At 41.6% G+C, this 144,179-nt stretch overlaps 3 protein-coding genes across 14 annotated transcripts in view; 1 reads left to right on the top strand and 2 right to left on the bottom strand.

Annotated features, from left to right (window-relative positions):
- Window positions 1-33,082: 33,082 nt before the first annotated feature.
- Window positions 33,083-60,615, bottom strand: LOC122560008 (uncharacterized). Of its 5 annotated transcripts, none has more exons than XR_015759612.1 (6): window positions 59,927-60,615; window positions 58,576-58,822; window positions 47,593-56,845; window positions 46,363-46,940; window positions 44,544-44,672; window positions 44,006-44,399 (listed from the first exon to the last, which is right to left on the bottom strand). XR_015759612.1 is itself a non-coding variant. In XM_087994975.1 (4 exons), exons 2-4 carry the CDS (start codon window positions 47,677-47,679, stop codon window positions 33,543-33,545), a joined length of 315 nt encoding a protein of 104 aa, XP_087851101.1. In that variant the 5' UTR covers window positions 47,680-56,845; window positions 59,927-60,614; the 3' UTR covers window positions 33,083-33,542. The 5 variants fall into 5 exon arrangements, 1 of the variants encoding a protein (XP_087851101.1); XR_015759610.1 differs by lacking the exon at window positions 58,576-58,822 and having other exon boundaries at window positions 44,071-44,399; window positions 47,593-47,803; window positions 53,429-56,845; window positions 59,927-60,595; XR_015759609.1 differs by lacking the exon at window positions 58,576-58,822 and having other exon boundaries at window positions 44,008-44,399.
- LOC122559949 (nuclear receptor coactivator 5-like) lies at window positions 59,237-97,387 on the top strand. 5 transcript variants are annotated; one of them, XM_087994969.1, is made up of 11 exons: window positions 59,237-59,434; window positions 63,214-63,423; window positions 71,130-71,237; window positions 71,924-71,990; window positions 74,029-74,169; window positions 82,442-82,560; window positions 88,165-88,288; window positions 89,426-89,625; window positions 92,034-92,348; window positions 92,870-93,364; window positions 96,438-97,387. In XM_087994969.1, the coding sequence occupies exons 2-11, from the start codon at window positions 63,231-63,233 to the stop codon at window positions 97,022-97,024; spliced, it is 2,349 nt and encodes a 782-aa protein (XP_087851095.1). In that variant the 5' UTR covers window positions 59,237-59,434; window positions 63,214-63,230; the 3' UTR covers window positions 97,025-97,387. The 5 variants fall into 5 exon arrangements, with proteins under 5 accessions (XP_087851095.1, XP_087851098.1, XP_087851097.1 ...); XM_087994972.1 differs by lacking the exon at window positions 63,214-63,423 and having other exon boundaries at window positions 59,238-59,434; XM_087994971.1 differs by lacking the exon at window positions 71,130-71,237 and having other exon boundaries at window positions 59,239-59,434.
- A 14,240-nt stretch (window positions 97,388-111,627) lies between these two features.
- The window catches only part of LOC122559948 (solute carrier family 12 member 5-like), a 1,091,443-nt gene continuing 1,058,891 nt past the window's right edge, over window positions 111,628-144,179 (bottom strand). For 3 of the 4 annotated variants that reach the window (XM_087994965.1, XM_087994967.1, XM_087994968.1), the window contains exons 18-26: window positions 136,989-137,184; window positions 134,707-134,876; window positions 130,481-130,612; window positions 129,993-130,100; window positions 128,409-128,531; window positions 127,303-127,490; window positions 127,097-127,111; window positions 124,628-124,761; window positions 111,628-119,661 (exon numbers count right to left, since the gene is read on the bottom strand). In XM_087994965.1, coding sequence (XP_087851091.1) covers window positions 119,570-119,661; window positions 124,628-124,761; window positions 127,097-127,111; window positions 127,303-127,490; window positions 128,409-128,531; window positions 129,993-130,100; window positions 130,481-130,612; window positions 134,707-134,876; window positions 136,989-137,184 — 1,158 coding nt within the window. In that variant the 3' untranslated portion in view covers window positions 111,628-119,569. The remainder of the gene's footprint in view (window positions 119,662-124,627; window positions 124,762-127,096; window positions 127,112-127,302; window positions 127,491-128,408; window positions 128,532-129,992; window positions 130,101-130,480; window positions 130,613-134,706; window positions 134,877-136,988; window positions 137,185-144,179) is intronic. The other variant, XM_087994966.1, reaches the window with a different exon arrangement.

Raw genomic sequence — 144,179 nt, 5'->3', positions numbered from 1 at the left:
ATAACATTGCTGGGGATTGGGGGCATTCATACTGCCTAACTCTTGGCATGCTAATAGTTTCATCAAAACTGCTGAGCTAAAACACTTTTTAATTCATATTGGAAAGCCTATTTCAGGTGAGGGAATGGATGAACTCATGAGGAAGTGGGACAATAACAATGATGGCAAACTTGACTTTGATGGTATGCACAAATAGTAAAATGAACGAAATTCATTAGTGATGTCATACTGGTTTACTATTGAGCATTTCAAATATGTATGTTTTCAAGCAAATATCTTCCCTTTACAGAATGGGTGAAGATATTTGAGAATGTCCAGTAGATGATCAACATTTCTCAGCAAATCATTACTCTCTCAATTCATAAATAAACGTCTTGCACCTTTCCTACACAAAATCAATTGCTTCTATTGTCTTAAAGCTTGGCCCTGCTTCCAAGATGGCCAAGCATAAATGATTTAACAATTTAATGAATTGTGTCTTGTTGTACTTCTGTAGTCAAATGGTCAGACATCTGAAATATAAATGATGATTGCAAATAACTTAAAATCTCTTTGACAGGACTGGTACTACACATGAAGTAGAGAGTTTCATAGCTGTTACAGTTCTCTCTTAGTGAGGAAGAAGCAACCTCATTTGTGCGAAGTGCTTCATGATTTGGTATCAGTGTAGAAGCACAATTGTACAGGACAATTTATTCAAAATCCTTTCCCAATAAAGTTAACGTCATCTTTTTCATCCAGTTGCACTTTATTTGGTGAATAATATAAATTCTCTGGTGTTTTATTCTCTATTCTCAGCAGGTGACAATGTTCAATGATATTGTTCAAAAGAGGTTTATATCTTGGCACCAAAAGCATTTATATTTATTTGGAACACCTTTCACGATCACAGACTAGCTCAACAGGTGTAACAACAGGTGTAACAATCCATTCTTGTGATGTTGTGAGGAATGAATATTGGTCTCTCCTACTCTTTACATAATGTCTCAGGATCCACAGATGGCAGCTGTCATCCAAAAGACACAGTGTATGCGAGTGCAACATTCCCTCCATATTACACTGGCCCTTTGCCAGCAGGCTCTAATGTCAGATTAGAAAACACAACTTTGCATTCAGAGACAAGACTGCTTCAAAGTGAACTGCATCACTGTCTATACCACAACAAGCTGCTTTTGGTGAAACCTCACTCAAATGATTGTTAGGGAAAAACTGTTGTACAATTATGTTTCCTGTTACAGGCAAAGACAAGTTGACAATTGCCTCACACAATTTAAAGTATGAAACAACCCAGGAAATCATGAAACAAGAATTATAATAATGCAGAGATCGCCATTATCATATGATGTTTCTAAGGTTAAATTTAAGTGCAAATCAGCAGAAATGTAGCCTTTTACTCACAAGGTAAGTGTTAATTAATGAGTGCAAAAATATACAACCTAGTTGGAGGAATAGACTGCATAGCCCCTCAAACCTACTCCACTATTCAATTGCATATTGGCAACAATGAAAATAATTTAAGGTGGAATTTAATTGTATTACAAAACATTTTTTCCAGGATTTTTAACTATGGGATTATTAATAATGCTTGTAACTTGCTATTTTAACTGATGACATGGATGATTTGGTGTTGTTTTACTTCAGAAAAGATGAGCCAAAATAAACGGATGATTAAATGCAGGTATTTACAAAGATGAGGTAGTGTGGCAGAGTAGTTGTGTCGCTATCACTGAGCCGGGAGACCCAGATTCAATTCCATCTGTTCCAGAGTTGTGTTATAACATTTATAAATAGGGTGATTCACAATTTCAAGAGCTGAGCACTTGCAGAACAGTTGTAGTGTCCCTAACTCTGATGCAGAAGGTTACACTTCAAGTCCCAACTATCTCAGACCTGTGTAATAATGTGGCTGGACCGGTTGATTGAAAAGCATTGGGTTCATGCTCATGGTGAGCTATCCTTGTTACTTGTTTTGTCATTTCAATTCATTAATTTGGTGAAGGGTCCAAATAATAAGAGATGGGTGCCAGGGCTCTTGTGGCACATGTCATACCAGTTGTAATTATTTGTCAAGCTCGCTATTGTTCTTTTGCTTGTAATTCACCTCCACACTCCTGACCTATGGACACCCAGTGCAAAGTGGGCTGGCAAACAGTTTGAAGGACCTCTACATAGGCCTGCTTAGAACATAGAACATTACAGTGCAGTGCAGGCCCTTCGGCTTTCGATGTTGCGCCAACTAGTGGAACCAATCTGAAGCCTATCTAACCTACACTATTCCATTCTCATATGTATGTTTATCCAATGACCATTTAAATGCCCTTAAAGTTGATGAGTCTACTACTGTTGCAGGCAGTGCGTACTACACCCCTATTACTCTCTGAGTAAAGAAATTACCTCTGACATCTGTCCTGTATCTATCATCCCTCAATTTAAAGCTATGTCCTGTGCTAGCCATCGCCATCCAAGGAAAAGGTCTCTCACTGTCCAAACTATCTAACCCTCTGATTATCATACATATTTCAATTAAGTCACCTCTCAACCTTCTTCTCTCTAACAAAACAGCCTCAAGTCCCTCAGCCTTTCCTCGTAAGAACTTCCCTCCATCCCAGGCAACATCCTAGTAAATCTCCTCTGAACAACTTTCCAAAGTTTCCACATCCTTCGTATAATGCGGTGACCAGAACTGTATGCAATACTCCAAGTGTGACCACACCAGAGTTTTGTAGAGCTGCAGCATGATCTCATGGTTCTAAAACTGAATCCCTCCACCAATAAAAGCTAACACACTGTATGCCTTCTTAACAAGCCTATCAATCTGGGTGGCCATTTTCAAGAAGCTCTGTACCTGTACACCAAGATCTCTCTGCTCATCTACACTACCAAGAATCTTATCATTAACCTAGTACTCTGCAGTCTTGTTGCTCCTTCCAAAGTGAATCACCTCACACTTTTCTGAATTAAACTTCATTTGCCACCTCTCAACCCAGCTCTGCAGCTTATCTATGTCACTCTGCAACCTGCAACTTCCTTTGTCAGTATTCATAACTCTACCAATCTTAGTGTCATCCACAAATTTACTAACCCATCCTTCTATGCCCTCATCCAGGTCATTTGTATAAATGACAAACAACAGTGACCCAAAACAGATCCTTGTGGTACACCATTAGTAACTGAACTCCAGGATGAATATTTCCCATTAACCACCACCCTCTGTCCTCTTTCAGCTAGCCAATTTCTGATCCAAACCACTGAATCACCCTCAATCCTGTGTCTCCATATTTTGTGTAATAGCCTAACATGGGGAACCTTATCAAACACCTTGCTGAAATCTATATATACCACATTTACTGCTTTACCCTCATCCATCTGTTTGGTCACCATTTCAAAGAACTCAATAAGCTTTGTGAGGCATGATGTACCCTTCAAAAAATCATGTTGACTATCCCCTCTCCAATGCTTTACTCACAACCAAAGTAAGGCTCACAGGTCAATAATTTCCAGGGTTGTCTCTACTCCCCTTCTTGAATGAGGGAACAACATTTGCTATTCTCAAGTTTTCTGGCACTATTCCTGTAGACAGTGATGACATAAAAATCAAAGCCAAAGACATTGCAATCTCCTCCCTGTCTTCCCAGAGAATCCTAGGATTAATCCCATCCATCCCAGGGGATTTATCTATTTTTACTCTTTCCAGAATTGCTAACACCTCCTCCTTATGCATCTCTATCCCATCTAGTCTACTAGCCTGTATGCCAGTATTCTCCTTGACCCCATTGCTTTTTTGTAGTGTGAATACTGACGTAAAGTATTCATTTAGCACTTCCCCTATCTCCTCTGAGTTCCTACACACTTCCCACTTCTATGCTTGATTGACCCTAATCTTACCTGAGTCATTCTTTTATTCCTGATATTCCTCCAGAAAGCCTTACGGTTTTCCTTGATCCTATCCCCTAAAGACTTCTCATATCGCCTCCTGGCTCTTCTCAGCTCTCTCTTTAGGTCTTTCCTGGCTAGCTTGTAACTCTCAAGTGCCCGGACAGAGCCATCACATCTCATCCTAACATAAACCTTATTCTTCCTATTGACAAGAGATTCAACTTCCTTAGTAAACCACAGCTCCCGCGCTAGACAACTTCTTCCCTGCCTGACCAGTACATACTTATCAAGGACCCACAGTACCTGCTCCTTGAATAAGCTCCACATTTCCACCGACCCATCCCCTGCAGTTTCCTTCCACATCCTATCATCCTAAGTCTCGCCTAATCGCATCGTAATTGCCTTTGCCTCAGCTATAACCTTTGCCTGTGGTATTTACCTATCCCTTTCCATCACTAAACACAACTGAATTGTGGTCACTATCACCAAAGTGCTCACCTACCTCTAAATCTAACACGTAGCCAGGTTCATTACCCAGTACAAATCTAATGTGGCCTCGCCCTTTATTGGCCTGTCTACACTCCTGCACACATTGGACAAAAACTGACCCATCTAAACTACTTGAACTATTGGATTTCCAGTCAATATTTGGAAAGTTAAAGATCTCATAACAACTACCCTGTCACTCTTGCTCCTATTGAGAATCAACTTTGCTATCCTTTCCTCTACATCTCTGGAATTATTTAGATACCTATAGAAAACTCCCAACAGGGTGACCTCTCCCTACCTGTTTCTAATCTCAGCCCATACTATTTCAGTTGACGAGTTCTCAAACATCCTTTCTGCAACCGTAATACTGTCCTTGACTAACAGTGTCACACCACCCCCCTTTTACCATTTTCTCTTTTCTTACTGAAACATCTAAATCCCAGAACCTGCAATAACCATTTCTGTCCTTGCTCTATCCATGTCTCTGAAATGGGCAAAACGTTGAAAGCCCAAGTACCAACCCATGTTGCAGATTCACCCACCTTATTCCGGATGCTCCTGGCATTGAAGTAGACATCTGGATTAGTGGTGGTGGAAGAGCACAGCAATTCAGGCAGCATCCGAGGACAGGCAAAATCGACGTTTCGGGTAAAAGCCCTTCATCAGGAATAAAGGCAGAGAGCCTGAAGCATGGAGAGATAAGCTAGAGGAGGGTGGGGGTGGGGAGAGAGTAGCATAGAGTACAATAGGTCAGTGGGGAAGGAGATGAAGGTGATAGGTCAGGGAAGAGAGGGTGGAGTGGATAGGTGGAAAAGGAGCTGGGCAGGTCGGACAAGTCCGGACAAGTCGAGTTGCTGGAGGTTAGAAACTAGGATGAGGTGGGGGAAGGGGAAATGAGGAAACTGTTGAAATCCACATTGATGCCCTGGGGTTGAAGTGTTCCGAGGCGGAAGATGAGGCGTTCTTCCTCCAGGCGTCTGGTGGTGAGGGAGCGGCGGTGGAGGAGGCCCAGCACCTCCATATCCTCAGCAGAGTGGGAGGGGGAGTTGAAATGTTGAGCCACTGGGCGATTTGGTTGATTGATGCGGGTGTCTCTGAGATGTTCCCTAAAGCGCTCTGCTAGGAGGCGCCCAGTCTCCCCAATGTAGAGGAGACCGCATCGGGAGCAATGGATACAATAGATGATATTAGTGGATGTGCAGGTAAAACTTTGATGGATGTGGAAGGCTCCTTTAGGGCCTTGGATGGAGGTGAGGGAGGAGGTGTGGGCACAGGTTTTACAGTTCCTGCGGTGGCAGGGGAAAGTGCCAGGATGGGAGGGTGGGTCGTAGGGGGGCGTGGACCTGACCAGGTAGTCACGGAGGGAACGGTCTTTGCGGAAGGCGGAGAGGGGTGGGGAGGGAAATATATCCCTGGTGGTGGGGTCTGTTTGGAGGTGGCGGAAATGTCGGCAGATGATTTGGTTTATGCGAAGGTTGGTAGGGTGGAAGGTGAGCACCAGGGGCGTTCTGTCCTTGTTGCGGTTAGAGGGGTTGGGTCTGAGGGCGGAGGTGCGGGATGCGGATGAGATGCGTTGGAGGGCATCTTTAACCACGTGGGAAGGGAAATTGCGGTCTCTAAAGAAGGAGGCCATCTGGTGTGTTCTATGGTGGAACCACTCCTCCTGGGAGCAGATACGGCGGAGGCGGAGGAATTGGGAATACGGGATGGCATTTTTGCAAGAGGTAGGGTGGGAAGAGGTGTAATCCAGGTAGCTGTGGGAGTCGGTGGGTTTGTAGAAAATGTCAGTGTCAAGTCGGTCGTCACTGATGGAGATGGAGAGGTCCAGGAAGGGGAGAGAGGTGTCAGAGATGGTCCAGGTAAATTTAAGGTCAGGGTGGAATGTGTTGGTGAAGTTGATGAATTGCTCAACCTCCTCGCGGGAGCACGGGGTGGTGCCAATGCAGTCATCAATGTAGCGGAGGAAGAGGTGGGGAGTGGTGCCGGTGTAATTACGGAAGATCAACTGCTCTACGTAGCCAACAAAGAGACAGGCATAGCTGGGGCCCATACGTGTGCCCATGGCTACCCCTTTGGTCTGGAGGAAGTGGGAGGATTCAAAGGAGAAATTGTTAAGGGTGTGGACCAGTTCGGCCAAACGAATGAGAGTGTCGGTGGAGGGGTACTGTTGGGAACGTCTGGAGAGGAAAAAACGGAGGGCTTGGAGTCCCTGGTCATGGCGGATGGAGGTGTAGAGGGATTGGATATCCATGGTGAAGATGAGGCGTTGGGGGCTGGGGAAACGGAAGTCTTGGAGGAGGTGGAGGGCGTGGGTGGTGTCTCGAACGTATGTGGGGAGTTCCTGGACTAGGGGGGATAGGACAGTGTCGAGGTAGGTAGAGATGAGTTCAGTGGGGCAGGAGCATGCTTAGACAATGGGTCGGCCAGGGTGTGTCAGGCTTGTGGATCTTGGGAAGGAGGTAGAACTGGGCAGTGCGGGGTTCCCGGACTATGAGGTTGGAAGCTGTGGGTGGGAGATCTCCTGAGGTGATGAGGTTCTGTATGGTCTGGGAGATGATGGTTTGGTGATGGGGGGTGGGGTCATGGTCAAGGGGCCGGTAGGAAGAGGTGTCCTCGAGTTGGCGTTTGGCTTCAGCGATGTAGAGGTCAGTGCGCCAGACTACCACTGCGCCCCCTTTGTCCGCTGGCTTGATGGTGAGGTCAGGATTGGAGCAGAGGGATTGGAGGGCTGCGCGTTGTGAGGGTGAGAGGTTGGAGTGGGGGAGGGGGGTCGACAGGTTGAGGCGGTCAATGTCCCGGCGGCAGTTGGAAATGAAGAGGTCGAGGGCAGGTAATAGGCCAGCGCGGGGTGTCCAGGTGGATGTAGTGTGTTGGAGGTGGGCGAAGGGGTCCTCGGAAGGTGGGCGGGAGTCCTGATTGTGAAAGTAAGCTCGGAGGCGGAGGCGACGGAAGAATTGTTCGATGTCACGGTGTGTATTAAATTCATTGATGCGTGGACGAAGGGGGACAAAGGTGAATCCTTTGCTAAGGACTGATCGTTCGTCCTCAGTGAGGGGGAGGTCTGGGGGGATGGTGAAAACTCGGCAGGGCTGCGAGCCGGGAGCTGGTGTAGGTGTAGAGCTGGGAGTGGGGTCGGAGCCAGTACCTGGAGTGGGTGTGATGGTGGGGGGAATGGGGGTAGAGTCATGAGCAGGGGTAGTGTTCCCCTCGGGGTTCTAGGGGGTGGGGATAGTGACAGTGGGGTCTGTGGGGGGCGTGTCAGCAGAATGCAGGTGAGTGGCGTTGGTGGGGGCGGAGGTGGTGGCAGACATGGCAGTAAGGGTGACGGAAGTCACTGAGGGTGTGGCATCGGCGATGATGTGAGGGTTGGAAGTGGCTGTGGGAGTGGCCATAATGGGGGCAGAAGTGACATCATCAATCAGCGTGGGGGTGCTAGCTGCATCAGCCGCATGGCTAATGGTGTTTCCGAGGCCAGGGGAATCTTATGGAATGTTTGAGGAGCGCTGGTTATGGAGGTGGGTGGATAAAAGTTTGTTGTACTTACAGTTTTTGATGTTTGAGATGGAATTGAAATACTGTTTGTTGAGAGTATGAATTCTCCTGAGGATGTAGTACAGAGTGGGCTACCGCCCCCTTGACCATGACCCCACCCCCCATCACCAAGCCATCATCTCCCAGACCATACACAACCTCATCACCTCAGGAGATCTCCTACCCACAGCTTCTAACCTCATAGTCCGGGAACCCCGCACTGCCCGGTTCTACCTCCTTCCCAAGATCCACAAGCCTGACACACCCTGGCCGACCCATTGTCTCAGCATGCTCCTGCCCCACTGAACTCATCTCTACCTACCTCGACACTGTCCTATCCCCCCTAGTCCAGGAACTCCCCACGTACGATCGAGACACCACCCACGCCCTCCACCTCCTCCAAGACTTCCGTTTCCCCGGCCCCCAACGCCTCATCTTCACCATGGATATCCAATCCCTCTACACCTCCATCCGCCATGACCAGGGCCTCCAAGCCCTCCATTTTTTCCTCTCCAGACGTTCCCAACAGTACCCCTCCACCGACACTCTCTTTCGTTTGGCCGAACTGGTCCTCACCCTTAACAATTTCTCCTTTGAATCCTCCCACTTCCTCCAGGCCAAAGGGGTAGCCATGGGCACACGTATGGGCCCCAGCTATGCCTGTCTCTTTGTTGGCTACGTAGAGCAGTTGATCTTCTGTAATTACACCGGCACCACTCCCCACTTCTTCCTCCGCTACATTGATGACTGCATTGGCGCCACCTCGTGCTCCCGCGAGGAGGTTGAGCAATTCATCAACTTCACCAACACATTCCACCCTGACCTTAAATTTACCTGGACCATCTCTGACACCTCCCTCCCCTTCCTGGACCTCTCCATCTCCATCAGTGACGACCGACTTGACACTGACATTTTCTACAAACCCACCGACTCCCACAGCTACCTGGATTACACCTCTTCCCACCCTACCTCTTGCAAAAATGCCATCCCGTATTCCCAATTCCTCCGTCTCCGCCGTATCTGCTCCCAGGAGGAGCGGTTCCACCATAGAACACACCAGATGGCCTCCTTCTTTAGAGACCGCAATTTCCCTTCCCACATGGTTAAAGATGCCCTCCAACGCATCTCATCCACATCCCGCACCTCCGCCCTCAGACCCAACCCCTCCAACCGCAACAAGGACAGAACGCCCCTGGTGCTCACCTTCCACCCTACCAACCTTCGCATAAACCAAATCATCCGTCGACATTTCCGCCACCTCCAAACAGACACCACCACCAGGGATATATTTCCCTCCCCACCCCTCTCCGCCTTCCGCAAAGACCGTTCCCTCCGTGACTACCTGGTCAGGTCCACGCCCCCCTACGACCCACCCTCCCATCCTGGCACTTTCCCCTGCCACCGCAGGAACTGTAAAACCTGTGCCCACACCTCCTCCCTCACCTCCATCCAAGGCCCTAAAGGAGCCTTCCACATCCATCAAAGTTTTACCTGCACATCCACTAATATCATCTATTGTATCCATTGCTCCCGATGCGGTCTCCTCTACATTGGGGAGACTGGGCGCCTCCTAGCAGAGCGCTTTAGGGAACATCTCAGAGACACCAGCATCAATCAACCAAATCGCCCAGTGGCTCAACATTTCAACTCCCCCTCCCACTCTGCTGAGGATATGGAGGTGCTGGGCCTCCTCCACCGCCGCTCCCTCACCACCAGACGCCTGGAGGAAGAACGCCTCATCTTCCGCCTCGGAACACTTCAACCCCAGGGCATCAATGTGGATTTCAACAGTTTCCTCCTTTCCCCTTCCCCCACCTCATCCTAGTTTCTAACCTCCAGCAACTCGACTTGTCCGGACTTGTCCGACCTGCCCAGCTCCTTTTCCACCTATCCACTCCACCCTCTCTTCCCTGACCTATCACCTTCATCTCCTTCCCCACTGACCTATTGTACCCTATGCTACTCTCTCCCCACCCCCACCCTCCTCTAGCTTATCTCTCCATGCTTCAGGCTCTCTGCCTTTATTCCTGATGAAGGGCTTTTGCCCGAAACGTCGATTTTGCCTGTCCTCGGATGCTGCCTGAATTGCTGTGCTCTTCCACCACCACTAATCCAGAATCTGGTTTCCAGCATCTGCAGTCATTGTTTTTACCTCATTGAAGTAGACATACTTCAAACCAACTTTTTGCTTGCCGGTGCCTTCTTGCAATCTTGAAATCTTAGTTCTGACTTCACTACTCTCAACCTCCCGTGTACTCGAACTACTATTTCAGTTCCCATCTCCCTGCTGAATTAGTTTAAACCCATTTGAAGAGCATTAGCAAATTTTGCCCCCAGGACATTGGTTACTCCTCTAGTTCAGGTGAAGACCATCATGTTTGTAGATGTCCCACATACTCCAGAAAGAGCCCCAATCATCCAGGCATCCAAAACCCTCCCTCCTGTAGCCACGTGTTCAACTCCTCTCTCTTCCTATTTCTCACCTCGCTAGCATGTGGCACCAGCAACAAACCAAAGACAACAACTCTGTTTGTTCTAGCTCTAAGCTTCGACCCTTGCTCTCTGAATTTCTGCCTTAAATCCCCTTCTCTCTTCCAAAGTCTGTCGTTTGTGCCTATGTGGACCACAACTTGGGGTTGCTCCCCCTCAAGGATCCCGAAAACATGATCAGAGACATCACGAATCCTGGGAGGCAATACACTAACCGTGAGGTTCTCTCGTTCCCATAGAATCTCCTCACAGTCCTCTAACTATGGAATCCCCAAGGACGAATGCTCCGCTCCTCTTTCCCCTTCCCTTCTGAACAACAGGGACAGACTCTGTGCCAGAGACCTGTGCCACAACAGTATACTTGTTGTAGACCTTGTAGACATTGCTAAAGTAGCCATTATAGGTGCAAGCAACTGCCCTTGGAGTGAGTTGTAATCCCAGACTGCCAGCTTCTCTTTCATAATTAAATCCATGCTTGGGTTTACCTGGAGAGGGAACATTCAGAGCCTACTGGTACCTTTAAAACTTTTCATGATCAGTGGGCTCAAAAGGGGCTAAGGTACATTATTTCCCCCTCAATGATATTTTGATATTACTCTGAGTTTTCCTTTTTTGATGTCACAATTTTCCTAGTTTGGTATTTTTTGCTTATATTTGAACAGGAAAAGCTGAATTCTTCCCCAGTTTGGGAGTGGTTTAGGTGAGGTGTTGGAAGGAAGGGATGGACTGTGGGAGTTGCTTATGGACAGAGAGAGGGTCCAGAATGGAAAGGAGGAAACTGGTGCTTTTGCTAAACTATAAGTTTGTAATACCATATTGTATCCTTGTAAATTTCTGGAAGTCTTTCGCTGCTGAATTCACTCCTGAGACAATGAAATCCCCCTTGTATGATACCTTTCCCTTTTATATTAGAATCCAAAATGCAATGTTCACTATATACTTTGTCAAGGTACTGAACCTAACTCAGTTTAATGGGAACCCATCTCAATAGAATAGCTTTGCCTTTTCCAAGTAGAGATCCAGTGTCCAATAAAGCAAATTCCCCTTCCCTCCCACTCCATTCTCTGAGACACAAATTTAGTTCTCAAATCTGTAGATGCCTTCTTTGTCCTTCAAGGTGAAGATGATCCTCTTTATCATCTGGTGTGTTTGTTAAGAGTTGAAACTTTATTGCTGGAACAGCACAGCAGGTCAGGCAGCATCCAGGGAACAGGAGATTCGACGTTTCGGGCACAGGCCCTTCTTCAGGAATGAGCAGAGAGTGTTCAGCAGGAGAAGATAAAAGGTAGGGAGGAGGGACTTGGAGGAGGGGAGTTGGAAATGTGATAGGTGGAAAGAGGTCAAGGTGAGGGTGATAGGTCGGAGTAGGATGGAGGCGGAGAGGTCAAGAAGAAGACTGCAGGTCAGGAAGGCGGTGCCGGGCTGGAAGGATCCGGCTGAGACAAGGTGGGGGGAGTGGGGATGAAGAAACTGGTGAAGTCCAAGTTCATCCCCTGCGGTTGGAGGGTTCCCAGTCGGAAGATAAGACGCTCCTCCTCCGACCGTCGGGTTGTTGTGGTTTGGCGGTGGATGAGTCCAATGACCTGCATATCCTCGGTGGAGTGGGAGGGGGAGTTGAAATGCTGTGCCACAGGTTGGTTGGGTTGGTTCGTCCGGGTGGCCCAGAGGTGCTCTCTGAATCGCTCCGCAAGTAGGCGGCCTGTCTCTTCTAGCCATTTCGGTTGATCCCCTCTGTGTTTGTTAAGAGTCCACTGAGTATGTATCTTGCTGCTAAGGCTAATCTGTGCCTGGAAGGATTGCACCCAGAAGGTTCTGCTGCAAGTAGACCAGCAGTTTGCATAAGAGCATAAGACATAAGAGTGAATGAAAGACCATTTGTCCCATTGAGTCCACTCCGCCATTTAATCATGGCTGATGGGTGTTTCAATTCCACTTACCCGCACTCTCCCCGTAAACCTTGATTCCTTGCAAAATCAAGAATTTATCAATCTCTGCCTTGAAGACATCCCGGTCTCCACTGCATTCCGTGGCAATGAATTGCACAGGCCCACCACTCTCTGGCTGAAGATTGGATGAGCTGCTGGCTCAGGAGTTCCTCTCCTTGATTTTTTACCATTTGATATGCACTTGCTTTTGAAAGAGGCTGCACCATTCTCTTCAACAACAACAAGAGAAACAGAAATTGCTGGAAAATCTCAGCAGCTCTGGCAGCCCCTGTGGAGAGAAATCAGAGCTAATATTTTGGACCAGAGACCTCTCTTCGGCTCACCATTCTCTTTTTTGATTGTGCCAGATCTGCTGTTTGAACAAGTTTTTCCTAGTTCTTCAAACTAAAATCAAAGTCTGTGATTTTGTAATGCTTCTGTTGACCACGCTGTGAGTGTGCTGCAGATTCAAGCTTTCTATAGAGAAGTCACTTTCTTCACGAGCGTCAGGCATTCTGACATTTGTGACTGTCCTAGTCCAAGGTGCATATTGACATGTCAGCTCAGATGAGCACCTCACTGACTGGTATTTCTTCCTGCTGTCTGATCATCAGAAGCTTCTGAAAGTCAGCCATGTGAAAGCTCCTTTTTGTGGTTATATCAATGACCAGGTGTCCTTGGAGAGGGAGCACATGTTGTTCACTGATAAGCGTGAAGCCTCTCAGGTTGGTGGGAAGGGAGGGCTGAGGTCCATTATTTCCTACTTCCTTTCTTTTTAACTCCAATGAGCAGATTTGGTTTCCATTTGAACCAAAATTAAAAGCAGGGTTCAGCTGAGCATTCTCAAAACTGAACTGAACTACCAGTGCAGTCATCCCAACAGACAGAACATCATGAAGTCTGTCCTTAAACACTATACCCAGTAGTATGCATCTCAGGTCACAAACTGCAGATTGTTCCCTTTAAGATTCTCTGTTTTATTTTAGATACTAACTGTTCAGACACATTCATAATTCAGAACACAATTCTTACTTTTGTTTTTGATCTGGTAGGTGACCATGTCAAGGCAGCCTATGACTCATATCTCAGCTACAACTATTCAGTTAGTACACAAATGAACACTTATTTTATTTCTTCTAAGCTACAATATTGTACAAAAGGACAAATCTAAGTAGACAGGTTCATAGCTGTTCAATTTCGCTATGACTGGGCAGATCTAAAGAGGAGAGGGATGAAAAGGTAAGCAGACAAATACATTCCCTTCCTCCCACCCAAAACAATTGGAAGTGAATCACAACAACGTTGTGAATGATGGCAATTTGAATTGCCAGAAAGCCTGGTAAAAGTACGAGCAACCTAGATAAAGTGGTACGTATAGATCTGATGTGAATTTCCAAGCATTGTTTGATAAGGTGCACATCAGAGGTTATGGCATAAAGTAAAATTTCATAGTGAAGAGGGTAACATATTAACATGGATAGGGATTAGTTGGCTAACAGTAAGCAGAGGCATAAATCAGTCATTTTCTGGTTGGTAAAATGTAATTAGTAGACTGCTGCAGAGATTAGATATTTACAATCTTTATGTATGATTTTCTGAAGGAAACCTATTTATGGTAGTATATTAAGGGGAGGCACAGTGGTTCAGTGGTTATCACTGCTGCTCACAGCACTAGGGACCCAGGTTCAATTCCAGTCTTGGGTAAATGTCCATGGAAAGTTTGTGCATTCTAACTGTGTATGCATGGCTTTCCACCTGGTGTTCTGGTATCCCTGCAAGGTCCAAAGATATGCAGGTTAGGTGGATTGGTCATGCTAAATTGTCCGTAGTTTCCAGGGATGTATAGGCTATGCAGATTGACTATGGTAAATGTGAGGTAAGGGTAGGGGTCTAGGTGAGATGCTCTTAAGAGGGTTGATACAGACGTGAAGTGGGGATTGTATAATTTGCTGATGGCATAAAGATAGATAGGGAGGTAAATTGTGAGGAGGGCATAACGTGTTCATAAAGGAAAATAAGGTTATGTGATTGGACAAAAAAGAAATGGCAGATGGAGCATAAAGTGGGAATGTTGTTTACTTTAGCAGGAAGAATGACAAAACAGACTATGATTTGAATGCGGACTGGTTGCAGGACTTGTTGTTACAGTGAGGTGTGGGTTCCTTCAAATATGACTCATACGACATTGGTATGCAGGTTGAACAAGTTATTTGGAAAAGAAATGGTATGAGGCCATTTATTGAAAGTTAAAAGAGTTTTAAAGTAACTTGCAGACAAAAATTTAATGGCATTCAGTTATGAGCTGCTAACTCTGGATAAACTCACAAGAAAACAAAATGTTAGTTAAAAAATACATGAGACTCTCAGTTCTAGGAATTTGGGGAATAAATGGTGAATGCCTTGAAAAGAGTTTCTACTACGGGGGTTTGGAGGGGTGGGTGCTGGAGGTCTTAAAATGCACAGATTTAGATAAATTCCCAAGGACCTGTGCTAATGTCTCTCAGAACATTTTGGGAAACTAGGGAAAAGATTATAGGGACGCGTGGTGTGACAGACTGGAGTGTGGATAATATTGTGCCATTTTTATAAGAAATGCTGTAACGAAAAGCCAGGGAACTACTACATACCAGTGAGTCTGACATCAACGGTAGAAACATTTTTGCATGGGATTCTGAGAGAGAGGTTTTACATGCATTTGGAAAGGCTAGAACTGATTAAGAGGTAGTAAGCATGGCTTACTGCATGGAAAATCATGTCTCACTAACTTGATTGAGATTTTGGAAGAGTTGACCAAGAAGAGAGATGAAGGCAGAGCCATTAGCAAGGTTTTCAACAAGGTTCTGCATGGTAGACTGGTTAATAAGGTTAGATCACATAGGATCCAGGTAGAGCTAGCCAACTGGATGCAAAATTGGCTTGACAGTGGGAAAAAGAGGGTGATATCAGAGGATTGTTATTCGCACTGGAGGTCTGTGACCAGTCATGTGCTGCAAGGATCGGTGCTGGGTATACTGCTTTTTGTCATTTATCTAAATGATCTGAATGACAATAGGAGGGCATGGTGAGTAAGTTTGCAGATGACACCAAAATTGGTGGCACAGTGGACAGTGAGGTAGGTTATGTAACAGTATAATGCGATATTGATCAGATAGGCCAATGGGCTGACGAGTGGCAAATAGAGTTTAATTTTGATAAATGTGAGGTGCTCCATTTTGGTCAGATGAACAAGGTTGGGACTTACATAAAGTAAAAATCACACAACACATTATAGTCCGACAGGTTTATTTGGAAGCACTAGCTTTTGAAGCGCTGCTCTTTCATCAGGTCATTGTGGGGTATAAAATCATAAGACACAGAATTTATAGCAAAAGGGTTATAGTGCCAAGGAGCTGTAATGATATATTAAACAAATTCAGCTGAAGTTTTTTCATTTTTTTAGAATGGGATGAGCTAGTTCCAGTTCTTTAATATGTAAATCCCAGATTCACAGGGCAGCAACGTGATGACGGTGGTGCTGGGCCTGTTTGACTTCATTGGTCAGAGCATCGAGTATAAGAGTGGGGAAGTCACGTTGCAGCTGCACAAGACATTGGTGAGGCCAGTTTCAGAATATTGCGGGAAATTGCAGTCGCCCTGCTACAGGAAAGGTGTTGTTAATCTGGAAACAGTGCAGAAAATATTGACAAGGACATTGAGAGGTCTGGAGGGTTCCAGCTGTTAGGGAGAGGCTGAATAGGTTGACTTTTTAACATGGAGCATTGGAGGCTGAGTGGTGACAATATAGAGGTTTATAAAATCATGAGGGGCATAGATAAGGTGAGAGCCAAGCTCTTTTTCTGAGGGTAGGGGAGTCCAGAATTAAAGGGCATATCTTTGGTGAGAGGGGAAAGATTAAAAATGAAGCTGAGGGAGAAATGTTTCCCACAGACGGTGGTGTGTGTATGGAACGAATTGCCAGAGGAAGTAGTAGAGGCCGGTAACATTAGAACATTTAAAAGGCATTTGGATGGGTACATGACTTGGAAAGGTTCAGAGGGACATGAGCAAAATGGAGTCAAATAGGATTAATTCAGTTTAGCATGCATTCCCTTCATGTATGATCCGAGTATCTATTTCCACTCTGTGTAACTCTATGACTCAATCACTCGAGTCACAGATTTGATAGAGGACGCAAGCTCCCATGTCTTAACAGTGTACTTTTGTCTAGAGCTTCTGATCACAAATGTGAAAATGTCTGTACCTCTCACTTCTACAACAAGGAGCATTGAGGCATTCAATTAAAACCTGAGATTGGAAGAAAGTGCCTGGAAGGCTCTATTGTGTAACAACAGTTTCAGGTGCGTTCTTGTTTATTTGGCATCATACAAGTTTTCTGTTTGAATTTCACAAGTGCCTGCGGTCACTGAACTGTTTGCTTTTGTTTCCTGATTGTTAAATGTTCTTTCATGTGTTGTCATTTTTCCCATAGCTTGATACCTCAAGACATGTTTTATGCCATGTGCTTATAATATACAGGCGTTCATATTTCCGGGTACATGCAGAAGTGACAGTGTGGGTGTTTTTAAGTGTCTGAGTCAATGAAACAAAAGGGGAGTTGCAGATTTAATTGAAGTATTCCATGTTGGGGTTTTGTCGCGTTATTCTGACTCTTGCAGATAAAAGAAGAGACTTGCGGTGAAATGTGAGTTGATTGAGGGACTGTGATCTCGTGGCGATCTGTCCCCTTTAGGAGCTAACGATGATTGACAATAAAAGCCGCTGCAAAGTGTTTAGTTGAAGTCAGGACGTTAAAGGGTTTCTGACGAGAATTTACCTCATAGCTTTTAATTACAGTTGGAGAAAAGGCAACTGAAGAGAGAGATTTGAAGACAAGTGACGTCACTTAAACAACAATGTCACATCATTGAGCTCTGGCAGGGTTGAAAAAATAAAACTTTGAAAACATCCATAACAAAGGCAATCCAGGTGGGTGGCAGACCTGCTAGGGATCCTGATGCATTAATGAGTAATCCCAAAAAACAAGGAATTCATAGCGTTTGGATTAATGACTGGTTGAACTTAGCACAGGTAATTGCTGGAAGGAATGGTAAATCTGTGAACATGTCGGGGAACTAAGTAAACAGTTACACGTGATTCTGAATGAAGTCAAGGTCAGGTAGGTAGCTGAGGACACAGATCGGGATCAGCAGTTTGATAATCCCAGGGACCAGGAGACAATGTCATGGGAAAGGTGGGGCCAGAGCTCAGAGGATTCCAACAGCAGGGTCACAGCCTTTATGAGGGAATAGAACAGGTGAAATGGGACGTGCCAATAGTGAACACAGAAATTAACACTTACTTCCCTCCTGGACAATACCTTCAGCTGCTCCCGGGAGGGACGGGAGAATGGATCAGACACAGGAACACCCGCCACCCACCGGACTCTAATGACAGTGCAATCCCAGTACAATGGCACTGTCATCATCACCCGAGAAAGACTGGACAGGGTGAAACCGGGAATAATCCTGACAATCGGGATTTCCGTACACCGGATGATCTGGGTCCTAAATCCTGGAATGATGCTGAAGGGAATCTGGGCATTGGAGGGGTATGTGAGCTCACTCCATGGGCGGGGATTTGGTATTCCGTGTGTGAAGTTAATGTAATGTACACAACTCCATCCACCTTCACCACAAAAACTAATAATGTGGGACCATCGATACAACTGGCAGTGTGTGGACCCGGCTCCCTGTGTTTGTGTGGGAGTCCGGCCTTAACGGTCAGTATTGACAAGAACACTGTGCACATTTAATCGATACACTGGGGGACCCTAGTACTTGTGGAGATCAAAACCCTCCCCAGTGTCGGGAAATGTTAGAGCTCCTCCCAGACAGATTAGTCAGGGTTGGAAAGGGAAAGCCTTTACAATATGATGTGATGATGGAGCCTTTAGGGAAAACCCGCGATATTTCTGGGTTGTTGGAGGGATTACACTCCACCTGATCCCATCATCCCAATGTTATTCAGTGGGACAAAGCCAAGCTCCAGGGAATTGTTAACGATTATCCTGACAGAATTTCCCCAGATACCGACACACAGTGCACTGGGAGATATCGGGGAACCATTCGGGAATGCAAACTCAGTAATTAATTCAAGACAACAATCCGAATTAAATAGCTGTTCCTCCTGGGCTCCCAGTGAAGTCGGGAAGGATTGAGCTGATGGGACTGAGTGTGCATTGACCCCCATAGACCGTCAAAATGAAGGGCTCCTGAAAATCCTCCCCCAAACGGCTGAAGGAATAATTATGATTCCCTCCACAGGAAGGGCGGGTGATAACCATGTCCGGAACCTGATAGACAGTGGGGTGTGATTGGGAACTGTACCCCGACATTTATTTACCCCCTTTCTCAACATACACCGATATTTCTAACTGAGCAATTTCGGATCATAAACAGAATCAATGACCCACACAGTTCACTCTGAATAGAACTGATGTGGTGCACATCCCCACCTGCTGGTGTGCTAGTGTATTACAGATGGAGATCACAATCCGCAGGATTGAAACGCTTCAGCAGAGGAATAGGAGGGTAAATTCAGCCTGGCTAGTCGGTTTAGCCATCCAATTAGGTCATTGTTGGTCGTCGACCTCTGTCACTTTCCCGCACCATCTGTATATCGTACAAACCTTGCAAAAATATCGTTAAAAATCACACAACACGAGGTTATAGTCCAACAGGTTTAATTGGAAGCACACTAGCTTTCGTCGCTCCTTCATCAGGTGGTGGATGAAGGAGCGACGCTCCGAAAGCTAGTGTGCTTCCAATTAAACCTGTTGGACTATAACCTGTTGGTGATTTTTAACTTTGTACACCCCAGTCCAACAGCGGCATCTCCAAATCGTATCGGTATATCTATTAATATCTAATTTCCTTCTGACAGTAATCACTGTGAAAACCTTAGAAGGTAGATCGAAGATAGATCTAACTATCTATCTATCTTCTATCATTTTCACAGTGATTACTCTTAAATTCCCTCCACACAAGGTTTCAAGACAATTATCTGTGATCCTGAATGTGACTCAGAGCTTCGTCAAAGAGACTATTAAGAGACAACATTTGAAATTAATGGGCCGGACTTTCAAGTTCAGGTGCACACTAGGAGTACGAAGTTAAAAATCACACAACACCAGGTTATAATCCAACAGGTCTAATTGGAAGCACCAGCTTTCGGAGCGCTGCTTCAGGACCTCGAGGAATGTGTGAAATACCCCCACCTGTCCCTTCAACATCTAAACACTTTTTTATCCCTTCACTAGTGTTCAGGCACAACTCTTGTTTCTTGACTTGACCAGGTAGCTAGACGTTAGCCAAAGCCAATTGAAGTTGCAGCTACTACTAAAACATGCAAGGTAATTTAGATGCAGGGATCTGTGTGAATATTCATTTCACAGTTCCAAACAATGTTTTCCTTAGACCACTGTCTTTCTCCTTTTTGAGGTCCTCCAATTCCTTCTCTAAATGGCAGTACTCCTCAATGCTCTCACACAAGGAGTCCTTTAGGTCTTCCGAATCATCCCTTACTGGGGCTCCTCATATTCCACTAAATTAATTTCGACCTTGTTTGACATATTTAGATTCACTATTCTCCAAGAGTGTACGTCGATTATTCAGACCCTTCGATATTAACACATACTTGAGGGTAAAGCAGAAATGTGGTATTGCATAATACAGCTTACTTCCCCATATTTAAGCTGTTTATGGTTGATTACCATGCCATATTTCTCTGTGGCTCTCTAACTACGTATATTCTCTTCATGCCCTTGAATGTACAGGAACCTTGGGCCTGTATACTGAGCCAAGACTAGCTGATGGGTGCTGTTTACCCAATGGGTGACTTTCCTTTGCTTTATCTGAACAGGACAGGTCTACCAGTGTCTATGTCCAGCGACCACATGCATGGCAAACATTTGGTTTCATAAGCTTATTGTCAATATTCTGTAGCTTATCAACAATAACTTTATAGTTTGGCATGGCTTTTCAAGGCCATTATTCTTGTGTGTAGCTGGTCTAATGTTTTGTTCTCATCTGGCCCTTTTTTTTGACCACCCAGATTTCATTATGCATCAGGACTTGAATTGTCTTATGGAATTTCTTTTGCCATGCTGGGACCATTTCTTTATACAGAACATTTACAACTGATGTTGCAGCGTTAACTAGTTAATAAGACCATATGAACATAAGAAATAGGGACAGGAGTAGGCTGTATGACCCCTTGAGTCTGATTTGCCTTTCAATGGGATCATGCCTCACTCCTCACGTCCATATTCCTGTGTTTTATCCGTCACCCTTAATTCACACTTACAATGTCTGATTTGGAGTTTCCTATCTCTTAAGGCCTCCTGGTATCTCAATCTCCTTTAAAAACAGTTTGAACATTGCCAAAGTGCCCAAGTATGAGGGGATCATATCTCAGGTAGGCCTATGTCATTGAAGTAAAAACAATGACTGCAGATGCTGGAAACCAGATTCTGGATCAGTGGTGCTGGAAGAGCACAGCAGTTCAGGCAGCTATGTCATTGAGGTTCACCACAAGCTGGAATATTTGGTGGTCCACATTGTCACAGAGTAGGACACATTTGTCCCTTAACACCAGCCACTTGTAAGCCTGTCGGCATGGTCAGAACACCTGAATGGCTCAGCTGTGTTATTATCAGTGTATTATTAGTGGGACTAACTGAGATGGGTTTTTGTTTTAGTCTTGTTCTTGTGAAGGCAATTAATAGGAACTGCAATCACTCACCTCACAACATTGGCCTATTTCCTGTGAATTTTCTTTTGCACCATATCATACTTGTAAGAATAATCATTCTAAATGATCCAATAGAATCATAGAGTCATAGAGATGTACAGCACAGAAACAGACTCTTTGGTCCAACTCGTCCATGCTAACCAGATATCCTAAATTAATCTAGTCCCGTTTGCCATCACTTGGCCCACATCCCTCTAAACCCTTCCCAATCATATACCCATCCAGATCCCTTTTCAATGTTGCAATCGTACCAACCTCCACCACTTCCTCTGACAGCTCACTCCAAACATGCACCACCCTTTTAAAACTTTCTCCTCTCACCCGAAAATTATGCCCTCTAGTTCTGGTCTCCTCCATCCCAGGGAAAAGACCTTGTCAATTTACCCTATCCATGCACCTCATGATTTGATAAATCTCTGGAAGGTCACACCTCAACCTTCAATGCACCAGGGAAAACAGCCCCAGCCTATTCAGTTTCTCCCTACTGCTCAAACCCTCCAAACGTGGCAACATCCCTGTAAATTTTTTCTGAACCCTTTCAAGTTTCAAAACATCCTTCCTATCGGAGGGAGACCAGAATTGCACACAATATTCCAAAAGTGGCCTCATCAATATCTTGTACAGCTGCAACATGACCTTCCAATCCTATACCACCCCTCACCTACCACCCCACCAATCTCCATGTACCGCGCATCATCCGCCGTCATTTCCGCCACCTCCAAACGGACCCCACCACCAAGGATATATTTCCCTCCCCTCCCCTATCAGCATTCCATAAAGACCACTCCCTCCGTGACTCCCTCATCAGATCCACACTCCCCACCAACCCAACCTCCACTCCCGGCACCTTCCCCTGCAACCGCAGGAGGTGCAAGACTTGCGCCCACACCTCCCCCCTCACCTCCCTCCAAGGCCCCAAAGGAAACTTCCATATCCGCCACAAATTCACCTGCACCTACACACACATCTATTGCATCCTCTGCACCCGATGTGGCCTCCTCTATATTGGGGAGACAGGCCGCCTACTTGCGGAGCGTTTCAGAGAACACCTCTGGGACACCCGGACCAACCAACCCAACCACCCTGTCGCTCAACACTTCAACACCCCTCCCACTCCACCAAGGATATGCAGGTCTTTGGACTCCTCCATCGCCAGACCACAACAACACGACGGTTGGAGGAAGAGCGCCTGATCTTCCGCCTAGGAACCCTCCAACCACAAGGGATGAACTCGGATTTCACCAGTTTCCTCATTTCCCCTTCCCCCACCTTGTCTCAGTCAAATCCATCGAACTCAGCATCGCCTTCCTAACCTGCAATCTTCTTCCTGACCTCTCCGCCCCCACCCCAGTCTGACCTATCACCCTCACCTTGACCTCTTTCCACCTATCGCATTTCCGACGCCCCTCCCCCAAGTCCCTCCTCCCTACCTTTTATCTTAGTCTGCTGGACACACTTTCCTCATTCCTGAAGAAGGGCTTATGCCCGAAACATCGATTCTCCTGTTCCCTGGATGCTGCCTGACCTGCTGCGCTTTTCCAGCAACACATTTTCAGCTCTGATCTCCAGCATCTGCAGACCTCACTTTCTCCTTCCAATCTTATACTCAATGCTCTGACCAATAAAGGAAAGCATAGTAAAGGCCTGTTCACTATCCTGTCTGTCTGCAACTCCACTTTCAAGGAACAATGAAGCTGTACTTCAAGGATTTTGGATGCTAGTTCACCCATATATTATTACACACATAAACCCTTTCTCCCATCTTTCACACTTGTAACTATTTGACACAGCAAAACCCTTTGTACAGTCACTGTTGGGGGATGTTCAATTTACATTCCTTTTCTTGATAGACTCCCATCATAGTGGCTTCCCAGGAATTGATGCTGCCACCTAGCTCTAGGTCATACTGACAGCCCACTACTGTTTCTAAGAAAGAGCATGGCCATTGATACATTCACTTCATCAAGTGAGGGTATTTATTGAAGTACAACAACCTCCACTCCAAATTGTAATACCATTATACTGGAGAGAGGCAAATTCCTCTCTTCAAGAAAGGAAATAGGGAAATCCCCGGCAATTACAGACCAGTAAGTCTCACATCTGTCGTCAGCAAGGTGTTAGAAAGGATTCTAAGGGATAGGATTTATGACCATCTGGAAGAGCATGGCTTGATTAAATGCAGTCAATACGGCTTTGTCAGGTCATGCCTCACAAACCTTATCGTGTTCTTTGAGGATGTGACTAGGAAAGTTGTTGAGGGTCGAGCTGTGGATGTGGTGTATATGGACTTCAGCAATGCATTTGATAAGGTTCCCCATGGTAGGCTCATTCAGAAGGTCAGGAGGAATGGGATTCAGGGGAACATAGCTGTCTGGATATAGAATTGGCTGGCCAACAGAAGACAGCGAGTGGTAGGAGAAGGAAAATATTCTGCCTGGACGTCTGTGGTGAGTGGTGTTCCACAGGACTCTGTCCTTGGGCCTCTATTGTTTGTAATTTTTATTAATGACTTGGATGAGGGGATTGAAGGATGGGTCAGCAAGTTTGCAGATGACACAAAGGTTGGAGGTGTCGTTGACAGTATAGAGGGCTGTTGTAGGCTCCAGTGGGACATTGACAGGATGCAGAGATGGGCTGAGAGGTGGCAGATGGAGTTCAACCTGGATAAATGCGAGGTGATGCATTTTGGAAGGTCGAATTTGAAAGCTGAGTACAGGATTAAGGATAGGATTCTTGGTAGTGTGGAGGAACAGAGGGATCTTGGGGTGTAGGTACATAGATCCCTTAAAATGGCCACCCAAGTGGACAGGGTTGTTAAGAAAGCATATGGTGTTTTGGCTTTCATTAACAGGGGTATTGAGTTTAAGAGTCATGAAATCTTGTTGCAGCTCTATAAAACTTTGGTTAGACCGCATTTGGAATACTGCGTCCAGTCCTGGTCGCCCTATTATAAGAAAGATGGGGATGCTTTGGAGCGGGTTCAGAGGAGGGTTACCAGGATGCTGCCTGGACTGGAGGGCTTATCTTATGAGGAGAGGTTGACTGAGCTCGGACTTGTTTCATTGGAGAAAAGGAGGAGAAGAGGGGACCTAGTTGAGGTATACAAGGTAATGAGAGGCATAGATAGAGTTGATAGCCAGAGACTATTTCCCAGGGCAGAAATGACTAACACGAGGGGTCATAGTTTTAAGCTGGTTGGAGGAAAGTATAGAGGGGATGTCAGAGGCGGGTTCTTTACACAGAGAGTTGTGAGAGCATGGAATGCGTTGCCAGCAGCAGTAGTGGAGGCAGGGTCATTGGGGACATTTAAGAGACTGCTGGACATGCATATGGTCACAGAAATTTGAGAGTGCATACATGAGGATCAATGGTCGGCACAACATTGTGGGCTGAAGGGCCTGTTCTGTGCTGTACTGTTCTATGTTCTATATTCTTTGTTCTATGTTCTATACATTGTAATTACTCTTTAGGGAAGTCACTGCACGCCTACTTTCTTGTATCTATCCATCCATATGTGTGGTGTCCTTCCCTTTCATACTCCCATGGGGATGTAGATGCAGAGCACAAATATCCATTGTTTGAAGAGCTTGCTAAATTAAGAACAATATGCCTGTCCAAATCGGCCTTATTCACTTTTTAATTTTAGATTGGATTCCCTACAGTGTGGGAACATGCCCTTTGGCCCAACCAGTCCACACCGACCCTCCAAAGAACAACCGACCCAGACTGATTTCCTTCTGACTAATGCACCTAACACTATAGGCAATTTAGCATTGCCAATTCACCTGAACTGCACATCTTTGGACTGTGGGAGGAAACCGCAGCGCCCGGAGTAAACCCACACAGACACGGTGAGAATGTGCAAACTCCACACAGACAGTTGCCCGAGGCTGGAACCGAACCTGGGTTCCTGGTGCTGTGAGGCAGCAGTGCTAACCACTGAGCCACCATGCCATTGATTGCGTCCAATCAATGCTTCTATATTTCCTTCTTGTGTCTGTCAGGTATCACTTGCACAGGAATCACTTGTCAACAATAGTTTGTCTGTTGAAACCCACCTAGGACCTATAGAGGTTTTGTCCATAATTTTTACCAGTACATGTTCATCCACATCCAATGGGTGAACAGGTAATGATGGTTTGAGATCTTGTTCATTGCATTTAAAGTCCTGTTGATGTCTTACCACCTGACCCAACTCCCTGAGTTGCTTACTGTGAAGATAATGTGCGTTTAAGAGATGTATTTTGCCCTGTTTTTCTTGCAGAAGGGCATTGTCACAATGGAACCAAAGTGTCTCCTTCAGACAGGCAGTTGGGAACATACATAAGAACATAAGAATTAGTAGCAGGACGAGGCCATCTGGCCCTTCGAGCCTGCTCCACCATTCACTAAGATCATGGCTGACCTTTTTGTGTCCTCAGCTCCACTTACCCACCCTCTCACTATAATCCTTAATTGGTTTACTGTTCAAAAAAATGATCCATCTTAACTTTAAAAGCATTTACTGAGGAAGCCTCAACTACTTCACTGGGCAGGGAATTCCATAGATTCACAACCCCCTGGGTGAAGATGTTCTTCTCAATTTAGTCCTAAATCTTCTCCCTCAAGTTTTGAGGTTTTGCCCTTGTGTCCTAGTTTCACCTGCCAGTGGAAACATCCTCTCTACTTCTATCTTATCTATTCCTTTCATTTTATATCTTTCTATAAGAACCCCCTCATTCTTCTAAACTCCAATGAATATAATCCCAGTCTACTCAGTCTCTCCTTATAAGCTAACCCCTCAACTTTGAATTTTCCCTGGATATACTTTTTCAAGTAAGTAAAACAACCATGAGTCAGCAGGATCAGGCTCACCGAGAGATCCAGTGGGCTTTAGCTTTGCTTTCAGTTAGGTGCTGGCATTTACTGGCTGTTGGAGCTGAAAACTTGACTTCTCTGCTGCTAGAGTGAAGGTCTTAGACATTAAAAGGTCTTAAAAATTAAAAGAGGCAGATTGTTTCTTTCTCATTGATTAGAGAGAGACAGCTTATGATATTAATAACTGTGTTGCTGAATTGCATTTACCAATGTTGTGCTTATGGGATGTTGCCTGTATTGGAATAATTGATGAATAATTGTTAAATAACTATTTAATTAAGAGTTGTGCCAATTCTTCAATATGTTGTGTTTCCATTGTGTTATAAGATTATCATGAACAGATCTTACATTCTTGTGTTTCTACATCAGGAAAGGATTAACAGTTGAGTCACTAAGGGGTGATGCATGGAGGTCTATAAAATAAATAAATGTTTTGATAGCTTGAACTGACAGCTTATTTTCACTTGGGAATATGGTGGCGATAGTGAAAATGTGACTGAACTAGCTAGCCAGTGGCTCACACTAATAGTTCAGGGACAAATCTCACCTTGTTAGCTGGTGAAACAAAAACTCAAATAATCAATCTGGAACATAAAACTAATGTCAGTGATGACTATGATAACTGTCATTGAGTGTTGTGAAAACCTTATGTGGTTCACTTGTGTCTTGCAGGGAGAAAATTTACCATCCTTAACTAACTAGCCTAAATGTGACTCCAGACCAACAGAAATGTGTCCGACCCTTAACTGCCTTCTGAAATGGCTGTAGAAGCAACTCCATTCAAGAGCAATTAGACATGGACAATAAAGCTATCCTTGGCAACAACACCCATACCCATGTAGAAAGCAGGGAGAACATAACTAGAGACCAGAAATAGAAGATCTCAGAAAAGCTTTCATGCCCAAAAATGTGGAACAACAGAAATTAAAGATAATATTTGCAATTAAAGGGAAGCTAGACAAGATTTAAAGGAGTAAGGGGTTACAATGACAGATTATTTTTAATTGCTTTCAGAGCAGAGACACACTATTCAATTCAGGTCATGAGTAATTTGTGTGGGAAGTGTAGTGTTCTTGGATGGAACAAGGTGCCTATCGACGCAGGATTTCTGAAGTTTGTTCCTAAGATGCTCATGTATCATATTTAGATCTTTTGTACACCAGTGATTAAAATGAATTACTGTGATTCGATTACATAATGTAAATGCCTGGGCTGGAAGAAAGTAAAATTAGATGGAACCAGTTCTTTTCTCATGTAGCAACTTTTATTTTGGTAAGGCAGATAACAATGCTGGATTGGAGACATTCATACATTTGTTTTCCCCTGACTCTCTGGATGCTGATCGTTCAATCAAACATGCTGAGCTGAAAAAAAATCTTCATCCCTCAGCTTTATACAGATGAGGAAATTGATGAGCACATAAGGGAGTGGGACAAGAACAGTGATGGCTACCTTGACTGTGATTGTATGTACAAGTAATAAAATGAATAAAATTCATCAGTGATGTTGTATTGGTTTACTATTGAGTATTTAAAATATGTACATTTTCAAATAAATACCTTCTTCCCTTTTCAGAATTTTTGAAGGTGTTGGTGAATGTCCACTGAATGACCAACATTCCTCAGCAACCCATTATTCTCTCCTTTCTTGAAGAAACATTTTGCATCTCTCCTGGACAAAATAATTTCCTTGTATTGTCTTAAGTCTTGGCCTGCTTCCAAGATCACCAAGCATAAATGATTTAAAAACGTAATGAATTGTGGGATGCTGCCCTTCTGTAGTCAACTGATCTGACATATGAAATGCACATGATGATTGCAAAGAACTGAAAATCTGTTAGCCAGGACTGGTGCTATATCTGAAGCAGAGAGCTTTATAGCTGCTAAAGTTCTCTCTTAATGAGGAAGAAGAAATCTCCTATGTAAGTACTTAATGCTTTTGCCAGTAGCATCGAACATCACAAAATACTTTCAAAATACTTTCCTAATAAAGTTAATATCATCAAATGTAGTCGCCCTGTTATATCACTTGGCAGCAACTTTGTGTCCCTCACTGCTTTCACCTCCATCTAAATTTGTGGCATAAGCAAACCTAAATTTCTAACTCCTGATTTTCATTGTATTAGGCTGTAAAACATTTACTATTTGTTTTCATGGTCCTGGTTAGTTCATACTCAGATTTTATTTGTTTTCTTTTTAGCAACTTTTTGACACCTATTTGCTGGTTACCATGATTCTTGACAACATTGAAAACAGCTTTTAACCTAATCCAGTTTTAACTTCCCAAATAAATCACAGATAGATCTTTCTTATTGAGGTCAATCTTTGTTGTGTATTGAATTATTTCGTACAATATTTCCCACTTTTTGTTTACCATAAAACCTTTTAGTCTATCTTTCAATCAACTTCAGCCAGTTATTGCCTCATTGGTATATAACTGTTTTTGTTTCAGTTTATGATTTTTGATTGGGACACATGTATGTCACTCTCAAATTTAACATGGAAATCAATCATAAGACCAAACTCTTTTACAGCTTTAATCCTGTCTAATTCCTTCCCCCTCTTCCAACACTCCCCTATTACTTGGTGTTGCTTGGCCCCTAGCCGGAAATGCTTGTTAATTGTCTACTATGTCAAGTGGGTGATGGTTTACCTAAAAGAAAGAGCTGGGTTCTTCAGGTCAGAGGACCTCCTTATGCGCCTGCTCCTGAGTCTGGCCAAAGTGGCCATCTATACAGCCAGATAATGGGCTGTGGATGTGGTCATAATTCCCGACCACCTGCTCCTTTTCCGTGGATACATTAGTGGCTAGATCTCATTAGGGAGGGAGCACACGATGTCGACCAACACACTCAAGGCATTTAAAGAGAGTAGGGAGTTGGGGTGCATTATTTCCCATTCTAATTCTGTTTTGATTTAGCTCCTTCCTTTTGCCCTATCCTTCCCTTTTTTTAATCATTGTATTGTCCCTGGTGGAAATGCTTGTAACTTGTTATTTTAACTGATGGCATGGGCGATTTGGTGTTACTTTATATTTAAAAAAGAGAACCAGCAGAAATGGAAGTTTATAGAAATTACAGTGACACAATGGTAATGAGCCAGGAGACTCAGATTCAAATCCACCTGGCCAGAATTGTGTGATTATATTTATAAATAGGTTGATTCAAAATATCAAGAGCTGGGCACTTGTGGGGCAATGGTAATGTCCATAACTCTGATGCAGAAGAGGGTTCAAGTCCCACTACCCTAGTAATGCGTAATAATATGCCTGGATAGGTTTAGTAAAAAGAGTTGAGTTCTGGCCCATGATGAGCCTTGCTTGTTACTTGTGTAGTTTCAGTGAGGTAATTGGTAAAGGGTCTGAATAAAAAGAGCTGAGTTCTGGAGCTCTTGTCAAACATATCCATATCACTGGGTCTTAAAATCTGGATTCAAGTCCCTCTTGCACTGGAAAAATGTCATATCATGTCAGAACAGGTTAATTCAAAATACTTAAGTGTTCTGATTGTGAATCATGCATACTGGGGTTGTGGTAGATTGCACACCTTTTTAGTTATCTGAGAAGCTTACTTTTGTTTCTACTTCACCATCACACTCCTGATCTTACAGGACCAGTGCAGAGTGAGCTGGCAGACAAATTGAAGGACTTCCATGTTGGCCTGCTTCTGGACATTGCTAAGATAGCCATTCATGGGCACAAGCAACTGCCCTTGTAGGTAGTTGGAAACCCATGCTGCCAGCCTCAATTTCACAATTACATGCGCCCCTGGGTTTACCTGGAGAGGGAACATTCAGTGTCCACTAGTACCTTTGAAACATTTCATGATCGGTGGGCTCCATAAGGTGCATTATTTCCCCCTGCAATGGTACTCTCATATAACTCTGAGTTTTCCATTTTTGATGTCACAGTGTCACTAATTTGGCAATTTTTGTTTTTACTTGAACTAAAAAAGAGCTGAGTTCTGGCCCCAGTTTGGGAGGAGTACAGGCTAAGTGTGGGAAGGGAGGGGTGGACTGTGGGGCAGAGAAAGTGGCCAGAAGGGAAAAGAGGAAACAGGTGCTTATGGTAGATTGCACACATCAGGCCCCCATCATAGCTGCTTCTCCAGCCACTTCCGCCCCTCACATCATTGCTGATGTCACACGCTCAGTGACTTCCACGCCACCACTTCCGGCCCCACCGCCACTCACCTGCATTCTGCTGACACGCCCCCCACAGATCCCACTGTCACCATCCCCACCCCTCAGAACCTTGAGGGGAACACCACCCCTGTTCATGACTCTACCCCCAGACCCCCCACCACCACACCCACTCCAGTTACAGGTTCCGCCCCTACTCTCAGCTCCACACTCACACCAGATCCCAGCTCTGCCGAGTTTTCACCATCCCTCCAGACGTCCCCCTCACTGAGGACGAACGATCAGTCCACAGCAAAGGACTCACCTTCATCCCCCTCCGTCCATGCATCAATGAATTTAATACACGCCGTCGAACACTTCTTCCGCCACCTGCGAGCTTATTTTCACAATCAGGACTCCCGCCCACCTTCCGAGGACCCTTTCGCCTGCCTCCAACACACTCCATCCACCTGGACACCCCATGCTGGCCTATTACTCGCCCTTGACCTCTTCATTTCCAACTGCTGCCAGGACATTAACCATCTCAACCTGTCTACTCCCCTCACCACTCCAACTTCTCACCCTCACAATTCGCAGCCCTCCACTCCCTCTGTTCCAATCCCGACCTCACCATCAAGCCAGCAGATAAAGGGGGTGCAGTGGTAGTCTGGCACATTGACCTCTACTCTGCTGAAGCCAGATGCCAACTCGAGGACACCTCCTCCTACCGCCCCCTCGACTATGACCCCATCCTCCATCACCAAACCATCATCTCCCAGACCATACAGAACCTCATCACTTCAGGAGATCTCCCATCCAAAGCTTCCAACCTCATAGTCCGGGAATCTCGCACTGCCCGGTTCTACGTCCTTCCCAAGATCCACAAGCCTGACCACCCTGGCTGACCCATTGGCTCAGCATGCTCCTGCCCCACTGAACTCATCTCTACCTACCTCGACACTGTCCTATCCCCCCAGTCCAGGAACTCCCCACATACGTTCGAGACACCACCCATGCCCTCCACCTCCTCCAAGACTTCTGTTTCCCCGGCCCCTAACGCCTCATCTTCACCATGGATATCCAATCCCTCTACACCTCCATCCGCCATGACCAGGGCCTCCAAGCCCTCCGTTTCCTCTTCTCCCGATGTCCCCAACAGTACCCTTCCACTGACACTCTAATTCATTTTGCCGAACTGGTCCTCACCGTCAACAATTTCTCCTTCGAATCCTCCCACTTCCTCCAGACCAAAGGGGTAGCCATGGCCACCTGTATGGGCCCCAGCTATGCCTGTCTCTTTGTTGGCTACGTAGAAACAGTCCATCTTCCGTAATTACACCAGCACCACTCCCCACCTCTTCCTCCGCTACATTGATGACTGCATTGGCGCCACCTCATGCTCCCGCAAGGAGGTTGAGCAATTCATCAACTTCACCAACACATTCGCAGCCCTCCACTCCCTCTGTTCCAATCCCGACCTCACCATCAAGCCAGCAGATAAAGGGGGTGCAGTGGTAGTCTGGCACATTGACCTCTACTCTGCTGAAGCCAGATGCCAACTCAAGGAGGTTGAGCAATTCATCAACTTCACCAACACATTCCACCCTGACCTTAAATTACCCTGGACCATCTCTGACACCTGCCTCCCCTTCCTGGACCTCTCCATTTCCATCAATGACAACCGACTTGACACCGACATTTTTTACAAACCCACTGACTCCCACAGCTACTTGGATTACACCTCTTCCCACCCTACCTCCTGCAAAAATGCCATCCCGTATTCCCAATTCCTCTGCCTCCACCGTATCTGTTCCCAGAAGGACGATTCCACCATAGAACACACCTCCTTTAGAGACCACAATTTCCCTTCCCACTTGATTAAAGATGCCCTCCAACGCATCTCGTCCACATCCCGCACCTCCGCCCTCAGACCCCACCCCTCCAACCGTAACAAGGACAGAACCCCGCCTGGTGCTCACCTTCCATCCTACCAACCTTCGCATAAACCAAATCATCCGCCGACATTTCCGCCACCTCCAAACGGACCCCACCACCAAGGATATATTTCCCTCCCCACCCCTTTCCGCCTTCCGCAAAGACCATTCCCTCCGTGACTACCTGGTCAGGTCCACGCCCCCCCCTACAACCCACCCTCCCATCCTGGCACCTTCCCCTGCCACCGCAGGAATTGCAAAACCTGCGCCACACCTCCTCCCTCACCTCTATCCAAAGCCCCAAAGGAGCCTTCCACATCCATCAAAGTTTTACCTGCACATCCATCAATTTCATTTATTGTATCCGTTGCTCCCGATGCAGTCTCCTCTACATTGGGGAGACTGGACGCCTCCTAGCAGAGCGCTTTAGGGAACATCTCTGGGACACGCGCACCAAACAACCACACCGTTCTGTGGCCCAATATTTCAACTCCCTCTCCCACTCTGCCGAGGACATGGAGGTCCTGTGCCTCCTTCACTGCCGCTCCCTCACTACCCGACGCCTGGAGGAAGAACGCCTCATTTTCCGCCTCAGAACACCTCAACCCCAGGGCATCAATGTGGACTTCACCAGTTTCCTCATTTCCCCTTCCCCCACCTCACCCCAGTTCCAAATGTCCAGCTCAGCACTGTCCCCATGACTTGTCCTACCTGCCTATCTTCCTTTCCACTCCACCCTCCTCTCTGACCTATCACCTTCATCCCACCCCATCCACCCATTGTACTCTTTGCTACCTTCCCGCACCCTCCTCCCTGACCTATCACCTTCATCCCACCCCCACTCACGTATTGTACTCTATGCTACTCTCTCCCAACACCCACCCTCCTCTCATTTATCTCTCCACCCTTCAGGCACTCTGCCTGTATTCTTGATGAAGGGCTTTTGCCCAAAACATCAATTTTCCTGCTCCTCGGATGCTGCCTGAACTGCTGTGCTTTTCCAGCACCACTCTAACCCAGAATCTGGTTTCCAGCATCTGCAGTCCTTGTTTTTACCTTGTGCTAAACTATATGTTTATGATAAAACTTTGTAACTTTCTGAAAGTTGTTTGTGGCATAATTCACTCCCTAAATATCACACCTTCCCTATTTTATATTAAAAAGCTGAAGACTGTCTTTGTTGCATAACTTGTTAAGATACTGATCCAAGCCCAGTTTAAGGGGAACCCATCTCATTGGAATTTTTCCGTCTTTTCCAAGGAGAGATCCCAGTGCCTGATGAAGCAAATTCCCCTTTCCTCCCACTCCATACTCTGAGACAGAAGTTTAATTCTCAAATCTGTAGATGCATCCTTTGTCCTTTGATGTGAAGATGACCATCTGGATAGGTCTGCTAAGAGTCCACTGGGTACATACATCGCTGCTCAGGCCAATCTGCGCCTGGAAGGTTTGCACCCAGAAGGTTCTGCTGCATGTAGAGCAGCAGACTGCAGATTGAGGTTTGGATGAACTGCTGTCCTTTTGATTTTCTATCACTTGATATGTGCTTGCGATGTGATAGCGGCCACACCATTCTCTTCAACAACAACAAAACTGAAATTGGTGGACAATCGTAGCAGCTCTGGCAGCATCTGCGGAGAGAATCAGAGTTAACATTTCAGGTCCAATGACTGTTCTTCGACACACCGTTCTCTTATTTGATTGTGCCAGATCAGGTGAGGTACACAAACGTTCCCCAGGACTGGAAACTAAAATCAAAACTGTTAAGTGAAGCCTTGCAAATGTCCTTGTAAAGCTTGTGTTGACCACCATGAGAGAGTAGATCAGTCTCAAGTTATGTATAGAAGTGTGGGTTCCGTAGCATTTCTCATGCATTGTGATATCTGTGACTGTCCAAATACAGTATGGATATTTGGCATGGCAGCTCAGGTGAGCAGCTCAGTGACTTGTATTTTGTCCTGCCATCTGATCGTTAGAAGGTTCTGCATGCCAGTAATGTGAAAGCCCCTTTTCGTGGTTATATCAATGCCCGGGTGTCCTTAGAGAGGGAGTACATGTTGTTCACTGGTAAGCATGAAGCTTTGTGGTTTGGTGGGAGGGGAGGGCTGAGGTCCATTATTTCCCACCTGCAATACTTTTTTATTTACATGTAGGTGGCAGTTTTTGTTTCCATTTGAACAAAAAAGAGCAGGGTTCTGCTGAGCATGTTCAGAACATCACAGCCACTTTAGTCATCCTGACAGACAGAACAGTGTGAAGTTTGTCCTTGAATCCTACGTCAATTGAAATGTAGCTCAGGTTACAAACCACAGAATATTACCTTTGAGACTAAAGAGGCCATTTGACCTATCAGGTTTTCACTGACCCTTCAATAACTATCCCACCCAGACCCCAATCCCTACCCACATTATAACTGTTCAGGTAGTACACTAATTCACACTTATTTTACTTCTTTCACACTACATTACTGTACAAAAGGAGAAATCTAAATACTTTCATGGCTGTTGTAATTTTGCTATAACGTGGCAGGTCTGAAAAGCAGGGACATGAAAGTTAGGAAGACAAACATATTTCACTGTTCTCAGCTAAATCAATTAGATATGGATCACACTGTTGTGAATGAAAGCAATTTGAATTCCCAGAAAGCACTAGTTGAAGTAACAGCAACATAGATAAAGTGGAAGCTGTTAATGTGATGCACTTGATTTTCCAAAGGTTGTTTGAAAAGATGCTGCATCAAACATTATGACATCAAGTAAAATTTCATGGTGAAGAGGATAACATATTAGCATGGATTGGATTAGTTGGCTAACAGTAAGCAGAGGCAAAAATCAGTCATTTTTAGGTTGGTAAGATGTAAGTAGTTGAGTACCACAGAGACCAGTTATTCACAGACTTCAAAAATATTTTGATGAACGAAGGAAGTATATTTCTGGTAGCTATATTGAGGGGTGACGCAATGGCTGAGTGGTCAGCATTGTTGCCTCACCGCACCAAGGACACAGATCAATTCCAGCTTTGGGTGATTGTCTGTGCAGAGTTTCCACATTCTCCCTGCGTCTGCATCAGTTTCCACCCACTGTTCTGGTATCCTCCAGAAGTCCAAAGATATGCAGGCTAGATGGATTGATCATTCAAAATTGTCTGTAGTTTCCATGGATGTGTAGACTAAGTGAATTAGCCATGGTAAATCCAGGGTAAGTGTTAGGGTCTGGGTGGGATGCTTGTTGAAGGGTCGGTGCAAACCTGATGGGCCAAATGGCCTCTTTCTGCACTGCAGTGATTCTATGATTTGATTATGGTAAAAAGATAGATTGGGGGGGCGGGGGGTGAGTTGTGGGGAGACCATAACATATTTACAAAGGGATGTAAGGTTAGGTGACTGGACAAACAGTTGGCAGATAGGGTAATAAGTGGAAATTTTGTCTACTTTGGCAGAGAGAATGGACAAGCAGCCTCTGAAGAGAGCTTGCAGAACTTGTTGGTACACTGAGATCTGGGTACCTTCATGCATGAGCCACAAAAGTTTTGTGTACAGGTTGAAAAAGTTATTTGGAAGGCAAATGACATGTGAGCATTTATAGAATGCTAAAACGGGTTTTTTAAAAAAAATAATTTGCACAGAAATACTTAATGGCTTTCAGTCGTGAGCTGCTAACTGCGGATAAACTCAGAAGAAAAAAAAACTCAGTTATAGAGTACACGACTCCGTTTGTTCTTGGAACTTGGGGAAATAAATAGTGCAGACTTGAAAATAGTCCAAATTACAGAGGAGGAGGGGTTGGAGGTCTTAAATGCATAAAAGTAGATAAATCCCAGGAACCTGATCAGGGGTGGGGGCACCCCCGAACATTGTGGAAAATGAGGGAAGAGATTGCAGGGCCATTTGTTGAGACATTGTATCATTGACTGCCATGGGTCAGGTGCTGGAAGACTGGAGAGTGGATAATGCTGTGCCATTATTGAAGAAATGCTGCAATGATAAGCCAGGGAACTATAGAGCAGTGAACTTGACATCAATGGTGGGTACATTTTTGGATGTTATTCTGATAGCCAGGAGTTACATGCATTTGGAAATACAAGCACTGATTAAGGGCAGTAAGCATGGATTGCCTGTGGAAGATCTTGACTCACTAACTTGATGGAGCTTTTTGAAGAGTTGACCAAGAAGACGGATGAAGGCAAAGCAGTAGACGTTATCTACATGGACTTTAACAAGGCCTTCTAGAGGTTCTGAATGGTAGACTGGTTAATAGGGTTAGATCACATGGGATCCAGTCAGAGTTGGCCAGTTGGAAACAAAATTGGCTTGACAGTCAGAAAACGAGGGTGGTGTTAGAGGGTTGTTATCTGGAGTGGAGGCCTGTGATCAGCACTGTGCCACAATGATTGATGCTGGGTCTACTGCTCTTTGTCATTTATCTAAATGATGCAGGTGATAATATAGGAGGTATGGTTAGTAGGTTTGCAGATTATATCAAAATTGGTAGTATAGTGGACAGTGAGGAAGTTTACGTAAGTTCAATGCGATCTTGATCAGATGGGCCAATGGGCTTAGGAATGGCAGATGGAGTATAATTTAGATAAATGTGAGATGTTGGACTTTGATAAGATGAACAAAGGCAGAACCTATACAGTTAATGAGAAGGCCCAGTGGTGGGGGTGGGGGGGTTCCCAAACAGAGATACTGAGGTACATAGTTCCTTGAAATTGGCCTCACATGGCAGCAGTGATGAAGGTGGTGCTGGGCTTGCTTGACTTCATCGGTCAGAGTAGCAAGTGTAAATGTGGGGAAGTCATGTTGAAGCTGCACAAGACATTGGTGAGGCCAGTTTCAGAATATTGTGTGCAATTGTGGTCGCCCTGCTGTAGGAGACATGTTGTTAAACTGGCAAGGGCATAGATAAAACTTACAAGGATGCTGCCAGGACTGGAGGGTTTGAGCTTTAAGGAGGGGCTAAATAGGCTGAGTCTTTTTTCCATTGCAGGGTCAGAGGCTGAGGGGTTGACAGCATAGAGATATTTAAAATCATGAGTTATATAGATAAGATGAATAGGCAAGGTCTTTTTCTAAGGTTAGACTCTCTAAAATTAAAGGGCATAGGTTTACGGTGAGAGGAGAAAAGGTTAAGATGGAACCTGAGGAGCAACTTATTCATGCAGAGGATTGATTGTGTGTGGAATGAACTGCCAGAGGAAGTAGTACGGTGGGTACAATTACAGCATTGAAATTGCATATGGGTTGGGTACATGAATCAGAGGGTTTAGAGGGGTATGGGCCAAACGCAGGCAAAAATGGGACTAGTTCAGTTTCGGAAATCCATTCAGTGTGGATGAGTTGGGTCTAAGGGACTTTTTTCATGCTGTATGAATCTATGACTCCATGTCTGTAGTCACAATGAGATGGAGGAGACAAGCTCCCAGATCACAGCAGTGTACTTTTGTCTGGAGCTTTTGATCACAAATGTAAAAATGTCTGTACCTCTCACTCCTACAACAAGGAAGATTGAGATTTCAAGTTAAAGCCAGAGACTGGATGAAAGTGCCTGGAAGGCTTTGTTGTGTAACAACAATTGCAAGTGTGTTCTTGTATTTTTTGGAATGGTAAAAGTTTTTTGTTTGAATTTTGTAAGTGCCAACAGTCACTGAAATATTTGCTCTTGTTTCTTAATTGGGATGCATGTTGGCTCAGTGGTTAGCACTGCTGCCTCACAGCACTAGGGACCTGGGTTTGATTCTAGCCTTGGGCAACTGTCTGTGTGGAGTTTGCACATTCTTCCTGTGTCTGCATAAGTTTCCTCCGGTTGCTCCGGTTTCCTCCCACAATCCAAAGATATGCAGGTTAGATGAATTGGCCATACTAAATTGCCTGTAGTGTTCAGGGATGTGTAAGGTAGGCATATTAGTAGGAAGAAAGTGAGGACTACAGATGCTGGAGATCAGAGCTGAAAATGTGTTGCTGGAAAAGCGCAGCAGGTCAGGCAGCATCCAAGGAGCAGGAGAATCGACGTTTCGGGCATGAGCCCTTCTTCAGGAATGAGGAAAGTGTGCCCAGCAGGCTAAGATAAAAGGTAGGGAGGAGGGACTTGGGGGAGGGGCATTGGAAATGCGATAGGTGGAAGGAGGTTAAGGTGAGGGTGATAAGGTGAGGGTGATAGGCCGGAGTGGGGGTGGGGGCGGAGAGGTCAGGAAGAAGATTGCAGGTTAGGAAGGTGGTGCTGAGTTCGAGGGTTGGGACTGAGACAAGGTGGGGGGAGGGGAAATGAGGAAACTGGAGAATTAGTAAGGGATAAATCTCAAGCAATAGGGTAGGAGAATGGGTCTAGATGAGTTACTCTTTGGAGGGTCAGTGTGGACTCTGGTTTCCTCCCACAATTCAAAGATGTGCAGGCTAGCTGAACTGGCTTTGCTAAATTTTCTACAGTGTTCAGGGATGTGTAGGTTGGGTACATTAGTCAGCAGTTAAATGTAGGGGAATGGGTCTGGGTGGGATATTCTTTGGAGGGTCAGTGTGTACTTGTTGGGCTGAAGGGCCTGTTTCCGCAATGTAGGGATTTTAATTGTAAATGTTTGTTCTGTATTTAGCATACATTTCTCTGTAGCTTGAGATCTCATATGTTTTGTGCCTTGTGTTTATAATGTATCAGAGTTCATATTTCCGCGTGCATGGAGATATGAAATTGTTGATGTGATGGAGCTAAGTCTCTGTTAATTTAAAAACCACGTGAACAACAATTTCACATTATTGAGCTTTGGCAAGGGTGACAGAATAAATCAAACCTGAAAAACCTCGATAGCAAAGTCAATGCAGAAGACACAGGAAAAGTGGGTGACAGTCCTGCTAGGTATCTTGATGCATTAATGAGTTATCCAAAAAATAATAAGGGGATCACAGTGTTTGGATTAATGGATGGTTGAGCTAAGGATTTGCTAGAAGGAATAATTGTGAGTGGGGTCTCTGCAGGATCCCAGATTTTACCATTAATGGTAAAATCTGTGAATACATCGGGGAACAAAGTAAACAGTTCCACATGATTCTGAATGAACTCAAGGACATGCAGGTAGCCGAGGACATTAAAGTGAGATCAAGTTTGGTAATCACAGGGACCATGAGGCAATGTATTGGAAAATGTGGGGCCAGACCACAGTGGATTCCAGCCAGAGTCACGACCTTTATGAGGGAATGGAATAGATGATATATGTACACTGATAGATATGAAAATGTGGAGTAGATGGAAACACTAAACACAATTAAAAATGTACAAGGATTCTATGGAGCTTAACAATGTCCCAACTGGTGGGGGTCAGTCATAATACTGTCATAGGGACCTGTTGGTCCCGATGATACTTGTGGGGGCATGGGAGGGGCCGATAACGAACACAGAACATAACATTTCCTTCCCTCCTGGGAAATATGTTTAGTTGCTCTATGGGAGTGATGGGAGAATGGAACAGTCACAGGAACATCTGCCATTCACTGGATTCTAATTATATTACAATCCATGGGTAATGGCACCGTCATCATCACCCTCCTCAGGAAACAGACAAGGGATGCAACCGATAGGGTACCCTTCGTTGTCCAGTACTTCCCGCAGCGGAGAAACTATGCCCATATTCTTCGCAGCCTGCAACACATTATCGATGAGGATTAGCATCTCACCAAGACCTTCCCTACACCTCCAACTTTTGCCTTTAAACAACCGCCAAATCTTAAACAGATTGTTTGCAGCAAACTGCCCAGCTTTCAAGACAACATTGACTACAATGCCGTACAATCCTGTCATGGCAACCACTGCAAGACATGTCAGAGTGTGGACATGGATATCACCATTTCACATGGGGATACCACCCACCGTTTACGCGGCAGGTACTCATGTGACCTGGCCAATATTGTCTATCTCATACACTGTAGGCAAAGCTGCCCCGAGGCATGGTACACTGGTACAATCAAGCAGAAACTAAGACAATGGATGAATGGACACTGCGCAACAATTGCCAGACAGGGATGTTCCCTCCCAGTCAGGAATCGCTTCAGCAGTCAGGGACATATGGCTTTGGATCTTCAGGTGACCATCCTCCAAAGTGGATTTTGGGATATGCAACAATCAGAGTGGCTGAGCAGAGGCTGACAGCCAAGTTTGGTACTCATAAGGATGGCCTCAACCGGAACCTTGGGTTCATGTCACATTACAGGTGACCCCCTCTCTCTCTCTCACACACTCTCTCTCTCAGGCATACCTACACCTCCCACACTCACTCACACACCCTCTCACAGGCTTATACTCCAACAGACTCATGTACATGCTCCAGCAAGCATGCACACATGCAAACACACACACAATCTCAGGCACACTCACTTGCACACACACACTCTCTCTCTCCCTCACGTGCGCGCGCACGCACACACACAAGTCAATGGGGTGAATTTGCATTGGTAGAATTGCATTTGGAGGTACGTTCTATTTTTGCTCAAAAAGCACACAACCTGGAGGCAGTCAATCCATATAACATTTTATAAATTCCTATTTTGGAAATAGAACCAGTCTGACTTAAGATTGGGATACAGACAGATTCTAATCTCACACCTTTAGCACATTGGTTGAGCTGAGATGTCACTATTTTTAATACAACCTTAAGTTATCTCGAGAATGTCACTTAAAAGAAGTTCTGAGATTTACATATTAATGAACCAAAAGCTGCAAGCCATTCTAAAAGATGAAACACTTAACAGCAATCTAGGTGTGTTCAATATATTGTTTTAATTGCATGACAATATGATCTTTTGCTATAAATTCTGTGTCTTATGGTCCTGCCCCACTATTACCTGATGAAGGAGCAGTGCTCTGAAATAAACCTGTTGGATTATAACTTGATGTTGTGTGATTTGTAACTTTGTGCACAACAGTCGAACATCGGCACCTTCACATCACGATCATCACTCTAGAAAGACTGAGCAAGGTGAAATAATCCTGACAATTGGGAGTTTCATACACCGGCTGAACTGGTTCCGAAATCCTGGAATGATTCTGATGGGAGCCTGTGAGCTCACTCCACAGGTGGGATTTGGTATTCCGTGTGTGAAGTTAATGTAATGAATACAATTTCATCCACGTTCACCACAAACGTAATGGTGGACCATCGATACAACTGGCAGTGTGTGGACTCAGCTCCCTGTATTTGTGTGGGAGTCCAGACCTAACGGTTAGTATTGGCAAGAACTCTGTGCACATTTAATTGATAGAGTGGGGAACTCTAGTACTTGGGAATGGCATGGTGGTTCAGTGTTTAGCACTGCTGTCTCAAAGCATGAGGGTCTCAGGTTCAATTCCAGCCTTGGGCATTGTCCCTGTGTCTGTATGGGTTTCCTCCGGGTGCTCTGGTTTCTTCCCACAGTCCAAAGATGTGCAGGCCAGGTGAATTGGCTATAGAGTTAGGTGCATCATTCAAAGGGAAATCGGTCTGGGTGGGTTACTCTTTAAGGTTGTATTAAGGTTGATTTGGGCTGAAGGGCCTGTTTCCACACTGTAGGGAATCTAATCTATTCTTGTGGAGATCAAAAACCTCACCAATGTTGTAAAATAGTAGAGCTCCTCCCTGACATGTTAGTCAGGGTTGGAACGGGAAAGCCTTTACAACATGATGTGATGATAAAGCCTTTAGCAAAGACCTTTGAAATTCTGAGTTTTATTTCAAATATAACTATTCAAATTCATCCTTAATTCAGAACACTTAATGGTAAGGTCCTCGGGAGTGTTGAACAAAGAGACCTTGGAGTGCAGGTTCATAGCTCCTTGAAAGTGGAGTTGCAGGTAGATAGGATAGTGAAGAAGGCGTTTGGTATGCTTTCCTTTATTGGTCAGAATATTGAATACAGAAGTTGGGAGGTCATGTTGCATCTGTACAGGACATTGGTTAGGCTACTGTTGGAATATTGAATGTAATTCTGGTCTCCTTCCTATTGGAAAGATGTTGTGAAACTTGAAAGAGTTCAGAAAAGATTTACAAGGATGTTGCCAGGGTTGGAGGATTTGAGCTATAGGGAGAGGCTGAACAGGCTGGGCTGTTTTCCCTGGAGCGTCGGAGGCTGAGGGGTGACCTTATAGAGGTTGACAAAATTATGAAGGGCATGGATAGGATAAATAGGCAAAGTGTTTTCCCTGGGGTCGGGGAGTCCAGAACTAGAGGGCATAGGTTTAGGGTGAGAGGGGAAAGATATAAAAGAGACCTAAGGGGCAACCTTTTCATGCAGAGGGTGTACGTATATGGAATGAGCTGCCAGAGGATGTGGTGGAGGCTGGTACAATTGCAACATTTAAGAGGCATTTATATGGGTATATGAATAGGAAGGGTTTGGAGGGATATGGGCCGGGTGCTGGCAGGTGGAACTAGATTGGGTTGGGATATCTGGTCGGCATGGACAGATTGGACTGAAGGGTCTGTTTCCATGCTATTCCTCTCTATGACTCGATAACATAATTCCTACTTTTGCCTTAATATGGAAGGTGGCCATGATCACTGCAGTTTATGACACATATCCAACTTACAACTGTTCAGTTTTACAGTAATTACACATCACTTTCAAAGTACATTACCGTACAAAACGACAAATCTAAATAGTTAGGTGCATGGCTCTTCTAATTCTAATATGACCTGGTAGGTCGAAAATATGAGTGGGATGAAAGGATGGGAAGACAAATATATTCCCTCCTCCCACTCAGATTAATTAAATATGGATCATAATCTTGTTGTGAATGATAGCAATTTGAATTCCCAGAAAGCCTCGGTCAAAGTAACAGCAACATAGATAAAGTGGACGCTGTAGATATGATGGATTGGAATTTCCAAAAAGTATTTGACAAATTGCCACATCAATGATTATGACATAAAAAAAGGGGTGATGAAGAGGCTGGCATATAAGCATATTAGTGATTGGTTGACTAACAGTGAGCAGAGGCATAAATCAGTCATTTTCAGGTTGGTAAGGTGTAACTCACAGACTGCCACAGAGATTAGCTATTTACAATCTTTCTCAATGATTGATGAAGGAAACATATATAAAGTAGCTACATTTGTTGATAGCACAAAGATAGTAGGGGAACAAATTGTGAGCATAACAATTCTGAGGACCAATTTCACTCCAGAACATCCCAGATGGCCTCCTACTTCAACAATTGTGACTCCCTTGTTAGATCCATGCCCCCCAACACCCGCCCCACCAACCCACCCTCCACTCCCGGCACCTTCCCTTGCTACCACAAGAGGTGCAAAACCTGCACCCACACCTCCCCCCTCATCTCCATCCAAGGCCCCCTTCCACATCCAGCAGAGATTTTCCTGCACCTCCAAACACCTCATCTACTCCTCCCGCTCCTCTCAATGTGGTCTTCTCTACACTGGGGAGACAGGACACCAACTTGTGGAATGTTTCACAGAACATCTCTGGGACACACACATTAAACAACCCCACCGCCCTGTGGCCGATCACTTCAAATCCCCCTTCCACTCCACCAAGGACATGCAAGTCCTGGGCCTCCTCCACAGCCAAATCCTTGCCAACCAACGACTGGAGGAAGAACACCTCATTTTCTACCTTGGGACCCTCCAATCACATGGCATCAATGTTGATTTCACCAGTTTTCTCATCTCCCCTCCCCAACCTTATCCTAGATTTAACCCTCCAATTCGGCATCACCATCTTGAACTGTCCATCTTCTTTTCCAGCTATCTATTCCACCCTCCACTCCGACCTATCACCATTACCCTCCAGCTTTATTTACCTTTCACATTCCTAGGTACCTTCCCCCCCAGCCACTTCCATTTATCTCTCAACCCCTTGCACCCCCCCCCCCCCCCACCAAACATTCCTGATGAAGAGCTTATGCTCAAAATATCAACTTTCCTGCTCCTCGAATGCTGCTTGACTGGCTGTGCTTTTCCAGCATCACATGTTTTGACTCTGATCTCCAGCCTCTGCAGTCCTCACTTTCTCCGTGAGCATAACGTGTCCATAATGGGATGTATGGTGAACTGATTGATGAAAAATTGGGAGATGGGGTAAAAAATGCTAATGCTGTCTATTTTGGCAGGAAAAATGGGAAAAACAGCTTATGGTTTACATGGAGAGAGCTTACAGAACTAGTTGGCAGTGAGATCTGGGTGCCTTCATATATAAGTCATATAAGGTTTTTTTGTAGGTTGAACAATTTATTTGGAAGGCAAAATGTTTTTGAACAAATAATATAATTAAGTAACATGCAGAGAAATATTTAATGGCATTCAGTATGAGTTGAAATTAAAATACTGAAATCTGCGAAACTGAGCACTGAAAAAACAGAACTCGAGTTTGTATATGTATGATGAGGAGAGGGGATGATATCGCTTCATGTCACCTGAAAAGATAGAAAGTTGATGGATAAAATTTTTACCTCATAGCTTTTAATTACAGTTGTAAAGAAGAATCAAGATAAATGATGTCACTTGACAAACAATTTCACATGACTGTTCTCTGACATGGTTGAAAGAATAAATCAAACCTTAAGATCCTCGATAGCAAAGGCAATCCAGAAGACACAGGAAAGCGAGACGACGCTTTTGCAAGGCATCCGGATATGTTTACGAGTTATCCCAAAAACAATGGAATTGGTACCATTTGAACAAAAGACCTGTTAAAATGAGAAATTAGTATGTAATAATTGTGAGTGGAGTCAATGCAAGGTTACTTAATGGTAAATCTGTGAAAATGTTGGGAAAGTAAGCTACACAAGGTTCTGAATGAAGTGAAGGACAGACAGGTAGCTGTGGACATAGAGCAAAATCAACATTTTGATACTATTGTGGGGAAAAACACCAATGTCGCCATTAGAATCAGAGTTCAATGACAGAGTTTATTGCACAAGAAAATACTGCAGCTCTGGGGAGAGAAAGACACCAATAGCACAGTGGTCAGCTGCGAGTCATCTCTCGACCCGGAGCACATCAAGAAACTTTTACACATCTTATGAAAAAAATAGGCCAGTGGTGAGATTATCGTTGAAACATGATTTGTTTATGGCAATTATTGCAGAATCGTTGATAGTCTTTGCCATTTCCAGCGCAGCCTTTGTTAATTTCCACGTGGTCATTGTCAGTTTTAGTGTAGACATTGTCAGTTTCAAAGTCTGCATGGAAATCCATTGCTGCAGTAATGGGCACTAATTGCTCTTTCTGAGAAGGACGATTACTGCAGTCCTGGCTATTAGCATTTCGTATTGAGTCTGCATCAACCTGTCAGCATTTCTGCAAGAGGTGTTGGCTGGATCCAGCCACTTCGATGGGCAGTGTTTGTTACTCATGTGTATTCTCTTCCCCCACCTGCCTTAGACTAATCAACTGGGTTGTGAGTGCATTGTGCTGGCATTTCGGTGTCCCCAGGCAGTGTCTGTATCTGCTCTGCTGTTTCTCTCCATATTGTGATCTGGCGGCCATCTTGTGTGTCAAGTTGGCCAACTGATGGCTCAGTGGCCATCTTGTGTGTGTGTGCCTAGTGTCACCCTGCTCCGTGCCATCTCCCTCTTCAATACTCACAGGTACTAGGAGACAATGGTAATGGTAAATGTGGGGCCAGGACACAGCAGATTCCAGCAACAGAGTCACAGCTTTTATGAGGGAATCTAAAAGATGATATGTGTGCGCTGATAACATATGAAAATGTTGAGTAGATGGAAAAACCACAATTAAAACCGTATGAGAATTCTATGGAAGTTCACAACTTCACAACTGCCTAGCATGGCTCAACACACTACGCAAAGCCATGTCCCCAACTCTATGCACACACATGATCACATTTTGTTCTCCTAACTACTAGGCATTGTGATTTCTAGCAGCAGTGTCCAATGATAAACTGGAATTGCTTCTATCAAGTTCATTCTAACTATAGTCTTGTAAGCATTGCTATTCATTCAGTTAAAGAGATAGTGACACAATGCTTTCTTAGCATTAACACACTAAAACTATCTTTTGATGCATACGTTCTCAATTTGCTGTAGTCTGCCCCACTTCAGTCTATCCTTTTGGTAGATGGTGTACCTAACCAAATACAAGTCTAACTCAACCCTGGGGTTTCCACCGTTTCTCTGGTGATCAAATAGTCAGAGTGGCTCATGATAATGAGGGCTGTGTAAATTAACCCCACCTGTCTTTCACCATCGTAACAACTTTCTTTGTTCCAGCACTAGAGACAAGCACATGTCCCAATCACAGCTCACTACTGTTTCTAAACAATGAGCGTGGCCATTCATACACTCCCTTTTTAAGTATAATAAACCTCACTCCAACTTCTAACACCATTAGACGTTGTAATCGCTGTGCACCTACATTCCAGTCATGATCCATGTGTATGGTATCTTTTGGGTGTTGCTTTGTTTCCACACAGCAGAAAATGTCATTCCCTTTCATTCTCTATGGTGATGTTGATGCTGTGGTACATATGCCGAGCATGAATATCCTGACCAGCTGTGCTTTTTCAGCACCACACTTTCGACTCTGATCTCCAGCATCTGCAATCCTCACTTTCTCCTAGATGAATATCCACGGGTTGAATAGCCTGCTAAATTAGGACATGCCAGTCCTAATTGGAGTTGTTCAGGCTTAATATCTTTTGAATTGGGGCCAATGCTTCTACATTTTCTTCTTTCAAATGTTAGGTATCACTACCTCTTGGCTAATCTTCAGGTATCAGTGCTCCACAAGCTTAAATGATTTTAAAGCAAGTAACAATGCAGTTTTTAAGTTCAGTAGGCTTCCAAGAAGTGAAGAACCAAAAAGCCTCACTCTTGGCTTCAGAGGCCTTGAAGATAATCTTTCACACTAGAGTCTGCTCTATGATGCAGGATGAGACATACTTGTGTTTCTTCTTCTAGAAGGTACGTAGAGAGAGCCATGTGATCAGCAGCCTGAAGGAAGAAGACACCTTGGTAAAGTCATCACAGTCTGATTGTCACAAGAATGGATCATAACCCCAGATCACTAATGAACATATCAAATTTGAATGCTGCTAGCTAGCCACAGTTGAATGGAACCAGGATGAAGGAATTTCAAATTAGCTGTAGAACTCAGTACCTCAAAGGAGCCTATCCAACTACCATCGTCAATGCAATCAGCAACATACACTGTCCCGGGTGCAATGTTGATTATCTACTACTCACAAATGACTGAGAGACTGACTCATTTATCTTTTTAACTTGTATCTTTTTTTTGGACTCATGTTTCATTCCAAATCTGTGTGTGCGCCTTATCTTACTATTTCTACTCCTGTTTAGTAATTAATAGTTACTCTTTTTTAACTCAAACAAGCCATTAAATTGGCTCCTTTTAAAACATAAATTGACAGAACAACTTCAATTATCCAAATGAGACAGGTGGGTAGTATTTTGTTCGGATAACTGATTGTTCAGATAACTGATCAGAATCAGGTAAATATCTCAAATCAAGTTAAAATGAACAGGAGGTTGAATTAATTTAACATTTAAACACTTGCACTAGACAGAGATAAATCAGCCAGTGGGAAGGCCACCCTCGGGTGTACACCAAACTGCTGTCTCTAACCTTTTCAGCCGGATTTCGAGGCCATCTATTCCTTTCCTCTCCTCTCCTTTGCTTCTTCTCCTTCGGGTTTCTCCCCTTAGCAACCATCAGCCCTGCACTTCCTTCACTGCTGTTGGTTAGAAACTACAGCCTTGCACAAACAGTCCCAGGGATGCAATGTCGTCTACCTCTGGATCCTTGCACAACAGTTCCACTCCTACTGGAAACCCCTCTAAGGAGTGAGAAAACCATATCCTCTACTGTTAGATTTATCTCATCATTTAATATTTTAAAACAAGCAGAAAGAAAATAAATGACAGAGGCAGAGCGAGAGAGAAGTTGCTGACTTCACTGGTGGGCAGTCTATCTTGGAAAGAGAGTTTCTGCAAGTAGTGACAAATTTCAGTTTCCGATCTCAAACTTCGGGACCTTTAGCTCTTTCTCAGATAATCTGAAATTCGGATAATTGATGCTTGGATAACCGAGGTGTTCTATATTTGGTCTGCGAGAAAGGTATGCAGAAGGGAGAGGTTCCTTTGCAAATTCATCTTGTTGTGACCAACCAAGAAAATGTGTGAATAAAGGAGGACAGCCAGTTCATTCCACCTCATCCAGGAGCTTGAAAATGTGGGTATTCAATCTGGAACTATAATAACTTGGGGAACTTTATCCATAGTCTGGATGTAACACTGATATTTTGAGAACAGACCAATGTTTTCATGGCCAGACAGTATGACCAGAAGTCTACATATAGCATGGTATCCAAGTCATTCCTGTCCTCTATCACAAAGATCTTTGATGACTGTAAAGGAGAGCCTGAATAAACCTCTAACTTCAGATGAAATGACTGTGGCCAGCACGAAGGGTCTGTTTCTTTACTAAGTAATCTAATCTAAGTTCTCAGAAGAGTAAAACTCCTCAGTGATAGCTTACAACCAAGTTGTATTCATCTCTGTGGGACGTGATTGGCAGGACTTGCTGCACATATACCAGAGTAAGTTTCTGGCAGGCAGTTTGAATCCATGAGGAAAGGCATCATCACCTTCATCTACCAGCAAAAGGAGCCCAGCACTCCAGTTACAATATAGCAATAAGACAGGAGGCAGCAGAGAAAATATTGAGGCCTCGAATCAGGGAAGGGTGAGTAGCAGTTCAGCGATACAATAGCAAGAAAGGAAGCCCAGGTTTAACAGCTGGAGCTTCGAGACAACACCTGAATGGGAAAGAAAATACAAACAAACAAACAAACCGTTAGGTAACAGGTTGGAAAGGTGGATCTGTGGTTTGTGATTAAACAAGTGTATATTTTAAGAAACAACAAATTACCTTGGAGGAGCAAAAGAACGTCATTAAGCTGCTAGGAACCAACCACTACTGAATTTGATTTTAAAAAAAGTCACATTGCAGAAAATCTATAAGTTCATTGGCTGATAAGATGTTGTTAAGGACTGTCTTATAGATTAGCGAAGTGTTCTACTGTTTTTGAAAGAACAGGGTAACATAGAAACATTAGAAATAAGTGAGAGTCAAGGCCAATTTAATAAACTAACATAAGGAAGCCAAAGTACAATAAAGAAAGGAGAGTAAATTTAACATAAGGGAAGTTAGTTTAAGACTAAGACCAGGTATGGCAGGGGAACTCAGTCCTTGTGTTGCATGGCCTGTGGTGATGTGGGACATTTTAGACTCTCGTGGAAGTCTGGATGACAACGATATGAAGTAAATGCCACCAGTTTGGTCAGCTTCAGTGCCGGAGCATCAACTGGAGGCATATTATATATCTTTGAGGCTGAGAATTACATGGATAGCATATTTTTCTTTCAATGTAGTCATCCTGCAGCTCAAGTAAGTGCAGCTGGATAAGGAATGTGTCTCTTCTGGTCAGAAGTGAGGCAGGCAAGTAGTTAAGAAAGCCCAGAGTACAACCCGCACAAGCACAGATTTTGTGTGTTGAAAACCTGTGAGAGAGGCAGCTTCTTTGGGGAGTGCAGTCATAGACTAGCCGCATAAGGGGGTAGTGGAAAGAAAGGGAGAACATTAGTGGTAGGTGGTTGACACAATCTGGCGGGGTATTGACAGGCTTTTCTGCAGCCATAGACATGTGTTGCCTCACTGGGCTAGTGTCAAGAAAGTCATTAAAAGGTAGCAGGACATTCTGAAGAGGGAAGGCAAACAGAGAAATTGTGGTTCACTTGATCCAGTAACAAAGGTACAAAGAGGGATGGGGTCCTGAAACAAGAATATAGGGAGCTTGGTAGCAGATTAAAATGCAGGACTTCAAAGGTTGTAATCTCTTGATTACTTTCGGTGTTATGTGCTGTGAGTACAGGAATAGATAGACAGAATAGATGAATGTGTGGTTGAAGAGATGGAGTATGAGGGAGGGTTTTAGATTCCTGGACACCTAGGACCATCTGAGAAGGTAAGACCTATCCTACTGTTGTATCTGAGCTGGAATGGAAACAACATCTTTTCTGGGGGTGGTTTTGCTGCTAGTGTAGTTGGTGAGGGTTTAAACTAATTCCACAGGGTGTTGGGATTCAGAGTGGAGGAACAGTGCGAGGTGACATGTACACAAATGTAGAACATGATCCAAGTCAATTGTTTTAAAAAATTCTCAAGGTCAGGTTCGTAGGAGAGTAGTCTGACACAGAACAAACGACCAAGAGGCGAGTCTGCTAGAATATGAGCATTTTATTCCCCGCAGCGTCGCCACAACCAGGTCTCATACTTACAACGGGTCTGGCTTATACTCACTCTACATGTTACCGGAACTGGGAGCCGTCAGTTCTCGTAGAGCGGTTGCCAACAACCCACGCTCGGCGGTTAAACGTAACCCCGGAGCAGACTCACCGAACTGGAGACTTTTCCAGCTGATATACTCTTTTCCAGATATAAACATTCATGTGAACAGCAGAGCAAGGCTAAAAAACACATTCCATTCTGGTTACATACAGATAAGAAGATTCACACGGGGAGGTGTGTAATAAGATTCACACGGGACTAAGCAACACCTCCATTCCGGTTAGATTCACACATGTATTGGGACATAATTTTTAACCGTTTCACCACATTCCACTGCTTGGCCCAATACATGTGTTACATTATGATTCACACATGTATTGGGACATAATTTTACACCACATCAATCTGAAAGGCAGTGTAAATATAGCCAAATTAAGGCACAAGGGAGCACAGCAAAGCTGGATGACATTTATTCAAAGGCAATGAATTTTGCAAGTAAGGCGAATGAGATTAGGGTACTGATTAACACATAGAAATATGACATAATTGCTATCACAGAAACATGGTGAGGGACGAACAGGATTGACAGCTCAATATTCTAAGCTCAATAATAGTTGAGACAAATGTGGGGTTATAAAAGAAGTGCTGGTGTCACAATAGTGATCAAGGAGTTAATTACTACAGTAGGGAGGGACAATAGCTTAAAAGATTCCTTAACCGAAGCCACATGGGTAGAACTTAAAAACAAAAGGGAACAATCACTTGACAGGGCTGTACTATAAACACCCAAATAGTCAGGGAAAGATAGAAAGATAAATACGCAGGCAAATCTCAGTGAAGCATACAATTATTAGGGTAATAGTAGCAGGAAATTTCAATCTCCACAATATTCATCAGGATAAGAGATGGGATGGTACTGGATCTGATTTTATGTTATGCAAGTATTGATGTGTCAGTGGGTCAGCATTTTGGTAATAGTGACCATAACTCAGTAAGATTCAAGTCAATGATGAGAAATGGCAGGGATAGACCAGAAATAGTTTCTGACTTGGGGAGAAGGCCAATTTTAAAATGAAAAGAAAGGATTTGGCCAAAGTATTTGCAGGTTAATCCACATTAGAGCAGTGGAGGTCTTTCAAACGGGTAATAGTGAGTGTGCAGGTCAGACATATTCCCACAAAGATGAAAGATGGGATCAACAAATGCAGAGAACTCTGGATATTAAGGGATGAATAGGATTAATAAAGGGGAGAAAAAGAAACTTATGGCAGATACCAACAGCTCAAGAGGAGTACAAGAAGTGCAGGGGATTACCCAAGTAATAAATTAGGAGAGTGAAAGGAGGACATAAAGAAACACTGGTGGGTAAAATTAGGGAAAATCCAAAAGTGTTTTAAAAATGCATTTGGGGAAGAGAATAACCACTGAAAGAGTCGGGGGTACAAAATCACGAGAGGCATACATGGGGAGAAATGTTTCACCTTAACAGAGCGGGTCAATTTTAAGGTAAGGAGTAGGTGGTGTAGAAGCGACTTGGAACTAATTGCCTAAGAAGGTTGCAGAAACGGGAACCATCAAGGGATTCAAGTATTTGGATGATCACTTGAAATACCATAGTATATGTTATGGGCCAATTGCTTGAAAATGAGATTAGAAAAAAAAAGATGCTTGATGACTGGTGCAGACAGGTGGGCCAATGGGATCTCTCCTGAGTTGTAAAAACGCTATGATTCTAAAGCTCCATGAGTGGGAGGAAATTAGAAATTAGTTGTTTGTTTATAGAAAAGTTGAGTATTACTGAATAAGACACATTGTGTTGAAGCTACTTGTCTAGCACTGATTGGGGAAATGCACAAGAAATAATAACACAAAGTAAAAACAATCTTTAAACTTAATTCAAAAAGTCATTGTGTATCACACAAATTAGTTACAAATTTCAGAGCTGCTGCTACGTTAGGAAAATAGACTATACATCCCAAAGACTCCTGATTCCATTAAACAGTATATCACATTTGTTGATTGCAAACAGGCAAGGTACTGACTGTATCTAATGAGCCTGTGCTTGCAAAATCCAAAGTCCAACATTAGATGGGATGCCATGATTGGACATTTGCTAAACAATAAAAACACCATGATTCTAAAGCTTTATGACTCTAAGCGTGAGGAAATCCAGTGACTTGTGGTGTTCCACAAGGGTCGGTGTTGGGACCACAACTTTATATATAAATAATCTGGATGAAGGAACTGAGGGAATTCTGGCTAAGTTTGCAGATGATACAAAGATAGGTGGAGGGGCAGGTAGTATTGAGGAGGGGTGGGAGGCTGCAGAAAGATTTAGATAGGTTAGGAATGTGGGCAAAGAAGAGGCAGATGAAATACAACATGGAATAGTGTGAGGTCATGCATTTTGGTAGGAAAAGTAGAAGCATGGACTATTTTCTAAATGGGAGAAATCTGTAGTGCACAGGGTCTTGCAAGTCCTCATCCAGGTTTCTCTCAAGGTAAACTTGCAGGTTGAGTCAGTAGCTAGGAAGGCAATTACAATGTTATCATTCATCTCATGAGGAATTTAGAATCTCTACAGTGTGGAAACAGGCCCTTCACCTCAACAAATCTACACCTACTCACCAAAGAGTAACCCACCCAGAGCTATACCCCTACACTATTATCCTACATTTACCCCTGACTAATGCACCTAACCTACATATCCCTGAACACCATGGGCAATTTAGCATGGCCAGTTCATTTAACTTGTACATCTTTGGATTGTGGGAGGAAACCAGAGCATCTGGAGGAAACCCATGCAGACCCACTCCATACAGTCACCAGAGGTTGGAATTGAACTCAGATCCCTGGCGCCCGTGAGGCAGCAGTGCTAACCGCTGAGCCACTGTGCTGCCTTTTACGAATTCTATAGAATTCCCAGTGTGAAATAGGCCCTTCGGCCCAACAAGTCCACAATGACCCTCTGAAGAGCTACCCACCCAAACCCATTCTCCATTACTGTACATTTACAGGACTAGAATATAAAAGCAGGAATGCACTTCTGAGGCTCTATAAGGCTTTTATCAGACCACATTTAGTGTATTGTGAGCAATTATGGACCCCATACCTCAGGAAAGATGTATTGGCCCCCTGGAGCAGGTCCAGGGAAGGTTAATCAGAATGATCCCAGCAACGAAAGCCTTAAAAGTTGAGGACTCAGACTACATTCCATGGAGTTTAGAAGGATCGGGAGGATCTGACTGAAACTGTCAGAAAACGGAACAACCTGGACAGAGCCGACATTGGAAAGATGTTTCCAATCCGGAGGAGAGACAAGGACCCGAGGGCACAGCCTTAAGAGTAAAGGGAAGACCTTTTAAAACAGAGATAAGGAGAAATGTCTTTAGCCAGAGAGTGGTGAATCTATGGAAATCATTGCCACAGAAGGCTGTGGAGATCAGGTCACTGAGTATATTTAAAACAGATTGAGATGAGTTCGATTGCCAAGGGGATCAAAGATTGTGGGGAGAAAGCGGGAAAATCTTATTAGCCATGATTGAATGGTGGAGCAGATTCAATGGGCTGAAAGGCCAAATGTCTGCATACTATGTCTTATAAATTAGTTGCACGGTTATACAAAACTTGAGTATTACTGAAGAAGAAACACATTTTGTTTAGCACTCATCGGGGAATGCACAAGAAATAATGAGACATCAGGTCTGAGGAAGGATTGCTCGACCCAAAATGTTAACTCTGGTTTCCCTCCACAGACACTGCCAGACCTGCTGAGCTTTTCCAGCAATTTCTATTTTTGGTTAAAAAAAATCTTTGAGTTTGCGAAGAATTACAATCAAAGTCTGTTACATTGACAATTCACTGAGAATTAGGAACTATACAAAAGGGAGGCACAGGTAAGACTCAGAACAGCTCACACCTCCAGAGCCTGTTATAGACAGAGCCTCCAGCTCCGCCTCTTGCTGGTCTTAATCATGCATCACCTCAATTACATACATAATACAACTCTGCACATGGTTGTTCCACTTTGGAACACTCCTGATCTTGAGGTTCCCGCCTTTCTGGCCATCTGTCCTTCTTGATTTTGCTCTACTAACTCTCTAGTCTCTTGGACTGGGCATCCATGAGCATCAGTAGCACCTGTCCCTCTACCAGCCCTACAAAATCAATGTAAATCCACTGCCACCATGCTTGAATTTATTTTCATGGGTAAAGAGGCAACAATGGTAGCATGATCCCATTTTCTGCTCAATCTGGGAGTCGACATACAGCCATGAAAAATAGCTTCTGGCTATCACTTTCATTCACACTACACCAAGGTGCCCTTGTTTCAGCACCTTTCCTCTTAATTGGGGAGAAATAAGAACTCGCATTCCCTACATTAATTGAATGGAATTTATTGTCACATGTACTGAGGCACAGTGAAAAGCTTTGTCTTGTGAGCAATACAGGCAAATCACATTGTTAAATAGCATAGATAAGTAAATAATAGGTAAGCAGCAAAAACAAAAACACAGGTACAGGTGGATGTTAAGCATTTGTAATCCATTCAGTATTCTAACAACAGTAGGATAGAAACTATTTCAGAACCGACTGGTGCATGTGTTCAGGGTTTTTGTACCTTCTCCCCAATGGTAGAGGTTGTAGAAAAACATTGCCAGGGTGGGATGGATCTTTAAGAATGCTGGCGGCCTTTCCTTGACAGCGGGCCTGGTAGATGGATTCTATAGATGGGAGGTTGGCCTTTGTGATTATCCGGGCCGAGTTCACCACTCTCTGTAACGATCTCCAATCTTGAATGGTACAGTTGCCATACCAGGTAGTGATACATCCAGACAGAATGCTCTCGATGGCGCCCCTATAAAAGTTGGCAAGGGTATTCACCGTCATGCCAAATTTCGGCAGCTGCATGAAGATGGTGCTGGGCCTTTATTCAGTGCATTTACATGAAGAGTCCAGGAAAGCTTGTTGTGGATGACCACTCCCAGGAGCTTGACACTCTCCACTCGTTCCACCTGTGCTGTTAATGTGTGTGTGTGTGTGTGTGTGTGGGGGGGGGAACACAAGTAACATCCCGCTGAAAGTCAATAATGAGTTCTTTGGTTTTGCTGACATTGAGCACTAGGTTGTTCTCAGTGCACCATTTTTCAGATCTGCCATCTCCTGTCTGTAGTCTGTGTCCTCACCATCTGAGATTCGACCGACTATGGTGGGACTGGAGCGTCGGATGCTGAGGGGTGACCTTATAGAGGTTTATAAAATCATGAGGGGCATGGATAAGGTAAATAGACAAAGTCTTTTCCCTGGCTTGAAGGAGTCCAGAACTAGTAGACATAGGATTAGGATAAGAGGGAAAAAAAAATCTTAAAAGAGACTTGATGGGCAACTGCCAGAGGAAATGGTGTAGGCTGTACAATGACAGCATTTAAAAGTCATCAGGTATATAAATAGGAAGGATTTAGAGGGATATAGGCAAAGTGCTGGCAAATGGTACTAGTTTAATTTAGGATATCTGGACAGCAGGGACAAATTGGACTGAAGCATCTATTTCTGCGCTGTCCATCGTTATAACTTTATGCGGTACAATAAAATCCATTCAATCTAAACTAATCTAAATGACAAATCCCAGGAACAATGTGTCTCAACTGACATTCTCTGCTCTCGGGGACCTTCTTTTTGGTCGTGTATTCCCTTGCCATTGATTACATGCCTCAGGTACTCGATGAAATCTCTAAAACACTTGCATTTCTCCCTTTTTACTTGTAGGCTGTGCTCTTGCTATCACTTTAGGGTTCCTTTTAGGTTTTTCAAATTCTCCTCTTCAGGGGATCCAGTAATCAAATATCATCCAGATAACAGTGGACCCCTAGCAACCCACTTAACATGTGATCCATGGACCTCTAAAACAGAGGTGGTGGGGACATGATGCTGAAAGGAAGTTGGAATGGAGGAGTTCTCCGAGTCGCGATTTTCAGCAGCAGCTGCGACTCCTTCATAACAGCTAGCTGTAGTTGGGCCTGTGACAGATTCACTTTTGCTTTTCCTCCCACCAGTCCACTGAATGAATGGAAGGGGGAGCAATCTGTCCTCAATGCTGTGTTGACCATGACCCAAACATTACCACAAATCCTGAACGGTGCCATCTGCCTTAGAGGTCTATAAAATTAATAAGTGTTTTGATAGCTTGCACTGACATGTTTTCACTTGGGGCAGATGATGGCATAGTGGAAATACCACTGGACTTACTAGCCACTGGCTTACACTAATGCTCCAAGGATAAAGGTTCAAATTTCATCCCACCAGCTAGTGAAATAATGAAAATTAAATTTTAATATTTAAACTCATTTCCACAATGTTAAATTGTATTTAGCTCAACATTTGAGTGTATTATTAGGTAAACTGGAGACTCTCCTGCTTCTCGGCTGCTGCCTGACCTGCTGTGCTTTTCCACCACCACTCTCTCGATTCTAACCTCCAGGATCTGCAGTTCTCATTTTCACCCAACAGGAACAGCAGTCAGGGTCGCCATCTGTCAGTGTGAAAGGTGACAGAACAGAATCGGTGAGATCACAGAGGCAGGTATGGAACTGTTAAACAATATACAATCTGCACAAATGGCCAGAACTTGGAATTCAGTTGAGATTTACAAGTGAAACTAACAAAATGCTACAGCAGTATCACAAGATGATTCAGAAAGCCAGACAAAATGTGTAGGAGGAAACCTAGTGACTGGAGAGAACATTCTGAGAAATAGAATCATTGGCATTTTGTAATGATGACAAACAAGTATAAAGTAAAGTAAGTACTGAAGGGAATGAAAATATATGGATAATCCTTAAATATACAATTAAAAGTCATACGCTCAGAGCTTATCCATTACCTGCACAGTGATAAATTGTCAGACAGACAATTAAAAAAACTCCTTGCGACAGAAAACAAAATAAAACACTTGCATTTATGTAGTATTTTTAAATGTAGTATAAAGATCCCAAGATGCTCTGAAGAACTTTATTAGACAATATTTATCACACGCAGTATTTCAAAATAGGTGACCAAATGTTTCATTAAATGGCAGGTTTTCATTTATGATTTTGAAGAAAGATAAAGGAAATTTAGAAAGAATTCCAGCATTTGAGTTCAAGGCAGCTGAAGGAATGATGGGGTGCTGAAAATGAAATGTTGCAAGATGGAGGTGCACAGATATCTGGAGGGATTTTTGTGGGGTAGAAAAACTTACAAGTGAAGGGAGCAGCATAGCTGTAAGGACCTTTAAGGGAAATGCAAACCATCAAAAAAAGGGGAGGAAGAGAGCAGGCCAAATCAAAATGGAGTTGAAGGGGTATAGGGATTTTAATTTTTTTCCTATTCGGAAGTACTCTTACACACAACTGAATGGGTTTTATTTCTATCGCAAAAACAACTGTTGCATTTTTTTGCTATTATTAATCATCACCATTAAGTCACCCATGTTCCAAATTGAATAATTCACATGTCAGTATAAGGCTGTTAGGAGCAATGCAAACTAGCAAGGGGAGGGAGAGATTGAAGGACAAACATTCAGCTGCCTGAGAAGAGTGCCCAAAAGAAACAGAGGCCAGAAAATATTTCACATTCTCAGCCCAGAAAAGAGCAGGATGTCTTGTTATTGCATTGCACGGTTTACTGCGTCCCTTGCTGTTTGTCACGTACATTAAATGATCTAGATATGAATGCAGGTGGTATGATTAAGTTGACAAACGACAAAAATTGGTGACTAGAAAATAGCAAGGAGGAAAGCCATAGATGAACAGACCATGTTAACAAGCTGGTCAACTAAAAAATAGAGTAGAAACCTGAAAGATGTATTTTTAAGAGGACTAAAAAGTCAAGGGAGTACACATTGAATGTTAGGTAAAAAAGATCAGAGAACCCTTGGTGGGTAGGTCCATAGATCCTTGAAGGCTGCAGGACTAATAGTTGAGGTGAGGAACAAGGCAGCATATGGGATACCTACTTTATTTGTCAAGGCACTGAATAGAGGTCGTTAGAACAGAATATAACATTAATTCCACCAAAGGTGGAGAACGGTGACCAGAGGTAATTCATAAGGATATCGTCTGGGCTGGAGCAATTCAGCTGTGAAGACAGACTAGTTGGTTTGGGGGTATTTTCTTTAGAACAGAGAAGCCAGAGGTAATCCCACGCCCCCACTTGGAGAAGGGTTATAGACAGAATTAGGATGGATCTGAGGAAAGTTTTCTTTCACCTGGTGGTGGTTACCTGGAACTCTCTGCCTAAAAATGTTGTGGAGACATGAACCCTCAAGACAGTTAAAACGCCATTCAGTCGAAAGTTGAAACTCAATAATAGGCAAGACTGCTGCGGACAGTGAAAATGGAAGGGCTGCGAACAGGAAATGTGAAACAATAACGAATTGCTGAAGAAATTGATCAGGCCTGGCGGCGTCTGTAGAGAGATGGTTAAAACAAAACACAATTTTGTCCACCCCAGTCCAACACCTGCACATCTGTAGAGAGAAAGCAGAGTTAACATTTCGAGTTCAGCGATCCCACTTCGGAACTGTAAGGCCCACCTGCTCCCAAAGGTGTGACATAACACATCTAAACAGGTTAATGAGAAATTTATCATGAGAAGGCTGTGGGGCAACTGCTGGAAAACGAGATTAGAAGATATGCGCTCGATGGGACACGAGCGCAATGGAAAAAAGTATCTCTTTCTGAGACGTACACAAAAAACCTCCAACACTGCCGGCAGTTCCGTGCAGGGTCTGTGGGACCACCATCCCGGTCAGGATTGGCACCACCGGACTATTCCCAACCGACCCGTACATCTCGAAAACCGCGCATGCGCCATGCTCTGCGAGGGGCTACACACTGCGCCTGCGCGGACACGGCACGGGCCTGATGTCTCCTTCGTGCACATGAGCACTCTCGATCAGCCGTCTACACCACCAACCTCCCTCCCAAAGTGTACGCATGCGCTGGACAGGAGCCGCGGTTTTTCTCAGTGAGGAGATAGTGCGGAGTGTCCAGCAGCAGCCAGTTTAGAGAGAGATTGAAAGCGTCCCTCGCATCGTAATCAGACACTAAAGTGGCCAGTAGCTTCGTTTTGGACGACGGTAAGGGGTTAGGAGGGAGGGTAATGGGGAATTTTCCCTTGCTGGGATTGGGACGTGAATTGAGCTTTTCGGCCGTTAGTGAAAGTCGCTGCCTGTAAGATGGCGGCTGGATCGCCTTTCTACAAAGGGAGAGCTCGCTCAACATGGCCGACAGAAGAGGAAAGGGAAGGCGATGGAGGCTGGGGAGAGGATGGGTTCGGTGGTATTAAGGATGAAGTGGGGGGTTATGAATCTTGGAAGATTGTGTCTGGTGGAGGTTGAGTTGCTGTTGTATAGAAGCTGTGTGACCGGGACGTTTTGGGGGGGGGGGGGGGCGCGGAGGAAGGGGAGAGAATGACAAAATGGCCGACGATTTTTGTTCCCTGACGGGTCAGTCATCGTCTTGTCTCTCCACCTTCCTGGGGAGGGGAGGAAGAAGAGGCATGGCTAGTAGTATTGTTTTTACATCAGGCTACCGCGGAACATCTGATATCCCGCACCCATTCACTGTACCTCACGTCTTCATCCCGGATCTTCAGCTTTATTTCCCTTGCAGTTTCTCGCCCGTCGATCTTTCTCGCTCTTGCGGTCGTGACTCAATAGGGGGACCGTTTTCGGCGAGCACTTTTCCGATTTGCGCGGGTTGAAGACAGATCAGAGCGGACGAGCCCCCTACCTAGCAGGGGTTTGAGGGTGGGCGATGCCACGACTCACTGGCACTCTGGATCACACGCTGGTGTTCAGAGACCGCCAGGTCCGTGTACGCAAGCTGGGCCCTAGTTTTGCCTGGCGTTTCTAGGTCGGGAATCACACTCTTCGTCGGACTACTTACATGATGTTGTCTGGCTTGTTATATTTTTCGGACGGACTAACAACTTCGTGTTTGAAACGATTGGGGCCGGACGACGCGCGTGCGCGGATCCAGTTCTCCATTGGCGCAGTTTACCCTCCGGGAGGTGGACTCAGACTGCGCACGCGCAAGTTGCCTGCTCCACCGGGACTTGCGCAGTTGAGGCGCTTTTTAACTTGATCGCGGTCGTCGGCCTGGTAAATGGTTGGATACCGTGCTGGGGGGGGAGGGGTGGAAGGGTGCGCGCGGCGGGGTCGATTTTCTGATTTACGTTTTTGCTCCAACTTTCCCTCCTCTCCGTAAATTGGCTATAGCAGAGGTGGTGTGGAGAAAGGTCGCTCAGCTGTGCGACCTTTCTCTCCGTGACATTTGCCTCACCGTGAAATGAGCAGGGAGCAAAAGAAGAGGCGGCATCTTGTGGGAAGACTGAACACTGCTGCGTTTTAAAATGGCTGATCTGTCTTCGCGCTCCCTACGGAACTTTTCCGCTAGGTGTTGGGATTCATAGTATTTCGCTTATCAATTTTTGTTTGGGGGGGGTGGGGGTTGGCAATGACCAATGAAACCTCTTTACGCGGTTTAGCCAAACTGTTCGTTACGCATACCGATAGTTTCCATAATCATGTGTGTTTTTCTAGGTTCAATTCGTTTTCTGATGTCTGCCTACATTTGTTTCCCCTCTTCACTGTGCATTTTTACCTCCTATGGAATTCACGTTCTCTGTACATTTCTTAATAAAATACTGTTTTGTCCACGTTGTAAGCGTTTTCTGTTCTACTAATGCAGCAAAGGTATGGGGTCGACCAGTCTGGTTTCTTTCCACTTCTCCGACTAAGCTGTGGCTTGCAACTTATTCTATAGGCAGAGCATTACTTCGCAACGGTGAGATCAAATTTAACATGCTGCAGATCAGCACTGAAGTAATTTGTTATCAAATATCTAAAATCTTCTGTGCTTGTTAAGAAATAGAACTCAATAGATGCAAAGTGTGATAAGTGAAAGCTGTTGACAGCATTTTCTCAAATCTGTGGGTATATTAAAACACTTTTATTAGCATCTTGAATGTACAGTACAGAACTTCAATGATTGATACTTTTGGAATGTTAGTACAGAATAGAATTCATCCCACAGATGAGATCCTGTTCTTTGCGTTGAGAGACAGCAAGTCTACGCTAACTGGTTCATGAGGTTGAGCTTGATAATTCTTTAGCAATTCCTTTCCAAGCTTGCCTATGTTTTCTTACCTGCCATTTTTGTGGAGGTACACAGCAAAAATGAGGATATTGAAGCATTTCTGTCCGTCCATACGTGACTGCAAGTTACAAATTATAGGTAAATGATACCTTAAGATGATCCTGTGTGGTTATAGATAACAATTTTCTGTGTCATTGTGGCTTTTGTGCTTCTTACCTCAGCTGTTGTCTAGTGTGTTAAATGCTATTATAGCAGGATGGGGGTTTGCAAATCACAAATTGAAAGGAATTAAGTACATATGGGCAAAATGCAAGAAGGACCATCAGGTGCTTGTCAGGCCTGAGGTAACCTGGGAGATCTTTGGGTTCTGGAAAATCTACCCATGGCTTCTGTTTGGTGAAGTGATGATCCAGAAAAATTTGAGCAGTGTAATCTGCATTAAATGCAAGTTTTGTGATTTTTGCAGTAGCCTAAAGATTTAAAATATGAAAACACACTACAGAATCACATTGGCATTCTTTACATCAGAAGATGATGAGCTTATCCTCATGGCTGATTGAGCTTGCCTGCTGACTGCAGTCTGGGAAGTGATTTGGTCAATTGTATTCCACGAGGATCTGTATTCCAGATACAATTTCTCTACTATCATCATGAAAAGTAGTTCATTATCAGCAATTAAGAAATGCACAAGAGTTGAACTTGGTGACAGCATGTATAGGGGATGGTAGTTCCCTTTTGCTCTGGTAAAATATAATTTAGAGTGTAGGAAATTTTAAAGGGATGTTTGTGTAAGAACCATTGTCATCGAGGGCAATGCAGTGTGAGGCAGTTTTTAATATGGTAACTTGAATATGATTTCCGAAGTGGTACAAAGCTTTAAATCCATTTGGTCTTTATGTATTTTAATTTGAACAGCATTCTTAGAACAGCGGAATTGTACTCCGCATTTGCTTGTGCACACTACTTTGAATACCTTCTGTTAAATATCAAGCACGAGTTCATGAATATAAATTTCTTGCAAATTTTATCAATTTATAATATTGCTCTTGTATAGAAATTTATAATGTGAGCTCCAAACATGCAGTAATTTGTGTCCTCAATAGAAATGAATATACTCGTGGCTATAATGGTGAACCATAGCAATCTAACTGGCGGATTCACGTTGTCTTCATTTTTCAAGAGGTTTTTTATATAAAAGCTGTCCATCAAAGGTAATGCCAGATCATGGGTTTTGTATATCATTTTACATATAACCTGCAACCTTAGCTGGACTTCAAAAATGGATTACAGTAACTTACTCTTATTTAGTTTTCTACCTTTAGCTAACTGCCAACTGATTTTAATACAACTGCAGTAGTCACTGACCTTTTAACAGTTTTATGATACCCAAGGATCAGATTTTTCAGGAAATGAGAACTAAGTGGGCAAACTGGCATGTACAACTGTTTTGAAAACAACGTATAGGAGTCTTACATAATTTAGTTACTGTGGAAAAATATTTACTTGATTTTTGTAAATATTTATCAGAAGTTACAGTTGTGTAATAATCGAGGGATTTTGTTAGCTACCTACTGACTACAATGAAATGTAGGGAACAATTATTCACTTTTCGAAAACGTTAATGTGGTAGTTCTTAATTATCTAAAAGTGTCATCTAATCTGTAAGTTGCAGGGCACTTTTTGGTAACTACTTCCCCCTCCGTTTCAAAATCTAATGCACATGGCAATTTTCTCTCTTTTGTTTCACGTGGTAAAGCACGTAAAGGATTCTAAATGATGTCCCGGAGACGAAGCAGAAGTCCATCTCGAGAACGCCGAATGCGTGGAGACCGTGGTGCAAGTAACAAGACTGACAGCGCTGATCCTCGAGATCTTGAGAGGCGCATTTTTGTTGGAAATTTGCCCACTGATTCCATGGTGAGAAAGGATTTGGAAGATATGTTCATTAAATACGGCAAGATAAATGGTTAGTATCTGGAAACCTTAGACATTCCATCTGAATCTAGTACTTGATTTTTAATGTCCTACCTGTTACTACTTCAAAGGTATGTTACCACAATTTCAGAGTTGAACTATTATACCTTCGTCGTACTGTTCGATGCCATTTGCTCCCAAGAAGTTTGCAACAGTTCCAATTGGAAGGCACCAAGACTGAGAGAACTTCTGACCCAATAGATTGGGTGGAGCAATATGCTAAAACAACTGGAAGCATTGGTTTGTTCACCTCTGCTGCCTGCACATCTCTGAATTTCCACTGCTTGTAGTGGACGTTTTGTAAAACTTGTAAGAGAGGTGTGTTTAAATGGATTTATCTAGAATAGGTAAGTTTGGTTCTTTGAAGTTTATGTACCACACCATGATGCACGATATGCCATGGGTTTGGCCATTTTTGCCCAAAATAAGATTAGCTATCTTTGGAATTAGGGTGTGCAGGAGGATGACTGGGTTCTTGCATATGATCTGCAGGTTTCTTACCTGCTTGCTGCAATGAAATTCAACAATGAATTTTGCTGTGCAGGCACAGCCAGTAGAATGTTCACATGTTGTGATACTTATTTTCACCTGTTTACTGTTCCTGTTCCATGTTATTGTCACATAAGTACTGCTGGGAGAATGTGTGTACAGGGGAACCTTGATTATACAAAGGACACTGACAGACAGTTCGGTTAATCAAATTCTGGATAATTGAATTGTTTAGCCGAGCATTAGGACCATGCATTCTTGCTGGATAATCGAATGCCGGATAATCGATGTTCCTCTGTATACTGTTAATTTTCTATGTGGTTTGCATTCTGAGTCATTGTCCTACATGCAAATTTGCATTCTGATGTGAATTGACTTAATTCAGCATGTTCCTTTCTCATTGAATTGCAAATTTGTTTTTGTCATAGAGAATTTACAAGAGTAGCTCATTGATTTACTCATGCTGAGAGCATCTTCCAATATGACCACACTCTTCAAAATTTAAACATGTCACTGAACACAAATTTACAGTGTTACAAAACCTGACCTTGGGTACTTTCATCTTAATTCTCTTCTTGTTTGGAGATGGTGCTCTTTTGTCAAAAAATACCACATTTTTACTAATTTGAGGAAGGGGACTGTAATTTACAATTTTTAAAGGTTTTGTAGATTGAATTATCTTTCCCTTTGGAATTCTCCTATATCATTGATTTAATGGCTTTCATTTGAACCTCATTAATTAGCAAGGCTAATTAGATTAGATTACATACATTAGATTACTTACAGTGTGGAAACAGGCCCTTCGGCCCAACAAGTCCACACCGCCCCGCCGAAGCGCAACCCACCCATACATTTACCCCTTACCTAACACTACGGGCAATTTAGCATGGCCAATTCACCTGACCTGCACATCTTTGGACTGTGGGAGGAAACCCGAGCACCCGGAGGAAACCCACGCAGACACGGGGAGAATGTGCAAACTCCACACAGTCAGTTGCCTGAGGCGGGAATTGAATCCGGGTCTCCGGCGCTGTGAAGCAGCAGTGCTAACCACTGTGCCATCGTGCCGCCCTTGTTTATTTGTGCGAACTAAGTTCTTACGATCGTTTTCTGTAATGTTAGATAAGGTTATTCATGCAGTTGGGCATAACAAATTAAAGTTTCTATTTAAATGTTGTGAACTGAACGAGTGAATTTCTCTATTACTTTACTTTAATTCAATATTGTTTGACGCTGATGGGTTGTGCATTTGTGAAACTTGGTAGTATCAAATTTTTTGCTATGATTTCGTTTGAGTAGTGCACTGATGTGTGATGTTTAGGAAATGGGTTTCCACTTGGCTGACTTTTAGGTGGATGTCTGTTAAGGAGTTGCCTTGGTTTTGAACGAAGAAACTGGGAATAACCTGTGATTTCAAGTTGTGGAGAAAAATAATTTAATTTGGCATCCTAGCTGATTCCGTTTTGAAGTAATGGATAATTATTTGGGAACTGACGCTGACAAGAACTGAACTGGGCCACTGAGATATGACTGACTACAAGAACAAGTTAGAAAGTGGAAATCTGCAACTAACTTCGTTCACAACCTTTTGGTCCACCATCTCTAAGCGTTACAGTTGTAATGCGATCGCATATTTTCTATTTGCTCGGACGAAAGCAATTCCAACATTTGAGAAGCTACACCATCCAGGTCAGATATTTCTATAATGGAATTGGACATTCAGTATCTCGATCTCTTCCATACAACTGCTCAATCTGATGAGGTTTCCAGTGCTGGCCTTTATCTGCCAGCTTAAGAGTTGCTCGTTGCTGATTACGTATGGCAATGGCAAATCAGAGTTCACTTTGTATTGAACCAGAAGTATTTAATTAGGTCTAGTGAAGGAAGATTGTATGATCTGTGACTTTTCAGTATCACCCCTTCTATTTTTACCAAACTTGGAAACCTTTTGCAAGTTTCAGATGTAATGTATGGGCACTATTCTCCAAGTGATCTGCTGCAAAACTTTATGGTTAGTGCCTATGACACAAATCTTGTATTTAAGGTTTGCAAGTTGAGACAAAATATGGCATGTTTTAGTTTACAGTTCTCTGAACAAAACAGGTTGGACTAGTAGACGGACACGATAAAGTTAAAGGATGTAAAATACTTTATGAAGTGGTCATTAAATTAAAACTGTGAAGAAAAGTAATTTTGGAGATCAAATGTTATTTATGTGAAACACATTTGTTTTGATATTTGTCCAGACCTTTTCATGACTGGTTTTCTCAAGCAAAAGATGAAAATTTTGTTGACTCCTTGTCTATCCAACTGAAAATTATATTCACTTGGTTTATGTATATTTTATTTGTTTAGCGATTTTTTTTTTATATATCTCAGCACCTGAAATCTTGCCTGTGATTAGCTGTAATTGAAAATGGTTTTGAATATGAATTGATGGGCATAACAGTTATGGGATTGTTGATGTTAGGATTGATGTCTCATTTTGTTCCATGCACTGGAGCTTTAGAAAAGTGTCAACTTTTCAGTGACAGCATGTTGCACTTATGGCAACATTTACTGATATCTTCAGAGAATTAAACGTCAGAGCAATTTCAGTAGCAAATATACAGCAAGGAGCACCATACTTCAGCAGTTCTCAACAATGATTTCAAATTTATCTTTGAGCCATTCATGAGGAAGTGGTGCATAGCAGGGATGAAGAATTTCTGCCCTTTGGTAGAATACTGGCATGGTTATTAATTCTTCCCAATTAAAAATTGAAATTTGCAATCCCACCGCTGCTGCCTTTCTTGAACAAAAATAATGCAACTTATTCAGCTACTCTATCCCCATGCATTGCTTCTCTTGGCTGTTTAGACTTGTAGAATCCATCAGATTCCCAGTTGCTCTTCTCTTGGCTCAGTGGAGCTGTGTTGAAGACTAGTGATGATTTTGTTTGTTGCAGAGATTGAGAATATGCCACTTTCTTTCTTCAGACCTGGAGTGCATGTGAATAGTTTTAGTTCACACTGAAGACGGCTACTGAATTGAGTGTCACAGTCTGAGGATATGGAGTAGACCACTTCTGACTGAATTCGGTTGAAGAAATTCCTCCGAGAGAGCATTGAGACTGGAAATATCTACCCAAGAAAGTGGTGGATGCCGAGTCAGTAAATATTTTCAAGAACTAGATAGGTGTAGTTCTTCAGGCTAATGGATCAAAGGATGTGGGTGAACGTGGGAACAGCGTACTGAGTAAGGTGATCAGGCATGATGCTGAATGCCAAAGCAGACTTGAAGGGTCAAATGCCCTAATCTTCCTATTTTCTATGTTCCTATGAAGAAGTCGCTCCAAGTCTTGTGTTGGCCAGATATGCATTTTTGTTTGTTTGCTGTGAAGTGGAGGAAGAGTAAGCAACTCCTATCTCTGGTTTTGCTTATACTTTGGATTCACACTGTTTTCTGCGTTGATTCTTGAGATGCTAGTTTATTGTGGTCAATAAGTGGTCCGATCAAGTAATTAGATTGCTGGCAATTACAGTTGTCGTTTAATTGTTACCAATTTCTATAGCAAAGAACTCAATTGCTTTTACCTTTGAGCATGGTTTGATACAGGCCCTTCCATCATTTGCAGGTTTCTGTTATGACCTGCAATATTCAAGTTTATTTGGTTTTCCTGAGCAATTTTACACTGAGAACACTTTTCATCGACCTTTGATTATCAATTAAAATAGTTAAAATATAGTTTTGCTCAATTCAGACAATGTGTACTCTGACTTGGGCCTGGGTTTTTTTTTCTCCAGCTTGTTTGCTCGTGTATAGGCTGTTTATAGTTTGCTGTATACTCTTGATGTTTGTAGTATGATTAAACTGTCTGGTGTAGTACTTCCATCCTGAACCATGTTTGCCTAACATGGTATGCCTCTTGTTGATAGCTAATTACTTGTTTATTCCATATAGAAACCAAACTGGCTGTTAATACTGCCACATTTGAAACTGCCTTAGAACCTACCTCTATCCAGGTATTTAGTCTTCTGTCCTAATGCTACTTCACATTTGGTGCAATGATTTTTCTGATTAAGATTTTATGTAAAGTTTTTATTGCATCATATTAAAATTCCAAGAAAAATATGAATGACCTTGTACGTAGGCTCTGCTAAATGGTAACAGTAAAATTGTAAAATTTTAGTACTGAAAGAATCATGAATGGTCATGCTTTCCTAGTTTGGGCTTCATTCTGTATTCTATGTACTGACTATTGACGAGTGAAGTGCTCAGGGCACAGTAATTTATTAGAAATATATTAATCCACTGTCATGACAGTTAGTGGGTAAACCTGACTATCCACTTGAAGTCTGTTTGGGTGACCGAGAAATTGTTGGTCTGTAGAGAAATGCAACTATGCTGTTGTTTCCTGATCCCTTTTTCTACATAATTCTTTCTGCTTTATTCTGTAATGTGCACATATCTTCACTCACTCCTTTGAACATGTCATTCATTTTCTAATTTTTGATCACACATCCTAGTCCTCTGGATCAGTTGGTTGGTGGGTGATATTGAAGCAAATTGAAAATTTGTATTTCCATTTTTCTATGGCATTGTCTAGCATTCTTCAGTTCTTTAAAATTAGAATTGACACGTTGAGATTCAACTATGGAATGGTTACAGCACAGAAGTTTGTCATTTGGGCCAATGACTCCATACTGGCTGTCTATAAGACTGACTTGCTCAGCCCTTTTCCTTGTTGTCCTACAATCTTTTGAGATAATTCATTTTTTTATTGGGGCACGTGTTGGATTTATGCCTACCACACCTGGGTAGTTTATCTACAATCAGACAGCTAATGGCAAGAAAGGTAGTCTATTTATGTCTTTCCTTTCCCTGTTTTGTATGTTGCCACCTTTTAGTAGTTGTCCTCAGTTTTTGAGTCCTTCTGTCAAAGGATTAGGAAGAAATTTGTCAACTGTTTGTGCTATCTTGATTTGATTTTCCAAATGCTTGGCATGCCCACCCAGAAACATCATGAGCCTCAGTTCAAGGATAGTTGTGCTGTTCCAAAATGGTTTACCTTTCTGCTTTCAAACATGCTATTCTGATTGCATTGACTATCTTCAACTATAATGGCTGTTACCAGCCACTGAAACCCTCATCTATATTATGCACAAAAGTGTCTTGTCACGTTACGAGGGATATGGTTGGAATGTGAGGCTTTTTGATTTATTATTCTGTTAGATATCTAGGTTCCCTGCTGCTGCTGACCATTTCGATACATGGTTAAAAAATTTAACTTGAGTGGATTTGGAAGTTTTTGCTTTATTTTTTGATAGTGAACCATCCTTCTGACACTCTAGCATCTGCGTGATGGAAAGAGATACAACCAGTAGCGCACCGCTTTAAAATCTGTTTGATTTTCAAAGTAAAAGATCTTGCATGTTGGCTAGTCATACTTGTATTTTTATTAGCTTGTATGTGGATTTTTGGAGATTGGCCTGTGTAAAGTAGCACTTCTATTGATGTTAAAATGGCAATGTCTACAAAATAATATCCCGGTGGAATAATTCTTTGTAACCAAACCATCTTCTCAGCTACTTCAGTTTGTCACCTATGTAACACATTAAGCTAGTGTATGACCATATTTGACAATGTTAACTTTATTAACAATTTTTTTATTTCTGTATTTAAGCTGAGAACTTGTCATAGAGTCGAACAACATGGAAATAGGCCCTTTAGTCCTTTTTAGACCAAAATAAACTAGACCACCCATCGGCGTTTGGTTCATATCTGTCCAAACATCCTCTTTTTTTTTCATGTACTGATCCAAATGTATTTTAAATGTTATATCTGCTTCTACCACTTATATTGGCAGTTCATTCCATGCGCTTACCACTCTGTTAAAAATGTTGCCCTGCATGTTCTTTATAAATCTTTCTCCTCTCATCTTAAAATATGTCCCCTAGTTTTGAACTCCCCCCCCCCCCCCCCCCCCCCACCACCACCACCTTACAAAAAGGAACTTTGCTATTCACCTTAGCTAAGCCCCTCATGTTTTATAAATGTCAGTCATCCATCACCCTCCTATACTCCAGTGCAAAATGTCCCAGCCTATTTTTAGAGCTCAAACCCTCCATTCCCATGGTTTCTCTTTGTGACTCCATTTATGCTTAGAGAGATCAGTTAATTGGTTGAATGCTCGTGCGTGCACAAAATGCATTTATGGTTTCTCACTGCCGTTGGTGGTGCTTTCTCCTTCCATGCTCAAAATCCCATGAGATCCAAGTAAAAATGAATTGCCATTACAATTCCTGATTTCCTGTTTGGTTGCAGTTTCCTGACCCCGAATTCTGCCCTCCTAATGTTTGTGAACGTTTTATATTAAGAAATGCTTTTGTCACTTTGGATTTTACCCTGACAGTTACATACTTATTGAGCTGCTGGCTAGTTTCTTATTTTAAAGCTTATTCTAAATATTTCCTAATATTTAAATGCAAGATGCTGTTGTTAACACGTTTTAATGTAGAATCAAGTTGCCTTTGATCAAAAAGTATATACCCTGCCATCTCATGCAGTACCTTACTTATTTGATTTTCATTAAATTTTGAGTGGTCTATTGGATATGTTAAAATGAAAACATTTGTTTAGGTTTATATGGAATAAACGTGCAGTGGACTGTTTAAATATAGAAATTGACTGCAATAGGGAGATAAACCAAAAGGTATTCACAATTTTGCATCGAGCTAGAATTGGATCTTGAAAGTTGGAACAAATTGGAATTTATTTAAATGGTACCCATATCGCTATCTTAAAGATGTTCTGCAAATCCCCGTTTACTATCATAAATCACTGACTTGAAGTCTGCTTTTTAATTAGCTAATAGCTGGTTTTTAATTTCAGGAAGTTGTCAAGGTTTTAATAGTAATCATGCTGTTGGTTTTGGTGCCTGGCTTCAGCACAAGGGCATCACTCTCGTGCAAGTGGCTGATACTTAAGCTGCTGAGGCCGCAACTTTTTTGGAGTTATTTCTTCTGCACAGGAATTTTGTCTGACCATGTGAAGAATTATTGGACTTCAACTTCGTTTCTATTGACCTTTTGTGAACTAGACATTGCCAGTTTAACTTGCAAGGGTCAAGGGAAATTATTTTGCTCTATTGACTGGAGATTTTTGAACATCTGGAATTTTTCCATCCCACAGGTATGTACATTTTCATTAACAACATTAATTTTGCAGCTTTGTCAATGCACCATGGATTTGGGTTTGTGCAGTTTGATCGTGTTGAGGATGCTAAAGCTGCCGTGCAAGGAGAGAAGGAACGAATGTGTAGAGGGTACAGATTAGGTAAGAACTCGAGATAACTGCGAGTGTCTTCAAATGTATATTGTGAATGCATTGGGATTTATGAACCTTTAAAGAATCTTTCTAAAGGAGTGTACTGCTTAACTGTTGACTACGCTCATTTTATTCTGGACTCTGTGTATTTGTGCATTGGCCCATATTTTCAAATGAATGGAATTGAAGGTGTGCACTTGTATCTTAACACTATTTTGGCATGTTTGGCATCCAAGAATGTTATGCTGTGGTAATCCAGCGTTTATTCTGAATGTGGTAACATTGCACCACTCATTCCGTTCAAACTAATAAATGTTTGGTACATCTGAGAATTTTTATCTTGGAATAAGCAGAGTTTCGTTTTCTAGGGATAACTTCTTGCTATCGGTTTTGTTCAAATCTTGGGTCTGAAGATCTGTGATAACTAGTTTACTTTGGCTGTACTGGAGCATTACTTCCTAATTTGCTAATATTCCAAGCTTGTGACAAATGTGCCATTTTCACCAGAAATTTGTATGGTTGAGTACATAATTCAGATGCCAGTTTGTGACTTTTTCTGAAAATCCTGTCTGTAATCAATTTTGTTTATAGCGGTAAAACATTGTTAATAAACATTTACATCAGTCTTTTCAGATATGTTTGCATTCTTAAGTGTATTTTTGTTTTGTACAAATTGGTTGGTTGGTTCTTTTCAGATGTTAATATGGCAGCTGAAAGAAGAAATTCGAATAAAACTACACGGAGACCGAGTCCTCCGAGAAGGTAATAAAATTGTGCATTTTTTTCACGAAGACAAGACAATGATGGGATGACGCTCGTCTTTTGTTATCAGCATATTAAAGTTCTAAAACTGGCCTGCTTGCTATGGCTATCCTCCATTTGATTGCGATGTAAGTTTTACATTTTAAATGATTAAGTTAATTTTGTTTACTTCTCGTTTTTCGTAGTGAGTCAGTTGTACATTCTGCAAGTTTATAACAAGTATGTAGCATTAATACTTGTGTATGTCAACAATGTAATTTAGTTTTTATACAAAATAATAAAATTTGATGCATTTTGAAATGGATTGCAATTTGCAATGAATTTTCCAAGTATTCTTTTGGGGCATTGACCGTGTGTCATGTGTCCCAGTGATTCTTATCAGTGTGCTTCTTTTTTACATCACCTCACATCTTGTTTGCTATTGCGTCCATTCACTTTTCATGATTGGGCTTATTAACTGTATTCTAGTTAGGTAAGTATCAGAGGAGAATTAAATGAAGGGAGGACGAGGCTGATATGAAACTGGCAATGATTGCTTGTTGCCTTGATAACCTGATGGTACATACTGATACATCCTTCCATTGTTCCTGTCATCTTGAGACACAGACCGTGATGAAGACTTAAAAGATTAAATTAAAAGCAGATGCCAAATCAATGATTTCAGTTCAGATGAACTGAATCAAACTTCAGTCGTGCAGTATGGCTTGAAGCAGATCTTATTCTCAAATCTTTGAGAATGCTGAAGCCTATTCTCAACGTTAAAGGATGTAGAAATATCACTGTTGTCCTGCATGCTCCATTTGTCATAGCATGTAGACTCCAACATCAAATATTCTTGGCTACTGGGGTCAACAACGTAGCATGTGAAACTTCCTTGAAAAGAGCGGTTTGAGCAATCCTAGCAGCGTTGGAGTTCTTGTGACACTTTTGTATGTTTTAGTATGTTTCTGTATGTGGATCTTGGAGCCACGTTCTTAATGAACATCACATTCTCTTTGTAGGGACAAACACACTCTTTTTCCTCTTTCATTTGTATTGTTTCTTTCATCTAAGATATTCAGTTAAAGGTAAGTAACAGTTGATTAGTGAAATATTTAATTTGGACGTGTATGGAAGTAATGATTAGAAAGTGAATACAAAGAAAATCAACATCTGCATGAAGTCTGTGCAAAGACAGTTTGACATAAGATGAATCTGCTGTTGGGGGAATTAAAAAAACTTTCGGTTAAACTGGATTTTTATTGCCTGTAGAAGCTATAGCTACAGTTCCATTCTGATTTGATTCACCGGGGAGAAAAAACTAAATTTTTAGGAAGATACAATATAGTGATGATATTGGAGTGATCTTGATTCAGTGCGCTCACCTAACTGTGGTTCTATTTATAGTATTGACATTTTTTTATTATGTTTCTTTGGTTATAAAGATTGTCAGATGAGTGATCTGCTGTTAGATGTTACATAATAGAAGACCATTAGTTCATAAAATCTGAAACTTCGGTTGTTTCCAGACCAATCTTTTTATCTACTGTTGAATGATACCGTTCTGAAAGACAGTTTTCAAGATGCATCATAATCAAATATATTAAATCAATGGCATCAAGGATGTGAATTTCTCCTGTTGGATTGTTTCTTGTTTTCATCATGAGGTGTTTGAGGTATGGAAAGGGATTAGAGGTTAGATTTTACATGATATTTACCACAGTTGAGCAATTAATGGCTACTAAGTTGAAGCATTCACTTTTTTTTCCAGAGAAATTTCAATCCGTAAACATCGACTCCATTTAATCTGAGTTTGCAAATACGTAAACTGTAGTATTATGTATCTGGAATTAGAAGTTCAAACAAACATTACCAATTTTTTCATTTGGTTACAGATAGTGGTTCAGGTTCGGAGACTTCTGCCCTGTCTAGCATTTCCAATTTGAGAAATAGTACCCTTACTCATTTGATATTGGGGATTTTCAGATTCAGGCTCTACTGATCATGGGGTTTAAAACACAAATAGTAACTTGCACCTTGTTTTATCTGATTTCAATAGGGACCCATTTGCCTTTGGTGATGAACGTGATGTAAGACGTGAACGCTCTCCGCTCAGACCTGCCAGAGATGAACGTGATGCAAGGGATCCCCTATTTGATCGATACAGGGATGCTAGAGACCCTAGGGACCCAACCTACAGGTAAAACTTACAAATATATCGACTAAGGCAGATTGGCAAACATTGTTTATATAGATTTCAGCAAGACATTTGATAGGTTCTGCATGGGGAAACTGGTTAGCAAGTTTAGTTTCAGTGGAATTTAGGGGGAGCTAGCTATGTGGATACAAAATTAGCTTTGTATCTTTGTAAGGTAGGAGACATGGTAATGGAGGGTTGTTTTTCAGACTGGAGGCCTCTGACTAGTGGTGTGCCACAAGGATTGGCGCTGTGTACAGTGCTGCTGGTCATTTATATAAATGAATTTGATGTGAACATAGGAGATATAGTTAGTAAGTTTGCAGGTGATACCAAAGTTGGAGTTGAAATGGACAGCGAAGGTTACCTCCGATTCCAATAGGATCTTGACCAGGTGAGTCATTGGGCCAAGGAGTGGCAGATGGAGTTTAATTTAGATAGGTATGAGATGCATTTTTAGAAGAGCAAATTAGGGTAGGACTTGTACTCTTCATGATCAGGTCCTGCAGGGTGTTGCTGAACACCAAGACTTTGAGTGCATGTTCAAAGTTCCTCGAAGGTGGGGTCTCGGGTAGGTAGGATAGTGATGAAGGCGTTTAGTATGCTTTTCTTTACTGGTCGGGGCTTGAGTACAAGAATTGGAAGGTCTTGTTGCAGTTGTGTAGGACATAGGTTAGAGCTGAAAATGTGTTGCTGGAAAAGCGCAGCAGGTCAGGCAGCATCCATGGAATAGGAGAATCGACGTTTCAGGCATAAGCCCTTCTTCAGGAATGAGGAAAGTGTGCCCAGCAGGCTAAGATAAAAGGTAGGGAGGAGGGACTTGGGGGAGGGACGTTGGAAATGCAATATGTGGAAGGAGGTCAAGGTGAGGGTGATAGGCCAGAGTGGGGTGGGGGCGGAGAGGTCAGAAAGAAGATTGCAGGTTAGGAAGGCGGTGCCCTCTCCCCACCTTGTCTCAGTCAAATCCCTCGAACTCAGCACCGCCTTCCTAATCTGCAATTATCTTCCTGACCTCTCCGCCCCCACCCCACTCCGGCCTATCACCCTCACCTTGACCTCCTTCCACCTATCGCATTTCCAACGCCCCTCCCCCAAGTCCCTCCTCCCTACCTTTTATCTTAGCCTGCTGGGCACACTTTCCTCATTCCTGAAGAAGTGCTTATGCCTGAAACGTCGATTCTCCTGTTCCTTGGATGCTACCTGACCTCCTGCGTTTTTCCAGCAACACATTTTCAGCTCTGATCTCCAGCATCTGCAGTCCTCACTTTCTCCTAGGACATAGGTTAGGCCGCTTTTGGAATGCTGCATGCAATTGATCTCCCTTCTACAAGGAGGATGTTGTGAAACTTGAAAGGGTTCAGAAAAGATTTAAAAGGACGTTCCCAGAGTTGGAGGATTGGAGCTACAGAGAGGGTCTGATTAGGCAGGGGCTATTTTCTTTGGAGTGTTGAAGGTTTATAAAATCCTGAAGGTAGGGGAGCCCAGAGCTCGAGGGCATAGGTTTAAGCTGAGAGGGGAAAGATTTAAAAGGTACCTAAGGGCAACCTATTCATGCAGAGGTTGGTGTGTGTACGGGATGAACTGCCAGAGGAAGTTGTGGAGGCTGGAACAATTACAACATTTTTTAAAGTTGTCTGGATGGGTATATGAATAGGAAGTGTTTAGAGGAATATGGGCGAAATGCTGGCAAATGAGGCTAGATTAATTTAGGATATCTGGTCGGTAGGGACAAGTTGGAGTGAAGGGTCTGTTTCCATGTTGTGCGATTGTATGACTCCTTTAATAAATATCAAAAAGTTGTTCAAAGTGGATGATTCCTCTCAAGTTAAAGTAATTTGAATCTGTTATGAAACATTGGATAGATGATCTTGTGAGTTCTGTATCTTATTTTGTCAGCTTTGATATTTTAAATGTCCTATAGAAAATAACTTGAATAACCACAAGTGCAGCTGTTTATTTAAAAAAAAACTGTTTTAATCATATCATTCTGTAAGTAGAGAAAACAACCCAAGCTGTTCCTTTACTGTCTTGAGAGAGACTAGTCTCTTTCTGAATTTTTTGTTGTTGTATTTGGTATTTTATTTTGTACCCTGAAACACCATCTTCTGCAGACTGCTAAACAAGTACAGCTTATAGATGGTACAAACTTGTGTAATATTTTTGGTTCATTGGGATCCCTTCTGGGTCAAAGGTAACCTGTACAAGATGGACTGGTTGCACTGAACTAGATGGCGACCCATACCTTGGTAGGGAGATTTCCTAGAGCTACTTTGGAAGGTTTAAACTAGTCTGGTATGGGGATGACACCCTTAAATGTGATGAAACAAAAGACAGTGTTGAGGCCAATACACAAGTTAGAGGCACTGCAGGGGATGAGGGAAGACTGAATTAAACTGTATTTATTTCAGTGCAAGGGGCCTGACTGTAAGGTGGATGATCTTAAGGTATAGATGGGAACATGGGACTGGGATATCTTAGCTGATACAAAATATGGCAGAGGGAGGAACAGGACCACCACCTCAATGTTCTGTGGTTGGAATGATATAAGGGAAGGCAAGATGGAATGCGAGTGTCATTTTGATTATGGAAGATATCATGTCAGTACTTAAAATATACCTGAGGGATCATCCACTGAGGCTGTATGGGTGAAACTGAGAAAAAAAATCACTTTGATGGGATTGTACTATGGGCCCCTAATAATCAGTGGGAAATACAGGAGCAAATATACAGGGAGATGACAGCTGTAAGAATAATAGGATTGTAATAGTGGGGACTGCCATAGTTTTTTAAGGGAATGGATGAGGAATTTGTCTGTTGAGGAGATCTTTGTGAATCAAAATGTACCTGGTCAAGTGAGAAAAGGAGAAAAACCTGACCTCCACTTGGGGCAATAAGGCAAGTCAAGTGACTGAGGTGTTAGTGGGAGAGCACTCTGGGGGCAATGACTTTTACTATTTTAAACCTTGTAGAATTATGGAAAAGGATAAGTGTGGTCCACAAAGTAAAGGACTAAATTGGGGCACGACTAATTTTGATATCAGACAGGAACAGTGAAAAGGTGATTGGAGTAGGCTGTTTGCAGGTAAAGGGAACGTTACAGCACAGTACAGGCCCTTTGGCCGCCTGTTGTGCTGACCTGTGGAACCAATCTGAAGCCCATCTAGCCTACACTATTCCATTTTCATCCATATGTTTATCCAATGACTATTTAAATGCCCTTAAAATTGGCAAGTCTACTACTGTTGCAGGCAGTGCGTTCCATGCCACTACTATTGAGTAAAGAAGCTACCTCTGACAAATATCTTCTATGCCCCCTTGTGCTAGCCATCATCATCTGAGGAAAATGGCTCTCACTATCCACCCTATGTTTAATCATCCTGTATGTCTCAATTAAGTAACCTCTCAACCTCCTCTTTAACAAAAACAGCCTCAAGTCCCTCAGCCTTTCCTCAAAGATCTTCCCTCATATCCCAGTAAATCTTCCTGAACCCTTTCCAAAGCTTTCGCATCCTCCTTATAATGCGGTGACCAGAACTGTACGCAATACTCCAGTTGCGGCCGCACCAGAATTTTGTCCAGCTGCAGCATGCCCTCGTGGCTCTGATATTCAATACCAATAAAAGCTAACGCACCATATGCCATAATAACCCTATCAACCTGGATTGCAACTTTCAGGGAACTATGCACATGGACACTGAGATCACTCTGCTCATCTACACTACCAAGAATCTTACCATTAGCCCAGTACTCTCTTATTCCTGTTGCTTCTTTCAAAGTGAATCTTCTCACTTTTCTGCATTAAACTCAATTTACCACCTGTCTGCCCAGTTCTGCAGCTTATATATGTCCCTCTGTAACCTGCAACGTGCTTCAGCACTGTACCCACTCCAAGTTTTTCACAGTTTCCAGAATTGCTAACAACTCCTTCTTGTATAGTTTAGATTACTTAGTGTGGAAACAGGCCCTTCGGCCCAACAATTCTACACCACCCATCCCCCTACACCTAACACTACGGGCAATTTAGCATGGCCAATTCACCTAACCTGCACGATTTTGGACTGTGGGAGGAAACCGGAGCACCCGGAGGAAACCCATGTAGACACTGGGAGAATGTGCAAACTCCACACAGACAGTCGCCTGAGGTGGGAATTGAACCCGGGTCTCTGGTGCTGTGAAGCAGCAGTGCTAACCACTGTGCCACAGTGTGAACTGGAATCCCAACCATTTTGAAAGTGAGAGACTTTCAAACATGAGATAATGGAAATTTAGAGGCAGCATGTTCCCGATGGTGAGAAGGTAAGGCTGGCAGGAGTCGGGAAGACTGGGAAGCTGAGGTAGAAATTGTGGGTCTTTAGCGGAGACATTTGTATCATCGACAGCCATCTGGAAGACTGGAGGGTTGCTAATGTGCCATTATGTAAGAAAGGCTGCAGGGAAAAGCCAGGGAACTGCAGACAGGTGAGCCTAATATAAGTGGTGAGTAAGTTGCTGGAGGAGATTCTGAGAGACTGGATCTACGTGCATTTGGAAAGGCAAGGTCTAATTTGGGATAATCCGCATTGCTTTGTGCATGGGAAATCATTCCTCGAGTTGGTTTTTAGTTTTTTGAAGTGATGACGAGAAAGATAGATGAAGGTAGAGCAGTAAATTTTGTATACGTGGAATTTAGCAAGGCCTTTTTACAACTTTCTGCATGGTAGACTGGTTGAGTCAATAATGTTAGATCGCATGGGATTCATGGAAAACTGGACAATTGAACGCAAAATAGGCTTGAAGGCAAGAGATAGTGGTGACAGAGGGTTTTTTTTCAGACTGGAGGCCTGTGAACAGTATGCTGTAAGGATTGGTGCTGGTCTGTTTGTCATTTTATATAAATAATTTGGTTGAGAAAATAAGTTGAGAAAATAAGGCACGGTTAATAAGTTTGCAGATCACACCAAAATTGGTGCTATAACATACAGTGAAAAAGGTTATCTAAGATGACGAGATCTTGAGCAACAGGGACAGTGGACCAAGGAATGGCAAATGGAGTTGCATTTGGATAAATTTAAGATCTTACATTTTGGTAAGACAAACCTTGACAGGACTTGCATAGATAATGGTGGCCATTGGGAGTGTTGTCAAACTGAGAGACCTACGGCTGGAGCTGCATAGTGCCTTGAAAGTGGCATCCCAGATAGACAGGGAAATGGAGGTGTTTGGCATGCTTTTCTTTATTGGTCCAGCAGTTGAGTATTTCATGAGTACAGCAGTTGGAGTATCATGTTTTGGCTGTGCAAGACATTGTTGAGGCCACATTCGGAGTCACACAAACAACTCTGGTTGACCTACTATAGGAAGGATGTTACTAAACTGGAAAGGGTGCAAGAAAGATCTACAAGGATGTTACCAAGATCTGAAGGTTTGAGTTTAAGGAGAGGCTGGGAATTTTCTTCCTGGACTGTAGGAGGTTGGGGGCTAACGTTGTAAAGGTGTATACTATCATAAGGGGTATAGATCAGGTGAATAGTCAAAGTCTTTTCTGCAGAGTAGAGGAGTCTAAACCTAGAAGGCACAGGTGTTAAAGTAACAGGAAAGACTTAAAGTGGACCTGAGGGTCAGCTGCTTCACACAGAGGGTGGTATGTAGGTGAGATAGTTATGGCCGAGCACTGGTTTATGTAGACTACAAAGTGATGAGGAATAGTTGAGATGATCCTGCAGTCGAGCTTATAAATAAGAGACACATTGTTCAGCGTTGTGGTAATTAAGATAAGCTGAGGGGCAAATCTTGAGTTATGTTATGAAAGTGGGGATAGGTAGCAGTCTCCTTTCAGAGCTTGACTCTTAACTAATATCTCAAGTTATGAATGAGTCTTTACTCATTTAAATGTGTATGGTGGAAGAATGTAGTTGGAGAGATGAGAGAGTGGAGCAAAGATGATGTCATTTTTTCTAAGTGACACTGACATGTAGAAAATCAGTCATGGGGTAAACCTGTTTATTTCTTTAAAAAGCATTTATCTGTTTTTCCTATCCAGCATTAACAACAGTTGATTTATTTTGCTGAAATCAGAAGTTGAGACCTTGAAGCACAGTACCCCAATGTATTATCTCCGGTGTCACTTTGATTTTTTTTATGTCCTGCAGCAATTCTAGTTTAGACAGAGTTTCTTGTGAGGCCACCAAAAGTAGAAGAAAAGCTGATATTATTCTCGAATGTTGGAAAGCAGCAGTCTTTCTAAAGATGACTTTCAGAATGTAAAATAAAATACCCTATATAACAAAATTTAAGATTTTATTTAGATGAATTCTTTGCAGCATACCTTTCTCTTTCCTTCTGTTGACTTCCTCTCTTTCCCATTGCTCCTCCAGCATCACAAACATCTCCTCCCCCCCCCCCCCCCCCCAAAACTCCGGCCCGCCAACCTTTCATTCTACTGCAACAACCGTTGCTTCCACTCTCAACTGCTAGGACTCCGACTTCTGTCCCTGGACTCTACAACTGATGACATAACCACAAACAGAATGTGACAAATGTCCTGTTGGAGTCTGTTGATGGCTGTAGGTCATGTCTGCGTGTGTGGTGACGATTTTGATATAGATAATCCAGCAATCCCCTCAATTAGTGTGGTCAGAACAACAGTGACAATTACTTATCTTGGGGCTTGTGGGTTTTTTTTTTTCTCCATTAACTGCAACATAAAAACTATTACATTTGGTGATCAGATTCTGTATAAATGCAGACACTACACTTTTCAGTTTTTTTTTCTCAACTTTGAGTTTTAATTGAAGTTAGAGTTTAACTAAGAAACATCTTCAGTCTCCTAGCTCTGCCTTGCCTGGGCAAAATTGGCTGTGGTTTCCAACTCCCAGTGGTATTGAAAATGTGTATATTTGTCTATCCTCCTTGTCAACCGCCATCTCTATTTGTATATACAGGTTCTTCACAGATGTGTTATAAAACAGCCAGAGATTTACAGGAAATATTTGGACAAATGGCTGCTATGTTAGGTATGGGTTATATAGAAGTAATAAAAAAATTGATGGATTTAGGAATGTCCAGGCAACAAAGTACAGCCACCAGTGGAGGGGTGATTAAAATCTAGGGGTGCTCAGGAGATTGGGATTAGATGAGATCTGATATCTTGGAGAATTGACGTGATGGAATAATTTGAGTTTCTCGAAGCAAGGGTAGCACAAAGATGAAAATTTGGAAATTGTGGTGTTCCTTAACTTTGAGGTGAAATAGACAGACAAACTTTGCTCTTGGGTGATGAATAGAACTGAATAAGGGCACTGACAGTTTTAGTTGACATAAGTCTGAATGTAGCAATTTGAATACTAAAAATAATAATGGTTTAGATGAATTTAGGCAGTGGTAGAGTCAGATTATACTTCAGGTTAGAGGTGGAAATTGATGGTTCGGTGATATTTGGAGCTGTGGGGATGGAAGCTTATCCTTTGAATCAGATAAGACATACAGGTTAGGCACAGATTCCATATGAAGTCAGATATGAGTATTTAGGAACAGAGATTATAGTGTGGACCAAGGATAGTGTTTTTTTTCTCGAAAGTTTACTTGAAACATTGGGTGGAGGAATGAGGTAAGTTATGGGCCGGGGTTGTGTTATTAGTGTATAATGTTGCTTTTTGAGACTGGGCTCAGTTATTTATTAATTTTACAAGGGTTGGCAGCTATCATAAATGTGAAATTCTATGGGCACGTGCTTCTTCAAAAAATCCATTTGCTATGTTAAAAGTAATATCAGATAGCCCAAAGCCCATTGTGTGATGTACCACTGGAGTTGCTGCAACCGAGATAAAAGTAAACTTCCTTCATGTCATTGTATGCAATTTTTGACATGACTAACCACACCAACGTTTTTACATCTGTCGTTCTGTTAGATGTGATTTCACTCATTTCATTCTCATCTAATTGTAGTGAGTCTGTTACTGACCATATCTTCTTACTCCTGCATGTATAGCAAAGGAAGTATTGTACGCAGATAAATTAGAAAGAGGTACATAAAGGAAGTTAGGGTCAGTTTTCTCAAACAATGCTCTCTGGACTGATGAGGCAACATCATGAGATGGAATTAATTTACTTCCTACTATATGTTTGTAAGGTGATGAGTTTCACATTCATTTTGAGGGTGTGAAATGTGGATAGGGTGATAACAGTAGCACGGAGAGTTGACTAAAGGATGAGAGAATATTTAAAGATAAATCAGCAGTACATTTTCTCTGAGCCCCCATTATAATGTGTGTGTAACCATTGTAACTGTGTATTGTAGACGAGAAGAAGTCTATGATAGGTATTATCGCTTTGACGATGTTTTGCGAAGGAAGGAGGAACCGTATGTGGAACGATTCCGGGAGCCATGGGATTCCAGGGCACCTCGCGAAGTTGATGGTAAGTAATAAACAGATCTGTGCCGAGTAGTGGAATGAAGTTTATTTTATTGTGGCCTGGAAAATCTTTTGGGAGGTAGGCGCTTAAGTTATAACTTATCTGTTTGTACCATGATTATAAGTTCCTTTGATTTTCATCCTGCGTGTGAATAAGCACTTTGAGTCTCAGAATTTTGCGTATAAAACTTCACATTCTGCTTTGTCTGAACCAGTCCTCCTTTCTATGTGAAAATGTGGTAGGTTCTTTCTGGAAATTTGAAATACTAAAGTATCTGATTCAGCAATCCAACAGGCTTCTGTGGGCATGTGACATTTTCCTAGTTTCATTGTAAACATTTGAGCAGAAAGTATTCCAGTTTTCTTTATAATTGGTAACCAACATGATATGCTGGTTAACACATTGGTCCTCCTTGAACTTTTGTCCTTTTTCAAAAAATAAAATAATTGTCGCATTGTGAGCTTTGTGAAAATTCCTGACCTGGTTGGGTATTTTGGACACAGAATGGCAGTTACTTCATTAGTAATGTCACTATGCTAGAAAGTCAGAGGCCCAAGCTTATACTGTAGGGTCTCTCATTCAAATCAAGCTAATTTTAAATTTTTTAATCAGCATTAAATGTTCGTCCAAGCAGTGATGACAGTGAAATCATCGATGGTTCACAATATCCTATAGGAAGAAAATCTGCTGTTCTTTGCTGGTGTCGCCTGCATTTGGTTCCAGGCTTACAGCGGTATTCATTCTTAACTGCTCCTATGCAATGGCCTAGCTGAGCTGAAACCTCTGTCTAGAAACTCTATCACTTTATTGAACCAAGGTTCATTCCTGCATTGACAGTGTGTGCAAAAGGGCATGCCAGGAGCAGCTCAACAGGTTTTTAATAACGAGCGATCAGTTTAAAAGCTGGGTTGAAGTATTTTCAACTACCTTCATGGATTGGACTCTAAATTCTCTCTCATTCTCCAGCACCACTCCATGTGATAGCAAAACTGAGTTGAAGTTACTGGATACAGTAATGGTGTCCTGTCAACATTCTGGCAGTAATAGTAATGAGTTGATTCAGATCTAGCTCTAACCGAACTGTTCAAGTACACACACAACCAATTTTAACCCAAAGTATTAAAAAATTGCCCAGCTATATTGCTTTGCAAAATGCAGCTCAAATTCACTTAACCAGGTAATGTACATTAGTCCACTCTTCATAATTGATGGAAGATATTGTTTTTGGTGTTTACTGAGCAGTAATCTCTTCGTTAATATTCAGTTTGGGTTTTGGGGCCAGTTGATTCTTGACCTTATTGCATTTTGGTCCAAGCAGGAGCAAAGAAAGCTAAATGCTCATGATGAGGTGAGTTGACTAAGTATAGCAGCAAGAAGCCCCAACCAAAATACAGCCAACTTTGGAGTGACACAAAGTACGAAGGTTGTGACTGTTGGAGGTCAACTGTTTTATTGACGACCTGTTGTCACATGATCAGAAGTTTGAAAAATCACAGTATAATGTTCAATACCATATAATGTGGATAGAAGCGCTAATGTCAGTGGACTGGTAATCCTGAGGCACAGGCTAACGCTGTGGGCATAAATGCCACCATGATGCCTGGTGACATTGAAATTCAAAAATAATGTGATAATATGCATTATTGTCAGTAATGGGTACCTAGAACTGAAAGCTGAGTCAGTAACCTTAAACCAAAGAACTGTTGATGCTGAAAATTGGAAACAAAATCAGAATGCTTGAAGAACTCAGCAGGTCTGGCAGCATCTATGGCGAGACATCCGTGTTAATGCTTTTGGTCTAATGATCCTCCTTCGGAATTGTACGTAGGAAAACGAATGTAAGTGTTTTGCAAAGTGGTTGTCCAGTTTGCGCTTGGTGTCTCCAATGTAGAGGAGGCAACTTGTGAGCAGCAAATACAGTAGATGTTCTGTCTGTAAGAATTATGCTGAGCTTTCCAGTTGTCTGACTGTTGAATAGACCATTGTGTTTCCTGGCTAACATCTCTGTTTCGGGCTTGCTATAATGTTCTAGTGAAGCTCAACGCAAGCTGGAAGAACACCTTGTTTTCTATTTGGGAACCCTGCAACCTTCTGGCCTCAATTTTGAGTTCAATAATTTTAGGGCTTTACACCTTGTCCTGTCTCCTTACCTCAACCCAGATCTTGTCATCACATGGGCTGCTACAACAAACAACTTGATGGCAGCCCTTAACAGTCTCCATTAGTTGACCTTTACTCACCCCTTTGTCTGCTGAACTGCTTTCCCTTTCTGGGTTCCATCTCAATGACCTTGTTTACTTCTCTCTCACTCTCTTTCCCCCCCACCCCTCCCCCCCCATACCCCTCTTTGTACTCAGGATCACATTAACATTTATGTCAATTAGTTCTGAAGAAGAGTCATTGGACCGAAACATTTCACTCTGCATTTTCCAGAGATGCTGCCAGATTTGCTAAGTTTTTCCAGGAGTTTTAGGTTTAGAGACTGTCATCTTGGTGGTGATAAAGACCCATCCGGTTCTCGAATGTTCTTTTAGTGAAGATCATCTGTTGTCTTTATCTGGTCTGGTCAATGTATGACTCCAATGTCCTCTGAAATGTCCAACAAGGAACTCAGTTGTTGAAGGGAAACTAAATAGGCAAGAAATAGCAGTGTACACTTGCAACTGCTTGAGCCAAGAAGTGCCAAGTAACGTTTGAACCACACCAGTACTAGGCTTTTATCATCTAACGAGAAATCTAGCCATCTCCCAAAGCATTACCAGTCATATTACCATTGTTGAATATCTCATGCAATCATCGTCCTTGGGGTTAAAAATTGAACTAGACTGGCCATGCAAAACTATGCTGACAGGTTGGGAGTTCTGTCATTTGTAAACCCTCACTTCCAAAATCCTGTCTACAAGATACAAGTCTGCAGTGTGATGGAATTCTCCACTTGTGTGGACGAGTGCAGCTTCACCAAATTCTTAAGACTATCCAGAACAAAGCTGCCTGCTCATTTGGCACTCTATCTACCACTTTCGATAGTCATTCCCTCCACCGTACACAAGGTACATTGTAGTAACTTCCTTAGCCTCCTCCAAAAGCAACTTCCAAATCTGCCATTGCTATTGGTTAGAATGTTGGGGCACAGGATACTGGGATGCCACGGCACATCTGCATGTTCCAGACAGGAAAATGCGCAATCATGATTTGGAGCTAAATCACTGTTTCTTTACTATTACAGAGCCAAAATCTTGACATTCTGACCCTGTCTGAATATACATGCACCATTTGAACAGCAGAAGTTCGCAAAGACTGTTGAGCAACATCTTGAGGGCATTTTTAGTTGGGCAACAAGTTCTAGTTTTGGTAGCAGTGCTATTGCTATGGAAAAAATGGCTTTACTGGCTGTTGGTTTTTGTTTTGAGTTAAGACTCCATGCTGCTTTATTGTTTAATGATCATCTGTGTGATTTGAAAGAAACAGAAGTGTAACCTCTGCAAATTTGTACCTGTAAATAGACACTATTAGCAATCCTAAATAACCTTGATAAAGTTTTTGTTGCAAACGTTTCGTCCCCTGGCTAGGCGACCTCATCAGTGCTTGGGAGCCTCCTGCGAAGCGCTTCTTTGATGTTTCCTCCGGTGTTTATAGTGGTCTGTCCCTGCCGCTTCCGGTTGTCAGTTTCAGCTGTCCGCTGTAGTGGTTGGTATTCTGGATCCAGGTCGATGTGTTTGTTGATGGAGTTTGTGGATGAATGCCATGCCTCTAGGAATTGACAGAACGAAGGACCCGATACCCAACATGAGCAAAACTAATGTAGTGTACAAAATACCATGCAAGGACTGCACAAAACACTATATAGGACAAACAGGAAGACAGCTAACAATCCGCATACATGAACATCAACTAGCCACGAAACGACACGACCAGCTATCCTTAGTAGCCACACACGCAGACAACAAGCAACATGAATTCGACTGGGACAACACTACTATCATAGGGCAAGCCAGACAGAGAACAGCCAGGGAATTCCTAGAGGCATGGCATTCATCCACAAACTCCATCAACAAACACATCGACCTGGACCCAGTATACAAACCACTACAGCGGACAGCTGAAACTGACAACCGGAAGCGGCAGGGACAGACCACTATAAACACCGGAGGAAACATCAAAGAAGCGCTTCGCAGGAGGCTCCCAAGCACTGATGATGTCGCCTAGCCAAGGGACGAAACGTTTGCAACAAAAACTTCCAGCTCGGCGAACAGAACCACAACAACGAGCACCCGATCTACAAGTCTTCTCACAAACTTTGAACCTTGATAAATTCAGGTTGCAACTTGAAAGAAGCTACATACACTTGGAGACTACAATTTTTGGATCTGTTAATTCACTGAGTCTATATGGGAAAAGCAAGGACGCAAAGTGGGAAAAGATCACTTTCTTGGAATCAAGATCTCTGTACGAAACATGCTTTGTGCTAGCACTCGTACATTGTCTTTGAGATTGCTTGTGTGGTTCACTGCAATGGTTAGAATACGTTTGAAGCCATGACCTTTTGATTAATCCCCCATTCCACAAAAACAGCACAGCAGCATACCTCACTAGTGTTAGTGCAGGGATGGAGAGAAGAAAGAATGATCTTGGAGTCTCAGGTGCAACAAAATTTCTCTCTGTCCTGTTCTGGTCATCTGCTAATTGGCAACTTGCTAGTTTTTGGGACTTCTAAATGGATGTGAGGATTAGTCCAGAGTTCCAAACCTAGATGCTTTCTGCAGGAATGCACAAATGAAGTAGAGACCAAATGCTAAGTCCTTTACGCCCTCTGGATTTTGTCAGTCTGATGTTTGGAAAGCACTACGTTATGCCTCTATTAACAACATAAGACTTACTGTTCGGTGCAATTTGTCCATGCCGACAGATATCCTAAATTAATCTAGTCCCATTTGCCAGCATTTGGCCCTTATACTTCTCAACCCATCCTATTCATATATTTACCCAGATGCCTTTTAAATGTAATTTTATCAGCCTGCACCACTTACTCTGGCAGCTTATTCCATACATGTGCTACCCCGCCTTTAAAATCTTTTCTCTCACCTTAAACGTATGTCCTCTAGTTCTGGACTCCCCCAGCCTGGGTAAAAGACCTTGGCTATTCACCCTATCCAAGCCCCTCATGATTTTATAAACCTCTGTAAGGTTGCCTCTTAGCCTTCTATTCAGGGGAAATAACCGCAGGCTGTTCAGTCTCTTGAACACAATATTCTGAAAGTGGCCACATGACCTCTCAACTCCTGTACTCAGTGCAGTAACCAATAAAGGCAAGCATGCCAAACACTGCCTTCACTGTGCTCTCTACCTGTGACTCCACTTTCAAGGAGGTTATGAACCTAAACACCAAAGTGCCTGATCAGCAACCCCTGCCAGGACATTTCTCTTAAGTCTATAAGCCCATCTTTGGGGTAAATGGAAGAAATCCATTTGTTGCTATTCAAACTGGTAACTCCCGTGGGCTTCGTTTAGCTTGCTTTAAGTTGCAATGAGCAGTATAGGTCAGATGAATTTAAAATTTATTTTGATTTTTTTTTCCCTACCCACCCGCAAAAAAAAACACATTTGAAGATCCGATGAGAAGGGAGCGTCGTAGAGAAGAACTATATCGGCAGTATTATGATGAAATCCAGAGACGTTATGATGCAGAAAGACCTGTGGATTGTTCCGTAATTGTTGTTAACAAACAACAAAAGTGAGTCAGAAGTTTCTGTCTATGTAGTCTGTGTAAGCCTGTGTATCCTTTGAGTGTATACACACTCAAATAATAGCCAATTAAATATTTTGAGGCGTACTTCTGCGAGAGAAGTGAGCCTCAGTTATTTTGAATGCAGCATAGTTCCACAAACAACAGCAAAGTGATATCCAGCTAAATTTGGGACATTAAAGGATAAAGGATACAAGCTTGATTTTTTATTTTCTGTAACAGTCCTTTCAAATAATCTGCTCCAACTCCCCCCCCCCCCCCCCTTCAATTTCTGGATGAAAAAATTCTTTACTCCCCTTTTCCCCATCTACCACTTACTGGATCTGATTCCTTTCAAAGAAATAGGTTCTCCTAACCACTTTTGAGTTCTGTCAACATTTTATACAGTATAGCGAAATCTCCCTTCCGCCTCCTCTGTTCTGAAGAAAACAATCCCAGCCTATCTAATCATTTTTTAAAAATGCTTAAGTCATGGCAACATATTGAGTCTCTCCGAGTACAGTTGCATCCTCCTTGTACTTCAGTGATCAGAGTTGTATGCAGAATTCTGACTGTGGTCTAAATAGTATTCTACACTATTTCTAGTGTAACATCCCTGATTTGTGTTCTGCTTTTTTTGAAAAGAAATAGCATCCATACGTCTCCTTTAAGAAAAATAATCTTACCTATCTATTCACCTACCTTCAGTGAGCTGTGGACATGGACAATGGCCATAATAAAGGGAAAATACTGGGGCTGGTGAAAAGCTGCAGAAAATCACATCTGGCAGCATCTGTGAAGGCAGAAACTGAAGTAATGTTACGAGTCTGATTAGACTGTTCATTCTGTACACATGGTATTCTCCTACCGAGTGTCTTGAATGCTATGACTAATTCCCAAGGTACTGATTGGTGGAAATGCACTTTTTTTAAAGAGTGACACTTTTCAGTATTGCTACACATCTAATTACATCTGAAACTCTGGCTTTTTTTTCAGAAAATTCATTTTACTTTTCAACTGCAGATACTGAAGCAAATAGATTTTAAAGCTACTACATTCGATATGGTTTTATTTCTGTAAATTACTCTCCTAAAGAGGTTCAGTTATTTACCTTGACCCTGAGATTGACTTTTTCTATTTGGTCAGGGAATATGCAGAGTCTGTTGGTCGAAAAGTTCGTGACCTTGGTATGGTTGTCGATTTGATATTCCTCAACACTGAAGTATCACTTACACAAGCTCTTGAGGATGTTAGCAGAGGTGGCACAGCATTTGCTATTGTCATCACTCAACAACATGAAATACACAGATCATGTACTGTCAATATCCTGTTTGGAACACCACAAGGTAAATATTGCCCTCTAAGTTAATTCAGTGTTTACCTTTGCAGTGGTTTTTAGTTTTTACTTTATCTGGTGTGGGTTGAGTTTTGTTTTGGCAATATTGGAATCCAGATAGAATTTCTCGCGTTCTGGACTGAAGAGATGAAGTGACTTGTAAACTGTAGATCACTTGTGTCTCTGGTATTCAGTTATTTTAAACCATCTAAGTTTTGACCCACCTTCAATGTTCAATACTTCCAAAGTCTCCACAAACAATTCTGTCTTTGGATTCTCCACTCAACCCTCTAATGTGGAGGCACCTCCATTCCCTTTCCTCCATCCCTTCCCCGCTCAAGGCCCCCCGTTCCCTAACGTGTGGAGAACCTCTACATGACCAACTAGGTCGTATCCACAAACTCAGTAATCTGCTTCCCCCCTACTTTCTGACCCACGCCCCCCTCGTCCTGCCCTCATGCCACCCCACCCCACCACCAAGTCTCCCCCTTTATCTGCAGCTACCCCCTACCCCCACCTTCAGTTCTGAAGAAAGGTTACATTCGAAACATTGATTTCTCCAACTTCTAATGCTTCCTGGTTTGCTGTGTTCTTCCAGCCACCTGCTTGTCTACTTTGGATTCCAGCATCTGCAGTTTTTGTTCTCTTAAAGTTCTGTTATCTTTAACATGAAAGCTCCATGATGTTTGTGACTTTCATTCAGGAGGCGTTCAATGTTCTTTCCAGAGGGCATCTATTCTTTGAGGTGAATAACCACTTGAGTAGATTATAGAGAACATCAGGGCTGTGAAGTAACCCTGTTGCACCTCATGCTGGTTTTTGAAATGTCTACTTGAGGAGTTCAAGACTCCTGTTCAAGATGATTGCAGTCATATTATGAAACAGTAGCTGGATTGTGATGAGGTCATAATGGTCAGCAAATTGTTGGGCTATTCTGGCTATCCATTAATGTTATCCTGAAGCGTTTGTAACTTTGAGCTTTTGGAATGCTGCTGCCTTGACATGCAACTTTGGGGCATTGTGTTAAAACAATTAAAGCTGCATGTGTTTGTTTTAGGAAGTTGCATGGTTCAGTGCTGTTAGTATCAGGCATTTTGATACCAGCACCAGTAGTCCGAGCACAGCAGTGTGGTAAGAGATGGCTTAGTTTGATCCCACTTTCCTAGAATTGAATGTCAAAATTGGGCATGAGCTGCAAGTGGAATGTGTTTCTTTGGTTAAGCTGCCTTAGGGCTGAGAGATTGTAAAACCAAAAGATCCAGGAGAAAGATCGGTATCTAGGTGCTTTGTGGATGTTCATCTCTGACCTAATGCCTTGTCAACACCTGATCGACCAACATGTTCAGTGGGTTTCAGTCCCCGATGTGAATCAAGTGATACAGAAGTCTCTCTGATTTGAACAAGTGTTGATGACAAAGATGTAATCCAGGAGGTGCCAATCTCTCGCATGCTCCCATATGGAATTTGTATTCTTCAGACTGATGAGGGTGTTTTAATTAAACAATGCTGACTGCGCTCTTGACAGCCAGCAAAATACTGAAGAGTTTTGCTCTCGGTATAGATATGATCCTTTCATTATTCTCCCAGAAGAGTTATTTTTGTCTTTAGGATGGTAGTGAGGACGCTGTTGGTTAAAAATATAATTTTTCCTGAACATCACAGTGGAGGCATAGCACTGATTAGTTTGCCTGCAACTCAACCAAAACTAATATGTCGAACTGTCAAGTCTTTATTCAATATTGGGGCTTCTGACACGGATCGAAGGTCTCATTCTATTTGGCAAAACCCACTCCAAACCTGTTGGCCTTTACAGTAAAAGATGCATCATCATTCAGCTGCTCCCTTGTAGGTGAGAATATAGAGATAAGGGGTTCAAGATTTTTGAAGTGATGTTCATTTTTGGATTCACATGGCTAATGCAAGGCAAGTGTTAACTAACTTTGTGGATTATCTATTTTGTTTTACATTGGTAATAGAGACAGTTGTTTGGGAAATGTTCCTGTATAAAACCAGCAATCATTTTGATCTGTAGTAGCTGGCTGCATTGTGAAAGTTCTTTTGCTCACTAGTAACTTCTACTACAATTTTTTCAGGAACTATCGTGATTGCAAATGCTAGAATGGTGACTTCCTTTGATCAGTGGTTAGTACATGTAAATTGTATCTGGTTTAAGAATGGGAGGGCATTGAGAAATTGATGCAGCGATTATTGCACAAAATAGTTAATATATAATTTGATATGAATAAGTGAGGCAAAGCTTACCAACATTCTTTGCTGTTGAAACGGAAACTGATGTTTCCTCTTTAGTACAGCATAAATTATTACTGCTTTTATTTCGGCTAAACTAATCTTAATACTTAGTTATTAATCTTGCAGTAATTTTGTGTACATTGAGATTCTCTTTCTTTTCATATCCAGAACATCGTAACATGCCAATGGCTGATGCAATGATCTTAGTTGCACGTAATTATGAGAGGTATAAGACGGAAACACGTGAAAAGGAACGAGAGGAGATTGCACGAAAGGCAGCTAAAATGGCAGATGAAGTAATAGGGCGGGAAAGGGAGCCTACTCAAGGGGCTATGGAAGAGCGAGGAAATCCTCCTGGCATTCAGCCTTTGTTGAATTTGCTTGCTGATGGAAGATACCTTACTGTAGAAGAAATTGACAAGATCATAGAATATCTGAGAGAAAAGAAGGAGCGATTACTTCGAGGAGGAGACTCCTTGCATGGTAATGTCTTGTAACTTGTAATGGGAAGTCCTGTGACCAGCTGTTTAGATAGTAAATAATGATTGAATTATTTTGTTTTGGATGCTGTAGCAAGCTAGACCAACTGTTATCTAATTAAGTTTGTTAATAAAATGGCTCAAAAAAGGATAGTTGTATATCCCTTGAAGGAACTGTGTACTCTGATTACCTCTTAAAACCTCACCATAAATATTCCTGGTCATTAAATGGCTTGCTTGGAAGATATACCAGCACTGATGTTCTGAGCAAATAAGAGGAATTACTGTCTTTTCAGGTACAAGATCTAATGTTCATGCTATGAATTAAATGTTAAGATAGTTTATGGGGAGTAGTTAAAGACTCCATTATCCACAATACAACAGATTCTTTAGTTGATTTAATTCAATTAGTAACAAAACCTAATCTTCAGAGATAATTAAATACTGATTATTTTGGTTTTCATTAATCTGAAGCAAGTTGAGATTTTTGTGATAAAGATGTCTTTTTACCAATTTTCTTGACAGGATCTGTTCACAATCCAGCTCCCATGCCTAGACCAAACATGGGTTCCGTAGGAATGAACCCACTTGATGCACAGCCATCGCTACCACCTGCTCCATCTTTAAAGGGAGGGCCACAAGACACACAGGCAGCACAGCAGCAGGAGTTGCAAGCCAAGATTCTAAGCCTCTTCAACAGTGGATCATCTGGCTCAAATACAAATACTGCAGGGGCACAGGGCCCAGTCTATGGAAGTGCACTGAATACCCAACCTCAAAACCGAGGAGGCCAGCTAGGTCTCAATAACTCTTCATATCTGTCTCAAGCTCAGCAGCGCATGACAGGTCCTAATTCACAACTTCCACCTTTAATGAGTCAAGCAGTTGCACCGAGAGCCACTGCTATTCGCTCGCCTCTGCCTCAAACTCAAGGTCTTTATGGCCAGCAGCAACCTCGAGGTCCAACCCCAAATCAGTCAAGTGCTTTGTCTCAGGCCCAGAGATCTGGTGTTGCAACAGGTATAAACTTTGATAACCCTAGTGTGCAGAAAGCATTGGATACCCTGATTCAAAGTGGTCCGTCTTTATCCCACTTGGTAAACCAAGCCTCTACCCAGGTACCACGCTCTGGGCAGCCAATGAACCAGGCTTCTATGGCATCTTACCAGCGCCACTATTGAGCCTGGGTGTAAAGGGGAAGTAAGGGAGATGCTCTTATCGAGGAGCAGTCAGCATATCCACTGAAACTCTTTAAGGCTTCCTGTTTAAGGTTTCATAAACAAATGTAAGTTATTGAAAGAGTGCTTCATTAAAAACTGGTTACTATTTAGTTCCAGTGTTGAAAAAGTCTGGTTTTTATAGTAACCAGGCAATTGGCAATGTTTTATAAAAGCAGTCTCATCTTGCAAATGTGTGTGTATATATATATAAAAGATCTACATTTGTTCATGAACAAAGCCTTAATCGTAATCACTTGGTTTATGTTGACATTGATCTTTTAAAATAAAAAAAATTGGAATGTTAACCAGATGATTCTGTGTATTAAAGAATTAAAGCATGATGCTGCAGTCTGAATCCAGTGTTTTTAAATGGATATTTCTAAAGATGTAACTAAAATCCAAGATAGCAGATCTAACTAAACAAGTTTTTATATTTTAATGTTTTGTCACCTTTTTTTCCTTTTATAACTAAATTCTAGGCCAGACAAGTTGTCCATTGTCATAATAGCCATGTAAGATTGACTTTTGTAAGTTTTATTTTTTCCTGTTATATTTGTGATCCCCTTTTCCTTTTGTACATTCTCCAGCTATGAGCAAGTGCTTTACATGCCTAATTTGTAGCCAGTGCCATTTGCAGTTGTGGAATGGTGGCTGTTGTATATTTCTTGGTAGTTCAATGTTTGAGTCACTACTTTCATCTGGTTTGTAAAGAATAAAGGTTTCTCTTTCATTTTTTCCCCTTGGTTGTGTGTGTGTATGTATGTATGTATGTGTGTGTATGTGTATATGTATGTATGTACGTACGTACTTTGGGTGGGAATGTAGTTGTTTAAGTACTGGTAACTCAAAAGATCCAAAACCCGACAAAGGAAGATGGCAGAAGTCCAGTGGCAACCTTTCAGGAGTCACTGCTATTTGATTCCAGGCAAACTTCTTAGCATTGTTTCTGTGCATTTCAACATTGTGTAAAGTTAAATGTTGATCAGCAAGAGAATTGTGGCACCAGAAATTAATGTGGAAGACACTGGAGAATATTATAAAAATTCAAAACTTTTAAGAGATTTTGCTGAAATAATTAAAATTAATGGCAGTGGAGTGTGTCAGTTTTCATTGCAATAATGCTGTCAAGGTTTGGGTTTCATGGACTGTTGCCTATCAACTTAGGAGCAATGTACTTGAGGCCAACTATGAAGTAGTTAAGTTGGGGATCTAGATTAATACTTCGCAATTTAAAATGGAGACGAAGATTGCTGAACTGAAGGTTATGTACTGAGAATGTGGCGGAGAGAGTTTAAATGGATTTGTAGAATCTGTATACCTGTCAAAACACTTGAAGGTTCTGGACAAATAGTTGTGAAGTTATTTTTTAACAGTTGTGACAGGTTATGTAGTGCAATGTATGGTAGGATTGTCTGTGGGCAGTCTCTTTAGATTACCTATGTGTTAAATTCCATGATGTTTCTTCATTTGTGGTTTGCAAAGTACTGACTACTGTCAACTTGTTCTCCCTCCCTGCAGAAGTTCAGCCTAGCGAGCAGTGTATCAATGATGTAAACCTATACATCACTGGTCTTATTGAACACTTGAAATATTCACGATAACCAGTGAAGGCTTAATAGTCCATCACCTATTAATTGATGAAGCTCATTAGTCCTCAGACGCACTTGAGCATTGATTGTTGCTCTTTCTTTGTTATCTGCCTCTACATTTCTCTTATTCATCACACAAACAAAGAAAAACTGCCAATTAACCAGTCCATTCAGTCTCTGAATATTGTATAATGAAAAATTAGAATGGGTGCATGTTTGCACTCGTGTGTGCTGTCTCTCTTCCCCCACTCTCCAAAAGAAAATGATGCAGGGAGCAGGTAGAAACAATGGATTAAAGCAGTTGTGGTGTCTTATTTTCTTAGTTTTCTTAGTTTTAGTAATGATAGCAAAAATATGCCCAGTGGTAACTTCGTCTTAACTTACTTGTTAGTTTTGAGAGAACTTGCAGACTAGTACAGGGAGAATTCTCATGCCTGTTTCAATGGATTTTTGTTTGTAATAAATGCAGGCTGATTGGCCTTTCATTGTTAAGTGGTGTTGTGTTTTTTCATTTTGAAATGCAAGGTTTAACTCTTCCAAACAGTCATTTTCGTGGATGTGGGGAGGGATAGGGAAGAGGAAAGGGTAGCAATATTTCTCCAATATTTTTGTGCATTAGTACTAAAAGAGAATGGTCTTCTGTGTTTGTAAGAGTGTATGTATGGAATAAGCTTTGAGACTTTCAATGTTTGGGGTTGCAATTTGTATCAATCTTATTTCTGTCGGTGCATTTGTACAATGTAGAAATTGATGCAAGGCTGGCAAGTTTGATTAAGATAATAACAACTGAGAAATTCATATTTGTGCAGAAATGGGTGCTCTCAGCTTGAGTGATAGTGCAATAGAGTGCTTTCCACCTTGTGATTATTTTGAAAAGGGAAAGTCAAATAAGTTAGAGACTGGAGAGGTTGTCTTTAATTATAGCCTCAATTGTAGGCCTGTGATGTTAACACTATTTTGGTGTGTTTTAGGATTGACCAAAGAGGAGTGTTCGCAGATAGGGGCAGGAAGAAAAACTAAATGGCACTGCTACATTGCTACTATTAATAATGACTGCTCATGATCTGAGCAACAGCAATTACCAATTAAGCCTGTTTGTTTGAAAGACTTGTTGTTCATATATATCATTAGTAGCCCTGTCAAGTATAATGACCTCTCTTGCACTTGATGACCTAATGCAATGATAAAATTGCGCACAAGCCCTGTATCCCTTTTCTGGTAAAGCAGTGGGGTAGTACATACTTTTATTCCTTATTGCTCAACAGGGTATTATTTATGTTTCAGACACCCAGAATACTGTGTGGATAGCAGGACATGTGATCATCAGCCAGGCACGTGACAGAGCAGAGACCAAACCATACGGGATCAATCTTGGCCTTGATAAACGTGGTTTTTCAATTCATTGGCTGAGCGCACCTGACCTGAGATGGCACGAGCTCCATGACCTATTAATGCATCATCTGGCACGATACCTGCCCCCAAAGTACCTGGTCATTCATTTGGGAGATAATGACATAGGTTACATCCAGGCTAGTGACATAATATACACAGCAAAAGAAGTGCTAGAAGCACTGAAATTCCTGTTACCAAAGACTATATTGGTTTGTTCAGAATTGCTCCCACGACCCCATTGGGCTTTTGAGCCTGGTGCTCCACTTGAGAATGATAGGAGAACTATAAATGGGGTGTTAAAACAATACATGGAATATAAGGGCCAAAAATTCATAGAACACCCTTTTGATGTCAAGCGTCAAGGTCTTTTTATTGGTAGAGGTGATTACCTAACTGATGTTGGTTTAGATTTATTCAATACCACTTTGATGGACAGTCTGAAATGTTATTTGAGGGAAGAGTTGATGCATGGTAGTTAGCTTGTTTCCCACCTGATTAACATTCCCTCTCGTGTTGGCTGGAACTTGAAACCAGTAAGTGGCTGCTACACAAATGGCCTGCCTATAGTTAGGTTCATTCATCTGTTGGTCAACACAGGGGAGGATATGTCAAATTGTCACCTTGAGCAGCTGCTGACATACCAATACATTGCAGCTGAAATACTGTCATGTTGACAAAATGGAAGTTGAAATGGGGTGGAGTGTAATTGCATCTATACAGTATGTATATTTGACTTGTTAGTTTTGAGAGAACTTGCAGACTAGTACAGGGAGAATTCTCATGCCTGTTTCAATGGATTTTTGTTTGTAATAAATGCAGGCTGATTGGCCTTTCATTGTTAAGTGGTGTTGTGTTTTTTCATTTTGAAATGCAAGGTTTAACTCTTCCAAACAGTCATTTTCTTGGATGTGGGGAGGGATAGGGAAGAGGAAAGGGTAGCAGCATGTCACAGTAGTGGAGTGAGCAATGTTTTAGTTTAATAGCATTCAGCAGTACTAGTTATAGGGGAGTGGATGTTTTCATGAACTGCACTTCAAAAATGTGCTAATTGTCAGGTGCTGAACATGGAATGCAGCATTATCATCATACAAATTCAAACAGTCTTGCATTATCTCCTATCTTGATCTGCATTAATTTTTGAAGTTGGGATGGCATAAGGAGTTTAAGAAAGGTTGTTATGAGCCATTCTGGGGAGCTGGAAAGGGGATTAGAATTAAAAGTTGCAACTGTAAAAATGACTAGACAAAGTAAGCTTTTGCAGTACAGAGAATCTATTTAGATGCAAGCACTAGTTTAAATTGGCTCAATTGCTGGCTGAACAACAGATTTGCAAATTGAAAATTACGGAACCATTCATTGTACTTCAACACAAACTTGTTGTTTTTTAAATCAAAAGTGGCTAGGTTGTACCACTGCTGACCAGGCTAGCAAAGAGCAGAGTGCTGAAGGATATAACTGCTGGAGTGGGCCTGTTTTTTTTTTTAAGGAACCAAACTAACCATGATCTACTTGACCTTGTCCTCAATCTACCTCTAGATATCTGTCCTTTACAGTATCAGGTGCACCTATCCCATGGTCTTTATGGAGAGTAATCCTAACTTCACATTCATTATGTTTGCTACTATTGCTGCTGTATGGGACAGATTTAGAACAAGTCAAGCAATTCAGTACTGGGCATCTATGCGGTGGTGTGGGTGATTAGTCAATTGCAACTTGCTACTGACAATCTCTAACATTGTCATTATCCCACGCCCTGCCACTGTCATCAAGATTCAACCCATTTCAATGAAGAGTGCAAAAGAGTATGTCAGGAGGAGCACAAAGCATACCTGAAAGGTGCCAATCTTGTGATGGTACAACGTGGGGCTACTTGCATACCAAACATACTGTTTTGTAAAGCTATTGATCTCACTGCCAATATATTTATTTATCTCTTGGGTGTAAATTCTGAAATCCTGTCATGCCCATCACTAGTCATTACAGAATGAGAGAAGAAGCTCCACAAGAATCCCTATTTTGACTGATGAAGCTCAAGGCGAAGTGCCAGACAGTCTACCTCCACTTCTTGAGATCCCAAATAATGCAGATTCCACTGTTTACCTAATACAATTCACTCATGGCTTAAGGTACTGGCTGATACAAAAGCCATGGGCCCTGACAACTTTCTGGTAAAAATAAAAGTTTTATGCTGCAGAACTTGAGCCTAGATAAGATGGTACAGTATAGTTAGAACTCTTGTAGATGCTTGACAATGTGGAAAATTGTCCAAAAATGATATTCTAAAACGGCAGGGCAAATGAATCCTGCCCAATTATTACTGCATCAGTACTAGGAGATAGTCATATTTAAAGGTATTAGCATCACTGCATGTGATTACCACAGATCAAAAACTAAACTGGACCAGCTGTTTGGTTCTTGTAGCCACAATATTTAATCAGAGGCTCTGAATTCAATAGTAAGTACTTTCCTGGATGGTTGCAACTCAAGTGAGCTTAGAGAAGCTTCATGCTATTCAGGGCAAAAATACACAGTTGACTGGCACTCCATCTAACAACTTCAACATCCACTGTCTCCACTAATGAGGCACAGTAATATCAGTGCATACCATACGATAATTCAGCAAGGCTCATCTTACACAATCTACCAATGCCATGACCACCTATAGAATGTAAAGTCATGGTCGCACAGGGCTGTTCTATAATTAAATATATCTGGTAGTGCATTTACACAGAGGGTCACCATATTTTGGTCAGAGGTTGAGAAGATGAGCTTCGTGGTAACATGTTGATATGGGAATCAAAACTGCATTGTATGTTATTTTGCATCACAAGCCAGCTGTCAGTGACTCTAGAAGGGCAAGGATTGTAGGTGCATGGGAACTCCATCACCTGGAAGTTGCCTTGTCCTGACGTGGAACTATATTCATATTCTGCTATTTTGCCTTGGTCAGTACTCTGGAATACTGCTTAAAATGTTAGTGTGTCCCCAACCGAATAAACTGCAGCAGTTCAAATGGCAGCTCACCACAGTGTACTCAAAGGATGATTTAAGATGAGGCAATAAATGCTGGCCTAACAAGTGATAACCCACATTCCAATGGAGAATTGTCAACTGTCAAAGTAGTGCAAGTCATTTGTTAGTACTTTAAGCAAGCCAGCAACAAGATATTTTAAGTCTGGCAGTACAATTGCTTTTATCATCATTACAGATGCACAAAGGAAGCAAATCTAAAGCTGTAGAATTTATGGTAGTATAAACTAGAACTTGAAGTTTACAGCCACTTATATCTGTAAACAAGGGCTGAATCTTAAATGCTTTTCGGCAATGACATTTTTGTCAAGTTTCATGACTGGTTTCTCTGTGAGACCTAGCAAGTTTGTTTCCATGACTACCTAGTCTACCCCTCTGGTGCGCCTCTTGCCCCATTCTATCATTCTTCATACCTGGAACAAGTCACCACTGGTGGTATATTGTGAACTGGAACAGGATCTTTGGCACTAATACTACCTTTGAAAAGACATTCTGCCCAGGCCAAATACTGTCAGTTCAGAGATGCCTCGCTCAGATCCTGATATTTGCCCCAGACGTGGCAGAGAAGGGAAAATTGATAAAGGGAAAAATTACTTTACAGCAAGTAACCTGGGATATCCTGGTGGGCAGGGTAGTGCAGACGCAGGACATCCCGTTTGTTAGGATCACTAGAGGACGGCACAACATTAGACTATACCAGGAGAAAGTGAGGGCTACAGATGCTGGAAATCAAAGTCAAAAAGTGTGACGCTGGAAAAGCGCAGCAGGTCAGGCAGCATCCAAGGGGGAGAGTTGACGCTTCAGCCTTAAGGCCTTCATCAGAAATGTGGGGTGCCGGGCGGTGGTTCCAAAGGGGCTGAGAGATAAATGGGGCTGGGGGAAAGGTAGCTTGGAAGGCAATAAGTAGATGGCGGGGTGATGGTGATAGGTTGGAGAGGAGAGTGGAGCAGATAGGTGGGAAGGAAGATGCGACAGGTAGGACAGCTCAAGCGGGCGGTGCCAAGTTGGAGGGTTGGATCTGGGATAAGTGGGGTGAGAGGAGATGGGGAAACTCGTGAAATTGACATTGATGCCATGTGGCTGGAAGGACCCGAGGTGGAAGATGAGGTATTCTTCCAAGTGTTGGGTGGCTTGGATTTCACTGTGGATGCCCTTGGCAGAATGGGAAGGGGAGTTGCTGTGGTTGGCCACAGGGCGGTGGGGTTGTTGGGTGCATGTGTTCTGGAGATGTTCTCTGACACGTTCTGCAAGTTGGTGTCCTGTCTCCCCAATGTAGAGGAGACCACTTTGAAAGCAACAGACGTAGGAGATGACGTGTGTGGAGGTGCAGGAAAATCTCTACCGATGTGGGGAGGTCCTTTGGGGCCTTGGATGGAGGTGAGGGAAAGGAGGTGTAAAACCGACATGAACCTAATGAGGGACTCCCTAATGTGCACCCCCCACCCCCAAACATTCCTGCTGAAGGGTTTATGCCCGAAACATTGATTCTCTTGCTCCTCAGATGTCTGACCTGCTGTGATTTTCCAGTGCCACACTTTTTCAATCAGACTATGCCGGCCTGTCCAAGGTTGCTGCCTGGGTCAGTGCAGTAATGTGGGAAGAAGTTTATCTTCACCAGTGTAAGTACAGATACAAATCCTTTATCCAAAAAGCTCTGAAATCTGAAGTTTCTTGCGTGAAGTTTATTTCTCCATAACAATGTTGTTTGGCGTGCAAAGAGTTAAACCAACTCCACACCCGCTCAACCCATGTCACTCAGATGTGATGTGGTGGTGTGGCCCAGCACTGGCAGGCATCAATTTTGTCTCAGTCCTCGTACTTACAGGTGTGTCTGCTGTTCGGTAAGACTTTATTTCATTGAGAATCTCATATTCAAAAATCGGAAAATTTCCAAGTTCTGAAAATCCAGCTGGCCCGAGGGTTTCGGATAAGGGCTTGTGTATCTGTACTACCACTTCCTTTCTAATACCGCACACTAAACCACTTGATGAAGGTGCAACACTCTGAAAGCTAGTGCTTCAAATAAACCTGTTGAACTATAACCTGGTGTTCTGTGATTTTTAACTTTGTACACCCCAGTCCAACACTGGCACCTCTAAATCACTCACGTTATATTTGCTAAAGTACCCATCACTTGCTCAGACTCATGTTCTAGCACCCTCACCAATGCCTGCAATATGTTCTCTCATTTGCTGTCACTCACTCTCACTCAGACCATCTTTAACCCTGCATACCTTCTGACTGCCTGCTCATTTGGTCAGGATACTTCCCGGCCTGTACTGACAGTTATGGTTGTGGTACCGACTTTTCATCAATTAATACATTTAATGGTAAGATACTTGGGACTGTTACTGAACAAAGAGACATGGAGTACAGGTAGACAAGATAGTGAAGAAGATGTTTAGTATGCTTTCATTTATTGGCCAGAACATTGAGTATAGGAGTTGGGAGGTCATTGTTGCAGCTGTACCCGACACAAGTTAGGCCACTTTTGGAATATTGTATGCAATTCTGGTTTCCCTCTTATAGGAAGGAAGTTGTGAAACTTGAAAAGGTTTGTAAAGGATTTATAAGGATGTTGCCAGGGTTGCAGGGTTTGAGCTATAGGGAGAGGCTGAATAGGCTGGGGCTGTTTTCCCAGAGGATTTACAGTGAGATGCGAAAGATTTAAAAGGGACCTAAGGGACAACCTTTTCACGCAGGGGATGGTGTGTGTAATGAATGAGCTGCCAGAGGAAGTGATGGAGGCTGGTATAATTACAATATTTAAAGGTATCTGGATGGACATATAAAGAGGAAGGATGGGGGCCAAATGCTGGTAAATGGGACTATATTAATTGAGGATATTTGGTTGGCATGGGCGAGTTGGACGGAAGGGTCTGTTACTGTGATGTGCATCTCTATGATTCTACGAGAAAGACCTACTCCCACTCCCCCACAGACCCCACCCCTTCTCATCCTAGGAAGAAATCAGCCCCCAATAAGGCAGAAAGTCTCAAGACAGATGTTGGGCTGCCCTAAATTTGGCTCGCCCTTTATACAGAGAGGATCTGGTTCTGACTGTCCTGCATGGCTGGACCAAGTCCCTGAACTTGTACTGGAGGCTGCTCTTTGAAAGTTATCACCCTTTCCTTGATTGAAGACTGCTGACACCTTTGACAAGCATCTCGGTTTTGTATCTATGTAAAAAGATATGGCAACACACCAATTCTGAAAATTGTGTCTCTGGCAGGAAAACAAGGCAGCAGGGATGCTGAGAGTTTTAAGGTAGGGGCTGAGAGAGGAAGCAAACAGCCCAGAGATGCAGCATGGTTCTCTCTCTGAGCTGGCTGCTTATTCCTAGTGTTGGAGTACTACAATGATAGTTGCTATTCCATCCTGAGTTGCAGCATTGTATAACAAAAGCATACCATAAGTGGAACAGAGATATGCCATGCATCTTTGACATATGTGGGATGCCATTGTCTATGAAAGTGGAATGCCTGTGATTGGTACCCACGTTGTGAGCCATCTGATGTTGGTGCTTGGTGTCCAACACGGTGATCCTTCGAAGCAATTGGCAAGCTAGAGTTGCCAGGTGATTTCCATGTTGAGAATTGTCAATGTGTGGGAGAAAGATCTGCTACCCTGCCCACCTATAGCATGACCATATAAGCAGGCCTGCAAAACACAGAAATCAAGCTGCCAACACATACAGAACACACCCACAATGCCCTAGTGTTGGCCAAACATGCTAACAAAGAAACCAGACATGGCCAAGCTATTCCCAGACCAGAGAATACACTTCCCAAACAACCTTCACAGTAAAGCTCCCAGCCCTGATTCGCACTGCGGTCCCAATAGCCTTAAGGACAGGCTCAATTTCATTGAAACTGATACCGCATAAACAAAGAGGCAGGCTGAGAGACCCCGGAAGACTTTGCTCGCAGGAGGAACAGCACTTTCTGCTTGGGGAAGAGCATTCTGTCCATCTATGCAGAGGATCAATTCTGTGTCAGCCTGGTCAATTTCTCTTCTGCGATATTGCTTTGTTTAATAAACCGCTCGCCAAGTTCACCCGATCCTCATTTGTGGTCTCTGATTCATTGGGCTGAACTTCTCTAACACAATGTCTAGTTTCCTTGCAGTGGATACTAGGACAGAAAGTGAGATTTCTCACCACTGTCTTTGTGAACCTTATTTCAATTTCTGGAATTTAGCTAAAAAATGCAATGATTTGCTCCCACCATCGAGAAGTCTTCGCTGGACTTCTTGCATAATGTTACCAAATTGCTCACCATAACACGTCATTCAGACCCCTATAACGTTCTGCTCCAATGTTAGGTGTGGCTGAGAATGATGCAGTCTGAATTGACATTAATTGTGAGTCAGTCAAGAATTCATTTAATCTGATTTTTATATTCTTAATTATGAAATGTATGCATACAAAATTAAATTAGCAAAACTTCCAATTTGAATCACCAGAAGAGGTGATGGACCACTTCATTATTCTTGGATCAGATTATAGAACCTGACTGTTAAATTTTAATATTTAACAAATCAGCATTTAAGCATGAAAATTTAGATTAGATTAGATTACAGCGTGGAAACAGGCCCTTCGACCCAACAAGTCCACACCGACCCGCCGAAGAGCAACCCACCCATACCCCTACATTTACCCCTTACCTAACACTGCAGACAATTTAGCATGGCCAATTCACCTAACCTGCACATCTTTGGACTGTGGGAGGAAACTGGAGCACCCGGAGGAAACCCACACAGACAACGTGCAAACTCCACACAGTCAGTCGCCTGAGGCGGGAATTGAACCCAGGTCTCCAGTGCTGTGAGGCAGCAGGGCTAACCACTGTGCCACCGTGCCGCCCGCAATGTTTACAAATTGGAATAATTGCATGTGCCATTATGTTGATTTTAGTTGTAAATGTTTTTAATTGACCTGTTCAGATAGATTATTATACACTTTTGCTAAAAAAAAGGGACTTGAACCTGGACACGTCTGGCTCAGAGGTAGGGGCACTACCATTATACGATAAGAACCTTGGTTATAATTGTATGAATAGTTTAAATGTGTAATGAGACATGTAGAAGCTGCAGTGTGCTGTAGAACAATTAATTATGTTTGGGTATTAGTGAGGTTTATTGGGTGAAATGGGCTTTTCGTCTACTTGAATGCTATATTCTTACACCTTTGCTTCTCTGTCAACTGTTTGTGACTACGCTATTCTGTGATACATTTTTCAAAAAACGTCAGAAAAACTTGCATGACTGCTTTCCAAAATGGAAAATCAAATGAGTTTTGATGTTATGGGTGGCATAGTGGCTATCATGGCTGCCTCACAGCACTAGGGACATGGGTTCAATTCTAGCCTGTAGTGTTGGGTGCATTAGTCAGAGGGAAATGGGTCTGGGTGTGTTACTATTTGGAGGGCCGGTGTGGACTTGTTGGGCTGAAGGGCCTACTTCAACACTGTAGGGAATCTAATCTTAGGTTTGTTGCCAGTCATGAAATGCTCACTAGGCTGGAGTATACTGCAGATTTTACTGAGGAAGACTCCATTTAAAGAGGTGCATCATAAGATTGCACTAATAAGTACCAGTTGATTTTTAAACTCAGCAAAATGTATGTGTTGGCTAGTCAAATAATGTTTGTTTTGGTACTATTAGTTCACAATATTAATCATGCAATAAAATTAATGAACTTCAGTTGAAATAATAATTAATTTTGTCTGTGAAATAATTATTTAGAAATGTACAACATAGATGGTGCACAGAACCTGCCTCACCCAGACTGCTTTTTTTGGTCCAAAGTTCCTCATCCACAGGTAACTTTCCCTTAATAAATGATTTAAGCTTAGACTATTTTTTCAGCTAAAGCCTTTGAAATCCCGAATAAAAGTATTAAAGAATTACCTCATCTCTCCTGTAGTGCTTGTCACAAATTTTAAATATGACTTTTGGTTATCTATCCACATGCCAGAGAAAATAATTTTGGTCTTGGTTATCAGAACATCTCATTACTTTAAACTTCAATCAAGTCATCTCTTAACCATCTTCATTTCAAGGAGAATAGTTCTAATCTTCTGCCAGAGCAGTCACCTCGGCAATTGCAAACCTTTTAATTTTTCCCTATAATATGGTGGCTGGAAGGAACAGTATTGTAGCTGAGGCTAGGCATTGGTTTATGGAAAATCCAGCATGATTTGCCTTCATATTCTATACCTCCAAAAACACAAACAATCAATCTGCTTATTTTAACCACCTTAATTAGTCCAGGTACCTTAAGGAGCTGTGTAGACAGACACAGTTTTCCAATTATCTACATCTTCCAATCATCCTATTTATAGTATACTCTTCCTTTACACTCATAAAGTGTATTGTTTTGCACTTTCATATTGAAATCAATATACCATCTTGTCTGTTTCACCATCCAACGTCAAGCTGATGTCTACAATTAATCACATTGCTATTTATTCTATTTGGTCACTATGATGTGGAGGTGCTGGTGTTGAAGTGGAGTGGACAAGGTCAGAAGTCACAGACACCAGGTTATAGTCCAACAGGTTTATCTGAATTCACAAGCTTTTGGAGCGCTGCCCCTTCATCAGGTGATTTCAAATAAATCTGTTGGACTTCAACCTGGTGTTGTGGTGACGTCTAACCTTATTCTATTTGGAGCCAGTTACCTCAGTTGTTTAGCTGGCTAGTATGTGGTGGTTTAGTGTAATACAAACAGTGTGTGCTTGATTTCCATTCTGGTTGAGGTAGACTTCGGACCATGCTTGTCATGTCCCTAAGATTGGAAGGCAGTGGCAAGCCGCCACTGACAAAACCTACCAAGGAAACAGCTGAGGAGGAAGGTACAGCAGAAAATAGGCTAAGGCCCTAATGTTTGGAAAAGCATATTGTTTTGCCAAGTTTGCATTGTCTATGAACTTTACAACTCTGCTCCGGTACCTGAGTCTAGTTTATTTATTTAAACTGAGTAATATTGCAAACGTCCCAGTGTAAAAAAATCCACCCTCTAGCTACTTGTTAGATTCCCTACAGTGTGGAAACAGGCCCTTTGGCCCAACCAGTCCATACCAACCCTCCAAAGAGTAACCCACCCAGACCCATTTCCCTCTGACTAATGCACCGAGCACTACAGGTAATTTAGCACGGCCAATTCACCTAACCTGCACATCTTTGGACCGTGGGAGGAAACCCACACAGACACGGGGCGAATGTGCAAACTCCACACAGACAGCTGCCCAAGGCTGGAAATCGAACCTAGGACCCTGCTGCTGTGAGGTAGTAGTGCTAACCACTGAACCACCGTATTCATTGCACTACATGCCTGTTAATTGCATAGATTCCTTCTTAACAAACCTGTGTAGCATTTTGTTAAATACCTTTGAAAATTCCACATTTACTTTATTTACACCTCTTTGATTAATCTCTGTTATCAACTCAATTAAATAAGACAACAATTTGTCCTTGATGATTCTGGTTCTCATTGATGAACCCATTCCAGTTCCAATGAATGTTTATTTTGCATGATTAACTTCTCTACCGCGAATGTTAGTGTGATTGGGCTATATTTTTATACCTTCACCACTTCGTGTATGGTAGTATACCATTGGCAAGGTAATCAACCTCCATATCTCTGACACAATGCTGGTATTCAGTGAGGATTGGAAGATTGGGATGAAAACGTCTGCTGTTCCTACTTCCTGCTAATAGCAATTTTATATTCCATTCAGACCATGTGACTTAACCATCAGTCAATAGTGTTAAATTTTTAAAATATTTCTTCTCTATCACAATACTACCTGTAACTATGCTCTCCTCTTCATATTTTTTGAGACGATGTGCAAAGTATTCATTTAATACACCTCCTCTGGCTCTGCATGAGGATTTGTCTGAATCCTCTTCAGGTCCAATTGTTTACCCAGCTAACTTATACTTAAGGTTTCTGAAAAACTTCAGGGTTCAATTTAATGTTGACTGCCAACCTGAGCTCATAATCTGTCCTTTCCTTAACATTTCTTCTTTATTTTCCCTAATCTTTCTAGTTATTAATTGAGTTGGGCTTCTGTCTTTTGTCATTCTTTTAATTGAACATTAGCTTTGGATACTCCTCTTTCAAACTACAGGTAGAAGATCCTTTATCCAAACATCCAAAAACTGAAAAGTTCCGATATCCGAAGGTTTTCTTGTGAAGTTTTTTTCTCATTAACAAGGTTGTTAGGCGAACAAACTAACTGCCAAACAACTGAAGTCGATACCCACTCGATCCGTGTCAGTCAGATGTGATGTGGAGGAGGAGGCGTGGCCAAGCACCAGCGGCCTGTTTTTACTTTGAAGTTTGCTCTTCTGGTAAGATTTTTTAAAATTTCACCATTAAATTTCACTTACTCTGAAAACTGAAAAATTCCAAATTCCGAAAAACAGCTGGACTGAGCATTTCGGATAAAGGATTGTCTACCTGTAGTATTACATTTACCATTGTCACAGCATCTTCCATGCGTCCCTTCCATGGTCCTGAAATTAACTTCCTCAGTAACAGGTTTTTCCAAACTAGCTGTTTTAAGTACCACCTTAAATCATTGAAATTACCCTTACACAGTTCAGCTTTGTTTTACCATTGACATTTTTGAGTCTCTTTCCATAAATTTCTAATTTGAATTACATTCTGGTCATGAGGTGATAGCTCCTAAATCTCCACAAACCCCACCTCATTTTCCAGAACCTGATTCAATATTAGTTTTCTGTTAGACTAGAGATAGAACGATCAAGAAAAAATATTCAGTACCCAAAGTATAAATTTCTCTTCATCCTATACTTGGAGCTATTATTTCCAATCTAAATTAGGATAATTAAAGTTTCCTAATGCTTTTCTATTAATTGTCCTCGTGAAACATCTTTGGATGTTTTGCTATGTTAAATATGCTATATAAATACGGACTGTATTTTTGATATGCATCTTTAAAATTAGCCAATAAATTTACTCATATGCCTTGCAATATTTTATTACGGTTAAAGGAACTTCATGGATACAGTTTGCTATTGAATGCTGAATGTAATCCAGTTGACTATGGAATAGTAACAGTTGATTCTACACTATGCAAAAACTCACTTTCACCAATGTTCTACTAAATCTTCTTTGTTTTACACAGTCTGGTTGTCGTCCTGAGCCATAGACTAAAATCATTACACATTTGTTGATGTTTACCTCCAAAAGAGAAGGTGGAGTCTTTATGTTACAGAATAGGGAACATCAGGGGCAATAATCTTAAGCCTCAGAAACAGCAATGTTTTTAGTTGTATGATATGAAAGTAAAATTTTAAGCATGTAGGAACAAAGATTCTGTTTCCACTGTATGAATAATTGTGATTACAATTCCACTCTGAAGGGAATAATAATTCTGGATCAATCTTTGAAGAAACAGGAATTCTAATCTAACTCTGTGAATTAATACTGTCTGAGGCATCAGTTTACAGTAAATAGTTTGCCTGCATTTATTGAAATTAATACCGATCTGGAATGAGAATCATGGAATGATTACAGCATAGAAGGAGTCAATTGAGCCTATTATACATGGCTGGCTTTCTGATGGATCACTGCCAGCTGTTACTGAAGCTACATGTAGTTCTCGAGAATTTGGAAAGCAACCTATATTTCCACAAGGCATTCGAACACTCAAAAGGTCAACGCTCTGGAATTCCTTTAAAAATTACAATATAAAACTTAACATACAAAAAGATTAACTTCCCTTCCTTTGGCACTGCTTAAATATAGGGAAACTAACTACATTTTTCAAAGATAATTTAAATTTTTAGTTTCCCAATTCCTTAGACTGATTTCAAGATAGGGACACAAAGCCGCAATACCGGCCATTAAACTCACAGATTTCCTATGATATTTAATTTTTTTTCTCACTTTTTCAAATTTAAGCTCCAGTTCCAGGCTGTTGGGCTGTAGTAATTTGAGCATTACTTGATACTGGAATAATAATTCTACTCCCACTCAATGAAGGAATTGTCATTTCTTCTCCAGAGGTCCAACATCACATATGCCAGTCTTCAGTGAGTATGATTCATTCCATATGCTATCTGGAGGCATTGGATACTGCAAAGGCAATGGGCCCTTGCACCATTCCGTCAAGAATACAGAAGACATATGCTTCAGAACTTGCAGTACCCCTAGCCAAGCTATTCTGGTAAATCTACAACCTGCTCAGTGTTGTTCAGTTTGGGTTCTGCCCGGGATACTCAGCTCCCAATCTCATTACAACCTTTGTTCAAACATGGACAAAAAAGCTGAATTCTAGACATGGAATGGGACTGAAAACTCTTGACATGAAGGTGGCAGATAACTGAATGTGGCTTCCAGGAGCCCTGACAAAACCCAAGGTGATAGGAAGCACAAGAGAACCTGTCCAATGATTGGAGTAAGACTTGTCACAAAGGAAGATTGTTGTCATTGTTGGATTGCTTCAGGACATCTCTGTAGGAGTTTCTTTTGGTAGTATCAACCATCTTAAGCTGCTTAATTAACAATCTTCCTCCATCATAATGTCACTACACAAGACATAAATACTTGGTCTCACAAAAGCAGGTTGGAGATTAGGAATCCTGAAGTGCACAACTCACCATTGGACTCCCAAAACCTGCACACCATCTAAAAGACACAAGTCAGAGGTGTGATAGAGTACTGCCCATTTACCTGGATGAGTGCTCCAACAATACTCAAGTAACTTGACAACATTCAGGACAAAGCATCCCATTTGTTGGCACTTCTACAAATATTCATACCCTCCACCACTGATGCTCAGTAGCAGCAGTGTGTATCATCCACAAGATGCAGTGCAGAAATTCACCAAGGCTCCTTAGAAAGCCTCCTCCAAACACATGACCACTATCATTGTAAAAGACAAGGACAGAGGGTATCTAGTGATGCCACAAGATGCACATTCCCCTCCAAGCCATTCATCATTTTCACTTAGAAATATATTGTCATTCCTTCAGTGTAAATGAGTCAAAATCCTGGAACTCCCTCTCTAATGGCATTGCGGATCTACATAAATTAAATGGACTACAGCAGTTCAAGAAGACAGCTCAGCACCACCTTTTCAAGAGCAACTAATGTTGGACAGTAAATGCTGGCACCATGAATGAGTTTTAAAAAAAAAAATATTGAGTTTGCAAGTTCTTCCCGTGTCTGCGTGGGTTTTCTCCGGGTGCTCCGGTTTCCTCCCATAATCCAAAGTTGTGCAGGTCAGGTGGATTGGCCATGCTAACTTGTCCATAGGTGCATTAGTCAGAGGGAAATGGGTCTGAGTGGGTTATTCTTCGGAGGGTCGGTGTGGACTGGTTGGGTCAAAGGGCCTGTTTCTACACTGTAAAGAATCTAATCTAATCTAATATCCTTCTAAGCTCATTTTGAAACAGTAATGTATTGTGCCACATTTTGTGAAGAAGCAATGATTTTAGTTCCATTCCAAGATTGGAAACTAATTCTATTCCAACCAATGAAAGGGCAACAGGCTTCAATTTCATATGATTTGAAACAGTGATGTCCAGTCCCAACAAATAGTCTTTAATGGTAACTAACTGGATTGATTCAATTTGTAATACATTGATGGAAAGAATATAGAACAAGGATAGGTTAATGTTCGAGGATTAATATATAATTAGCAAAGGAATGGCAAAGTTCTAAAACAATTAAAAGTTCACAAATACCGATATCTCATTTCCTCTGACACAAAATGCAATGTTTTTGAAATTAATTGCTACTGTACTACATAATCTTGCATTCACATAGGTTTTATCAATTAATTAGCACTCTTAAATGAGACTTGTAACCTATTCAGGAGGATTCTGAAGAAAGTCTGACATTGTTTCTTTTTGACTAAATCATGACTGAAACAACTCAGATGTATTAAATTTGCCATAATAAATATTCTAAAGAAACAGCATTCCTTCTTGCTGACTGTCTGTTTACAAGTCACATGAATGTCATCAAGCATAAACAACTATGCAACATTCTAATTATTTCAGCTTTTCAAAATTAGTATTTGACAGCCTTTATTAAAATGTGCAGATTCATTTATGTTCTGATAATTTTCTTACAAGTTGAAAAATACATGCATTCAACCTTTGAACAGTAAGATGTACCACAGCACAGAAATACACATCAGGGACTACAAAGGCATTCAGATTCTTAAAGTCCTCTTTACATTAACTAATTCAAGAGTGAAAATACTCAAATACAGTGGAAAAATATACAAGTATGATTATCAATGTATGCTTTATTTCTTAATATTTTAAATGCATCTTTTTGTACATACCATTGAATTTGGATCACCAATTATAAAGAAATGGTATGTCTTTTCTTAGCTTGTCTTGACAATAGTTCAGAATTATAGAACAAATCACACTTTAATCAAATATATACCCCTTCAATAATACTTTGGAGTAAGGAGCCTAGAGTAGGATGATTGTGTTCATTCACTACAGAATTACATAAAGGTTCAGACAACATAGAATCCAAAGTGTTTTGTTTTGAGGAGTCAGTGTTCCAAACATTGGCACTTTTTTTTTTCTATAGGACATTTAGGCATTTTTTAAATCTATATAATTATGGTTCTTATTATTGATCTGCAGCCTGTTGTTAAGCAAACAACTCTAAGGGTTTGAAAGAAGTCACTTTCTTATTGCAGGACTTGAATATTACAGAAAAGAACATTGCTGAAGATTTTTGATCTTGCACCAATCAGAATAAATTTGCAAGAATGCCAAATTTCAAGCAGTCACAACAATTTATATTCTAGGAGAAAAATGTGCTGATTGGTTGGTAAGTCAACTGACTGAAAGACGTGTTATCATTGAGAAATTAATAGTCCCCCCAAACCGCTGGTAATTCAAAAGAGGTCTGAGGCTTGGACATATTTCTTTTGTTTGCAGAGATGATAATTACACTATTACGTGAATTATTTATGCTTGTTATCAGTGGGGTAGTTTATACACAAGGAACTCTCCTCTGATGGAGTTATTTGTATCGTTAACCCCCACTTCTTTTAATTCCTTACAGTGTGCTCAGACTACATGGATTTAATATTGGTCATACAGAATAAAAATCATGTTTACTATCTGTTAGAGAATTGCAATGATTACAGATCTTTGCAAAAGAACTTGTTCGTGTAATTAATAGAAATATTTGCTGCATTTTTTTTAGTTGTTTTATTTGAGGCTTTTCCAGTCTAGTTCCCATTTGCCTTCATCAAACCAAATAGGTGTCTCACCACAAAGACCCAAGTTTAAATCTCTGCCAGTGGCTGGAGCTTGAATGGGGTATGGATTTTGACAATTCAAATCATTTCACTTACTCCATTTCAGTATGAAAGACAGAACCATTCCTCCCTATCTTTACCCAACTCTTTACAGATGCCTATATTACCTATTCCCACTTTACAAAATACTCAATGGATGCTTTGCTTATTTACCAAACAAATATGGGGATTAGATTGTAATAATGTAATACTTTTCTTTGTTCTGTAAAACCCTCAGCTGATTTGAACAATGCAGATAGCAGTACCAAGTCTTTTGGTAATTGGAACAGAGCTCAGTGGCCATGTTCTTCACTGAGCAACTCTTTGCTTGGTGATTCCCCACGCCACCACCCTATCTCATATGACACATTTCTGTCTTTAGGCAGACTGTACATTTAGTTTGGAACTGCTATGTATTACATTAAAATATCCAATTCACAGACATAAAACCTGTTAAAATTTTCATTAGGCTCGGCAAGGAGAACAGATATAAAATAGTCTTGACCATAATGAGGGCATGAAAAAGATCCGATATACAATAATGTTTGTTTGGAAGCAATACAATGAATATAATGTGAATCAAAAGGAGCATATTTTACTTTTAAAAGATACACTAACGTATTTAAAATTGACTTGACCTAAAGGCATACATTAATCACATTTAACACAAGGAAGTTTGAACTTTGCGTATTATATTGTGTTCATAATTAGTTAAATCTGTGAGCTAACATCATCACTCCGAAAATGAAACATTGTGAGTTTAAACTTGAGTCAGTGCCAATGATGGTGCAAGTGGTGATTTATTCATAGTTTTCTCCCTTCATTCCCCCTCTGTAAGACTGACTAAGTGATATAACAGTTTCAAGTCCCACCTGGTCCAGACGTGTGACATGATGTTTCTGAACAGGCTGCTTACAAATTATCTGTACTGGGTCAAATCTGCCTTGATGGCTACTAAAGTAGGCATTACAAATAATCCATTCATCATGCTATCTGTCTTAGTCACAGGTCAAAGCGACACACCTTGGACCTTATATGGTTGACCAAAGGAAACAGCTATATTTAACTTAGATCAAAGATTGTGCTTAAAATATAGTTTTAGGTATATTTTTGTCCCCAGTTGAACTCTGACAATGAGCATTCAGTGACTTAATAACCAATAGATTTATTGTTGATATGTTAGTCAAATCCTATATACTCTGAAGTCAATAACACTTTTTGATTGTAATTAACTAAATTAGTTGAGTGAAGAACATTGATTGATTAACAATACCTTGACCTTATGCTCCACCAGCAAATGTTCATTTTAGTTCCGGTTGTTTTGTTCTGCTCAAATTCCTGTCCAGACCGTGATAAGCTTTTTAATTCAGTGTCTAATTTCAGAGATAATCTCGTTCTCTTTGGCTTACTTTTTACAAATCTATATTGATAACGAGTCACGTCAACGTACCCATGCCACACAGAGAATAGTCAGTCCAATTAAAGTTGTTGATAATATCAAAGCAAATTAGAATGGTTATGTGTAAACTTGAGTCAATGAGGACGTTTGATGAGGATGTAGAGTTCTCCTGACACAGAAATTTTGCTAGATAACACTGGGAAAATGCAGCCTATGCCTGCTAAAATAAGCTACCCAGTAAATACCTGTGGCCTTTAAAGAAACTGTTGTGTAATCAGTTATGAGCTTTACTGTTCTGTAAAAGTTTTGAAATTACTGTTAGAATTTGTAAATAGGACTGATAGAAATAGGCTAACAAAATGTATTTGCATATTGTTAGAATTGCCAACAGTTATCCATAAATTGTGTTACTTAGAGACAAGTAAAATAATTGTGTACACTGATTGAAACTGTGAATAAAATACCTGTGGGTAGTATTAGAGATAGGCCAGCAAACAGCTGAAGGTAACAACAGTATAGGCACTATTGGGCTTTGTCTGGTAAAATTCTACAGATATGGTGAGACATTAGATGGCACTTCTGTTTTACAGCTGCATTTAGAAACTTGCCTGCTCTATCATCTATCCAATGATGTAAATTCTATTAACAACTGCTCTGATGTACCTGTAAAGAGAATTCCTGTAAAAGATAAGTTTTTACAACAAATCGACAAATTGAACGGAAAGTTTCAAATTGAATTAAGGTAGAGTTTATTCAACTTGCCAGGGAACTGGATTATTTTTCGACAGTTTACATTCCAGGAACAACTTTACTAACTTTGTGTTTTCTTTAGAAAAAAGCTCCAGAGTCAACTGAATTACAATCATCATTTACAGACTCTAAGAAACTTTGACCGGGGGTGTTCTCATTTGAAATTCTGAAATACTCTTGAATGATTTACCTCAATATTTCAAAACAAATTTGACATTAGCTCCTGTCTCCTTTGGTATCTGGCTAATGTGGGGTGATAGGGGTTTTATACATTATTGTTGCTTTGTACATGGTCAAAGCAGAAGGATTGTTGGTCAGGAATGTATCATTGTTGCTTATTGTCAATAGGGCACAATTGCAGTGCTTTCTAACTACAAGAAATCAATGATAATTCTGTCATTTATTGTTGAAATTGTAATAAATTTAAGCAGCAATACTTCAATTAGATTGTTTTACATCTTTCGTTGACTTAAAATTTGTTTATGATACACTGAAGAATGCAAAGACAGTTTGATTGTGATTATTCATGTTGATGTTGCTGGAAAAATATGACATATGAAAAAGGAATAGTTATTATCCAAAATAAACCAAAAAGCTCTAAAATTGTTTAAAGACCCAAATCTTGTTTCTTTGTTTTATAAACTGTTCAAATCATGAACAATTATATGAGGAAACCACTGAGGAGTGTTTAAAAAAAATGCTAGTGATTAAAGTGCTTTGGTGACACCATGTGGCCACAAAAAGCATGGCACTGTTTCTTAAATTCTTTGTCCAACAATGAACATTCAATTTGCCTCTTTTGACACATACTTCCCTGGTGAAGGCAAAACATTAAAAATGAGATGGTGAGAAAAAATCTATTTGTTATTGATTTTTTTTCTCAAAAGGAAAAGGAAAACTAGAAAGTGCTTTAAGAGTTTATGCTATTTTATGTTTGCATGGTAATCTTCCACATCAAATGCTAAATGTCCTTATGTTTATCTCTGAATTACTGATCTTATTTCAAACCAATGTGTTTGAATGATAAATGTTTACTTTTTACAATTGCAATTGAATTGTAACACTGACAGACATGTGAATTCACCCCACCAGTGGTGATCATCACGTTCATAATCTGTAAATATCGACAGAAAAAGGACTCATCCTTATATCCCCACCCAGTGTAAATGGAAGGCACACCAGATTGTTCCCCTAATGATCTGAGTTTGGTGGGAGCACTCTCCTCTAAATTGCAGGACTCCAAGATCTCTGGTTAGTTTCAGCGCTCCCTGTAATACCCCACATAAATATTACCTCTCCTAGGACCTCCTGTGTTAACTTCATGAATGGCACACTCATTCTCTCTGGTGTATCTGTGACTATCATTTAAAAAAACATTTATTAGAGTTCATTCAAAGAAACCATCAATAAGTATAACGAATTGGTACAGGTCAAAAACTTTGGACTTTCAGGACCTTTTCATGGGAACACTAAGGTTTCAGGATCTCTGAAAACCAATTTTAAACTGTGGAGATTAGTAACCTCTGCAAGATCTAGTGCTCAATATGCCTTCTTCAGTAATTATTAGACATTACCAATTATTCAATGTCCTTCCTTTTCACACTAGTACTGAGCTGTGTTTTCCAGAAACTTTCATTCATCTCCTGTTGACGTGAGATTCCTTTGTCAGCATTTATTCATCAAGTTTATCACATTGTGTCTATTCAGACTGTCAGCCACAGCTAACAGTGTAATTCTTAATTGTGCCCTTTCTAATTTAAGTTTTGTTTAGACAGTATTTTCAGCTTGGAAGCGCAAGAGTATAACACAAGTGTTACGTGTATGTTCATGAAACTGGGGATTACAGAAGTAATTAAAAAAAAGCCTACAGAAAGAAGCCTTGATCTTGGTTCTGTGGTCACACTCTTGCTTCTGAGCCAGATGATTGTGAGTTCACATTGAACCCATAATCTGGGCAAACACATCAATGCAGTACTGAGGGAGAGCCATGGTAGCAGTGGTCTTTCTTTCCAATGGACTCTTGTCTTGCTGATGTTAAAACAAAGGGAAATTGGATAGGAAATTTAGGGCAATAGACCCGGAGGGTCATGGGGATAGAGAGGGGAATGGCACTAACTAGTTTGTTCCACAGAGAACAATAAACTTAGAGTCATTGAGATGTACAGCCTAATGACAGATCCTTCGGTCCAACTCCTCCAAGCTGACTAGGTATCCGAAATTAATCTAGTCCCATTTTCAAACACTTGGCCTATATCCCTCTAAACTCTTCCTATTCATATACCCATCCAGATACCTTTTAAATATTACAATTGCACCAGCCTCCATCATTTCCATACATGCATCACCCTCTGTGTGAAAAAAGTTGCCCCTTAGGTCCCTTTTACATATTTTCCCTCTCATCCTAAACCTACGCCCTCTAGTTCTGGACTCAACCACCCCAGAGCACTTCATGGGCCAAGTGGCCTCTGTCTGTAAAGAGTCTAACATTGCTCAGTTGCAATTAATTGTTTCAGTCTGAGATTTAAGGTCTACTTGTTTAGGCTAGAATTTAATTTTCACAATTTGCTTTGCCTCAGATTCAATTTTTCAACTTTGGTGTGATGGATTGACTTCCACGATTCTGTACATTTGTTAGTTATGTTTTTGCCTTTGGTTTGCTCTGTACAGATTAGATATCTCGGTTAGAATTGGTTAGATTATGATTGGATTCCCTGATTAAATGCACGGAATGGTTAAAAATTAAAAAGCACAATTGTCATTTGTAGCAATATGATAAAATAAATACATGTACAAAATTATCAAAGGGAAATGCTAAGAAGACGCAGCCTTTTAATTCCTGTGAGCTAGCCACCAAAACCATCAATTTCATCTGATATGATGTCATTTAAATTTTTAAAGTATTTCAGTTAACTAGTCATACATTTGACACAACTCCAAAGTATGAATAATCAGGTTGCTATCTTATGGAAAGTAAACTGAGAAAGTAAATATCTGTGATACATGCTAATCATGTGCATTTCAGGGTTATTATTTAATACAAAGACTTTTCTAGTGGAAACGTTTCATTTCAGAATCTTGTAATAAATGAACGCATTATAAGTTTTCTAGGTTCGCACAGCAATTTGAGTATTATCACACAGCCCTTATTGCAGTTTACAGTAATTTGCTATTTATAGTTTAGTTAGAAAACAACTGTATATACACAACCTGCAATAATTGAATATTTCTTTATTTTCAGGGTCAGTGAAAAATGTTTATCTGTGAAAATATATTCATATTGCTCATAATTATTTTTCGTCTTCATTTCCTGCAGATAAAACGTAATCACCACTTCTTTAAGAAGTCTAAGTATGTTAAAAAGAATGTTAATTTTATTTATTGATATTTTGAAATGCATGCTACAAAACTTGAGTTCTGAAGCAATATTTATTAGAGAATACACACCAAATTATGATGTGTGTAACAATAATGATTGGAGCATTTTCACATCTATTTAACAAATCCAATTAATCTGTAGATCATTGGGGAACTATTGTCTCACTGAAACAAGCACAAACATTACAGTTACTCACACATCAGGAGGACGATTATTATTTGTATTACTAATCTGTACAACCAAAACAAACACTAACATAGTGAAATAAAAATAAAGCATTTTGAACATTACATCTGCTAACCCTAGTTTTTGTTCCCCATATTATATTTTATTTTATTTCATTTTTACTTTATTTGTATCTAATATACCATAGTCTATTTTACATAATTTCTTCAATACCCATCCCCCCTCCACCCCTTACCGAAAAAATAGAGTTATTTTCCGCTTTTATTTGTCCCGGTTTTCCCTTTGGAAACAGAACCCACATTGAACAGATCAGCCTTGACTTGGATGAAAACCAATTCATAAAACCAGTTTGAATATTTGCAGATTAACAAGGCTGCATCACAGATGCATGCAAGTTAATCTTTCGCATGATATCCTAGTGTGAAATATAGGAGTACCAGCACTGGTGGATTATCCTGTTTGTATCTTTACAGCTGGACCATGGAATAATCTGGTCATGATGTACAAAGGGTTTAATTGTAATTTTTTTTCAGAAAGATTTTGTCCATTCATGCAAATGCTTCTGCTTTGAGTACATAGCCATACACCCTATAACTGGTTCCTTACACCTACAGAGTGTCCATGTACACTAATGATAGTTTTAAAAGTGTTCAGTGACCCTAAATGTTTTCTAATATTGCAACTTGAATGAAGGATTCCTAGGAAACATGAAGCATAGAAAGGACAACAATAAGCAAAGTCATTTAAGACAAGAAGAAGCTATGTAGGTGAGCATTCCCCTTCCTTGTCTGTTCAGTGCTACTTCCTATCCTGTCATCAAAGAGAAACATTTTATGAAAACCGTTACCAGGAGCTGGATAGGAAGTCTTTTTAGCTGCATGGCAAACACTATACATTGAGAAGAGACTGGGAGTTGCTGATAAAAAGCTGTGATGGGTTCATTGCGCGAATTTTGGCAACGGTCTGGAGTTCAGGAGTAAATGGTGATGACTTCACGGCCCCCGCCACGAACCAACAGTACCCGGTCCAGACCTTCTGTCAACACCTCCAGGAACTCCATGTCTGCAACATTTGTCAAAGAAAACATTACCTTCTTCGACAAACATCAGATAAAAAGACTTAATGCATTGCACAGATTTAATACTCCAAATTGTCTAGTGTGGACAGGTACAATTTAAATAAACAATTATCCATAAGCTTCAGCTCATTGACAATGCTGCTAACTGAAATCTTATCCACATGAACACCCATCACCCCTGTGTTTACCTATTTATATTTACTCTCCATCCAGTCACCCCTTGATTTTAAAATTCTCATCCTTGTTTCCAAATCCCTCCATGGTCATCCCCTCCCAATCTCTTCAACCTCCTCCATTCCTTCATCATGACTCTTTTGAGATCTTTGCACTCCTCTTGTTATAGCCTCAGTTTTTACCCTTGTCATCCTTGCCTTTAGCTTCTTCACCCAAAGTTTCCTCACTAAGCTGTTTCATTTTCTGGTCTCTCTCTGTTCCACAAGATTAACCCCAAAACTTATAGCATTGAACAAATTTTGCTCAGCTCAGCTAATATTTCCAAAATGTTTTGCTGTCAATTTCAGTCTGATTATGCTTGTGTGAAATGCTTTGGGAAGCTGTACTACATTAAAGATGCTACATAAATAGAGAATGTTCTTATCAATATTTTACTTTGTCTTTCATAGGCAGACTTGGAAAAAGTGCAAAGAGGAGGAGCATATCTACTTAAAGATCAAATGGGATTATTGCATGGAGGCAGGGAGCATGGATGAAGTATTAATTATATATTATCCAACTGTTATTCTCAGGGAGGAAGACGCTGCATTGTTCATCATTTAAAAAATGAGATAATTCAGACATATGAAAGATTTAAAATTCATAAGATGAGGTATTACATAGACTGTCTGCACTTAAAGTTGATAACATTCCAGAACCAGATAAAATCACTTAGCTTAGATTAGATTACTTACAGTGTGGAAACAGGCCCTTTGGCCCAACAAGTCCACACCGACCCACCGAAGCGTAACCAACCCAGACCCATTCTCCTACATTTATCCCTTCACCTAACACTACGGGCAATTTAGCGTGGCCAATTCACCTAACCTGCACATTTTTGGATTGTGGGAGGAAACCGGAGCACCCGGAGGAAACCCACGCAGACACGGGGAGAATGTGCAAACTCCACACAGAGAGTCGCCTGAGGCGGGAATTGAACCCGGGACTCTGGCGCTGTGAAGCAGCAGTGCTAACCACTGTGCTACCGTGCTGCCCAAGGATAGTGAAGGAAGTGAGAGTGGATGTTGCAGGGACACCGACCATAATTTTCCATCATCCTTAGACTCAAGGGTGGTGCCAGAGGATTGGATAATTGTAAATCTTACATTTATTTAAAAGAAGGTATGAAAATAAGCCCAGCAAATCCAGGTCAGTAGTTTATCTTCAGTGGTGGGAAAGCTTCTAGAAATAATAATTCAGAACAAAATTGAACAAATATGGGTTAATTAAGGAAAGTCAACATAGATTTGTTAAGCTGAAAATGTATTGCTGGAAAAGCGCAGCAGGTCAGGCAGCATCCAAGGAGCAGGATGCTGCCTGACCTGCTGCGCTTTTCCAGCAACACATTTTCAGCTCTGATCTCCAGCATCTGCAGCCCTCACTTGCTCCTAGATAGATTTGTTAAGACCAAACAGTGTTTTACTTGTTGTAGCTTTTTTATGATGCAAGTGTTTATGAGGGTAATGTTGTTGATAAGCTGCTCATGGACTTACAAAACATATGTGATCAAGTGCTGCACCACAAGCTGTTGAGAAATGTTAGAGTTCCTGGAATGAAAGAGATAGTAGAAACATGGATATGAGAGCGACTAAGTGACTGGAAATGGATGTTTCTTGGACTGGAGTGAGCTTTCTGGTGTAGTCTGTCAGTGCCCAGTGTTGGAACCCCTGCTCTTCCTAATTTGTATTTGTGACTGAAATCTTAATGTACAGAGCACAGTTTCAAAACTTGTGGCTGATATAAAACTTGGGAGCACTGATAACGATGAGAAGGATGGTGTAGAAATTTTAAAAAAGAACAAACACATTGGTGGAAAGGGCAGACCAGAAGCAGATGAAAGTTAAGGAAGATAAGTATGAAGTGATTAATTTTGGTTGGAAGTATGCTAGAGAGACAATATTAACTAAAGCCTACAGTTCTCGAGCAGGTACAGGTGTACCATATACCATTGAATATGACAGGACAGAATGAAATGTGGCAGAACTGGTTGAGAGCATAGTTAATAAAACATGCAGAATCATATTCTTTATTAATACAGGAATAGAGTACAAAACTGAGATAGATATTGTTACATTGAAAGAACATCTGTTATTCAAAATCATGAGGTATCTGGACAAAGTAGATAGTGTTATGATCGTGTTAAAATGGACTGTCAGTTTTTGATTTCTATCCTCAGATTTTTCACATCTGGGGTTGTTCATGGCCTAAAATGACCTTATTAAAAAATTAAAAACACTATCTTAAGATGGCTGTAGTAATCACCTGACCACAGATTGAGCCAGTTCATGAAACCATCAACAAACAAGACCCAGTTTGACCAAAATTATAAAATCATCAAAATAACTGAAACTAGTCTTTCAGGTTTGAGTCTCCTTTTTGATTTACACTTTTCTGGAAGCTTCATAGAGTAGGATGAAAATTGTCTGCCAGTTATCTAGCATTTAAAAAAAAGTGAAACCAGACATGTAAATACTCACATGAACTATATTTTGCCAACAGCATTTGTCAAGAGCAAAAACAAGAAAATGGATTTGTAACAGCAGAACTGGAAAGTTTACTCTTTCCCTGTTTCTCTTAGTGTTCAAAATGCTGGGCCAAGTGATAAAGTAAATTGGAGGACCATTCATTCAATGAGCACTTTCGTATATCTATAGGTTTTACTGCTCGGAATACAAGAATCTATGAAACAACTACAGTTTCCGGTTAAAACCTAACACCTGAAGAACTCCAAGAGTTTTGTAAGCTGCCTATACTCATTCTTTCTTTTTGTACTAAACACTCTCCCTGTTTTAAACTTTATACTGATGTTTGTGTGTGTCTTTCATATCATGTTTTATTATTTTTTGGGGGCTGATAAATAATCCCTCTTCCATTCACTGAGGAAAACCTTGCAATTGACTTCTTACTTTGGTACTTTGTATTAATTGAACAGTAATTTAACTGCACTTTTAAAAAAGACTAAAAATCTTCACTGCAGTTAACAAAGCGGGTGGGAGATGGGGAATGGTTGGGGAAGCAGTGGTGCAGTTTAAAGGATTCACTACCACCCCAGCTGGTCACAATACCAGTGAAATAGTGTTCCCTTTTATGGAAGGTTCAAGAACAAGAGGCTTTAGTTTTAAGGTAATTGACAAAAGAAGCAATGGCAAGATAAGGAAATCTTTTTATGAAGTAAGTGGTTAGGATCTGGAATGCACTGCCTGAGAGTGGAGGGGAGGAAGATTCACTTGAGGCATTCAAGATTGAATTTGATTATTAGCTGAAAAGTAAGAATGCACAGGACTATAGGAAGAAATTGAATGAGTGACATTTGATAAATTGTTCATTTAAAGACCCAGCACAGACATGATGGAATGAATGGCAATGTTCTGTGCTGTAATAATTCTATAATTCTACCAATCTGTTTTGTCTATCAAGGATTTATAACATCAAGTATAAAACTAATGAAATAATTTGCTTTTTACTTTTGAGCCTAACACTTATGAGCATTCAGAGTACCCATTGCTGTTTCTTTTCTCACATCCCTACAAGCAAATGCATCTCTTAATTATATTAATTTAACTAATTGAGATAGCAGTTTCCACCTTGACTATACTTCCCTTAAAAACTATCTTCATTTAAATTTGTATAGCACAACCACTTTCTTATGAGATTCCTTCCGGATTTTTACTGTGACTGTTCTTGGTTTATTGGCAAATCCTGCAGTATTTTCACGGCAACCATAACTAGTTTGACAGCAAGCTTGCAGTATTTGTCCTTCAGTCACTTCTAGTCTATTAGCAACCTCTGCAGCATTTTTGCTGTAATCATAATCAGGTTATTGCTAATTCCTTCAGTATTTTTACTGCAATCACAATTAGCTTACAGGAAATCCCTGAAGTATTTTTAGTGTGATCACAATTAATTTGTTAGAAAGTCCTGCAGTATTTTCCTGCAGTCACCTCTAGTTTATTAGTTTTCCCTGCATTATTTGTACTGCAATCATGACTTGTTTATTGGAATGTCCTGCGATATTTGCATTGTGCACATAGTGTATTATTTTCCCCTTCTCCTATATCAAATACAGACTAGTCAATCTCCTGTGACGTTTCACATAAATCAGATAATATTATCATGCTCCAACCTACCCTCTGCCATTTTTATGCTGCTATTTCTCTGTCTTTCTGCATCCTTCCTTGGATATTTTTTTCTTTCCCCATCTCTTTCTATCTGCTTCACTCCCCCAAACGTCTTACTGCTTCTCTTTTTTTTATTGTCCCCTAGTTGGGTGGGAAGTATTGAGTATTCCACTGCTTCTGGATGGGGGCAAGAAGGAAGGATTCATTGGGGTGTGGGGTGGTTGATAAATCAAAGGGGTTTTTGAAATCAGTGGATGATAGTTTAATAGTCACTGGAACAAATCCATTTAATTGTTATTACTGGAACGAGTTTATATTCTAAATTTATGGTGGCATTTGAACCAGCGTCCCTAGGTCATTAGCAACAACCACAGAGAATACTGGAAAAACTCAGCAGGTTCGGCACCATCTGTAGAGACAGAATGTTTCGAGTATGTTTCAGAATGGAAGTTTCAGATTTCCAGCATCTGCAATATTTTGCTTTAACTCTTTAAAGTATTAGCCTGGCTCTCTGGATTGCTGATCCAGTAACACTGACACTAGGCTACCAAATCCTCCTCTATCTGAACTAATATGCCTCGACATTACATAATAGTTTCTGTCCCTGAGGAAAGGATACAGTTTTCATCTCCATTCCGGTTTTTAGGAGGTCCTGGCATGTTCAGCAGGACCAGCTTTGCTTCTTGGGACTTTTTCACAATGACTTCATTCAGCTTGACTGCAGTGTGCATCCGTCGGACATTTGACTGATTTCTGATTGACAGAGAAAGCCAACAGCACTTGTAGTGTGAATCATTAAATTGCTGAAGTGAGGAGGAAATATTATGTTGCACAAAGAGGCATATACACTGACATAAACTTTCACAGAGCGTTAAACAGGCAAGAAATTGCTATAGACATTGCATATGCATTGCATTATAAGAAGATGGTTACCTTCTGTTAAAAAAGTGAAAGTAAACAAATAAATGCATCAATTTATTACAAGGCAGTGTAACAATTAACTTGTGTTATAACGAAAATACAGCACCAAAATCAACGGGCTTAACATCCTCTGTCTGGTGCATGTCTGCACATTGACCAAAATAAAGTATGTACTTCTTTATTAAGCTATTGTACATAACTTACAAAATGGTGCAACAATTTGTTATCTCACTGCTCTGACCTCCATAGCTGCATATTTAAAGATAAAAATCTAAGCACGGGAGACAAAATTAATTTTAATACCCAGCCTCCACCTTGCAATTGCTTTTCTTCAAGTATTTAGTCAAGTCCTTTTTAAAATGTTACTGTTTAATCGGCTTCTGTTACTCTTTCAGATAGAGTCATAGAGATGCACAGCATGTAAACAGACCCTTCAGCCCAACTCATTCATGCTGATCAGATATCCTATGTTAATCTAGTCCTATTTAGCACTTGGCCCATATCCCTCTAAACTCTTCCTATTCATATACCCATCCAGATGCCTTTTAAATGCTGTCATCACTTCCTCTGGCAGCTCAGTCCATACATGCACCACCCTTTGTGTGGAAAAAGTTGCCCTTCTGTCCCTTTTAAATCTTTCCCCTCTCACGCTAAACCTATGCTTCTAGTTCTGGACCCACTCACCCCAGGGAAAAGATGTTGTCTATTTACCTTATCCATGCCCCTCATGATTTATTAACCTCTATAAGATCACCTGTTAGCCTCTGAGGTTCCAGGGTGAACAGCCCCAGCCTATTCAACCTCTCTCTATAGAAGCCCCGGCAACATTCCTGTAAATCTTTTCTGAGCCCTTTCAAGTTTCACAACATCCTTCCTTTAGGAGGGAGATGAGAATTGCACTCAATAATCCAAAAGTGGCCTAACCAATGTCCTGCACAGCTGCAACATTATCTCCCAAACTCCTATACTCAATGCTCTGACCAATAAAGGAAAGCATACCAAGTACCACTGTCTTTGTAAATTTAATTTTCTTATATTGCTTTTGTTTCTGTAGCCAATTACCCTTCCAGAGCTCCAAGAATGACAAAAAAACATCAGTTTTGGACACGCCTTTGGGTTCTCATAAAATAAATCATTCAATAAAATATCTCAAGTGTATATTGCAACTGTGCCAATGGACTGTGAGAATTATTTTGATTACTGTCGAGACCAATTTATTTAAAAAGGAATTTGAACTTCCAATTAATAGCTAAATGGATGATACAAAATTTTATGTTTTAAACTATTTAACGGACAAATCAATTATAATCACAACTGACTAAACACTATTTTTGTTGGGATATTATTCTTTAAAATAGAATAGAATTTTTTGGCAGAACTGAGCAAACCTGTTATTGGGTATACCTTACTCTGTTCTTTAAATATGCAATTAATTCTCCCGGAATCAATTCAAAATGGTTTTCTGTTCCTGAGGTTTTCCTGTTGATCTTTTCCTTTCCCAACTATAACTGTTTTTCAGGATGCAAGTTTTCCTGGAGAGTCATTTGAACTCCCAAGAAACTCAGCTTTATAGCTGAGCAGGGGTTCTCAGTCATTCTCCTCCATTGTGCACCATATGATCTTTCTGCCCATGGTTTCTCTCCCTCTCCTAGATCATGGAAGAATAGTAAATCCTTAGCTCTCAAATTTGATTTCTGTGTTAACATGAATCATATGGGTCTTATATCCAGGTAGGAATGCTGATTAACTATCCTTGAGAGTGTAATGTTCTTTCATTTTAGAACTGAATAGATAGTTTAATACACTACTTACAAACTAATATTCTGAATAGTTTTTGCAGTCTTTGGAGATGCTCAGTCTTTCCACTATTAGCATAGTGGCTGCTGCCTTTCTCTCTATGTGTAAACACCTTATACCTTTTCTCAGCAAAACAATCTTGGGCTTCTGGTAATCTCTTACAATCAAACCACCAAGGCTTGCTGTCAGGCAGACTTCAATCAGGTCACATAACTGTCTTATTTTATGTTAAATTAAGGACATAGTTCCAAAACCAAGCAATGACACAAAACTCATAATTGTGACAAACATAATATCTTACAAGCAAGACATACAAACGTACCAAAGAGCTAAAATAAGGAATAAAGAGAAAGGAGTAAACTTGACTTACAGATTCTCCCATTCACTGGCAGCATTAAGGGTGAAAATGACCAGTTCAAAAATTAAGTGAATGAAGGTCCCAATAACCACATAACAACATTGTACCAATAGAAATGCCCTCAGTCTGATCTTATTTACTATAGTGTAAAGAAAGTTTATGTATTTAAGTAACTATTTGCTCCCTTCCCTATGCTACTTTAGATTAAGCACACTCACGGTTTCATACTGAAAAGATCTCGGATTTCTTCTGGTGTGACTGGCCCTTTGTTTTTGTTTTTGTCTCCAGCTAATTTTTCTTTAGTCCAAGTCATGTGAACTTTCTCTCCGGGTGTGCTAACCTCCTCAGCAGGTGACTGAGAGGCGATCGACTGAGTAGAAGCTGCTTTGTCGTGAATCAACTGAACCTGAAAAAAGAGAAAATGAAGGGAATTGAACTGGAGTGAGAAATATGTGAGGTGGCTTGGATCAAATTTTAACTGTGCTGAACTTTTTCATCATGATGGAAAAGTCAAATTTCACACACCTGAAGTACTAAGCAAAGCCCCATTATTACTTCAAAAATGGTGATTGCCTTCAAAAGTGGTGATTAACCTCTTCCTTCAACCAATGCTGTCTTTGTGTTGAAGGCAATCGCATCATAGGGTTTGATAGGGAATTATAGGATTTTGTATCTGAATGATATTGATAATATAAAGAGAAAAGGTTGAAGCTAATGATGTATCCCAAGGATTATTGATTTTTCCTTTATGGTGGTGAAGGCCTCAAATTAAGAATGGGTACATGGATTAGGGCTGATTCCCAAAGTGAAAACCATTCTGCCTGACCAGCAACAGTACACCCACTGTCAGAAACTTTGGAGGAAATTCCATCCAAGTCCCCAAGAGCACATTTTATTTCATCTTTCTGTGCTTCCGTCAAGAAATATGACAGCCATATGCCACATTCTCTGAACACAGTAATGACTGCATCAATGCTCCAGTTAAAAAAACGACCTGTTAAGAATCCATCTGGAAATCAAGAATGTTGCTCAATAAATCTAAGTCTCTATCACTCAATGATAGATTAAAATCATGTTTTCAACCAAGGTCAAAATCAGTAAGATGCAATGGATGGAAAAGCACATGTGGGGTGGAGGGAGGGATATACTATTTAGATAAAACAAATGAAAAATAAGAAATAATTGGAAGACCAATGGTTATACTGTATTGCTCAGATGGTACAACAGTCTTGACCAAAACAAGCTATCTTGAGTGAAAATATTGAAGGCAGCAAACACTGATGTGCCCATTAGAGCCACAAATCAGCCATAATAATAATAATACCTCCTCCTCGGGTTTCTCAACTGCACCTCCTTCCTGCTCATCCTGGCTGCTCAAGCGTAGCTTGGCCTTCGCGGGATGTTTACGACGAATGGAACCACGTGATTCATCTGTGATGCTTTGAATCTAAATAGTAAAAATAGCAATAATGGTCAAGGCCCTTAGGAGCACTGAACTCTTTAGCTGGGCAGTGCAGTGACTGAGGGCTGTTCATGGAGACATTCATTTACTGATGGTTTTTTGTTGAGGTATGTAATAATTGTATTTTCCTTTCTGTTACTTCCTCTGCCATGTAACATCACTTGGGGAAACTGAGAGAGGAACACCCGACATATTAACAGGTCTGTGTCGAGCAACCATCAGCAAGATGATGCCCCGGGGGTACCAATGCTCATCCTGTTCCTTGTTTTAGTTCAATTTATCTCATTAATAAGATCAGGAGTGACAAAGAAGTAGCTGCAATGTAAACATAAAGGTAAACATCTTGCTATGTGTGTACTGAGTCATTTTCAAAGGTGAGCTTTCTTGAACTCAAACTGTTGGCTTAAGGAAGTTTGCTCTCATTATTATTCTCAATGTTACATAACTTGGTTATCTTTAAGAGATAAGCACAATAACATTTTGGAATTTCCTCTCTTGCTCTGATTATATATTTATCTTCTGCCTACATCCTGGTTCTGCTAAAATTAAAACTCATCATCATCTACCCTAAATCTTTCTCAGGATCTCAAAACTGGGATTCTCTCCTACATTTCGACAATAATTGTGTTTCAAAAATACTTAATCAGCTGATCTGCAGGCTGCGTTGATTAGCTGTAAGAAATGCAGGGTTACAGGGGTTGAATAGAGGAGTGGGTCTGAGTGGGATGCTCTTCAGAGGATTGGGTGTGGACTCAATAGGCTGAATGGCCTGCTTCCACACTGTTGGGATTCAAAAAGAAAATCCAAGTACAACAGCAAGTTATTTCTTGGCTTGTAGGTTTCGTTCACCATCACATTCTTCGCCATTTGTGACAGTTTATATTTTGGATTATGGATTTTGAAAAATAAGATGTTAAAATTGATTACTATTACAAATGCCAGGCACTATGGGGAAGCAGACGTTTCTTAACCGCCTGCTTCTCTGTCTGTTATTGTATTATTTATAGAAAGTACAAAGGGGTGTTTCAATGCTGCTATAATCCAAGCAGGGAGGTATGCTGACCGGAAATGTAGGTTAGAGTCAATAAAATTATGAATCTGTAGTCCTTAATCATTGACATACATACCCTGGGAGTGTGGGCCAGATTGATGTGTATTCCCTACAATTTTTGATCATGAAGATAATTTTATCAGAAAATTGACACAATAAATTGATATTATTTACATGGTGTGTCAGACTAGAAACCGAACCTAGGATCTTCTGATCGGTTTGTGCAGTTGGTATGTTTGCCAAGTGAGTGACTGTGTGGTTCTGATGTTAGATAGGATTCTTGTGAGCAAACAGGATCATTAGAAAATAAGTGTTGTGCGCAACATTTTAAGACTTTTCAATTCAAGGCAGGTCAGAACAAGATTCCTCATAAAACAAAATAAATGGTGCTATACCTCACGCTCTCTCTCATTCTTTGTTAGATGCATTTCCTTTAGAATTTGTGACCGCTGCTCCATCATCAGTGTTCGCTCATAAGTGTAGGCTGAGATATCACTGTCATGCTACAAAGCAGAATGACATACACAATAAGAAACATTAGCACTTAAATTTATAATTTTAATATGCTGGGAGTGATGCATCAATGTTAATAGAGGGGTAGGCTACACAAATATCTCAAGTATCTATAAGATAAAACCTGGGGTTGTGGGAATGGGTTGCCACATTATCCATTTGCCTGATTCGCTTGGACTCAGTTAACTTCAGGTGAAGCTAAGGAAGGAATTTATGTGTCTCTAGTTGGTAGTACTTAGAGTGAATTCCTTTTTACACAGAAAAGCACATTAACCAAGAGTTAATGATTCCGCCCCCTTCTATTTTTGCACACTGGTACAAATATTGACTTATCTGCACTTTTCATCAGATTTTAGCACTGTTCTCGTACCATCTCGACAACTTCCACCTCAGCTACAATTCGCAGGTGATAGAGAAACACTGTGAGGTCCTTTTTCATCTGGATGCTGTTATCTTCCAACTGGGCCACTGTGAAAATGCGCATTTTGCATTTCCTCCACACCTGTCAATCAAAGATGGGCCATGAAAGCAGTGACAAAAATACAGCTGTAATTTATAGCCAGTGAGGCTCACAGTTTTACCAGAAGCTTTTCCCAGAGAATGGTAGATATCTGGGAATAGTTATTAGGTTGCATTTTCACTGAGGGGTTGATATGACATCTTAATGATGATTTCCAAAAATGGCACCAACTGGAACTTATTTTTTTCATTCAGACCTGGTGTGTATTTCCAGCATTCTAGATCTACATTGTGAAAATGGCATGCAAAGGTTGACTAAACTATGAAATGAAAGCACTACGTTAGAAGCAATTGCTCTAACTCCAACCAACTCACCTTAATCTAACCCTATTGTGGTGACCTGCTTTTGTTAGAGCTGGGTGAATTCCTGACATTCTGTCCTTTCTGGGATTTCTGAGTTGTGCTTGTAAACCTGCACCAGTCAACTATGCTCCCCTTCATATGTTGATTGGGAATTTCCATTGAAGTGACCTTGACTGATTGCAAGAACTCTGTAAGAAATTCCAGTGCAGATTGGAATCATTCTACTTACACAGGGAATAATTCAATGTGGTCTGGGCACCTGACATTTTATGGTGGGCAGGTAATCGATTTTCTGATTGCATGGGGCAGGTGGGCCGCTGAACTGCATTGGTACAGACTGGCGTTGATGACAAATTGCCACATATAAATTAAATGCCCTCCTGCTGATCTTACAAACTCCAAAACAGTGATGGCAGAGGGTACCAGCTGGCACACCCCTCATAGGTCTACTGTTACTGCAGAGTTTTGGGGCCACGATAATTTAATGTGTACATTTTGTCTCATTTGGGTGTTACAGTTGACGCTAAATGCTGAAGATCCCCTGTATATTGATTAATGACTGATTATAGGCATTGTTTATTGTTGAACACCAAAATAGAGCGACTACTCATGGTGTATATAGGCTCAGGGTCTGCTTTATAATATTTTCTAATCAACCCATTTAGAGATTACACACCTCTGGAGCAAGCAAGACTTAAACCCTGGGCCTCCTGGCTCAGAGGTAGGGACTTACCACTGTGATTTGCATTCTAATATTTCCTAATCAATCTGCTCAGAGATGTGATTATACCTCAGGAGTAGGTAGGACTTGAACCCAGATCTCCTGCCTCAGAGGTAAGGATACTATCAGTGTCCTGCAAGATCCACCTGGGTCAGTGCTTTTGTTTCCTTTTGTTTCTTATATCCAGAAGTGTTATTGCACACCACCGAATGGTTTTCCCGCTACAAAAACATTGTGACTTTTTATTTGTTTATAACTGCCAGTAAAACACTCATGTAGCCAATTGGATATTTGCAAGCAAAGGCCATGACAGGCTGAATATGCTTTATTTTCTAATCAGCCTGATCAGAGATATTATTACACATCTCTGGGGCAGGTGGGACATAAACCTAGGTTTAAAGGCAGTGACACAACAACCCCCTGGAAAGAAACTGAAGCTGTTTATGATGAGCCAATACCTTCACCACAGAATGCAGCCAATTGAATAACTTCTTAATAGACTCCATGCCATTGTGGATATTTTCTAACCAATTTGTTCAGAGATGTGAAGCAGGTAGGATTGGAACCCAGGCCTCCTGGTCCAGAGGCAGGGATCATACACTGCACCACAAGAGCCCTGGGTCTGTTTTTACTTTGTTTTTTTAAGTATCTGGAAGTGTTATCACACATAGGCAAATGACCTTCCCACTAATAAATCACAGTGACTTTTTAAAAATCTACTAACCAGCACTTACGCAGCCAGTTAGAAGTTTCCAATGCAAAGTCCATTAGGGGCAATACGATCCATCAAAAGTAAGGTAGTGGGGGGGTGTTAGAGAGAGAAGAAAGGGGCTAGATCAAAATGGAGCTGGAGGTGAAAATAAAGCACTGTATCCCCCGAGGTGCCCACCTCTCTCTAAAGGCATCAAATACATTAATGGTCATCATATGCTCCCATTCCAATGACACTCAGCACACGCATAACAGTGGAAGAGGGGCAGAGAGCAAGCAGAGACAACCCCCTCCACAGCCCACTGCCTGGACCTGCGTATAGTCAGAATGACCAAGCCCAGGAACAGACCCACGTGGAAGTCCTCCAATCTGATCCACACCCCTTGGCATCTGATGCCCAAACATAAGAGCTTGGGCAAAAGTGAGGACTGCAGATGTTGGAAACCAGAGTTTAGATCAGAGTGGTGCTGGAAAGGCACAGCAGGTCAGGCAGCATCCGAGGAGCAGGAAAATCGATGTTTCAGGCAAAAGCCCTTCATCAGGAATAGAGGCAGGAAACCTCCAGGGTGGAGAGATAAATGGGAGGCGGGGGGGGGGGGGTGGGGCTGGGGAGAATGTAGCAAAGAGTACATGGTTGAAGAGCTTCAAGGCAGAGAAGATGACCTGGGGGTTGCAGTGAGACAGAGACTCACTGAGATTCTTGTGGAGAGAGGAGGAGAACTTCTTCAAGGTAGGCATCCTTGCCAGAGGATTCACAGTAAGGTTAAAATCAACTGGGCAAAAGTGACTGAAATGTAACCAAAAACACAACTGGGTCTGTTTTTTTTTAATCTGGAAGTGCTCTTCCACATAATTAATGACTTTTCCACCACCAAGTCACCGTGACATTTTTCTTTGTTCTTAAATATTAACTGCCAGCACTAAGTCACCCATGTAGTCAGTTAGATAATTATATACAAAAGTCATCAAGATCTGCTTTGTTTCATGTCCATAAGTGCTATCACACACAATTGAATCTCCTTCCCAATACCAAATCACTGTGGGTTCTTTTTTTGCTTTATTTTAACAGTTAACTATTATCACTCACATAGCCAATTAGAAGTTTACATGCAAAACGCATTCGGATCAATGCAACCCATCAAAAGTGAGGGGGGAGGGCTAGGGAGTGTGGGAAGGAGCTAAATCAAAAATGGAGTTGGAGGATAAAATAAAGCACTGTATCATCTGTGACGTGTACCTCTCTCGAAAAGCAATGAGAGCATTAATGCACACCTCGTGCCCTCTCTCCAATGACCCCAGGCACAAACATAACTGAAAGAAGGATCGGTAGTAGGCAGAGGTGAGCCCCTCTACAGCTTGCAACCTGCACATGCTTATAGCCAGCCTAGCCTTGTACAAGGTTCAGGCGAGGAGTCCGAGTTGGGCAGCCATTGCCTGTTAACAAGAAAAACTGATAGTCAACAAACTCCCCCAGGAGATTAATTAATGATTCTCCATTGGCCTTATCACAGTTATCACAATCACTGTGCAGGCTGCTCTGAAATACAAGTGGGAATTTGTACTCATGGTAATTTGATGTGCCTGCATTTAGCATCACAGGTCATCAGTTGACTAACCTCAGGTTTGTCATGACGGGTCAAACTGCATTTATTATATTTAAAACTTCTAAAAATCAGAATATTATTCCTTGTGTAATGATTGTTTAACATAGAAGAATTTAATTGTAAGGATGCTAGACAAACAAGCAATTCTGTTTAAAACATCTGCTTAAGATAACCAATGGCACAGACTCGTTATTGCTTTCATTAGTTATTTTCTGACCTTCAGAACATTGAGACAGATAACATCAAACCGAGGCCAGAACTTGGGCAATCACAACAAAAGGAGCTAGTCTAATTAAGTTGGCAACGACACAACACCTGGAGCAAGTCTACCTGCAGTCCTGTACCTGGTGCATACGTTGTCCTGTACCTACTATATCAGCGATCATGTATCTCATGTACATGCCATCCTGTACCTAACATACTTGCAGTTCTGTGCCTGCTGTTCCTGTTGCACTGTACCCTGTATATATGCCTCCCTGAACCTCGTACACTGCTATTGTATCTACAGTTCTTTCATATATGTTGCTCCATGCCTGATGTGCATGTAGTACCACTGCTTCCATTAATTTGAAAGATTTCAGTGTGGCCTATTGATTGTAATCCTGCTGTTAGCATCACTTCTGCACCTAAAATAAACTGTACCATACAGGCACGTACAAAGGGGCACTAACATGAATACAGCAATATTCTACTTTGGTGCTCTATAATGATTACCCTTAACAAAATATTTTCACATACCTTATGCTGCCTGAGGAGGAAAGGCAGGAGCATCAGCATTCCTCCATCATGGACTATCCACCAGACATCAATGTAACCCTCAGAATACCTCTCCTGGTTCGATGGAAATGCAGTGATGTTCTTCGCCACCAGGAGAGCCAAGCGACCTGCTGTTGTTTCTCGAACCACTTCTACAAAATCAATGTTACAACAGTGACTGGTTGCTGTACTACTGCACAGTTTCTACATTTGTACACTTATCCACTGTCTTTTGAAATCATATTATTATTTTCATTAATCATTCTGGAAATATAACAAAATGGTTGAGTGGATTCAGAGAAACGTGTGGAGCTAAGGCAGCTAAGTGAATCTGATGTTCAAATTAATCTTGACGCAACTGAACAGGGTTGGAGGCTTGGGGTTCTGATATTGCTTATTTCCAATTCTGCACTTTTGAAAGATTTTAAATGTTCTCAAGGAATGCCTTAGATCTGATTTCACATATAAGACCCCTTAAGTATCTCTCAAATTCTAAATCACGCGTTATGTTATGTTTAAGTAATAGGCAGCAAAGCTACAACAGAAAGAGATTAACTCACATAAACGTTAATGTTCAAGAGCATCGTCTCAACTAGAACAATATCAAATAACTGTGTACTTTGGAGATCTAAAACAGAAATTGTCAGTGAAACTCAGCAGGTCTGGCAGCATCTGTGGGAAGAAAGCAGTGCCAATGTTCATTTTGGTGATTCTTTCCCAAAACTGTTAATAGCTGGGAAAAACTAATATTGGTGCTGAAGCTGAGGTTATGGAGGGGTTGGAGGTGTGGAGTGGTGAGTGGATAGGTACAGGTTGAGCCTACAGAGGAGTAAGTAAACAAGGAGATTATGGGTAACAAGTCAGGACAGAAGAAAAATTGATTAAGTGATATTAAGATGGAGAAAATGGGTGAGCTTTATGCAACCCATATAATGTGATATTGGGCCTAGGAATGGAGGAGAATTGGTGACTGTGCTAAAAACAACCCATGTTATAATGGTAATGGGTTTGGGGGTAGGGTAGAAAGCATGGGAGGTGGAATCAACCTCTAAAGGTATTAAAGTCTCCTGAATTCGCTGTTCACAATGTGGTCTCCTCCACTCCGGTTTGCAGTACACCTACGTTCCGACAGCAAAAATGACCTCGAGTTTCCAGTTGCCTGCCACTTCAACAGACCGCTGTGGGCGGCACGGTGGCACAGTGGTTAGCACTGCTGCCTCACAGCGCCAGAGACCCGGGTTCAATTCCCGACTCAGGCGACTGACTGTGTGGAGTTTGCACGTTCTCCCCGTGTCTGCGTGGGTTTCCTCCGGGTGCTCCGGTTTCCTCCCACAATCCAAAAATGTGCGGGTCAGGTGAATTGGTCATGCTAAATTGCCCGTAGTGTTAGGTTAAAGGGGTAAATGTAGGGGTATGGGTGGGTTGTGCTTCGGCGGGTCGGTGTGGACTTGTTGGGCCGAAGGGCCTGTTTCCACACTGTAAATAATCTAATCTAAAAAACCACCGTGTTCTCTGACCAACCTTTCTATCGCAGAGCTACTGCAATGTTCCAGTGAACCTCAGTGCAAGCTCAAAAAACAGCATCTCATTTTCCGCTTGGGGGTACTGCAAACTCTAGATCTCAACTACAGTGTTTCACAACCTCTTGTGCAATCCCAGGCATTTCCATTCTTTTCACTAGGTATTGTATGAGACTTCCCTTTTTCTCTCTCCTATTAGAGAATTTATTACAGTGTTGGAATTGCATAGGATGATTTGACAGTAAGAGACAGATTTAAAATCGAGTGACCTTGTATATAAAGCCTCCATTTCACACTTAAATAAAAGCAAAACACTCGGGATACTGGAATCTGAAATACAAAACATAGGATGCTGGAGAAACTCAGCAGGCCTGACAGTATCGCTGGAGAGAGAAACAGAGTTAATGCTTTGAGTGCAAGGATTCTTGTTTGGAACATTAGATTCAAGACGTTAACTGTGTTTCTGACTTCATTGATGTTGCCAAACTTCCTTTGTTTCTCCAGCATATTCTGTTTTAACTTCTATTGGGTATTATCAGCCAGGAATGGTTGACAAATTGAGTCCCAACTCTACGTTCAACAGGTTTCAAGGAAGTTAACACTAATGCTCTTCTACCTCTGTTTCTTTTGAATTCATTTTCACTTTGGTTTCTGTGCTTTTATTTCTAAATATGTTTTATAATCTTATGCAGAATGCATGGACAATCACTCAGGAATCCTATGGTTTTCCAGAATTACACATACCAATTATATTTTTCCATGTTCTTGGATCGTCAGATTGCCTCCAGGCTCTTGGCCAGCCCATCAGTACAGTGTTGTGCTGCATTCCTCCCAGACCACATGACTGAATGAGATGAGACATGCCATCACGCAGGTTGGATGATACAACGGCTTGACAGAACCCTTTCACCTTTTCCACTTCCATGAGACGTTTGACAGACTGCCCAGAAAGACATGGAGAGTGTGAAGCAGAAAGTACAAGGAATAGGAAGAAGACAGATTGACAAAAAACAACATTTGGAAGGCTGTTTGCGAGAGCACGACAAGTTAACAATGCAGAGGATTAGGTTGAAACAAGTATTTATAGCTCTTACTTTAAAAAACATCCATCCCATTGGCAGGTCTGAGCTTAGTTTGTAAATGGTTGTGTATTGCCAAAAGACCCTATTGCCAGCTCATTAGATTATGATAATTAATGGTACATTCTGGATCAGTACATTTGATATGTGTCTTAACACCCTTTCTATGGGAGTTTGGTTGCAGGAAGGGCAGGAGAATCCTGTCTTCTTCCTGCCTGTGCCCAGATTCAATGCATGGTGTGAAGGTTTGTGGGCAACCTTCACCTCTCCACCAATCAAAGTTCTTTCATAGGCAATTAATGTTCACCTAAGGATCACATCCCATTGACCTTGGTAATTACCGCAGCAGTAGGCAAGTAATTCACCATGAGGGAAGGCCTAAAAAGCCAAGCCTGCTGGAGTTTCTTGTGGGTTTCCAGAAAGCGGTCCATTTCTGATAAGTAACGGATCAAAGGACTCAGCTTTGGGAATGGGGTGGGCTTGCTGAGAGCCACACATGTGCTGTTGCTGCTGGCGATCTGCCTCCACCAGACTATCCCCCCCAAACTCCTCCCCAGCTGAATCCCTCACTCACCTGTGGCCTGGGCCCTTCTGCAATCCTGAGGTTCTGGTGAGTGCATTATTGGTAGCAGCTAGCACTCCCCCGGTGGTGCTGCTGAGCAAGAAGAGCTGCCAACCACTGGCACCTGGCACTTCTAATGCTGAGGAAAGTCTACCAAGACCCAGTACAGAGTCTAATTGGACAGGCTTTGAGCAGTCTGGTGGTGGGTTACTCACCACTGAATTCCTAGAAACTGATCTACCTTTGTAGCCACTGTATGTATAAGGCCAGTCCAGTTTAGGTTCCAGTCAACTGGATTTGATTTGATTTGATTTATTTTTGTCGCAGGTGCTGAGATACAGTGAAAAGTATTGTATTGCATGCTAACCAGACAAATCATATATTCCATAAGCACATCAGGGTAATAGAACAGAATGCAGTATACAGTGTCACAGCTACAGAGAAGGTGCAGAGAAAGATCAACTCTAATATATGAGGGGTCTGTTCATAAGACTGATAGGCAGGGAAGAAGCTGTTCTCAAATTTGTTGGTATATGTTTTCCAACTTTTGAATTTTCTGCTCAATGGAAGAGGGTGGAAGAAAGTATAATCTTGGATTATTTTCATTGCTTTCCTGAGGCAGCAGGAATAGACAGAATAAGTGGAAGGAAGGCTAGTTTTTGTGATGAACTGAGCTGCATTCACAACTCTAATTTCTTGTGGTCTTGGGAAGAATAGTTACCATACTAAGCTGTGGTTGTTTTCTAAAAATTGATAAAAATTGGTAAGAGTCACCATAGATGTGCTGAATTTCCTTAGCCTTCTGATGAAGTAGAGGCACTTTTGTGTTTTCTTGATTGTAACGTCAATGTGGATGGACCAGGATAGATTGTTGGTGGTATTTATTCCTGGGAACTTGAAGCTCTCGACCACCTCCACCTCAGCACTATTGATACAGACAAGGGTGTGTCCTCCACTCCGCTTCCTGAAGCTGATGACGAACTCCTTCCTTTTGCTGACATTGAGGGAGAGATAGTTGTCTTTACACTATGCCACTAAGCTGTCTATCTCTGTCCTATACTCTGTCTCATCATTTGTAAATGGAGTTAGAGCTGAATATGGCCAAACAGTTATGACAGTTTAAGGAGTATAGTAAGGGGCTGAGTACACAACCTTGCGGGGCACCCATGTTAAGTATGATTATAATCCTTACTGATTGCAGTCTCGGGGTCAGGAAACTGAGGATCCAATTGCAAAGTCCCCAGTCTCGGAGTTTGGAGATGAGTTTTATTGGAATCATCGTATTGAAGGCGGTGATAAAGTCAATAAATAGGAGTCTGACTTTGGTGTCTTTCTTATCCAAATATTCAAGGGATGAGTCAGAGCAAGGATATGATGTCTGCTATGAACCGATTGTGACAGGAGGTGAATTATAGCAGATCAAGACAATCTGGGAGGCTGAAGTTCATGTATGCCATTACTAACCTCTTGAAATACTTCATAATGATGGGTGTCAGAGTCACTGGGCTGTAGTTGCCTCATTCCTTTGGCACCAGGATGATTGTGATCTTCTTGAAACCTCACATTGTAGTAAGGAGAGGTTAAAGATATCTGCAAATACTCCTGCCAGCTGATCCATGCAGGATGTGGGTGTATGGCCATGGAACCCATCTGGGTCTGTTGCTTTCCAATAGTAATCATCAGCATGTTGATAGCATAGGATCCAGCGATGCCATTGAATGCCAAGAGGTGATAGTTAATTTCTCTCTTGCTGGAGATGGTTATTGCCTGGTACTTGTGAAAAGTAAACGTTACTTGCTATGTATCATCCTTAGCTCAAGTATTGTCTAGGTGTTGCTGCATTTGGATACAGACTGCGTAAATATCTGAGGAGTTAATGTCACTGAGCATCACGCAATCATCAGAAACAGCCCTACTGCTGACCTTAAGATGGAGGGGAGATTAATGCAGAAGTAAGTGAAGATGATTAGAACTTGCACACCACTCTGAGGAATTACTGCAGAGATGCCATGGGACTGAGATGATTGACATCCAACAACCACAAACACCTTCCTTTGTGCTAGGCTGGTGATGGAGGGAGTTAATACTTGAGAGGGCAGTGCTAATAAAATGGATTTCTTTGCCCTGGATGGTGACTACCTTCTTGAATGTTGTTGAAGCTGCACCCATCCAGACAAGTGGGGACTCCATCACACGCCTTACTTTTCTTTTGTAGATGGTGGACTGGCTCTGAGGACTCAGGAGATGAATTACTCGCAGCAGTATTCCTCACCTCTGACTTGCTCTTGTAGCCACTGTATTTATATGGCAAGTCCATCTGAGTTTCTTGTCAGTGGTAATCCCAAGATGTTGATTGTGGAGTATTCAGTGATAGTAACATCACTGAATGCCAGGGGCAATGGTTAGATTGTATCATTGGAAATGGCCATTGCCACTTTTCAGCACATGTCTGGATATTGTTCAGATTTTGTAGCATTTGCACATGGACCGCTTCAGTACCTGAGGAGCGGCAAATGGCACTGAACATTGTGCAATCATCAGTGACTATCCCCACTTCTAACCTTAGGATGGAAGGAAAGTCAGCAACTGAAGATATTTGGGCCTAGGACACTGGTTTGAGGAACTCCTGCAGAAATGTCCTCAAGTTGAGATGACTGACCTCCAACAACCATACACATCTTCCTTTGTGCCAGGTATGACTCTAACCAGTGGAGAGTTTGCCCCTGTTACCCATTGATTCCAGTTTTGCTAGGGCTCCCTCCATCAAGTGCAGACTTGATATCTCACCTCATCTCTGGAATTCAGCTCTTTTGTCCACATTTGAAACAAGGCTGTAATGACAGAAGGAGCTGAGTTGCCATAGCAGAAGTCAAACTGGATTATTGCTGAGCAGCTTGACATTATTATTGATGACATCTTCCATCACTTGATTGAGAATAGTTTGATGAGGCAGTAATTCGCTGGGTTGGATTTGTCCTGCTTCTTTTGTGAATGGGACATACCTGGACCATTTCCCACAATAACTTAGTAGGTGCCAGTGTTGTAGCTGTATTGGTATAACCTGGACTCCACCATGAGGATGGAGATATTTGTGGAGCCTCCGATAGTGAATTGCTTAATTGTTCACTACCACTCATAACAAAACATGGCTGCACTGCAAAACATTAACATGATTTACTGACTGGGGGATTGCTTTAATACAGATGGAATTTTTACAGCCCTGAATGACTTGGGAGATAACGAGTTGGCAGAATATGGTGAGATCAGAAAAATTAAAATTTCATCATAAGAAAAATCGTCTGATTTTGAACCTTAAATTTTAATGTCTAGATGAGAATCTCCTTCGTGAATAGCAAGAGACTTATTGGCATGCATTAACATATTATTAGTGACCTTGCCTCATTTATAGGCAGTTTGTTCTTTTCCCACATAATGGAGAAAAGTGAGATGTTAGAAGTTAGGAGATTTGAAGTTCATTTATTCTGTTTCTGTCTCTCAGCAAGCCTGATGGACAGCCTGTCATAGTTGAAAATGTGTTGCTGGAAAAGCGCAGCAGGTCAGGCAGCATCCAGGGAACAGGAGAATCGATGTTTCGGGCATAAGCCCTTCGGGCATAAGCCCTTCTTCAGGCTTATGTCCGAAACGTCGATTCTCCTGTTCCCTGGATGCTGCCTGACCTGCTGCGCTTTTCCAGCAACACATTTTCAGCTCTGATTTCCAGCATCTGCAGACCTCACTTTCTCCAGCCTGTCATAGTTACCTTCTAATGATCATTGAATCTAAATGGATTCAGAAGGCTTTATGGCCATGATGATCGGTTATAGGGCTGGGTTTTACTACCACCCCTGAATGTGTATCTTTGTCATGGGGTGGAATATGATGAAATATGATGGATAGCCTTCTCGCCCAGCTCTGAATTGATCATAGATATATACAACATGGAAACAGACCCTTCGATCCAACCAGTCAATGCAGACCATAATCCCAAACTAAACTAGTCCCACCTGCCTCTGCTTGGCCCTTATCCCTTGAAAGATTTCTTATTCATATACTTCCCTAAGTATCTTTTAAACATTGTAACTGTACCTGCATCCACCACTTCCTCTGGAAATTCATTTCACACACAAACCATCTTTCTGTGTAAAAGAAATTACTCTTCCTGTCTTTTTTAAAATCTATCTCCTCTCACCTTAAGAATATTTTCCTGAAATCCCCCACCCGAGGGAAAAGACATCGACCATTCATTTTTGCTATATTCCTCATTATTATATAAACCTCTATAAGGTCATCTCTCAACCTCTTAAGCACCAATGGAAAAAGTCCCAGACTATCCAGACTCTCCTTAATACTCAAACTCTCCTGGTAATCTCCTCTGAATCTCCTCTCGATCTTAATAATATCCTTCCAATAACGGAGACCAGAACTGGACACAGTGCCTCCAGAAGAAGTGCTGCAGTATTCAAAGTGGGTAAGGTATCTGCCAGGCTTTTCAGCCTTAAGTCTATTCAGGCCTTAGGGGAAAATTATCACCTGGTTATGGGCATTAGCCCACTCCTACAGGTTATCAATATTGTGTTAAAACTGTATCTACACTTATTGATTGCAAATTGATTTTGAACATTTTCCTAACATTTCATTAAAATATTTGGTTCTAGATTAGATTACTTACAGTGTGGAAACAAGCCCTTCGGCCCAACAAGTCCACACCGACCCGCCACCCACCCATACCCCTAACCTAACACTATGGGCAATTTAGCATGGCCAATTCACCTGACCTGCACATCTTTGGACTGTGGGAGGAAACCGGAACACCCGGAGGAAATCCACGCAGACACGGGGAGAATGTGCAAGCTCCACACAGTCAGTCGCCTGAGGTGGGAATTGAACCCGGGTCTCTGGCGTTGTGAGGCAGCAGTGCTAACCACTGTGCCACCATGCTAGTTTCTTCATTGTTCCCTGTTCTAAGTAACGGAGGCAAAAATGGAGAAAACAGTTGTATTCAGGTGTTAAAAAGCCAGGGTTATAAAGTTTGCAATGGTTAGGATCATTCTTTACACACAAAAGCATGACAGCTGGCTAAAAGGGCCTGCAGTTCAGCAAAATGCCATCTTACATATGCTGTGTATTCAACTCAGGCACATGTAGTCAGAATTATCACCACATTATCTAATTGCAGGAAAGGCCTTGAATTTGATATTTACAGTTCTGCATAAGTTTGCTGACATTCAGCTCTGCTGTGTAGGCAGGAAGCTCTGTAGCATCTTGACTCCATAAATTAGCAGATGGTTTCCATGGCCTTTGTCCCCTCTACTGCATCTCTATGTTGTCTGCGTGCTAATTATTCATCAGTTTAATAAATTAATGTAATGACTGAATTGATGTAACTGAATTCCTATACAGTCGAGAAATACGTTTTGCTATGGCCTTGATTTTAATATTTAAGCCTGTCGTGTAAATATTTATTTATGGATTGATTTTTTTTGTATGTTGTACTTCCGTTATATAAATAGATCAACTTTACATAGTGCTGTCAAATATTATGGAAGTAGGGTTAAAATGTACTTATATTCCCCTATTATCAGTGGTCAGGAGTGAGGGTATGTGAATGGGTTATTGTCACAATGTTGGTTTTTTTTACAAGGTTACTATCCCCTTAAGTTTTTTTCCAGAGAGGGGTAATTGGCCAGGCTCCAACTAGGCTGGGTTTCAAAGGTTTATTGTGGCCCCTTTTGTTTACCCCTAACAGATAATGCCTTCAGCCTAGGGCTTTCATGTCTTAAAAGAAAATTGGTATGATCAAAGCGGGGTGGCCAGCTAGCTGTGTAGCTGGCCTTCGTTTAGATTAGAGTTTTGGATTCAGTTCAACAGCAGTGTGTGTGAAGAAAGGCTGATGGGGCAAGTCCAGCTGGGTACTCTCTCTCTCTCTCTCTAAATTCAAGCCTGTAACCCCTGGTTTGTCTCATTTTTACTCTTTGTGCTAAGGGATGTGTTTATTGGGACTGTTGCAAGGATCTTTGGATGAGCATCATTAAGTCAGGATATTCTGTTGGGTTTTGGATAGGATAAGTTACCTGGTATTCTATTTTCTGTTCTTTGTGTTTCATTCTGTAATTTTGTAATTAAATACTGTTTGTTTAAAACTTGGCAGTTGGATCAGCTAATTCACTCCGGGAATATCCACTAAACACTTGCCTAAAACAAATAGCAAAGTTACGGTCTGGGCTACCTGCTTAAAAATGTTTTGAGGGGTCAGGCCTGATCCATAACAGACTGGACGCTCTTTTGCCATATTTA

The sequence above is a fragment of the Chiloscyllium plagiosum genome, unplaced genomic scaffold, assembly GCF_037043375.1.
Source record: "Chiloscyllium plagiosum isolate Xiang-an unplaced genomic scaffold, Cpla_swu_hap1 HiC_scaffold_15, whole genome shotgun sequence".
Classification (NCBI taxonomy): Eukaryota; Metazoa; Chordata; class Chondrichthyes; order Orectolobiformes; family Hemiscylliidae; genus Chiloscyllium; species Chiloscyllium plagiosum.
This window is presented reverse-complemented; position numbering and strand designations above follow the sequence as displayed.

Coding starts and splice junctions, on each gene's coding strand:
- LOC122560008 (XM_087994975.1), bottom strand. CDS start 47,679: ATGGTTGCTAAGGGGAGAAACCCGAAGGAGAAGAAGCAAAGGAGAGGA. Junction 44,673..47,592: donor CTCGAAATCCGGCTGAAAAG/GTTAGAGACAGC, acceptor TCATTTTAACAG/GTCTTTTGTTCAAATGGTAC. Junction 33,642..44,543: donor TTGCTATCGAGGATCTTAAG/GTTTGATTTATT, acceptor TTCTCTCCGCAG/ATGCTGCCAGAGCTGCTACG.
- LOC122559949 (XM_087994969.1), top strand. CDS start 63,231: ATGATGTCCCGGAGACGAAGCAGAAGTCCATCTCGAGAACGCCGAATG. Junction 82,561..88,164: donor GGCACCTCGCGAAGTTGATG/GTAAGTAATAAA, acceptor ACACATTTGAAG/ATCCGATGAGAAGGGAGCGT. Junction 93,365..96,437: donor GAGATCTGGTGTTGCAACAG/GTATAAACTTTG, acceptor TTTATGTTTCAG/ACACCCAGAATACTGTGTGG.